General features: G+C 36.7%; 1 protein-coding gene across 2 annotated transcripts; it reads left to right on the top strand.

The window, feature by feature from the left end:
- Window positions 1-39,929: 39,929 nt before the first annotated feature.
- LOC131066162 (T-complex protein 1 subunit beta) lies at window positions 39,930-92,602 on the top strand. Of its 2 annotated transcripts, XM_058000860.2 has the most exons (11): window positions 39,930-40,151; window positions 40,255-40,311; window positions 43,634-43,699; window positions 44,019-44,130; window positions 44,229-44,357; window positions 44,862-44,933; window positions 45,479-45,594; window positions 45,932-46,008; window positions 71,864-72,349; window positions 91,623-91,938; window positions 92,063-92,602. In XM_058000860.2, the coding sequence occupies exons 1-11, from the start codon at window positions 40,146-40,148 to the stop codon at window positions 92,207-92,209; spliced, it is 1,584 nt and encodes a 527-aa protein (XP_057856843.1). In that variant the 5' UTR covers window positions 39,930-40,145; the 3' UTR covers window positions 92,210-92,602. The 2 variants fall into 2 exon arrangements, with proteins under 2 accessions (XP_057856843.1, XP_057856845.1); XM_058000862.1 differs by lacking the exon at window positions 39,930-40,151 and having other exon boundaries at window positions 40,249-40,311.
- The last annotated feature ends 51,577 nt before the right edge of the window (window positions 92,603-144,179 follow it).

The following is a 144,179-nucleotide window of genomic DNA, read 5'->3' as shown; positions in this document are numbered from 1 at the left end:
AAGTGATGCATAATAAGCTCTAGATCCAACCCTGGCATGTCTCCATATTACCAGGTGAAATTGATTTGCCTTCATTTGAATAATTCCATATATTGTTGCATTTCTTCTTTTGACGGAGAAGTTGTTGTATGTAGGATCTTGCGTTGCTCTATTGTCCCAATGTTAACTGCCTCTATTGGTTCAATCAAAATGAATGACCTTTCTTGATAATGTGCAGGTAAAGTATCAAATCTCCCATCTTCCAGCACCTTGAGGAGGTTTTCACAGTTAGATGCATCCTTTCTTTTTACTTTTTCCTGATCTAATGTTGCCAAGAAATGGTTTTCAGCATTAGACCTCATATTGTTTTCTTTATTTCCCTTTTTGCAACTAGGAGATTTGGCACCCACTTGCCTAGAAGATGTGTTGCTGAAATTCTTGGTGAAATTTGGTGCAGGTTCAATTGCATTAAGATATACGGATATGGCATGGTCATTCAGAAAAGTTATCAATGGCAGTATGTCCTTCATTTTCCCAATCAATAAGTTCAGGATGGATTAGAGGTAGGGGGTCATCAGGTTGAGATGTTTCGAGAGTATCAAGGGTCATGATAGATGTATCAAAGTTTTCAATATGTATGTCGATGTCTAGAACGGTACTCTCATCAGAATGACCTTGCATAAGAAGATCCTGATCGTCCTTGATTAAGTCCAAGTCAGCCGAATGTGATTCTAATTCAAGTGAACTAGTTCCTAACGTTTTCCCTACATATGTGTGAACTACATCGACTCCTACATCTTCTTCAAAGCAATTTTCTTCAGCTGATTCTTCAGAGTGATAGGAATCCCATTCTCATTCATTAGAATCTGTATCACTTGCAGCTTGTAATCTACAGATTTGTTCATATAGTGTTTGATTTGTTTCTTCAGCTTTTGTTGCTATATCTTTTCTTCTTTGATATTCAACCTCTTCGGGACTGAGATTGAGTTCTGTCAACCTTTCTATGAGCTCTCCCTGATTAGTACCAGGTTCGTGCTTGTTTTGATTGAGATTTAAGGTTGTTTGGGAGGTTCTTTTAGTTTGTTTTCTTGTTGATTTGAAGCTTGCTTTTTTTCCCATTTCATGTTTGCTTATGCTTGTTGCTTAGTTGATGTTTCTTCTCTTTCAATTGCTAGTTGTTCTTGTCTGTTTTCATATTCTTCTTGTTGTTGGCTAAAAGATGTGTCTTCTGGTAAAGTAACTTGTCCATATCCTAAGCCTGCTTTGTCTGTAGCTTGTTGAGTATGAGGTTGGATAGGTTCTGATATACCTTATTTTCTTTTCCCTATAGGACCTGTTCTAGGGTATCCCATTTTTTTTGAGAATGTTAAATCCTTTTCCATACTTTTCTATAGGTATGCAGACATTGTTGATCTTTTGTTGAACTTCTTCATCCTTGTATAGCCACTGTAGCACATCTTTGTCTTTTGTTTCCTCTGATAAGATCCCAGCACTAACAAATGCTCCATCAAATATCGGAAGATGTTTTACAATTGGTTGTTGTTTAGAGTTTGATCGTTTTCCAAAGGATTTAAGAGAAAGTGGTAATTGTGATATTAAATATTCTCCGTTCCCCCAATCTCTTAGCTGCATTTGTTTTTCCATACTTGAAAAAATTGAGACAAATGATTTTTCTTTAGATTGTGTGTTTGAAGATGATGCCTCCCTATTATGAGGAACAATGACTTCTTGAGCTGGTTTGAGATTACTACAATACTGAAATGGATTTGAATCTGTTGCGATCATGATTTCCTGCCCATTGTAGGGAAACTTTAAGCACCGATGATATGTTGATGGAACAACTTGTATGTCATGTATCCAGGGTCTTCCCAAGAGTATGTTGTATGATAAGTCCAAGCCTATAACTTGGCATGTTGTGTCTTTCTGTAAAGGTCCCACTCTGATGGGTAACATCACAATTCCTTCAGAGGAACATTCTTCTTCATCGTAGGCTTTAAGGGTGATCTTTTTTGGGGGATCAACTGCATCTTCTAAATAACCTAGAGCATGGACAAGACTCAAAGAGAAAATGTTTAAGCCAACTCCTCCATCTATTAGGACATGTTTAACTCGTGTCTTATGAATGATGACTTCGATATGCAAGGGAGCATTATGGGGATGTTGCAAAGACATATCATCTTCTTCGGTAAATGATAAGCAGTGAGGGGTTGTGAGGTGTCCCACCATGATTTGGAATTGATCTATATCCAAATTTTTAGATATTGTTGTATCTACTAATGCTCTTTCTAGAATTTATTTGTGTGTAGGTGAAAGCTTTAAAAGTTCTAAGATGGATATTTGTGCGGGCATTTTCTGCAATTGCTCCACTAGATTATATTGTTTTGTAGGGGATGACATGTTTGTTGTAGGACCCGGCAAAACAACTTTAGCTTTGCTTCTTGCGATAGCATGAGCAGGTTCTTGATTTTGCTTTTCTTTAACTACAATCACATTTACCACATTATCATATGTATGAGCATAGTTTACCTTTGCTTTACCCTTACCATTATTTGTTGTCAATGATTCACCCTTCTCATAGTTTGGAAGCATAGTTTTAAAATCTCTATGAGATTCATTTGTTGTATGTCTATCCACAGTTATTACTCCATTATCAATCAAATCTTGGATGACAAGTTTCAACCATTGACAATTATCTGTGTGATGTCCCTTGTTTCGATGGAAATCGCAATAATGGTTACCATTCCACCAAGGTGGTTTTACTTGAGGTTCGTAGTTCCTTTCTTCTGGTAAACTAATCGATTTGTTTGTGAGAAGTGTCTTTAGTGCTGATCCAAGGGGTTCACCAATGTTTGTAAATTGTCTTCGAAAGAAATTTTTGATAGTTGCTTTTTGGTGATGATTGTTTTGCTGAGTCGTTGCTGAGTGATTGGATAAATTAAAAACTGGTTGCTTTGGTTTCACATTGTTGTTATCCACTATTCCATCGTTGACTACATTATGATTTTTATTGCAAAACTTTGGCTTATCATTATGATTATTTTTATTAGTGTTGTTAGGAGGGTGAACTCCTTCTTTGTATATTTTCAACTCACCTTTCTTTATCATGGCTTCCTCCATTCTGATTCCATTATCAATCATCAATTCTGAAACTTTGATTTCCTTGAATTTTTAGATGATAACTCATTTGATCATTTAGGTTGTCGATGAATATGTTCAATTTTTCATACTCTGGCACTGTACGAGGATATTGTGAAGCTAACCATCTCCATCGCTGTAAAAATGTCATGAAAGGTTCTCCACCCTTTTGGTTGGCATTACATAGGTCTAACATTGTTACTTCATGTTGTATGTTGTAAGAGTATTGTGAAACAAACTAATCCACCAATTTTGAGAATGATCTGATTCCAGGTGTAAGTTTGGAGAACCATTCCATAGCTAGTCTAGTTAAGCTTTTTGGAAATAATCTCATCAAGTAGGTATCCTCATGTGCAAACTCCATACTCATTGTGCAAAATTCTCGTATATGATCTTGAGGGTCAGTGCTTCCATCATATTTTTTGTATCTAGGAGTTTCGCAACCTATAGGAAATGGTATCATATTTAAATTTCTATCGAATGGATAAAGACAGATTTCTTGAAGTGAGTATCTTCTAACATTTCCTCTCTGCATATCTTGAATTTGTGTTTGCAGTGTTTGTATTTGTTGTGTGAGAGTTGTGATAGGATTATCAACATGATTTGTTCTTGCATAACCATGATTTTGCATTCTAGGAGGATTTGGATCTCTTCTTGTATCATCTCTACCCCTTCTTGTATCTTCATTGGATTGAACATTATTCAGAATTTCTACGTCATCTCTTTTGGGAATGTAAGTTTCCTCATTGGTTCTGGTGTTACTAGGAATTGATGTGTCATTCATTTTGAGACCAAAAATATCTTCATATTGTTCATTATTAGGGGGAGGGTCACTTCTCTTTTGTGTCAATTTTTTTCACGTCAAAATCTTGGGGGAGTGTAGCGCCAGATTTTGCTAACATTAGGAAATATTTTTCTTTTTCTCCCTCCAATAATTTCTGCATAAATTTATTGAATTGAGGATCTTTTTTGATGTCTCTAACATGGTGTTTTGTTGTTTCTTCTTCAACTTTTATTTTATCTTCGTGTTTCATGGTTCTATGATCTTCCGTTATTTCAAATGTTTCTATTTTAGGCTCTGCGATCTTTCGTCTCTGAGCCCTAGTTAAAACGAGCATACACATGTGTTAGATATTGTGCTAGGATTCGATTGTCCAAAAGTTGTTTTGATAAGTGATCAACTGTCAATGTGATAGAGTGATATGACATGAAAAGATGATTCAAGTGTTTAAAAGTTTGCAAGTCTTTCGATCTTCGGTTTCAGAGTGCAGTGATGATGATTTTGATAAAAACCAAGTCCAATAGGAACGATATATCCTACGATGTTGGACAAGGTTTTCCTAACCAAAAGTTGTAGTTTCGTGATAGAGGATGATAGATCCTGATGAGAAACTGTGTTTTGAGTGATCAGTTTATCAAAGAGAGTGATGATGCACTTTGAGATGTTAGATCTTGAACTTGTTGAAGGCGAATACTTGAAAATCTTGAGGTGTTTATTTCTAGAGTCTGATTTGACAGATGATAACTTGACCAAGAGAACCAAGACAACAATCTAAGCACAAAAATGATAGATAACAGGTGTTAATGCTCACTGTAAACTGACCAAGCAAATATGATAGATCTGAAAAAGACATGCAAGAAGACAGTTCTAGACAGACAGAGACATAAATTTGTACGATAGATTACATAGCCTCGAACGACAATTTAGATAGGCTCATACGACAAACTAGAAATTTCACACGACTAGAGACATAAACTCGTACGAGTTTTCTCACAAAACCAGACGACAAATAATGACACAAAATTCCTTACTAAACTGACTCGTACGACAATTCTCGCTGGACCGGATGATAAAAGAACCCCAATTTTTCTGCTAAACTAGCTCGTACGACAATTCTCACTAGACCAGACGATAAACTAGATGCCTCGTATGACAAACTAACAAGCTCATACGACAGAGGACAAAACAGAGATAGAACTTTTTTTGGAGAAATTTTTTATCAATGGAGTTTGATGTTTTGCTTCTGTTTTCCAGTTTTTTAGATGTCTGATTTTATGTTTTAGGGATGAAAACACAGCAAACACATGATATGTTAAGTGACCTCAAGCACAATATGCTACCTAAGGAAGTTGGATGAGAGAGAAAACATTTGCTTGCAAACTTAGGTACACACCCAATAGCTAATCAGAATACGGCCGCTGAGTCTCACGCAATGGATTCTCAACGTCGTATTGTCTAACTCTAAACGCTAATGGGGGCACAATATGGCAAGTGTCTTGGGATAGTTACTATCTCTCTTGCACAAAGATTATCCCCCTTTCGAAGGTGAATCGGGTAGCTTCTAATTTAATTGGAACTAGTAAGGGATCCGTTCAACGTGTCAGGGTATAAAATCAATTAAGAGGTCTCCCGGCTTTGAAAACCAAGGTTTGATATACCTGAAGGTACGAAGGAGAGCTATTCCCGAGCACTGTCATTGACTTGATTTTCATCAAATCACATTTATTTAATAGTGGGTTGGAGTACTTGGCGTTAGTCATTCCCACTTGGTTCGTTCCCCTCTCACCGACCTTAATGGCTTAGAGTTATTAGCTCCTCGGGAGGGCAAGCCCGCTAAAGACATGCACTAATGAAAGCAAAGGATGAGTCTTGATTTCTGTTCACCTAAGAAAGGTGAGAGAATACTCGCCTGTCATCAAAACACATAATACATGATTGTTCATTTCCATTAGCAAAAACAAGTGTGCCTAGAAAATTTAAAGAAGGCATAAAGATTGGTTGAGTCCTCCTAGGCAACCTGCAAAATAGATGCATTACTATTCATGATGTTTGGATGAAATGAAGCTTTGACAAGCGTAATCTTTGACAATTGTCCTGCAAAAACTAGTGACGTTACCAAAAAACTCATAAACAAACCAGGGTTAGCATTAATAATAATCAAATTGAAGCATGAAAACCCTAAAATGCAATTTGTTTTGAAAACACAGAAACAAAATTTTGTACGACAATTCTCTCTGCTTGTACGAGGACACAAAGGAACTCGTACGAGGAAAAAAGGGAACTCTTACGAAATTTTGAATCAGACCCGACCAGAAACCTACTAAATTGGAAATTTGATGATGCTAAGAGGCCAAAAATGAGTTTTTCAGCCCCACGGTGGGTGCTAAAATGTCATGCCTGTGAAGTGTGATACCTGTAGTTGCAACACAAAACACTCAATAGATCATGACAAGCATGGTTAGCAAATTAAAATCAAATAAAGATGAACCATGACAAAGCGATCTATCACCTCCTAAGAGATGCGAGTATGGATTTGCTCTCAGATTTGGATAAGCAATCCCAATGACTTGAGTACACCTAGACGGAGGATTTGAAATGATAATGATATGCAAAGATGAGATTGATTATGCTAGATTGATCCAAGAGACTAATTAAGATAATGATATGCATGATTAAGCTATGATGATGATGCAATTAAGCTAGAAAAGAGATTGATTAAGCTACATGATTCAACAATTATGCTAGAAAATGATAAAATTAAGCTAGTGCAATTGCCTATAACAATAATGCTCAAATGATATACCTATAGTAACAATGCCTAAATTGATAATGAGATGGGATCCTTATTGCTCCAAACTAGGGGATATTTATAGGATTTCTAAGGCCAGGGGTGAGGTGGCAGGAATCAACGGTCAAGATTGAGTCTGAAGATATCAAGGGTGAAATTCGAGGAGGTTGGAGAAGAGGTTGGAGGAAGAGACACTTGTCATCTTTGTGGTGACAAGTGTCAAGGAGTCTTTCTCATAAAAGGGCAAGTGTCCAAGAGAGGAGACATGTGGCCAAAGTGCCATGCGTCTCAAGAAGAAAATATCCACACCATAGGAGGTTAGAATGTGCAAGATAGGATAGGGTTAGTTAAACCCAAGGTTAGGTGGAATGGGTTAGGTTAGAGGGATGGTTAGGTTAGGTGGTTAGAAGTTAGGAGGCATGTGGGTAATTTGAATTTAAAAATTCAAATAATAGGAAAAGACTAATTAATTCTCAACAACTCATAAATTGATTTGTTTTAATTAATTAGGGGATTAGAAGAATTGATTGAAAATGGGGGGGAGGATTAATTAATTTAAATTAATTAATCAAAGGGGACTATTGAAATGAACTTATTAAATCAATCCTTAGATTTATTAATAAGTAGATGAAAGGGAGAATTTAATCAAATTGCCTAATGAATTCGATTAAATTAGGAAGGGGGATTAATTAAATAATTGCTTATTTAATTAATTATCTTTAAACCATTTTTAGGTGTATACGGCTAGATATCACAAGATGATCAAAATGAATTAAAGGTGATGTCTTATATAGGGCTCTCAAGATATTTTTGCATTTTGGTCAACTTACAACAGTTATATCCAAATTTCTAGATTAGATTCAACAATGTTAAGGTCAACATGTTACTCTCATAAAATTTCAGCAAAATAGTGTCGGTCATTGTGGTGAAGCCATAATGACCCAACAAAATAGATCCCAATTTTTAGGGAAGTGAGATAATAGGGCCCTAATACTGGATCTAGAATTTAGATTTTGATTGAGGATATTTAAGTGGGGAATAAAGTGACTTGAAATTTAAAATAGGATATAACCCCGAATAAGCTTGAAATGACATAGGGGAAGAAACACTAAAGCAAGGGCCCAAAAAGGAGCGTCAAATTGTAAGGGGTTACAATTTATGAGAGTACAAGATGATACAACTTCATGATATCCTTATGATGCAAAATTAGTACCAAAAGCAAGCCTATAGGTCTACAAATCTAAAGAATAATAAGCAACATCAAATCCTCATCAACTATTGTTCATCATGATAGTAGCTTCAATGAATGTTGGAGGATGATATGGAATCACTAACTAATGATTGTCTTGTACATCTCCTTAAGGGTTTGGTATGATTTCATGTTCTTGTAGTTTTGAATTTTAGATTCAAATTTGATATTCATCCTATGTTCATGTTCATTTACGCGATTCATGTATTTTTTAGTTGATATATGAATCACCTTTGATTGTCTCATCTAGGGTTCACTACGATATACTTGAGTAGGGATCTTATTTATATTTATGCACTTATTTGTTCATCACGATCAAGATATACTTAATCTTTAGAGGACAAACTATTATTTTCAATCTAACTTGGCTATTCGTGGAGGTGGAAATCAACAAAGCAAGGGCTTGACCAAAGGAAAGCCCCTATATAGCCACAACACCATTTTTATCCTCTTTTGCACATTTGCAAGTTCAGATATTGGTTTAGGCCTATTTTGTAGTACAAGAGCATAATGAAAACAAAGGCATAGATTGTTAGAGAAAAATTAGCAAAAAAGGGCTTGTTTATGGCACCTAGTGCCATAGTCCTAGTGCTCTGATCTAAAACTCAGAGGGAAGGCAATTTGAAGGCTTCCAAGACCAAATCAAACAGCCATCTTCACCTAGACAACTATTAGGACTATGATGCCTAACTCCTTTGACCGACAATTTCGAGTTCTACTTATTTTCACAAGTGCCTTCTATGTCATTTTTCCATTTTTGTACTTGATTGTAGCTTCTTGTTTGTCTCTCAGTCTATTTTATTAGTTTTTATGTTCATTTATGCATGTCTCAATACCCAATTAACTCGCATCTAAATCAAGCAAGCAATCTTTCATGCAACAAAGGAATAGAGCTCAGATTGCTTAACTCTCTTTAAGTAAGAATTAGTCAAGCATATCCCCCTTGTGGCTTGTATTCCAATGTTTTATGAAAGAGGGTTTAATTATAGTTAAATTAATAGCTACAATTGCCCATATCTTTCATCATAAACATAATCTAAGGATGAAGTAAAATAATGTTTCACTGTAAAGAATCAAGCATCACATGACATATATTTTCTAAGTGCAATGCGTTCTATAATATCAAGAAAAATAATAAAATCAAATAATTATGAACCATATTATCAAAACCTTTAATGGTTACTTTAGATTTTAGTAAGATATTATAATTAACTCAACTTACATCCAAGAAGTCTTTACTACAAAAATTTAAATTAGATGTATTATCCACTAAGTTTTGTTTATTTGAATATCCTCATATTTAGTGATAATATATAATAGTCTATACTCTTTAATAATATGGATATGTACTAACTCTTGAGGCATACATTCAATTTTAGATTTTTCTCGATTAAATAATTCTAGAATGATAAAAATCTTGCACAAGTAATACTAAATGGGGTAATGATTTTAGACAAAGCTTGCTTTTTTAAGCATTCCTCTATGGTTTAGATAAATATATTTAATTCTAAATAGAGATCTTAGTAGAAGTATTATTAAGTTAATCAAGTACATCATATCACTTGGTTATTTTTTGGGTATGTACGATCAATTGTATGATGAATCAACATACTAGTTAAGGTACAAGAAGTAAGTTTATTTCTGAAAAAATATGACTTACTATGTGTACTCACATAAATTTGTCCACATAATTAAATGAATATTTGTTATTTATTTGATTATTTAACCATCAATAATCAATTAATTAAATTAATATTTAATTAATTCATCCTTAACCCCTTCTCCTATTAATTAAATAAATTGTTGAATTTATTTAAATTAATTCATTGAGCCACACTCAAAATCAATTAAATGAATAAATCATATTTATTTAATTCAACCCCCCTTTCCTCTTTTTAAATAAATAATTAAAACATTTATTTAAATCCCTAAACTACCCCCCCCCCAACTTGCATTCTCCTACAATGCAAATGGCAACCACAATTAATATAAATTAATTTTATTTTAAATAAAATCCTATTTTCCCTCACCCACCAAACCCACTTGCAATCCTAAATCCCCTTCTAGACTCTTCTAACCACTTTCTAAATTCTTCTAACCACTCCTGATTAGCCTAATCCATCTCCTAACTATTGTCACATTCCTAAGCAACTTGGAGTCATTTCTCAAAGCCTCAAAGTATTTGAAAAGCATTTAATACTTTATGTGTTCAACAAGTTAACCCCTAAAAGTCTTCCAAACCACTAATGACTTTTACATGACCATTAATGGCTCTTACATAACCATTTATGGTTAATTCCACTTGCCCACATGGTTAGAGACTTTACCTCTAACTCAACCTCCATTTAACTCATGTGTCTCCTCAAGCATTCATTGCTTTGAACATGGTTATCCTTACTAACTCTTGCACAAGAGTTTGTCCATTGGATAAAGGCATTATTTATTGGATAACGGTTTTATTCATTCAACTCAACACTAACCTTACCTCCCAAGTTAACCTTCAAGTCATGTCAAGCATTTAATGCTTCTTCCCTCTCCTCTCAAGCCATTTCATGTTGATATTTGTCATCCTAGAATTGGGTTGAAAGCCCTCACATGGATCATAAACCCATCAATTCTGACCCTTGTTGAGATTACTCAATCTCAACCATCCATTTCTTTATTTTTCCTATAAATAGAGCCCTTTCTTTCATAATTTGTATCCTGAAATCTTGTATGCATCTAAGTTATAGTGAATTTGAGAGAGCATTTTAGAGTAAAATCTTAATCCACATTGTCTTTTGGTTAAAAATTGATAATAGCTAATTAACTCATTTTCTCTCGTTCCTAGCTAGCTTGAATTTGCATATTTTCATAATCATCTTCAATCTTGAATCTCCATAAGACTTACATAGTAGTACAAAGCTAAGAGCTACACTCATGTGGAACTTGGAGAGGAGAGGAACAAGGGAGGAGCAGCTATGAGCATCTTGGTTAGCATTTGGAGGAGTGTAGTTTATCTCTTTTATATTTGCATGCTTTCCATTTCATGTTTAATATCTCTCTTGATGTGCTTGCTTAGGATAATATTTTGTTGCTAACACTAACATTTGAAACAGAGAGTTGTACAAATTTTATTTGTAACCGAAAATCACAAAAATCTAGGCTTGTAGAAGCCCACCAAAAATTCCTTTTTTTACTAACTGTTTTCTTTTTGTGCAGGTTTTTTGGACTAATCCCATTGCAGGATTTGAAGCGTTAGATTAGGAGGTAGTATTTCTTTTGTTACGAACTTTGTCTTTAAAGTTGGAATAAAATGAATTCACTTTCTCTTTTAGCTTAAAAATTAACTTCATTTTATTTTGGGTCCTAAAATGAATTGAATTTTAGTTTGGGCTTTAAAAAGAACCTCACTTGGCAAAGTAAAAAGAACCACAAACTCAAACCCAATAAATTTATTTTTCTTGCAAGTTAGGAACCATTTTTCATTTTGGGTTTAAAACAAGACAAACAAACTTTCATTTCTTGCACCAAGCTAAAAATCACAATCAATTGTCATTTTGCAAATTAAAAAGAATCCCCAATTTGTCAAAGTTTTATTTCCAAATCGACTTTACTTCAAGCAAAATGTGCTTCATTTTTGTTGACCAGGATTTCAAGTTCCTAGATTACACAACATTTTTCCTTGGAAATTTAAAAAGAACACCATTTTGGTTGGAGCAACATCTCCCAATAGATTTTAGATCACATTGCTATAAATCGGTTAAAAAGAACAAGTGTTTTTGGTGATTGGCACACTTGTGCAAAAAGTTTGTAGAGTGGTCCTACTTCTAACACACTATTCTCTCCCTTGGCTTTCGTGGTCCTAGGTGCAAGAGAAAAGTGTTAGTAACACTCAAAATTTTATCTTTTTAAGAGAGGCCTACCAAGAGACACGTCACTCTTGGGATCGACCTCACGCAGTAAATCCTTTGAGCCGCTATAGAAATCAGGTGTGAGCGAAAGTTGTATCCTTGGGTATAGTTGTTCCTACAATGTAACTTACCAAAAGGACATATGGGCCCCACCACAAGTTACAAGGCTCTTAAGTGAGTCACTGCAAAATGAATTTATGTCCAAAAACATCAAACATTACTAGACACCTTTTTATATAGAAGCCTACCCATTCTATTGATTGAGAATATTTGTGAGAAGTTTAGTGCAAGAGCATAGATGGTTTTGCTCCCAATATACTCACCATACATATTTCCTTGAGTAGAAACAGGGCTTTTTTAAAGGCTACTTGTAGCTTGATAAAAGTGGTGACTCTCCCATCATAGGGATCATCTATCTGTTATGCTCACGCAATACTTATTATATCATATCTTTAACTGCCACAACGGGATTCATAAGGTATGTAGTACCAAAGTTGAAGAAATATCAAGATGTGGGCTGAAATTATCGCAATTGGCCATTTGACCGTAGGGATAAAGTGTGTTTGAAGTGTCTTTATTTTGTATCAGACCAATGATAATTTGAGCTGACTTCAGGCTTTTGGAAAAACATACAAAAACATTTGAAAAGAGGTCAAAAAGTTCAAAGATTGGGTTGATTTAGACCCACACCTATTTGTGCCTTTCGAGGCAAAATTATTGTGTTTGTTTGCTTACTCTGTTTTTTTGTCAAAGAAATTCAAACCAAGTATTCATCCGACACAATTTTCCATCAAACATTTGACCAACAAACAAACATCAAACAAAGTGCAAACAAGATATCAAATTATATTACCATCATTCAAATCTTGAGAAAAATGAATCTTCGTCAACATATCAATTTGAAGAAAATACCATTGAGTTCAAAGGCTTTTATCAAAATAAGGAAATTTTTCTATCTCAATAGACAAATTTTTATCTCACACAGAGCCTTCTTGCATCATATGCGTCTATATCTTCAAGGAAAATCCAACGAGTTTGATAAAGGGCCTTTGAAAAATAGAGCTTTTACTCAGTATAGAGCTTCGAGTTATCACAAAAACAAAGGAGGCAAAATCAACCCTGCTTTCTTTCCAAACATCTACATTACATATAACATAGCTTGAGAAGAACCACCAACCTCTAAGAGAGAAGAGGAAGAAGAATTCCCCTTTGTGACACAAAGTTTTTATTGAGGTCCATATTCTCTCCACTCTCACATTCATATATCATCAATCCATTCAACTCTCAAAACATAAAAAAGGTCTTGTCCTAAGCTCTTTTTAGATATTGCTTAAATCAAAACAACACATCACTTTTTAGAGTGTCTCTACATCTAAGATAAATCATCCTAAGAGGCATTTCTACTCAGTTTAAAACTAGTCTATGAGTGCATCCTCTCATTACTAAGTAGCTTGGTTTGTAACACATCTCGAACCTTGCTATATCTTATCACAACAACATTGTTGACAACACAAAGAGCAATTCACAAAGAACTTTGGTAACATCCAACCTTCAGTGTTAGAGATCCATCTTCTAAACACTTCACAAAACACTTATCTCTCATTCCATCACCAACTCATAATCACTTTCACCAACCTCAAAACTTTCAAGCAAGATGGCTCAAACCAAATTAAAAACTAGACAACTAGAAATCAAAGAAGAGGAAGACAAAAACCTCAACGATTTCCAAGAAGCCATTGGAGGAGGTACAAATGATGAAGATCCTACTACTCCAACTCTCAAAGCTATAGAAAGAGCACAACACAACCCCAGGTTCAATCGAATTTTTGATGAAATCCTTAAAAACAACGCAGATGCTCATTTTTTGAGACTTTCTCAAGAGGGTGCTAAACTACCCTCTGACTTTGATACCGCACAAATATGACAAAAATCAGAACACCATAGCCATAACAAGGGTGGAAGAGGTAGAGATTACTTCTGATATGACCTTAATCAAGGAAATCCCCCACCTCCTCTTCCTACTAAAATAGACATGTTGAGACAATAAGTCGAGAATCTTGCTCAACAACTCCACAGTGGTGTGAAGACTACCCAGTTTTCACTTAATGATATTTGTCCCTATCCCTTTGATATGAACCTGCATATGCCACCTTTTCCGTGAGGGTTTGAAACACCTAAGTTTGAAAAGTATTGGGGAAAAGGAGACCCTAGAGATCATGTCCGGGAATTTCACTCGGCTTTCCTAGAAGTGGCTTATGAAGACACCTATCTAATGCACCTCTTTCCTCAGAGTTTGGGGGGAACAACCATGCAATGGTTTTCCTAATTACTAGGCGGCATTAGGACATTCGAGGAACTAGTCCAAAATTTCATTGCGCATTATTCACACAACATAGAATGCGATGTTACCATGACAAATCTATGCAATACCAAACAAAAGCCAGGGGAGCTATTTTTTAGCTTTTACTACAATGATGGAGGCAACTATCTAGCAGATGTTCTCTTCATCTGCCTGAACGAGAGCTAGTGGAAATATTTATTTCCAACTTGAACGATGAAATGGAAGTCCATTTAGACATGAAGGGCATAGAGTCCTTTGAAGACATGATCACCCAGGGATTAAAATGTGAATGCGCCCTTATCAAAAAGGGACTTATCAAAATATACAATGAACCGAAAGATGGCCCTCGCTCGCGTTTTAACAGTGATAAACCCAACTTCTGCAACAAGAACATCATCAATGACAGGGTCGTAGATGCAAGGACCGTAAAAATTGCACAACCTATGGTCAGATTTGCGGGGCAAAATCCCCCTCCTAAAAACAACACCATTGCTCCTCCACAAAATCAAGGTCGCAATGCACCACGAGAGGAACCAAGACAACAACAACAAAAATATAAACCAAAACGTACATACACACCCTTAGGGGAACCCATCGAAATGATATTGCATCATTTGGTCTCTTCAAATCTGGTGACCTTACCAAAGACATCTAACTATGAACCTCACGTCAAACCTCCATGGTGGAGAGATAATGAACATTGTGAATTCCACCAAGGGAAAGGGCATAAAATGAGTAACTCCCATAGATTGAATGATCTTGTTCAAGATCTTATTGACCGAGGAGAAATTAAAATCAAAGGACACGACCCCAAAACATCAAATGATGATCAATGTTCAAGAATCTGCTTCCATCACATGATCAAAGGGGTCCTTCCACCTCTGGGTGAAACACAGATACAACTAATTATACACAAGTTGCCTATAATTATACTGTGAATCACCTCTATAACGTAGACGAACAAGTTGCAACCCTCACCATCAAAGATCCAAATCCTGCATGTAATGTTGTTACGCATCGTAGAAAGATTACCATTTGAGCAGCACCACAAGGAATGACTCTCTTGCTCAAGCAATATAACCTTGTGGAACAATTGGACAAGACGCCCACACTTATATCCATATTAGAGCTTTTTTGCTTATCCCCTTCACACAAAACAATCTTGGATCAAGCTCTCCAAGAAGCGTCAGTCCTCGCCAACCTTAACACAGATCAATTTCAAGTCATGGTTGGCAGCCTCAGGTCATCACCATGCCTCACTTTTTTCGAAAGTGACAATGCTTCATTCCAACAACCACATAACGCATCCCTTCACATTGAAGAATTTGTCAACCAACACATAATCAAGCGAGTCTTGATTGACAATGGAGCTGGTCTAAATATATGCACCTTACAGTTGGTCACAACATTGGGATATGCAGTTGAATCAGTATACCCCCACAAAAAGATAACCATTAAGGTCTATGATGATGCAGAGCATTCTTCCAAATGAGCTGTTGTGTTACTAATCTGAGTGGGCTCAGTGGTGAAGCACATCATCTGTCAAGTTCTGACCTTCCTCTGCCATATAATTTGTTGTTAGGAAGACCTTGGATACACACCATGCAAGCCATTCTATCCACTTATCATCAGTGTATAAAGTTTCCCCATGATGATGTAGAAATCACAATCCTTGGTGATGCAAATCCATTTGCATATTGTAACAATATTAACCATCAGCTAGAGATTACCATTCCTAACAACAGAGAAGCTATCCCGTCCACATCATATATTAGTCCGACCTCTCTTTCCAGCTCAATCACCCCTATACCAAAGCAAGAGAAGCTGAAAATAAAAATACCAGAGGAAGGTCCTTGGGAATATAATCTAAGCCAACTCTTTTGTGTTGGGCAATTACCCACTTCCCATAGAACTCATGGCAAGCCTCAAAATTTGCTTCAACTACCATCGACTAAGCAAGCATGCACTTTGGTGCTGTTCATCCTTGGTAAAAGTCAAGAAGAGGAAACCAAAGATGAGGACCTAGTAGAATGGATCTACAAAGACCCTATCACCACAGAAATCCCACAGGCTAAGCTTCCTACTAAAAAATATGGCAAAGGCCTCACCATTATGCAAAGAATGGGCTATGATGGTTAGAGTGCTTTAGGACATTGCAAACAAGGATGACACGAGCCCTTGCAACCTAAGTTGAAACCCAAAGATAACACTGGATTAGGCTTTCAAAAAGAATCTCTTCCTAAGCTCCTATTCAAAGGTAAACCCAGCAAACCCATGTATCAAACAACTACTCCAAGGAGGCCCTCCTTGATTATCTTTGCAGAACCAACAAAACCACTGCACCAACAAAACTAATAACCCCATCAGTAGCAACAGTAGCACCAATTTCACCAACAAGATAATCAAATCAACATCATTCACACCCACTACACCAACAAGACTGATAAAACCATCAATAGCAGCAAGAGTAGCACCCACAACATCAACAAACCCCATAACTCCGTCAGCAGCATCAGTACCATCGGTAGCCTCAACAACACTAATAATTCTATCATAAACAACAGTAGCACAAGCAACACCGATACTCCCAGTAGCATAATCAACAACTCCTATAATCCTACTGTCAACACCAACAATCCCAGCTATAAAAGTGAATACACCTGTGACAAAAACACTCTTCAATACAAAAGATGCCTCAGACTGGTACAGTAATAGGATGTTAGAGAGTGATTCAAAAACTGACTCACATGAGTGGGAATTTGATACAATGAATCTATATACTTCAAACGAAGAAGACACATCACCACCCCCACCTCGTAAGGATATCCTATTTTATGGGGAGGCATGGATTAAAACCTTTTGGGCTCATGAGCAAGAAGCACCTTCCACAGGTCCTACATCAAATCTGACACTAGAACCTGACAAGGAGAGTACCATCGATGAACTTCACTCATCTATCTTAACCCGCACTGACGCCTCCTCTAAACTTAACTTAATTGATGAGGTCATGGCCATTATCCACCCCGAAGTCATTGACTGGAACCAACCAAATCCCCCATGTCTTGATCAATTCCAAAACGATGAGGTGCTCATTGATGTTTTAGAAATACGGGATCACATACCAAGCGGGGATCACAAAGCTGGATTTGCCATCAAACTTAATAGCGTAACATACTTTGGGGCAAATGCCAAACCTTTTAGCTGCAAAATATCACAATAAAACATGGATCTTCCAGTGAAAACCACACAGTGGCACTTGTTGATCCCAAAAAAGAAAAAATAAAGAGTGTATCCATAGGTGAAAACCTCTCTGAGGCGCCTACAGATGAAAGGCTTGACATCCTCCCCTCTAGTACAAATCAGGAGAGATCGACAATCCTAATCGAAGAAACAAAAGAATTCAATGTGGGGACCCCTGAGACTCCTCATCAAATACCTTTGGCATCTCTACTCACTTCAGAGGAACAACCAAAATTTGTAGAACACTTCTAGAAGCATCAAATCAACTTCACATGGTCTTATGTAGACATGCCTGGTCTAGATCCCGATTTGGTCATGCATCACCTCACCGTGGTAGAAGGAGCTAAACCGGTAAAACAAAAGCTCAGAAAGATGCACCCATATATTGTTGTGCTTGTCAAGGTAGAACTCAAAAAGCTCTTAGATGTTGGTTTCATCCGACCAATCGATTATGCTGATTGGATCTCCAACATTGTACCTGTCGGCAAGCCTAATGTGGGCATATGTATTTGTATTGACTTCAGAGATTTGAATAAGGCACGCTCGAAGAATGAATTCCCCTTACCAAACATCGACACGATTGTCTATCTCACAGCAAGTCATACCATGCTTTCTCTTATGGATGGTTTTTTCGGGTACAACCAGATCAAGATTGCTCCAGAGGATCAACATAAAACAATTTTCACATGCCCATGGGGAGCCTATTATTGGAACGTGATGCCATTTGGTCTGAAGAATGCAGGGGTAACCTATCAAAGAGCTATGACTACTATCTTTCATGACCCAATGCACACTATAATGGAGGATTATGTCAATGATTTACTAGATTAATCATTAACAAGAGAAGGTCATATAGCAATAATCAGTCAAATCTTTGATAGATTAGAGTAATATCATGTACAAATTAATCCAAAGAAATGTGTCTTTGGAGTAACCTCCGGGAAGCTCTTAGGATACAATGTCTCAATCAAAGGCATTGAAGTAGATCCGGCGAAACTCAAAGCAATAATGGACATGCCACCTCCCAAGAACATCAGTTAGTTAAGGACACTACAAGAGTGGCTACAATCAATCTGAAGATTCATTGCACAATTGGTTGATAAGTTTCATCCCTTCACACATCTATTACATAAGAATATCCATTTCAATGGGATATAAAGTGCCAACAAGCATTCCAAATGCTTAAATATTACCTGATGAATACACCGTTGCTAATCCCACCGGATCCAAGTAGACCTCTATTGCTCTATATTTCAGCTACAAATACAGCATTAGGAGTACTCCTAGTGCAACATGATGTAGAAGGAAAAGAGTGTGTTGTATACTATATCTCTCGCACATTGGTAGGCTATGAACTCAATTACACACCTATTGAGCGAGCTTGCCTAGCAATTATTTTGGCAGCCACTAAACTGAGGCACTACATGTTGACACACAAGGTATAACTCATTGCTAAAATTGATCCACTCAAGTACCTACTCAGCAAGGTAGCATTAACAAGCCGCTTGGCCAAATGGGTTATGATTCTGAGTGAATTTGACATTGAGTACGTGGACCGTAAGGCTATCAAGGGGCAAGTTATTGCAGATCAGTTGGCCAATGCACCCCTCACAGGTGATCATCCTCGTGTTTCAAATTTTCCAGATGAAGAGATCTTCATGATCACAGCAACACAACCATGGAAGCTCTACTTTGATGGCTCATATACTAGACATGGCTCGGGGGCAGGCATTCTTTTCATTACACCTCAAGGCGACAACATCCTGAAGTCATACAAGCTCACTTTCCCATGCACCAATAACATAGCAAAATATGAGTCCTTAATCACAGGACTTGGATTGGTTGTACAATGGCATCTCAAAGAGCTATAGGTATATGAAGATTCATAGTTATTCATCTGACAAGTCACCGATGAGTATCAAACTAAGGATGATAAGCTCATGCCATATAAAAGGATGGTGGATAGTTACAAAGAATCATTTACAACTATCACCTTTGAGCAAGTACTTAGAGATCAGAATCGAGCTGCTGACACAATGGCTACAATTGCATCTCTCTTGGATCTTCTACAAAATTCAACATGCTATGAGTTCTCTGTAGAACAACTTTGGATCCTTGCTTATGATATCCCTGAAACTGAAATGGTATGTTGCCTTGTCGGTTCTGAATCCCCATGGTATGATGAGTCCTACACCTACCTCTGCGATCACACACTTCCTCCCAACCAATCCAATAACCAACAAAAAACCTTCATCCACCAAACCGCTCGATACACCATCATTGCCGAAACCCTATACCGACGAAGTCTTTATGGTACTCTCCTTTGATGTCTGGAACAAGATGAGATAACAAAGGCCTTGGAAGAGGTACATGAAGGAATTTGTGGGGCTCACTCAAGCGGTCTTTCACTTGCAAAGAAGATCATGTGCGCTGGACACTATTGGCCATCCATGGAAAAAGACTCCTACTATTTTGTCAGAAAATGCAAGAAGTGCCAAGTTCACGGAGACCTGATACATGCACCGACATAGGAATTACAACCAATCACAACACCATGGCCCTTTTGTCGATGGGGACTTGACCTTGTGGGTAAAATTCATCCATCTTCATCCAATAGCCACAAATTTATCGTCACCGCCACCAAATACTTCACAAAGTGGATTGAAGTTGTTCCACTTACCCAAGTCACCAGCAAGCAGATCACCTCATTCATCCTTAATTACATAATCTTTCAGTATGGTGTACCCATGTCCATCATCACAGATAACGAGCTTTCTTTTAAAAATCAGGATGTTTGTGAGCTTTGTGAGAAGTTTCACATCCAACACCGCTTTTCCACTCCCTATTACCCACAAGGCAATGGTCAGGTCGAAGCATCAAACAAAAACATATTGAGAATCCTCAAGAAGATGGTCAATGATGTTGGTCGTGATTGGCATGCTCAATTAAATCCAGCATTATGGGCGTATCAAACTAGCATTCGAACCCCTACAGGTGCAACTCCCTACTCAGTGGTCTATGGCGTAGAAGCCATCCTTCCTATTGAGGTTGAGATACCATCTCTATGGGTTTCTTTGCATAATTTGATAGATGATGAAGCATACCGAGTATCATGTCTTCAAGACTTGGAACTACTTGATGAAAGGCAACAAGCTGCATACAACCATCTCAAGTCCTATCAACAGCACATGAGCAGAAGCTATAATCATCGGGTTAAACCTCATACATTTGAGGTAGGTGATCTTGTTCTCAGGGAGAACCCTTGTAACCAACCAAACATAGAACATCAGGGAAAGTTTGAATCAAACTGGCTGCGTCCATATGTTATCACTGCTGTATTTGGGTCTGGGGCATATCAGTTGGCTACTTTAGAAGGAGAACCACTAGCAGATCCGATCAACAACATGCACCTCAAACGGTTTCATACATAAGTTGTATAGAGCATTAGGGTCCAATATATACCAGAAAAACACCAAAAACATTCAGAAAAATATCCTGAAGAAAATACAAAAAAATCAAAATGGTAAAGAGACAAATCATGCATCCAAACGGTGAACAACCCACTCTGGTGGCACCTTGGGTAAGTGTGATGGTGAAAACCTGGCAAAAAGGCGCCACTCGTAAAGGCTATGACACCATTTTCTTTTAGATTTGTTGCGATCACATCCAATTCATCCATTCATCCATCATTCAAACCATGGCTTGTTATTGATCTGCAATCGGGGTTAGTAATTCATGTGTCCTGCATCCTACTTTTCATAGTAATGTCTAAACTGGGGGCAATGCTCTTGACCTATTGATGGAAGTGGATTCTACATTACTTGTGATTCATTGAGTTCTTCATTCAAAACTGTCTGGCAATAATACCAAAAACATTCAAAAACACTCACAAAATCCAAAACATGATAAAACAACAAAAATCAATCAAAAACATGGCAACGCATAAAACCCTTTGTACATACACATCGAAAACAAACATCAAACAAACATTTTGAGCTACCCAAACAATGATCACTTATCAAATCAATCAATCAATCAACACAGGTTCACACAACTGTCTTAACAAGCATGCATCCTTCCTTCCAAAACAAAGGCATGATAACATTTTCTTTGACAAGAAAATTTTGTTTAAGCTATCAAGTACTTGGTCGGTTTGTTAATTGTTTATTCATTTATATAAGGTTCCTATGCTACTCTGGGATATCCACAAGTGATTAGAGTAGCCGGGATGGTTCCTAAGTATCATTTTGTTTATTATCTGTGAATTGTTCCAGTGAAACTCTAGGGCATGTACTAATGGTGTCTACGTGGGAAGTTCACTAAGCTATGTGATCATATGCAAAAATCTAGTCATGGATCACTATGGCTTATTGACTACAATGTATACCTCGACCATCTGCACATGAACCAGAATGGAGGGTCCCATTCTTTTACTTGTCTCAGATACTTGCTTACAGGTGAAATGCTCCAAACTTGGTTCCTACTACCTCGACCAAGAATGATACTACCATGCTCAATGAGGAAAATAACGCACTATGAATACTCTATGGAATGTCATTTCATCTCATCTATATATATTGCATTATGTTGCATTCCATCCATCCATACATCCATATAGCTACATATCATTCATACATAGTAATGACAATGCATACTCTCTTTTGTTGATCCTCTTCCAAAGGAATGAGTCCTAGGTCCTCCATACCTTCTATCTAACATTGAATCCTCCCCTCACCCTCCCCATATAGGTCATCATTGTAATCCCTTCATCGGTTCCCATCAACCCAATCAAGTCAGTTACTCTGTCTACACAGGCACATCGACTCACGCACACTTGGACTATCAACAGATACTTTTTTGATCAAGTATCTTCGGGTCTCAACAAGTAATCGATCATGGAAAACCTAGACTACAACAAGCATTTATCACAATGACCTAGTCTCAGTGGGGCTGCTATGATTCACCACAACCACCCTACAACACAAACACTATCAATTGATCAACCAATCAAACACAATCAAAATAGACAATTACATCAATTGTCTACGTCTCAACGAGTATTTTTGGTGTAGGAGCACCTAGCTTCATTCTCAGCTTCATTTTCATCATAGGTTTGATTTTTGTTAGTTTTAAGTTGGAAAGTTGTCTAAGATGTTTTTGAGGTTGTTCTAGGTTGTTTGGATGAGTTTTGAACTCATTGTGTGGTTTTGGTTTCTTGTTTTCATCTTTTTGCTCAAAGTTGCTAGTTTGGTGTTGCCTGGCAAAATGATGGAAAAATGAGTTTTTAATGTGGTTTTTGTTTTAAAAGGTTTTAGACATGTTTTATGCTTGGGTTTTAGGTGTGAGAAGTGTTTTTAGGTGATTGTTAGTCTTGGAGGTCGATCTTGCATTTTCTAGGCACCAAAAGTTGTCATTTAGGCATCAAAATGTCAAATTTAGGTGCTCTTGGACATGTACATGTCCGTACAAGAGGCTAACCAACTAGAAAGGTATTTAATCTCCTGCTTGAACCATTGTAAGGGTTGATTTCGAGGATTTATGAAGCATTTTCCAAGTTTGCACTAGTTTTACTTGGTTTTTCTCTAGTTTTTAACTCCATGTGAACAACAGTACGTACACCTGCTATACTTGGCCATATTGTTCTTGCATTTTTAGATTCTATTATGTTTTCTTAAGCTTTTCCCTTTGGTGGCATCTAATTTTATCAAGTTTTGAGTTTGTAGCAAAATTAGTTTGATTTGACAGTTTCACTACCTTATCTAGGAAATTGGCAAGGATGCTTGACCAACTTGGCTTCTTGAAGTCCTAAAAAGTTCATGGCTTCCCAAGAACCAGTTGGTCAACTTGTAAATTATGTAAATAAATGTTTTGCTTTCAAGAATGCAGGTGCAAGGAGTTTTGTGGCCATGGAGCCCTAGGCAAGTGTGCCATTTGGCTAGGGTCTTGTAAAGGTTTGATGCTTTGCTCTTCCATAGCAAATGCATTCTTCAGGTGGACAGACTTGTTTTGTTGTCCAGGATTGTAAGAGGAAGTTAAGAGGCTTTCTAAGCCAAGAGGAGGAAGGTTGCACTTTCAGTTTGTGCAAATTGTAAACAAAAACAATGAGTCACTGTTTTAGTATTAGTTTTCCCTTCATTTGTTTGCTCTCCACCATTTATTGGTGTGTGTAAAACCTTGCATCTTCTTTGTTTGTTTGCAAACAAGAGTAAGGAAAGGTGTTTGACCTTGCTCATGGGTTTGTGTTGCCAAGATCAAGCAATGATCCCTTTAGGCAAAGTGTAACGCCCAACAGGCTACCACAGTCATTTATGACTGTTTTTAGCATTTTAAATGATGTTATTATTGCATTTTTCCTCTTCCACTTAATAGGTATGAAGGGCAACAAACTCTAAAGACAGAGCAGTGATAGAAAAGCACCTAACAGTCCTTTGCAAAGGTGTTTGACAGTGGTAAAGTGCAGGTCATAGTGGAAAAAAATAGTGAAAGGCAAAAGTGCAGTGACAGTTAGCTTTGATAGTGAATGATCCATTATTTGTAAAATTGCCTAATGCTTGTGTGGAGGGCTAACATGAATCTATTTGTCTCTTCTAAATGGTAGACATGTTTACATGTTTGAATGTAATTGATTCTTTGCAAATGATGTGTTTGTAAGAGGCAATAATGAAAAAGTTGTAAATTGTTGCATTCTCCTCATGAGCAACTTTTTGTAAAATCTTGTTCTCCAAACTTTGAAATGTAAATCTTCTCTATTGTGGCCTAATTAGTCAGTAGTATGATGGCACTATGGTTCCTTGTTTCATATTGGAGGTCTCTAGTTTGAATGTTGGTTTTCACCATCAAAACCCTACCAAACCCTCCCTTTTCACCCATTTTTGGGACAGTCACAGAGAAGGCCCGAGAGACCCTGAGACTTTGAAAATCCTCAAGAACTCCCAAAAGGGTGTCCGAATATCAATTCCTTTTTGTCTAGATGTCTATCGCTTGAGCAGGGTGAGCACAAAACCCCAAATGGAGGGCTAATTCCTTGTAGCCCTTTTTAGGCCTAAACCCAAGTTTTTGTCAAATCGGGTATGCCAAAGAAGGTTGCGAAGCACGAAACCCAACAAGTCAAGTTGAAATAGGTTAAGCCAACATTATTTCAACATATTTGGTGAGTTTGGCCTCATAAGTCAGTTTTGGAGCACTTGAAAGGATGACAACAACTATGGAGTTGAAGCCCTTGAGTAGCCAAGGAGAGTTTAACATAGGGAGGTGGAAAAAGGTGAGTTGTTAGGTTGCCTTTGAGCTATTTGCACTCTGTCCTTGGTGACTACACCTTGAAAACAGTAAGGATCTATCACTTAGCAAACATACTAGTCATTAACAACCACCTTGCACTATCCTCCCTATCAATTTTGCTTCAGATACCTTGGCTTCATCAGGCAATTAAATCAATTGCCTAAGTCACAATAGGTCACTTTGATTCACTTACTCAGACTTTATCCTGTCTAAGCGAACAACTGACATCAACTGTCACGCTTTGACTCAATCGGGGCAATTCAACCGATTGCACCAGATTGTCCAGCCAATTTTGATCAATTGTATAGCATCAATTACAAGAACAAACACTTCATTTGAACCGTATCTCCTACATGACATAAGGGTACTCACTGGCTTGCCCTTTCTCCATATTCACTCCGTTTTCTTCCATTCTTTCATCGTTATTGCTAATTTCTTCTATTCTACCTCCCCTTCACTTCTCGTTCTTTTTCGAGAGATTGCCTGTTTTTTTGAAATTTTTCGGCCTATCTCTTGAGGGGGCATACCACCCACTAAATTAACATTTATGGGGCATATTTCTTCCCGCCTAGTTTTCTTTCTTTGAAACGACGCGATAAACTGTACTATCTCAAAGAGGGGCAAATGTAGTCACATAAATCTGCCCACATAATTAAATGAATATTTGCTATTAATTTAATTATTTAACCATCAATAATTAGTTAATTAAATTAATATTTAATTAATTCATCCTCGACCCCTTCTACTATTAATTAAATAATTTATTCAATTTATTTAAATTAATTCATTAAGCCACACTCAAAATCAATTAAATGAATAAATCATATTTATTTAATTCAACCCCCCTTTCCTCTTTTTAAATAAACAATTAAAACATTTATTTAAATCCCTAAACTACCCCCCCCCCCCCACTTGCATTCTCCTACAAATGCAAATTGCAACCACAATTAATATAAATTAATTTTATTTTAAATAAAATTATATTTTCCCTCACCCACCAAACCCACTTGCAATCCTAAATCCCCTTCTAGACTCTTCTAACCACTTTCTAAATTCTTCTAACCACTCTTGATTAGCCTAATCCATCTCCTAAATATTGTCACATTCCTAAGTAACTTGGAGTCATTTCTCAAAGCCTCAAAGTCTTTGAAAAGCATTTAATGCTTTATGTGTTCAACAAATTAACCCCTAAAAGTCTTCCAAACCACTAATGGCTCTTACATGACCATTAATGGCTCTTACATAACCATTTCTGGTTTATTCCACTTGCCCACATGGTTAAAGGCTTTACCTCTAACTCAACCTCCATTTAACTCATGTGTCTCCTCAAGCATTAATTGCTTTGACCATGGTTATCCCCACTAACTCTTTTTTTTTTATCGATAACTATGTTAGATTTATATTACTTAAAAAAAGATTACATACTTTAAAGATGTTCATCAACAAGCTACTACATGGGGTCTCACCCCTACAAAACCAATAGAACCCTAGAAGGACACTGTACCTACATGGCCTACCATCTCAAAAAACAAACCAAATAAAAATACTTCCCACCCACATTCCACCACCCCCATGAGACCAGCCTAACGAAACCAACCAAGGGCCTCTTCCCTTGAGAAATTAGGAATGCCCTGACTAAGACCTGCCACATGAGTCTCTCGCCCGCCACCTGGCATGGTTCCCGACCTTCCACCTTTAAGCAAACTGCGCTCCACCACCTTTGCTCGATTTTAAGGGATTTGATGATGAACCAATGACCGCCCATTAGCATCCAATGGAGCCTATGACTTAATTGGGGTCTATTTTCCATGCACTTTAGCTCTTTCCGCTGGTCCCAGCTCCCGCACAAACTTCACAACATCCCTCCACCCCTTTCTTGCATCCTCTATCTAAACATCCACAGGTTGGGAAGCCGACCAAACCACCAACGACTGAAAATTGCCCATTTCCTCACCCAACCACCACCTGGTCCTTCCACTATTCTCAGACCTTTACCAATCTCAGCCCGAGCCACCACATCCTCCAACCCTCCCAACCATTTAGGTCTGATCACCGATGTCGTCACCCGCGACACCTCTTCTGTCGAACTACCCACCATCAGGGCCAACATCACAAACAAAGACGAGATGTCCATGTTTGTGTGTGGTCAGCAGTCGAAAACCAGAAACTCTTCCCCCACCATCAAGCGCACAACCCTCCAAAACACTTCGCCATCAACCCTGAAAACATTCATCAAATGATTGCATAAAATTGAACCACGAAATGTAGGCATTTTTCCGTCTATAGATAGGGAGAAATTGGCTTCCATCCTTCCCCACTATATCTTCCGCAACCTGCATTCACAAACAAAACCCAAACCAACCACTACAAAGTGCCAGAAAACCAAAAGACAAGGCCCTAAAATAGCCAATGCCACATTAGGAAATAATTACTCCACACGTTACACCTCAAACCAAGCATCATCAACTGATCAGCCCACCCGATGCAAGCATCATAACTCCTACACCACCCATACAACTTGTGACTAGATCGAATGGCACGAGCCACGTGAAACATCACTTCCCTCTACTCTAGAATCAAGAACAAATCACCAAAATCAAAATCACAACTCGGGTTCGCTTTTGCTTCCTAAACACACTCAACCAAATTCAAGAGGACACACATTCCGTAAATCCTCAAATAAATTAAAGCTGCTATCCGAAGAACCATTAGCTCCGACGTTCGAGAGCTTATCTGCCTCAATGTTTGCTTCCCCGTGGACATGTGAAATCTTAAAATCATCAAACTAGCCCATAAGGAGATTCATCCTTCTGATATGTTTATCTGGATGTCAGGCCTCCATCCAACCCTTGGCAATCCCATTCAGCACAATCTGAGAATCCCCCTCAAGATGGAGTTTCTTCACTTCCAATCTCTTTGCCAAAAGAATGGCTTCTATAGCCGCTTGACACTTGGCTTCATTGTTTGTCCCATCCACCAACCTCTTAGCTCCATAAGCTAGAACACTTCCACACTCATCACGAGCAATGACCCCTACCCAAGAGGTCCCAGGGTTCTCCCTAGAGGCCCCATCAAAATTGACCTTGATCCATCCCTTCTCTGGCGGAACCCACTCCTGACTTTTGTCACCCTTCTTATGAGGATTAGCCCTCAAAAGCCCATTAACAAGCCTAAACTTTATCAAAGGCCAACTCACCAAAATTCCAGCATCAAACTGAGTGAAGGGAGTCTTTGCCAGGTTAACCTAGGAAGCATCATTAGTGACCAATTCTGAAATGGCCCTCTCCAGTCTGATCAGAAAATGATCCATAACTTCCGCTTTATCCTCAAACAGTCTTCGCTTTTGTTCTTTCCAGACTTCCCACATTATAGTAGAAGGCATAATCTTCCAGATAGCAGCAAAGACTGAGGACTTACAAAAAGTTGGCCATGATTCTAGTCAATCGCACAAGTTCCCTGCCATTGGTCCCTTCCAACTCAACCTTTGCAACCCAAAATGCCAAGCTTCCTGGGCAAAATCACAGTTTAGTAGGAGATGATCCACCTCTTCCTCCTCCTTCTTGCAAAGCACACAACGGAAAGGGCTTGCAAACCCCATTCTCTTCAATCTATCTCCAGTGAGGGTCCGCTTGTTACCTGCTAGCCAAGAGAAGGCACCAGCTTTCGGTAAACACTCTTTACTCTAGCAAACCTTAACTTCCCAATCCATCTTCTTGCCTTCTCCCTCCAGCAGAGAATGCCCCAATTTGACAGAATAATTGCCACACTTAGCACCACACCATATTATTTCATCTTCCTCCCTAGAACACGTCACTGCTCTACTACCAAGGATATTCCTCATTAGCCTTTCATCCACCTCCTCCAGGTCCAGATCACGGGGATCCTTCCAGTTCATATGCTGACCCAATTCAGAAGGTTCTTGAGCTAGAAAATCACTCACCTTGGTTGCCCAATGTTGAGCAGTCTTAAGAATAGTTCGCTGAGAGACCCCGGTATCTAGAGATGGGCAACCGTCCCACAAATCCTGCCAAAAACTTGCCCTACGTCCATCTCCAATCCGCCAAGTAAGGTGATTAGTAATCAGACTCCTGCAATTCACCATAAAGTTCCACAGAGCTGATCCTCTTGGGGGATTTTTAACCGTGAGAATCCTCTTCCTGTCTCCATAATCCAAATACTTAGCTTGAAGAATACGAACCCATCTCTGCTCTGGCTTGTTGTACATCTGCCACACTAACTTTTCCCCCATAACTTCATTAATTAACTTCCATTCGCAGAGCCCTACACCTCCTCCCCCTTTGGGTTTACACACTCTGTCCCATGCCATCAACGAATTTTTGTCCTAATCTTGACTACCGTTCCACATAAATTTTCTCATTTTCTGTTGAATATTCTTAATGATCATGCCTGGGAGTTTAAAACAAGCCATAGAGAAAATTGGCATTGCTGAAATCACTGTCTTCAACATCAGAAGGCGACCAGCCAATGAGCCACATACTTTTCCAGCCCTCCATTTTTGCAATGCAACCATCAAGAAGCCCTTTCCAAATCTCCGCCTTACCTATTCCAACAAAGAGCGACATTCAAAGGAATTTCCCAGGTAGCTGACCAACTCTAATCCCCAAAAGTCTGGCTAAAGACCTCTGTGACCCAGCTTTAGTGTGGAAGAAAAAATCTCTAATTTTTGCCAATTTATCTCCTGCCCAGTAGCCCAACTAAATTTGTCCAGCACTTTTTTCATCATCGATGCTTCTTGCATGGAGGCCACATCAAAACGACAAGTATCATCAGCAAACTGGGAATGAGTTGTTGGTTCTACCCCATGAGCAATCTCAATACCTTTCCACAACCCCTGAGAACGCTTTCGAGCAATCGAGCGACCAAGAACTTCTGCCATTAAAATGAAAAGAAAAGGGGATATGGGATCCCCTTGTCGAATACCCCGCAAGGTAGGAAAGAAACCTTGGGGATTACTGTTAACTAAAACCAAAGCAAAAAACTGTGTAACCATGTTGGAAATCCACTTAATCCATGACTTACTAAATCCAAACTTGGTTAGCACAGTCAAAAGGAAGGACCTGTCAACTCTATCATATGCTTTCCGGATAGCTAACTTAAGAATCATTCTTCTCTGTCTGCTCTTCATGGCCGTGTGGATCGCCTCATGAACCACAATGACCCCGCCCACTATATTCCTCCCTGAAGTAAAACCACTATGTTCACAAGAAATCAGTTTGTCTAAAATCAGCTTAAGCCTGTTAGCAGCAACTTTTGAGATGATTTTGTAAATAGTGTTACAGAGTGAGATCTGACGAAACTCCTCAAGGCCCTCCAGCTTGTCTTTCTTAGGAATAAGCACCACCAAAGTATAGTTGAACTCTTTCAAAATAAAACCCCTAGACCTTGACTCTTCAACCACATTCAACAGCTCACCACCAAGCAAATCCCAAAAGAACTGAAAGAAGAAAGCCTGTAAACCATCCGAGCCCGACGCTTTCTCCCCACCCAAACCAAAAACAACAGCTTTCAATTCCTTCAAAGAGATAGGTTCCTCGAGCATCCTATTATCCTCCCAAAGAGACTAAGGGAGGGATTACCTCCAAAAACTCTGCTTGCAAACTGTCTTGGCCTGGCCCGCTCTTCCTCCATAGATTCCCGAAAAAATCCACTGCCTCCTTGTTAATCTGAACATGATCCTCTGTTAGGGTCCCATCCATGAGTCTCAGAGATAAAATTCTATTGAGACATCTCTTAACCTTCACTAAACTATGAAAAAATTTGGTGTTTCGATCTCCAGCTTTAAGCCAATTCTCACGCGATTTTTGCTTCCAGAAAATCTCTTCCCTCTACAGAATTTCCCCATATCTATTAAGTAGGTCTTTCTCCATGAGGAAATCCACTTCGTCCATACCTTCTGCCAAAACTTTCAAATTCAAAATCCCCAAGTCTCCTTCAATCTTGCCTTTTTCATCAAAGATATTTCCAAAAACATCCCTATTCCAAAATTTCAGTTTCTATTTCACAAAGCTAAGCTTTTTAAAGAACTAATAGGCCAATAAGCCTTCCACTACAGGGGCCTCCTTCCACCAACAACACACCTGTTCTCTAAAGCCCTGCTCCCTTAGCCACATCTTTTCTACCTTGAATGGACGTCTGATCGGGACCCCATCCTTCTGCACAACCAGAGAGACCAGAAAGTTATCCGATCCAGAAATAGCTAAAATTTCCACCTCAAAGACAAGGGGTGCCAAGTTCCAATCCCCTGCCAAAAAGAACCTATCAAGCTTCTCAACAATCTTGGAGAAACCCAACCGCCTATTGGTCCGAGTAAAATTCCCTCCTTTAGCAGGCACTTCATACAAGGCGTTGGAATCCACAAATGTCTGAAAAATCAAATTGAATCCTACACATCCTTCTCGTCCCTCCATGTTTATCTGAGTAGGAGAGAGTGGTGTTGAAATACCCAACAACAATCGTTAAGGCCGACCTTACATCCTCTATAAGCTTGGATATTTCCTCCCAAAGAAGACACTTCTCCGCAGTTTTAGTGGGACCATAGACGTTGATTAGAAAGCATGAAAAGTTCAAAATCCTTGAATTAACCTTTACCATCTGCCAATGTCTAGAACTTGAGACAACTTCCACTTGCACAACCTGGGGGTTCCATAAGATGCCTAACCCACCTGAAGCCCCCTCCGAATCCACAAAGAAACCAAACCACCTCTGTCTAACACCAAGAACTTTAGCTGCTTCTTCGCTACCTAACTTAGTTTCTTGAATGCAAATAACTTCCGGCTTCGCCTGATCAAAACCTTTTTTGATCAGACGTCTCTTGTCAGGGGCATTGCATCCCCTGACGTTCCAGGTAAGGAACTTCATTGCTGCCCAAGAGAGAACAGGTCTCTCCCAAATCTTAGAAGTCTGGTCTGCCCATTCATGTTGCCTGCTTCCTCCAACAACTTCTGCCTATTTTTCCTACCTCTCAAATTTCCTTTGGACGCCTTAGTAGGATTAGCTTTAGACTGTTTAATGGTCCGAAAATCTACCTCCCCAACCTCTGCAGACAAACCTAGAGAATCATCACTCAGCCCATCTTCATCTTCTGACTCCACCTCCACTGCATTTCCACAATCCACCTTTACCGGGGACATGTGGATGTCTTTGAAACTGTTAACCTTTTCCTCTACAGCCCTTGTGTCAACGTCAAATCTCAGGATTGTCGATGGGTTTCCCATCGAGTCACCAACCGATCCCTCCATCTCAGGCCCAAAATTGAAGAATAACAAGTGCTGGGAGGGAATCCCCCCTCCAACTGTACCATCTCAGGGGAAAATCCCAGGGCCTGCCTCTAAGGCCGAGCCATTCATAGAAATACGATCTCCCCTAAGCTCTTCTCCAGAAGCTGAAATCGCGGGAGCCCCCTCCATACTACCAGCCAAAGGCGGAAAATGATCCAAGGAGATCTCCCCCAATGAGCCTTTCTCAATCACAACAACCTCACCAACAGAAGGACCAGAGGCCTTGGCTTGACCAACCAACATGTCTTTCTGAGCATTTTTAGAAGCCATCAACTCTTTAACCCCTCCCCCATCTACATCACTAAGTTGAAACATCCCATCCAGACTTTCAACTAGATAAAAGACAGGGACCGACGCTGCAGGTAGGGTATCCGACACCTCCACTACACCATCTGTCCCTGCTAACAACTGGTCCTCCAAAGCTCTGCCTGCCCTGCCCTTGCCCTTCTGACCTGCCTTGCATTCAGGCTCCTCATGCCCCCATTCTTTTCAGGACTTGCATTTCGCCATAATTTCCTCAACTTCAATCTCTTGCCTCCATAGTCCCTCTGGAGAAAGAATCTCAACAGCCTTGGGGAGCCTCGGGTGCGGTTTCCACATGATGCAAATACATGCATACATACATGAGTCCAGTTTGTCAATCGCTTCATCAGATTTGATGAATCTTCCTAACTTATCACCAATCTCCTTGAAGACTTCCTCCTTCTAGTATTCATGCGGTAGATTGTAAAGTCTAATCCAAACAGGGATCTCTTCAATGGAGGCTTGTCTGGGATCAAAGTTGGGGGTCCAATCCTTGATGTAAAACCCTATTCCCATCAGCATGAAAGGCCCATCATTCATTGCCATATTTTTTTTCTCTTCTGACCCAATAATTATTAAGAAGAACCCATTAGTAAGGGTTTTAATCTCAAAGTGATTTCCCCACTCCTCATCAAACCATTTCCTTACCTTGGAAAAGGCAGGCCAGTCCCCTCCCCACTTCATGAAAAAAGCTCTAGCTCACAAAACTTGTACCGATTCCTTGCAAGCCGCTGAGTCAATGCAGATACTGATAGTTCTCTTTTCAGACATAACCAGAACCTCAACAGAGTTAGGGATCTTTGCTGGAATTGGAGTCTTCTTCCCCAACCTATCATCTGACTATTTCTTGCTCCACTTCGGTTGGTTCAGCAGCTGAGAAAACCCCCATTTATTTTTGTCTTGCTCAAAGGAGAATCTGGCTTCTCCAACACTACCTTCGTCTCTCCTCCTGGGATCCACACCCTACCATTGCCAATGGTTTGGATGTGGTGGAAACCAGGGTCGCCTATTTTCCGGACGCCTAGAACCATTCTCCCATTCTCGCGATCGAAAACTGCCGCCTCCTATAAACCCTAGCTTCCTCCTACGCTCCATTGTTAAACTCATTTTGTGCTACTTTTTTTTTAATATATTTTATTGGATCCTCACTAACTCTTGCATAAGAGTTTATCAATTGGATAAAAGCATTATTTATTGGATAATGACTTTATTCATTCAACTCAACACTAACCTTACCTCCCAAGTTAACCTTCAAGTCATGTCAAGCATTTAATGCATCTTCCCTCTCCTCTCAAGCCATCTCATGTTGACATTTGTCATCCTAGGATTGGGTTGAAAGCCCTCACATGGATCATAAACCCATCAATCCTGACCCTTGTTGAGATTACTCAATCTCAACCATCCATTTCTCTATTTTTCTTATAAATAGAGCCCATTCCTTCATAATCCAGATCCTGAAATCTTGTATACATCTAAGTTATAGTGAATTTGAGAGAGCATTTTAGAGTAAAACCATAATCCACATTGTCTTTTGGTTAAAATTGATAATAGCTAATTGACTCATTTTCTCTCATTCCTAGATAGCTTGCATTTGCATATTTTCATAATCATCTTCAATCTTGAATCTCCATAAGACTTCCATAGTAGTGCAAAGCTGAGAGCTACACTCACGTGGAACTTGGAGAGGAGAGGAACAAGGGAGGATCAACTATGAGCATCTTGGTTAGCATTTGGAGGAGTGGAGTTTATCTCTTTTATATTTGCAAGCTTTCCATTTCATGTTTAATCTCTCTTGATATGCTTGCTTAGGATAATCTTTTGTTGCTAACACTAACATTTAAACTTGTTTCTCGTGTTGTTATGTTTGCATCACTATTCTAATCCTTTTTGCAGAGCATCACCATGTAATGTGAAACATGAAGATGCACAAGCCACATGGATTAGATCAACATGACATGTAGAGAATAAGGCACCATATTATGTATAACTAAGGAACATGTAACTTCATCAAATAAAGTATCATCCATAAAAGTAAAACACAAGATGGTAAGAGTAAATCATGTGTATTCTTCACAAAAGATGTATCGAATCAAACCATGTGAATAAAAAGTACTTAAAGGTAAATTATCACCACACTTAAGCATACCACTAGTAATATCCATGCGAGAAACAAAAGCAACATAAGGTGCATGGATAAGTGAATTGTGAGTATCCAAAAGGAAAGGAAAGACAATAACTAAGTCAACAAAGGAGATGAAGATATACACACGATGATACAACACCTACCTATATCATATAACCCCATCATAATGACAAAAGGACACAACTGAATCAAGAATATTAGGATCAAATATCACTAAACCTATCAAAATTTGTGAGAGAAGTACAAATAGAAGCCAAAGGTAATGAACTATGAGAATCCATAATAAAAAGACGTGTTGATGAAGCATACAAAATTGCATGGATAGGGATTAAGGAGAGATCATAAAAATAAACACCCAAACCCTAATATAGAAACATAAATAATAGTGAACTAGATATGAAAGAGTGATGCATGCATTATAAAAATAGATTTGAAACCCTAACGTAGAAGGAATAAACCTTAAGGAAATAACCCTTTCAGGTATAGGAAGGCTGTACTCACAAACAAATGTAAAAAAATAAAATAAGTTTTCAATCAATCTAGGATAATCGGCTAAATATTTTCAATCATACCACAACTAACCTATACTATAGGGTTGGATTGATAATTGAAAAAAATTGAATTAAATGCTCAATTAAATGAGAAAACTAGATAAATTAATTACAAGGGTACTTGGATATGATTTTGTTGTAAAAATTTAATACTAGGTGTTAGAAATGCATTCACCCAAGGTTTTGGAATTTTATGTTTAGTCTTTGAAATCTAAATTTGGCTATACTTTTTGGCTTCACATTTGTATGTGTAGATATAATCTCCATTTGTGTGGAATAAAACCTCATGCACATATGCAAACCTATAACTCACAAAGATAACTTGATAAATCCTCATGATCTAAAATTATTTTCATTTCAAAGTTGATATTTGAGTTCAACAAGGATATACAATGTTTACTAACAATTTTGAGGAATCTATTAAATAGTGAAAGTCACTGTCTCTTCAACTAGGACCTTACTGAACTAGCTTTATGATTGTAAGCAAAAGGTTTGAATAAAACAATTAAGTATACAATAGACCTAGGATTGTGTGCTTTGATAAATATTGCTTGAATGCATTCATAAATGGTCTATTAATAAAATCGTAGCATGCTCTTTCATAACTCTTAAATGATTTTAAATGAATGCCCTTAGATACTGTCATGCCCAAAATTTAGGGCAAAAACGGAACGATTTTTTTTTTTTTAAATATTAATTAATTGACAAGTTCGCTCACACGACAAGCGTTAATGAATTTGCCATAATTATATTCGAGCTAATTCTGAAACGAACCAAGTGTCGATTATTGTTTAATTATATTTGCGGAAATCTAACTGGTCTAATTTTATCTCCACGAGATACCTAGTCATTAAATTTTATTAAATCAATCACGATAAAGAAAATTAGGAGAGGAAAATTAATTCCATCCCCAATATGACTATATAGTCTAAACATCCATTTTTAAGTTTTAATGCTCTAATTAAATTAACTAGGGCATAATCACATTAAATACATATAAAATTATAAGGCTAGGCTTAAAATCTTAGATTTATATAATTCACCTTCCTTTTACCTTCTATTTGGTATTCAAACGGAGGTATTTAAATATTAAAACCTCTATTGCCGAAGCGGCCCACACTGTGTGTTCACACAGTGCAAGCCGCGCGGCCCACACTGTGTGCACACACAGTGGGGTCCGCGAGCAGCTATATTTTTCCCTTATTTTTTTATTTTATTTATTTTTTAAAATATATATTATATATATATATATTTATATTTATATAAATTTATAAATATAAAAGTTTTAAGGGTGAATATATATAAATATATATATTTTTTCTAATAAGATTTACATGCAAATTTTTAAACAAAATAACAAAGGAAAAAAAAACATTATGTTAAATCAATTTACATGTGCTCATATATATATATATATATAATTGGTATATAAACTTAGGCTCTTTTATTTATTTATTTATTTTTTATTGCTGATAAAAGAATGAAGCAAAATCTATTGTTAAGCTTTTTTATCAACACTAATTAGAAATACCATTTAGAAATACAATTTAGGAAATACAATATATTTTTCTATAATAAATAGATTCATTGATTTCTCAACTAATTAAACAACTAATTTATTTACATGCTAACAGCAATACAAATCATGATTTTCTGCAATTAAATTGGAGATAGATTCTCAGCTAAAAAGAAGATCTCAGATTTAAATAAAACTGATTTTTTTTTTTTTATATTACAAAAGAAGCTTTTGCATGCAAATTAAGCAATCCCTTTATTTTTCAAAATAAAAATAGAAACATATCTGGCTTTTTACAACTCTTTCAATATTCTGCAAATATTACAAGATGTTTCTTTATTTAACTACAATATTAAATCACATGCCCTATCTCAAAATTACAACTTGCCTCTCATTCAACGAATGAGGTATCTTTCTACTAACAAATTTAAACAAATAACTACAAAAGGATTTAAGTATCTGCAACAATAATCTTCTGCATCTTTTCACTGTTCCTATTCTCTTCTCCTGACTTTTCCTGCATAATAAAACACAATATGACCACGGAGTGCTCACCTCCCAGCCTAGGCTAACTAGTAGCCACCCCCGAGCTCGGAGAACCAATTCCTAGACGGGTAACAAATAGGCAAACACATAGAAGACAAAATACATACAGATTTTCAGACACACTCCCAACTTGGCTTCACAGCACCACACTTTGGTGATGATCTTTTTCAAAGGGTGGTAGTGGACCAATACCCTGAGGAGAACTGCAAGTATGGAAAAACAAGTAGCCACCTCATGGCACAATAAACATATCAAGAATCTCAACCCCTTATTCCTTATGCCCCCCAAAGGCATTCTAGCCTTATATCCCTCCTTATGACCCCCATTGCACAAACAGACCATGCAGCAAGGGTCACACAAAGATCCCTTGTGATCGCTCTCAAACGAGAGTCTCTCACTCGAGGGTTGTCACTGCTACCACCCACAAGATCCTCTTCTCTCCCAAGAGTAAGAGGTCTTGAGAAAACTCCCAAAACACAACGAGCATACTGCAAGGATTTTCAAATGAAATTCTAAAACAAGACATACACAAAAACACAGATTTATTTCACCATTCATACACTCAAACACATGCAAGAAAATAACCATTTTAAAGAATGTCCAAACCAACCTTAATCTGCCTAAAGGTAGTTTTGAAATTTGAGGAAGAGCTGCCCAATCCACGAATCTTCTTCCTTCTACCCTCAGTCAATTTTTCTATTCCAAACTATTATTTTCTTTTCAAAATTTCTCTTGTCTCCAAAAATGGAGAGTGGGTGATTACCCTTCAATTACCAAAAATCTTGCTTAAGAAGCTCATTCTCTGAGTTCTCACAAGTTTCTAAAAACCAAAAAGGAAAGAAAAGCAGAATGCAAAAAGACTCTTCTTCCAAAAGGAAAAAAAATCTCAATTAGATTTAAACTTCTAATTTTCAATTTTCGCACAACTCAAAAAAGCCAATTTTTAAAGCGTTAAAAAGATCATTAAAAAGTAGAAACTTGTCTAAAATTACCCCTAACCCCTAGGTATACCTTATGGGCTTTAGGAAACCCTACTAAACTACCCCTAGGTGTTCATTTAACCCATTTTAAACCCCTCTGAAGTTTATTTTCGGGTCAAACATATGTTGACCACTCCAAAGATTATATTCCCAAAGTATTTATGACAACACATTATATTATTTAAGAAAACTATAATTAAACACTTTCCCACCAAGAGACAAAATAAAACATTTAAATCTAAATCCACACATGTGTCGAGTGACACAATTAAAACACTTTTACAAAATAAAATATGAAATTGTCTCTTGTGGTTTTTACACATTAAATTTAAATAACACTTAACACTCATGCAACATATACTGTTACGAATAAAATACAACACAAACGGGGTGTTGTCTCTCCAAATAGACAAACCCTGGCTTACGAACATACATAAGTTTAGGTTTGGTTCTCCGTAATTTTCCATGGTCACATGGTAAATTCCCTGCGCATCTCAATTTACACATTAGTACTTTCAAATATCCACATATAATATAATTCAAAGGAATACAATACACATCATCACTTGCATACAATTTTCATCTGCACAGATTAAATACATCTTTTATCAAGCAAAATTCTCATAAACAATTTCATCCCAATTCACATAAACTTAACCATACATCATAGTACTATATTCATAGTAAAGTCCTGCAAATTCAATGATGACAACTATCATTGCAATATCATCTTATCTAACAATCATGTAGTGTTCTATCACAAAAGCATATAAGTAAAATCATCTAATCATAGCAATGTTAACCAAATCCAGAAATCATGTAAGTTCTAAGTCTCAAAATGCATCAAGGTAAAGTATCCATAATAGTCTAAATATAAAATTCATTGAATGTCAGACTGAGTCGAGGTGAGGCCTCACAGATACAACCATCAATCCCACAAACCAACAAAAAAGTGCACTAAATTGATACACATTAACTATTGATAACATGATAATTTAAATTTTAAGATTTTAAAAGTTTGGAGATCAAATCCATGATTATAAAAATGACTTCGATTAAATATACAAAATATTACATAATATATTAAAAAATTAAACATTAATAATAATAATAAAATTATTAATAAAAAAATAAAAATATTTGATTAAATTTATAAACATATATCTTATAAATTAATTATTATGTTTACTACACTCTAATCATGCCCACAACAAAAAAAAGGAAAGGACATTAGATAGCAATTTTCATTATCACATTACATCTGTAAAAGAGCTTTAGAAATTATTTTCATCAAGAGGAGTCCTATGAGACAATCATTTTTGCCACTAGATAAATTATATTTTCTAGATAAGTAGGAGACTCTTTTTTACTTTTTAAATTAAAAATGTATGTTTGAGAATTTACCCCACTTAAAAATTATGTTCGATTGAATTCAGGTCAAACATTTAAAGATAATTTATGTCAATAAATTCTCACAAATTGATATATCGAATATTGATGATTTTTTTGGTTCTCCTCGCATTTGACTTAATTGCTTATAACTATCGTTCTAGCTTTTGGGTAGTAATGATGCATTCTGTGGGATCTTTTATGTGAGCAAGGATGAAAAAATACACATTTCAAAGTGTTGCTCGATACCTACTTAAATATGCTCCAATAATTGTGTACTTAAAATTGCCAATACTTATGCACAAATGACCTAATAGTGGTAGTCTTACATAAATGAACCCATTATGAACAAAAAATGCTAAAAAAATAACAAAAAATGAAACAATTGATACTCTTCCGTTGTTACCTCAAAAAAAACTAATAAAACAATCAATTTCCAAAATTCCTTTATACACTACATTCATAGAACCACCTCCTTTAAAATGCTCTTACAAAATTTAAGAAGAACCCGCTACACTATTTTAGAAAGTCCCTAAACGATTCAAAAATTTCCCTTACCATAAAATTGGCCAATTTCGCTCTTTTGCGGCGCATTAAGCCAACCCTCTTCTTCTACTTGTGTTGCCTGCAAACACTACATTTATCTTGCAGTTGGCAAGTAGCAGCAGCTGCTTGAGTAGAACCTTGATAACTGATCTTTATAGGAAGAGCGACGCATTCTCTTCGTAAATACTCATGGCGGTAGGTTTTGGAATATAAGTATCTCTGCTTGCTTTCCTCATTTTGAATAAGAACATAAGGGTTAGGGTTTATCATTGACGTCCACTTTGTAATGAAAATGCAGCATGACAAGTTATTCAAAGATGAGGCCACGGATGAGAAGGGTGATCGCGCCAGAATGGTAAGTTTTGTGTTTCTATGCGATGATCGAAATCCTTTTTCACGACTTCTTTGGTTTGGTATTGCTGTATCGTTTTCTTAAGTAGTTTATCGGCAAGGCTAACGTCCTTCAATAACACATCTCTTACAAGATCCCATGAATGATCAAACTAGCATTCACTGCGTGAGATGATGGTTATATGTGGGTTTTAACTTTTTTCACAACTAAGCGACCTAGTTTGATATCTTACTTCCTGACGTAGTTTGATATGTCATTTGCAAAACCTCTGCCAAGGATTGTAGGTTTTTAAATAGTTAACAATAGCAAGATATCTTAGTTCGATGCCCCATTTAAAAAACTATGCACGTATTGTAGACTATTTTTCTAGGTAGACAAAGACCGCCGGGGAGTATCCACTTTAACCTTAACCTAGTTAAAGGTTTTGAGTGCAGGTCCCTGATTTTATGGATTCCACCACTATAGCCACATAGCTTTAGGGTGCCAATAGACAAGATGCTAAAAAAATTGGTAGCCATGTGCCAAAACAATGAACTAAAAGAGGTTAAAAAACTGATACGTCCTTCTGAGGGGAAAACAAAAAAATCATGGGGAAAACAGCTGGAAACGTCGAATAAGAATTTGTTTCGAGCAAATATCATGAAACACACAAGCTTTATTCATAGCGTATTACTTTAATAAAAGTTGAAAACTGAAGGTGATTAGATCTTGTAGAGATTGGATGCATTGACGTACTCTTAAAAAAACTAAGGGTTTCAGTTATATAAGCTTGATAAAATAAAAAAATGTATTTATCTCATTTATGAGATTTAATGTTACAATGGTATTACTAGCGATAAGTCTCTACTCTCTACCTATAAACTGAAATGTTGGAAGTTCAAATTTTTACATGGTTGTATTCAGATAATTTGCATTATGGTTGCCTCTGAAAATTATAAACAGAGAGTCTACTTTGTATTGAAAAACCCATACTTAGACTATGCTGCACAGGCCTTTAGAAGAAGGTCAGGGATAGCACAGAAGGAAAGGATATAGTCTTTAAAATAAAGCTTTATCCGTTCCTTGAAATCTAGGTTTATGACAAGAATTCAGCTGCAGACACCATCAGCAATCATTTTAAATACATATCTAGCACAGAAATTGCAAGGGCTGAAGCAAAATACAGGTTGTACTAAAAATTATGATTTTCAAACAGATGAATATGTTGCTGTTAAGGTACCATCATTATACCATATTCTCTGCCAAGCTAGATCTGTGCAAAGATTGCAAACATTTTGTCTTATGTAGACAGGACAATCTGGTTCTGAAGGGTGCAGAAGAAGCTATCATTAGTTCATCTTACAATATAACTGCAAGCAGGGAGAGGTTTGAATGCCTATAGCTGTGCATGAGGTCAAGTAATTTTTTTTGTTTTGACCCTGATAGTGGCCTGTCAATCAATTGTTGAAAGCAGGGGAGTCGATCTTTACTTTAAATATTCAGAAAACTACAAAAAGAAAAAAAAAGAAAAAAAAATTGAAGTGAAATTTCATATACCAACTGAAGGCAATAAATTATTAGCCCACACAGCATACTAATAATAAGCATCCACTCTGTGTTTGTATCCATGATTGCTCCAAACCTTCTTGTGCTAGAATAGGCCAGGAGGAGGCTCAGTACATCGTCAATCCAGCTGAGAACTCCAAAAGAATTGCCATGCAGCTGACAGTGTGAGGAAAAGGAATTTCCTTAATAATTGATATCTCCAAGGTCATACAAAATTGAAAGGTTGAAGGCCCAAATACTACTTTAAGAAAATGATTTTATATATTAAAGAAGCCAAAACCTCAAATGTAAAATTAGGCTGATATATCCAACAATCATTAGCTAAATAGTATTTTGAGGAGTGCACTATAAAATTTTAAAGTATCACCCAAATCTGTTTATTAACTGAGATTATACCATCACCAATCCATGAAACCTGGCATCAATTCCTATTTAGCGAGAAGACTAGCCCTCAAATAACTGAAGAACATAATAGGAGTATTCTAAATGGAATTTAGTTTGTATGAAGTATATACATAGCAAAACGTTGGCTTACAGCATCCACTCAGCAACTGAGGTAGGCAGATACAAATCAACTCCACTCTTATTCCCAAGGAAATCTATTTTGTCTGTCAAGGGATCAAGAGGGGGTGATTTGAATTGGACAGCTTCCGAAAAAATTAAAGAGACATTCCCAACAAGTTTAACTATAATAAGGAATGAAGCTAAGGCACTGATTCAAAAAGACATTCTGAATGTACCATTGACAATGCCAAAATTTTTATTTAAAATTCTGAGAAGATTTTGTGATGTGATCCATCATATTACACACACCATGTGGTAGTTAATTGGAGAATAATGACATATGGAAGTTATCAAAGATAATCCTCAAGACACTGTGTACTGGGAACCAGCAGGAAGCCAGTAGAGAGCCCTTTCTTAGATATAATATTTAAGACACTGCAATGCTGTGCATAAAAGATAATTGATTATCAGTAAAATGGTCAAAGACATATTGCTATCGACATAAGTTAGATAGCTTGCCCTGACATCTTTCTGGAAAATAGAAGCTTAAATTTGTTGGCAGGATGTGTCAAAAGGGATAGTGGTTCCGGAATGAATTGGGAATCAATGAGTTAAAGCATACCACAGAATTTGACAAAGTGTGCTATGATCAAAATGGATGACACTCTTTCTAGTGTATAGTCATATTAGAAAACATGATCTCTGTGAGTGAAAATGTGGCATTATTTCAAGAACTTTCTTATAATCTTCTGAACAATGAGCAGAATGTTGTTCAGAGAACATGTACTTGTTAGTTTTATCAAGTCTTGAATTTTTTAGATTAATTGCATCAAGATTTAAGTCTTCATACTGCATAAAAATCTCTGGAACGAGACTTTAATAATATTGTGTTGCAATACTTTATTCTGGGACCAATCACAGTGTACTTTTCTATGGCTTATCATTTTTTATTACTTCAAATTTTTGGTTATAGCTTCTCTTCTATTTTTTCTTGGAAGTTGAGGTTTCAGTAGGAGGTCATCGTGACGGGCAATTGAGACTGCTAATTGTACCATAGTAGGTGCAGAAAACCATAGGCCAACGAAGATTTCCTTTTTCAATAGACGTGGTTCTATTAGATAAAGCAAAATGATATTCTAGAATTGAACTCGAGTTAAATTTGGTTAAATGGTGTAGGATATTTAATATAGATGGCAATAAGGCCTCCTGGCTTAGGTAATGCGGGAATGGCATACAGAAACAATGATAACTAACAATTTAAAGTTTTCTGATGCAGGCGTCATTTATTGGTGGCATGGCAGTTGCTGACCTTGTGAAGACAACTCTAGGGCCTAAGGGAATGGTAACTACATTTTTAATTATCTTGCAATGAATTAATCCTTAGATCTGTTCAGTATCTGTGTTGAATGTTTATAAAATATTTAGTGTTAAAAAATGTGTAACATTAATTGCTTTTGGATATGCACATTGTATAAAAGCTTTGCAACCATGTGGCATTGAGAAAAATATATTAATCTAATAGTATATATATGCACTAATCTATTTCATTTATCTGGTGCATGGATGGTTGGAGTAAAAGTGTAATAATAATGGGTTTACACATTGAAATTTGATAAATATTGATTATCTGATATATTTTGGCTCAATGGTTCCTTATGCAGGACAAAATTTTGCAATCGACAGGTAGGGGACACAGTGTGACTGTGACTAATGATGGTGCGACAATCTTGAAATCTCTTCATATAGATAATCCTGCAGCCAAAGTTATGGTCGGTATCCTATGATTCTGTGATTGATTTTCTTTAGATAACATGATATTGCCAACTTATTTTGATTATTGTGCTAGTTTCTTTAACTCTATTATGAACTAGACATCTCCAAAGTGCAAGATGATGAAGTAGGGGATGGAACAACTTCTGTGGTTGTTCTGGCCGGAGAACTTTTGAGGGAGGCAGAAAAGCTAGTAGCAATGAAGATTCATCCAATGACAATTATATCTGGTATATACTAGACTTGTCAACAATGCAATAGATCACTGTTTGTTGATTTTCTAGTTAAAGTGACAGGATTATGGGAATGACTTTTCACTAATATTATCCTTTAAGCTACATGTTTATGGTATATAATTCTGTAATTCTGCTTCAAGTAACTATATCCCAAAGAAATGTTGAATCGTTACTTCTGCCTATAGATAGTAGGGCCACTGTCCTCCATCGGGGGTGCAAGTAGCAATAGGTGCTAGTCAAATTGCAGGAATGTCATCAACTTCTATGATACTGTTAATATTCTGGATGCATAACAGAAATAATCTTAGTTGCAGGGTGTGAAATAGTGTATAGAAGGGAGATTGTTATCAGAACTTATTAAATTTTTCATGATATTTCAAGAATTTCAGAATTGCTTTTGTACAAATTTCATAGATTTTTTTTAGAACACTCTTTGTACAAATCAAATTGGTATTCCGACTTCATTATTTCAATTGTTTATTGTTGGATGAACCACAGGTTATAGAATGGCTGTTGAGTGTGCTCGTAATGCATTAGAAAAGAGGGTCTGGGACAATAAGGGGAATGCAGGTAAAGCTCTGAGCTTATCATTTTATGTTATAAATTTGATTATTTTAGACACATCGATTCCCTGAATGGTCTTTGTAGTTGAAAGTACTTCAATTTCAGAATTTATCCAAGTTTTTGCGATGGGGAATTTTTTCCCGGATTTTGGGGATGGTAGGACTCAGCTATTAAAATACTCAAATAAACTGAAAGAAGATGGACTTAAAAAATGTAATTACAATGTGCCGAATTCAAAATGTCAGTCGTCACTCTTTTAACTTTTAAGGATTTCAGCAATATTTTTCTCAAGAAGCTATGCACCAAATGGTGCAGGCTGGCTAGCTCTAAAAAAGAGGGACATTCCCCTCAAGACCTCAATTCCCTGGGACATTACCCTGACACCTAGGGATGTCGTGTTTTGTAAGAGAATGTTTTCTATGTAAATGTGTGCAGAATTAATCCGTTGTTTTTAAATAGTAAGACATTTGACAATGTTTAAAAATAGCCTCAGAAAGTTTGGTTTTATATGGCATTTTGTCTGATTCTTTTGCCGATTATGTTATATGCAGAGAAATTCCGTTCAGATCTGATGAAGATTGCAATGACCACACTGAGTTCCAAAATCCTTTCACAGGACAAAGAACATTTTGCAGTGTTGGCTGTTGATGCAGTAATGCGACTTAAGGTAGTTAACTTCTTTTGGTTGTTAGTGTATTTCTAATGGGGAAGGGCAAATTGCTTTAAATGAATATTTGCCATTAATAGAATGAATTTTCGCCAATATTTATTTACAGTGGCTACTATTCATTCTATTTGTTGGGGATTAGCTAGGCCTCTTATGATGTCTTCTTATCTAAATACAGATATCAATCTCTCCTCTGTGTTATTATTTGTTTTGTTTTGCAGTAAACTTAGGTTTGAACCAATTCAGGGCATTTCATGTGCCCTTATGTTTCTAGGATTCTAACTTGTTTTGCTATATCTCTTACATTAACTAATAGCTCCTGTTGATTGTTGTTTAGGGTAGTACAAATTTGGAAGCAATACAGATTATTAAAAAGGCAGGAGGGTCATTAAAGGATTCATTTCTGGATGAAGGGTAATATTTTGCATTGTCTTTTTCTGTTTGAGATTATTTAGAAGTTATGATAGACGTAGATAGTGCTTGCCGGTTATCTATTATGCATATTTTTGCATACAACTATATTCTGAAAAGTTATGCATACTAGGTGTTGCATGCAAGTCCTTTGTTAATGCTACAAGAAGGCATGATGGTTGTAATCTAATCTCGGAAGTGTTTAATTTTCTGCTGCTCTTAGATTTCAACTTCCAATCTTATATGTTACCATAAAAATGGACTTTGATGAGGAGGGGACTATCCTTCTACATTTTGTCAAAAAGCCATGGAGAGATCTACACTTGCATGAAAACAGAATCTATCTGTCTTTAAACCCAGCAAGTCAAAATTTGCTAGAAGCATTCAGCTCAACCAACATGTTGTTCAGCATTTAGTTGGAAATTTGCCATGCATTGTTAGATTGAAGAAATTTTAGATCCTTACATTCCTTTTTTGATAAAACAGATTCTAGGAGAGTTAATACCACTTTGATTTTGTTTCCTAGGGGCCTCTTAGTTTTAAAAGTTACACCAAAAAATGAAGGCTTAAAATTGGGACCTTTTGGATGTTATGACCCATGCATGTGATATCAGCCCAATGCCAGCAGGCCTAGCATGTCAGCTGTAATGCCCCCTTTTTGAAATGAGATTATGATAATAAATAAAAATATAAAAAAAAAATACAAATATAATATAGTTATAAAATATATAATATAATGTAATTATAAAATTTAAAAGTAAAGTTTAATTCTATCAAAAGTCAAAGGGCATGTGAAGATTCATGACTACTGAAGGGAAAAGATATATAAGAAATAACCACCATACAAAGAATGCATCTTTTATTATCTGATTATTACTCCTTTGGACTATGGAACTGTGGTTCATTTAACTTGAGGATGAACTCGCTCATGGCAGGAAATGGAGGATGGAAGCCCACAATTTTTCAATAAATATTTTATATGGAAATCACTATTGTGCTAAGTTGATTGATCTTCTAGTAGACATCATTAAAATTTCAAGTTAATAACATTTGTTTTTATTGGCATACACATGGAAATCACTATTGTGCTAAGTTGACTGATCTTCTAGTAGACATTAATTTCATGTTAATAACATTTGCTTTTTATTGGCAAATCTGATTGCCATCTTTAAAAGAGATGTTTAATTTTGCAAGTTTGATTAATTATCAGAAATACCAATTGGAAAAAGTATAGTTTCCAGTGTATATATTATTGTATAGAAATAAAAAATTAAACTTGATTGGATATAATGAAATAATTCCTCTGGGATATAAAATTCAAACTTGACATTACAAGTGGTATGAGAGCTGGATCTTGCCAGCCTGTGAAGAGGTCACAAAAAAGTGATGATTGTCCATATCACCCGCAGCTGTTTGAATGTCTGAAGAAGTTGTGGCTAAGGAAAGGAATCGACAGCAAAATCATATGAGAAGGAAGAGTTTGCAGATTTCGTAGCCACCAGGCAGATTTTGTTAGTGAATTGCTATAGCAGCCTATTAAAAGGATCCATTTGTGTGTTGGGATTTCAAACATATATCAGCATTGGATCATTTAGATCCATTATCATAATTGATTGATTTGATGCATAGAAGACTTAGGTAGTTGTTTCTAAATGTCAGTACTACTGTTAGCATTTGGTGGTTAGAATATGGGCAAAAATATTTTACATTGCCTGTGGGTCTTGTTAAGTTTATTCAAATTCTGTGATCAAGAAGATAGAAGAGATGGAGATATAACCTGAAAGTTGTATTTGAACTGCTGTAGTGTGGATTGAAGGATGCACAACACGTATTGATTTCAGTATTTTTCACCCTCCTCATTGTATGCAAGTTTTATATGTGAATGAGGCGTTATGTAGTGAGGAGATAGGTCTTCCCACGTGGGAAGACACATCTCTTCCCTACATACTACTCACCACAACACGTTAACAAGCATTCACTTGCCCGATTGTGATTTATTAAGAATTTGCTTAATCACAACCCGATGACATGAAATGGTGTGACTGGTGGCAAACAATATTTCAATTTGATTTATTATTTAACGTATATACTAATAGTTAATCTATTGTTATATATGTTGACATGAAATCAAATTTATGCATCGGAATCATGAAATTTTACGACCAACGTTACAAGAATTAACAGTCCCTCTTAACTAGGGACAACACATTTCATGTTAGAGAAAACATCACAATTCATCCATTGATTGTGAAGAGAAGAGATATCACACCATAGTGATATTCAGAGATATGGTTCAACAATGAATATCAAGTCTCATGATACTCACCATAACTCATAGTTATCAAGTAAGGTATGTGCACTGGCATCAAGTCACATGATGCCTACCATACTGATAATGATTCATGGCATGTCCACGAATATTATGTTCATAATATTCACCATGAAGATCTCTAGCATAATTATGGTTTATTTAATGATATCGACCAATTGATATCTACCATAATGTCTCAGAGATGTATATACTATCATGACATGTCCACAGATATCAAGTCACATGATATCCATCAAGATAGATAAATTGATAATTGAAAAATTGTCACCTTACAATATCAATTTGAAACAAGTGTTCATTATTGAAAAGTCGTCACCCTTCAATAATGTTCACAGGGGTCCCATGAAGTCATGGAGTCACACACGTGACAAATAAAAGAGTTTACACATTAAATATCTTTAAATATATTAGTATATCAAAATAAATGAGACTCTATCTCAAAATTAAATAACATTTTCAACTATACCAAGTTTATCTCTAAAGTGTTCAATCTCGATCCTGGAGAGAGGCTTGGTAAGAATGTTTGCAATCTGATCACCTGTACTAATATAATTCAGTTGGATCACATTCCTTTCCACCATATCTTGAACATAGTGATAAGGAATCTCAATGTGTTTAGACCTGTCATGAAATACTGGATTCATTGAGAGCTTGATGCAACTTTGATTGTCACAATAGATGACAATAGGATTTAAGGGCTGACCAAACAGTCCTACAAGCAATTTCCGGAGCCATACTGCTTCTCTTGCTCCCATGGAGGCTGCAATGTATTCAGCTTCTGTAGAACTCTGAGCAACTGAGGATTGTTTTCTACATATCCATGAGATCATTCTTGATCCTAAACTGAAGCAACATCCTGATGTGCTTTTCCTGTTAACTACGCTTCCAGCCCATTCGTAATCAGTGAATCCATGTAGGTCAAGGTCTACATGTTTATAGTTCAAACCAAAACCAATAGTTCCTCGAAGATATCTCAGAATATGTTTTGCAGCAACAAAATGTATTTCCCTAGGTTCACACATGAACTGACTTAGTGCATTAACAACATAACATATATGAGGTCTTGTGTTTACCAAATACATCAGAGATCCAATAATCTGTTTGTAGAGGGTAGGATTTGCAAACTCTGATTCTGCAGCTGCTTCCTTTAGCTTGTGTAGATTTGTCTCCATAGGTGTGGTCATGGATCTACAATCCATCATTCCAAATCTCTTGAGTATATCAATGGTGTATTTTCCTTGATTAAGGATTATACCATCTGCCTGCTGCCAAACTTCCAATCCAAGGAAGTAGTGAAGAATTCCTAAATCTTTCATATCAAACTTAGAGGCTAATTCTTTCTTACATCGAGAAATGCAATTATCCTCTCTTGTGATTAGTAGATCATCAACATAAAGAATAAGAATTAATAATTCACCATTGATTACCTTGTAGTAGAGATTTGGATATGTTTCATTCTTGGAAAACCCTAATTCCAAGAGTTAGTGATCAATTCTTTCATACCATGCTTTGGGAGTCTGTTTCAGTCCATATAGAGCTTTCTTTAATTTGTAAATATGTGATTCAGCCTTATGAATCACAAAACCTTCAGGTTGCTCCAAATAAACTTCTTCTTCAATCTTACCATTCAGAAAAGCAGTCTTGACATCCATTTGATGGACTTTCCATCCTTTATATGCTGCAATAGCCAAAACTGCTCGGACATAAGTGTATCTGGCAATAGGAGCAAATGTCCCTTCATAGTCAATACCTTCTTTCTGTGAGAAACCTTTGGCAACAAACCTTGCTTTGTGCTTCTCAGTGCTTCCATCTGCTGCATGTTTGATTTTGAAGAGCCATTTAGAAGATACCCAGATTTGCCTTTAGGCCTAGGCACAATATCCCAGACATCATTTTTCAGAATTGACTGATACTCTTCTGACATAACATCTTTCCAAACTTGATGCTTGAGAGCATCTCCAACACAGAAAGGTTCAGCATCAATGATCTCACTCATCAAGGCAGTACAACTGGAAAATAGGTCAGGTCTCTTACTTTCTCTGAAGGTCCCCTTTGGAGCAGCATAATTTTCAGCTTCTTGAAGCATCTTTTTAGCCCAAAGTGGTCTCTTCCTAGTTTCGGGATAATGTTCTTCTAAAGGTAAGTCTTGAACTTCATGCTTAGCGTTTTTAGGGGTCTCCCGCTGAATCTCAGGGATGGAATCCTCGTCCATGCTTGTAGGAGGATCTTGGTGTTCTAATTCATCAGAGCTTTTGGACCTCCCGAATGCTATGTCTTCTTCAAAGATGACATCTCTGCTTAGTTCAATTTGCCTTTGACCAGGTATGTATACTCTGTAAGCCTTAGAGGTTTCACTGTACCCAACAAATACCCCTTTCTTTCCAGAAGGTTCTAATTTTGATCTCTTTTCTTTGGGGACATGAATATAGACTTGACACCCAAAGATCCAGAGATGACTTATGTCAGGTTTGTTACCAATAAAGGCTTTTTTAGGGGTTTTTATTATCAAGAAGAGAATGAGGACATCTATTTTGAATGTACACAACTGTCTTAGATGCTTCAACCCAAAATGAGGTTTCTATATTTTGGTCAAACAACATAGCCCTAGCAGCTTCTACTATAGTCCTATTCTTTCTTTCAGCTACCCCATTTTGTTGTGGGTTATAAGGTACAGTTAACTCCCTCTTAATCCCAACATTTATACAATAATTTTTAAACATATCAGAAGTGTATTCCCCCCCATTGTCTGTTCTTAAGGTTATGATTTTCTTACCTGTCATGTTTTCTGCAAGAGCTTTGAATTCCTTAAATTTAGAAAGGATTTCTTCAGACTCTTTGTACCTCAGAAAATATATCCAGGTCTTCCTAGAATAATTATCTACAAATATTACATAATATAAAAATCCCCCTAAGGAGGGTACAAACATGGGTCCACATAAATCAGAATGAACTAATTCTAATGCATTTTTGGATTTATTGTTGCTAGAATTAAAAGACCCTTTAGTATTCTTTCCCAAGGCACACCCCTTGCAGGCTCCTTCAGAATTTTGACTTAGCTTGGGTAAGCCAATCACCATCTTCTCTATATCTTAGGTAGGGCATGGAAATGAAGGTGCCCTAATATTTTGTGCCAAAGTTCATTTGAATCTGGAGTCTCATGAATCAAGGCTTGAGGTGGAGTGGTGCAAAGTCTGTAGAGGCTCCCTTGTCTTACTCCAATGGTGTGGGCTTTCTTGATGGTGGAGTTCTTTGGCCAAGCAAGTACCTTTCCTTCCATAAAGGTTAATCTGTAACCCTTATCTTCAAGTGCAGAAACGGAGACAAGGTTTTTTTTTTAATACCAGGTACAAATAGAACTCCAGTTAGCTGTAGGGATATGCTTGACTTTAGGCTGATATTGCAGGTTCCGATTCCCATAACTGGATAATTTGAGTCGTCACCAATTGTCACTTCTTCAAATGAATTTTCTACAAGTGTATCTAGGTGCTCACGAAATCCAATGATGTGTCGAGATGCTCTGTTGTCAATCACCCATGTGTTGGAACTGGAGGTGACTTGACTAGAGAGGGTTGAGTAGAAGACTAGTTTCTCAGAATCACTCCCTTTCTTAATTTCTACCATTGAAGCTTGTTGCTTGATTCTGTCTGGACACTTCATTGCATAGTGCCCATATTGGTCACATCTGAAACATTGTACTTCAGAAATGTCTCTCTTCTTCTTTGAAGACCTCTTTCCATTTGAGCCGTTGTCCCTCTTTCTCTTAAAGTTCTTCTTTCCTTTCTTATGGGAATTAGAGTTTAGAACTTGAATGTCTTCATTACCATTATTTTGTTTTATTCCTCTTGTGACAAGGCGAGATTCCTCTTGAATGCAATCGGTTTTCAATCTATCGAACTTAGGAAATTTAGAACGAGCACTGATTCCTTGAATGAACGATTCCCATGAGGTAGGAAGTCCATTTAAAGCCATCATAGCAAGTTCTTTGTTGTCTACTAGATGTCCAATAGTGGATAGTTGATCCCTAAGCTCAGTGATCCTCAAGAAATAGGATGTAACTGTCTCTCCTTTATTCATCTTTATATGGTGTAGTTGATTCTTTAAGGTGAGAGCCCTGCTTGTGTTGTTGATTTCATAAATGTTGGATAGGACTTTGAACATCTGAAAAGCCGTCTCATATTTAGAAATAACTGGTACAATGTGGTCTCTCACTGAATCCACAATTATCTTAAGAGCCTTCTCACTGCCCTTGCTCCATTGAATTTTCTCTGTATCATCAGAGGGTTCAGGAATTTCACTTTTGACATGGGAGTCAATTTTATTTTCTTTTAAAACAAGCATGATCCTGAATTTCCAAGATAGAAAATTTGATGCTCCATCTAATCGATCTTCAAACCTAACTCCGGTTGCCATTAGGATTATTAGGAATGTGATCTATTAAGGGCCAGGTGAACGTCTATAAGATCGTTACAGAATTTAATTTGATCTTCATTAACTTCGCGCTGATACCATGTTAAGTTTATTCAAATTCTGTGATCAAGAAGATAGAAGAGATGGAGATATAACCTGAAAGTTGTATTTGAACTGCTGTAGTGTGGATTGAAGGATGCACAACACATATTGATTTCAGTATTTTTCATCCTCCTCATTGTATGCAAGTTATATATGTGAATTAGGGGTTACATAGTGAGGAGATATGTCCTCCCATGTGGGAAGACACAGCTCTTCCCTACGTACTACTCACCACAGCACGTTAACAAGCATTCACTTGACTGATCGTGATTTATTAAGAATTTGCTTAATCACAATCCGATGACATGAAACGGTGTAACCAGTGGCAAACAATATTTCAATTTGATTTATTATTTAACATATATACTAATAGTTAATCTCTTATTATATATGTTGACATGAAATCAAATTTATGCATCGGAATCATGAAATTTCACGACCGACGTTACAAGAATTAACAGGTCTAACCAGCAATCTTGATTAAGTTGTCAAATTACTATGAATTTTTGATTGGGGGCAATACAATGGTATTGATCTAGTTCAGTGAAAGAGAAGTCAACTCTATGATGCAGAGAACTTATTTCATTTAAATGACAAAAGAAATGAATATGGTAGATAGCAACGGAAAAGCTCCATTTGGGAAAGTTCTTATGGATAAATATGATAAGGAGATTGATACAAGTATATATATATATATATTTGGTCAAATGCTCCACATTAAGCAACATAATATGAATGATTCCAGAAATCAGAGGAAAATAAAAAAAGTCCATGTGAGGAAATTACGAAGCTCAATACAAGACGATATTCACGCCATGTATGCAGATTATAAAAATATTCCCATTGAAATCCAAAAAGCCATGTATTTCACAAATTTAATGAGTGTAAATGGTTTAAGTAGGGTTAACTTGATTTCTACCCACCCTCCTACAATATCACAGAATGCTCAATCTATGACAAATGTTCTTGGTAGAATTTCTGTGCCAATGACTATGACTAGGGTTCCTATTATAGCTGATAGGAACTCATTAAGTGCCTGCACTCCACAAGTTCAAACTTAGGCAGGAGGTTGGAGTACTACTAGAAATAGCATTACGATTGATGTTTTGAAGTCAAATATGTACAAGTTCAAAGTCAATTGCAACGTGCTCCCTTTACAATTGTATATTCCTTTTCTCACAACTGGCTTAGCGGTAAGTCTCAATCAATGGATGGGGATCATCATTTATCAAAAGGGCAAACCCAGGCATCCAATTCTATTTCAACATCTTCTATGGGCAGATCTTATGCCATTGTTAATTATTATGAGATCAGATCTCAAGAATTTGTTAGTTCTCAGAAACCAATGGGTCTGAAACAGGAGTGGAAGCCAAAAATTAATAAATCAGAATGCAAGCATGTCCTAGAATAATAGATACATCCAGTATTAACACTAGTGTTTCTGAAGTCAGCAGATTAGTTTCTCCAGCATCAAATTGTGTGAAGATTGAAGATGTAACTGCCTAACTGCATAAAAATTTGAAAGAGAGAATTATTCAGGATGATCAACACGTTATCATTCCAAATTATCTTCAAGTTCTTGAAATTTAGTGTATAGGTCTTAGGTTTGGATTGAGGATTGGAAATTACAAATTTTTAAGATTGGTAATGGATCCCATTATCTTCAAAAAGACTCAGTCAAGTGGAGAAGAAATTTTAAGAGTATCCTAGTCTGTGATTGCTTGAGGACAAGGCAATCTTGGGAAGGGCAGAGTATGATGTTCCCTTTTCGAAATGGGATTTTAATAATAATAAATTAGAATATCAAAAAATAAAAAAATAATGTAATTAATAATCATAAAGTATAATTTAAAGGTTTATTTTATCAAAAGTCAAGGGGCATGTGAAGTCATGACTATTAAAGGAAAACCATATACAATAGACACCAAACAAGGAGATGTAACCACAATATGAAGAATACATCTTTTATTATCTGATTGTTACTCCTTTGGAGCATGGAACTGTTGTTCATTTAACCAGAGGCCGAAACCCCCATGGCAGGAAATGAAGGATGGAAACCCACAATTTTTAAGAGTGATTTCATAAGGAAATCACTATTGTGCTAAGTTGATGAATCCTTTAGTAGACGTTATTAAGATTTCAAGTTAATAACACTTACTGTTTATCAGCAAATCTTAGTACCATCTTCAAATGAGATGTTTAATTGTGCAAATTCGATTAATTATCAGAAATACCAATTGGAAAAATTATATTTTCTGTTGTGTATATTAATTGTATTGAAATTAAAAATTGAACTTGATTGGATATTACAAAATATTTCCTCTGGGATATTAAAAATTCAAATTGGACATTACATCAGCACCTTTGGCTTTGGAGGTTTGATAATTTGTATCATGGCCTACCTTTCTTGATGCTTGATCTGTAGCAGTTCTTTGACTATTTATTACCCATAGTTTCTTTTGTATTTCTAGAATATTGATTGGTTGTTGATGTTGTGAGATTATTGTACATAAACTCACAAAAGCTTAGTTTTATATTTTGAAATCAGAGTTATCAATTGTGTTGGTTTTTTGGGGTCCCTTTTACACGATTCTTTGTGATATCCAATTGTGACCATTTTCTAGTGTGAACCACCTCCAACTTTGAGTCCTTTAAGGTGTTTTTTTTTGTCTTGCAAAGGCATTCTTTTTCTGTATAGTTTCTATCTTGAATGTGTCTCTCTTTTGATTTGGGATTGCATTGGCTGTAGACTAATTGTAAGGGTCCCTGTTACCTCCCTCACTTAAAGGTTGCTTTTTTGCTTCTTTCAACCTGGTCACTGGATGGTAGGATCTTAGTCAACTCATTATTTGTCTCTTTTTCTGCAGGATTGTTTCCTTTTGGATTATGTTCTAATTTCTACTGTTTGGGGATGCATTTTAGTTTTGAGGATCTGTCTATGTTGATCCAAGTCTTCTTGTTCCTTTGCTGAAGGCAAGCTTTCCATATTCTTGCTTTGGTATTACTGGACTCCACTGGATTCTGTTTTTTGTGTCTTTAAGCTACGTTTTGGGATTTTTTGGGTAGTTAAATGGTGGGTTTTATATGAAGGTGTAGCAAGCAATATTGATCTTTTCTTGTCGACTTCCCAATTGCAATTCTAATGTCTGCGGGAGGAGATATAGCCTGCTTTCCTTAATCTTCAGGGTCATGGCTTCATCCCAAAATGAACAGTAAGAGAGTTTTAATCAGAAGAGGGTTTGCAGGAGGCATTTTTTTTGTGGATATTCTTCTCTCTACATAATTCATCAAAATAGATCCTATACTTCCCTAATGCAACTTCATAGCATAACTTGCTGTTTTAAGTTTAGAAATCTGAAAAATAAAAAAGCAGTTGCTACAATTGCATTTTTAGAAACAATTGTATTTTTAGAAGTTATTAAAACAGAACGAGCTGAAATGTGATTCTACAAGAAAATAGCAAAAAACAGCACTAAGAACAAGAAACGACAGCAATATGACTCGGAGAAACCTACAAATAAGGAAAAAATCCAGAAGAGTGAGGTGCTATTCTTCCTGGAGCCACTATCTCATGAGCTGTTACAATGGGTTTCTTGTGTACAACAAGGCTTACAGGATGACTCTTGCCTACAGTTGCAATGTCCCAAACAATATAAACTCCCAATGCTGTCACATTCCCCTGATCATTGCAACAACTCCCTAAGACTCATAACCTACCAACAAGAAGCCATTAGAACCATTTTCAGATGAGCATCAAGGAAGATCTCACTACTTACAATGACCTCTCTTGGAGGTTTATTACAAGATTTTAAAAAATGAGTTGAAAGAAGCTCAAGCATCCTTCTAAATGAAAATAATTATTTTGACACTTTGGAAGCTCCCAGATCCTTGTAGGCTGAAATGTGCCGACTTAAAGAAATGATGCAAATAACACTCCAAACAATAATTACTTCAAATTTATAACCCAATATTCATTTCAGAATACCACTGATAGATATTTCACCAGAAGCTAATTAACTTTTCAGTTCATGTCTCAGAATCAGATTTACAATCAGATATTATTCAGGAACAACAACCCATATATAAAGATATGATATGTATAACACACAGGTTGTTGCTTTGTATTATCCTCCTTATGACAGGTTCTCCTGATCGTTTCAGCTCTCTGTATGCTCCTGTCTGATTACCCAAGTTTGCTTGGCCCTGTCGTAGACAAAGGCTGAAGTAACAATTGTTCTTCCTATATCGGCACCAAAGCCTTATGTGATCTTAGCCTTAATTTGCTCCTTTATGGCCAGGAAGAATAGTCTCAGGCAATATCCCAGAATCTTACACCTGCCAGTTTCTTCAGTCCTGACTTTACTCAATTTCCACGATGGTGTGAAGAGCCACTGCTGAATGAGATCACACTCCAACTTCAAAAATGCATTGTTCTACGGCCGTTGGGGACAGGGAAACAGAGGGACGTGGGGACGGGCTTCGGGGACGGGGGGACAAAGGGCAAAAGTTTCGGGGACAGGGGGACAAAGGGAAAAAGTTTCGGGGACAGGTTTCGGAGACGAGGGGACTTGGGCCTGGGAGGGGGAAACACGTTTCCATGGAACACTGCAAAAATGTTAGCGCTGAGGTTCAGAGGAATCGTGCAAGACCAAAACTACCATAAATGACCCTTCAGGCAATCTGTGAATGCTGTGGTAGAAGGGAAGCCCATATGGTCGCTGCACACAATGAAATTGGCTTGATGAAATATTCATAGCATTGACACTCAGATCTGCAAATTTGTCTCCAAAGGAGACTTTACAAATTTGGTCCTGATGTAGACTCCGTTGCGAATCCACCCCCTTAGAAGGAACAGGTTTTATCCAGCTCTGCTGTACCTGAAGGTTTTTGTCTCCAGAAATATTAAATTGCTTATCAAATTCAAGCATACCCAATACATCATCAGGAGCCCCGTTATAAAGATCTCCAGGAAGAATCCAGAAGATAGGCCAACTTGCTGGAGAAATATATTTAATAAAGTGATATTATAATAATATTTTATTATTAATTAAATTAATTATTATTAAGTCATCATTTGAATATTTTATTTATATTGTTGAAAACTTAATAAAAATAAATTTATTTATCACTTAAAAATTGGGGACATTACAGACCTCCCGACCCAAACATTGCTTATCCTCAAGCAATTCTCTGCTGTACCACCAGGATCCCAAACTAGCCATAAGAATTTTTTTTTATCATTTTGCTGCTCCACTCTGATGCAACCCGCAATACTGAACCCTGCAACTCTGTTATTAACTTATTATGAAACCTTCCTACCATCAATCTGATTAATGGACCCCAAATCATCACTCTGTCAACAAACAAACAACTCTCCAATTCCACATGATCTTCCATGGATGTACAAAATGCCCATCATAGGCACATGAAAAACAAATCAGCCCCCCCTAGGCTGCTGTTGCAAACTCAAACAGCACCCATAAATCTGAAAATCAGATGATGATGTAAGAAGTGCCTCTAATGATCAATGATGATAATGCCTCATCATTATGCCAACCCCCAATAATAAAGAGATGATCCATATCTCTCCAAAACACCCAAACAGCTGCTGCCCTAGAAGTACTTCCAAGAAAATCCATGTTCAGCAATGTAGAACAGTCCTTACTCCCGAAGGTTTTTGTCTCCAGAAATATTAAATTGTTTATCAAATTCAGGCATAACCAAAACATTATCAAGAACCCCCTTATAAAGATCTCTAGGAAGAGAACAGAAGATAGGCCGACTTGCTGGAGAAATATATTTAATAAAGTGATTATAATAATATTTTATTATTTATTATTCAATTAAATTAATTAATATTAAGTCATCATTTGAATATTTATTTATTTAGTTGACAACTCGATAAAAATCAATTTAATTATCACTAAAAAATTGGGGAGATTACGTAGGCCCTCTTTTTTTGTTTTTGTTTTTGTGACATTGTCTACCTCATCTTTGGCAAGGGTAGGTTTGATCTCAGTTGAAATAGTGAGGCATGCTTGACCATGGTCAAATCCATCACTTATTTTGTTTTCCTTTGTTAGGTCTTGTTATTTTGTGCAGTTAGTTGCTTATTTCTTTGTTCCTTTATATTTCACTTCTCAAGATTGAGCTTTCAAGTTGTGTTGTGCAGAAACGTTTAGTATCAGTGAGATCATTAAGTGACCAGGTTAGCTCACATGACTAACTTAAACATTCCAATTTCAGATCAAAGAATGCATCTTTTTGTATCCCCTTGCTATATGCAAAATCTATGATAAACTTTAATAATCTAACAAAAGCATTACCTGTCTAGAAGTGGGCCTTGGGTTGCAAATCTTGGGTTGATGTTAGCATCCTGCCTCTTTCTAGTCATATGGAAGGCAGTTATTGTTTATGTCTTGTGGACTTTCTTTGGCATGTAGTTTTCATCTATTTGACGTATGGAATTTTCAAGCTATTTACCTCCACAATGGGATAGCTTGTACTTCAAAGAGATGTATCATATGTTGGAGGTTGGCTCATGGCCTCTTGTTTTTAACAAATTATAATGGGTTTGTTATTGTTTAGCAATATAATGTGCACTTAGAATGTATAGGCGATCCAAAAATTATTAGAAAAGCATTCATATATAGTTGGATTGCCGAAAGCTTGGAAATGTTTATTTGATGTAGGGTCAAAAATAGCACAAGGGAGTTATCTAAAGCGTGATATTTTATATATATTTGTATTCCACTAAAACAATAATGCAATTTCATTAAAAATGATACTTCATAGACCTTTGCAAGCTGCAAGGCTAGTTATGGGAGATAGGTTTGGTTGTGGCCAAATTTGTCTTATAGGTTTAATTACTATCCAACTACTTGGATGGAACTGTCACAAGATATTTTGCTGACCATAATATAACTTGCTCCATTCAAGACAATCTAACATATTTGACGAGTCATCTGAGAAGTTAAAAGCAATTCTTCTTGTTTCCTTTTCACAATTGAGATGTTATTTGGCCTCATGGTTGATTCATCTAGGCATCCTTTCTTATAAGAACACTCATTTGTGGTATGCAGAGGACACACAATTGGAGACGAGATTTGTGGATCAAGATATCTTTAGAGTATAGCTCAAATAAGGATTTTCTGATTGTAATCTTTTTCTGATCTTAGATATTATAGTTGTAGTTCATTCCCATTGATTTTGGGATATATAGACTATGTTTTAGTGGAGTTCACTAGGTGCAAGTGTTATGATGCTAGGAAGATTTTCTATAGGCCCTCGCAAAGTCAGCAAGCTTGTACAACTGAATTTGATAGTGGATTCTTGGTAGAATTTTCTACCCACAATGGGGTTTTCTAGGGTAAATCACTTGTGTTTATCTCCTTTCCATGTGATGTTGTTTCTTTGCTAACCATCTTTAGTAAAAGTAGATAAGATGCAAATGCTTTTAGGGATTATCAGCTGCTTACAAGCATAGGTTATCCTCTCAATACCTATTTGTTGAATTTAAGGCCACATAAGCGCACTCTTGTTTGCATTATGGCTTTATGGATTGTTCAAACATTCATGTGTAGTAGCATGCTTTGGAGTGAGTTGACTAAAACTACTATTGATGTAGATTTTGTGGTGGTGGAAAAGTGTATTGTATACCTTGCATAATGACATTGCAATGTTGTTGCTAGAAAGGTGTGTTGTACACCTAGTGTAATAACATTAAATGTTGTTTTTAAGTTGTGGTCCTCATAAAATGGGATGCCACACTTTTGTTAGGTTGATTTCTTGTGTGTAATATTTTATGAAACATTGGAATTATGAACAAAATTGGGGGTCATATATAGATAGGCAAAGAGACAAAGTGTTTGAAGGTGAAAGGTCACATGGCAAAAGAACCACATGTGATTGCTTGGAATGTGGAGAGACTCTTGGGGGATGTCAAGGATCACGCATGGGTGTTTGAATTCACTTGTGGAACATGAAGGGACATGTGCGGGGTATAAGGGGTCATGTATAACACATGAGAAGATGTGTAGAATATGAATGGTCATGACCCATGGTTTTGTACTTGTATTGTAAATCCATTTGGTGGTTTCTTATGAACTTTGTGCCTATAATTACAAGTTCATGGTATTATAAAAACACATAAGAAGGTTGCAAGTTGCTTAATGTTGTAATAGTATCTAAAGAAGACATGGCCATGGGATGTATAGTTACATTGAGTTGTAATAGGTTTCCAATTGTTGTTGGATTGTTTGCAAGGAGAGCAAAGAGTGCATTGAGAAAAGATTCTCTAAGAGTGCATTATTGCGTTGAGGACAAGTTCTTTGAAGGTGCATGCAATTAGATTTAATAGAGGGTGAAGTTATCTCCTAGCAAAGGTTAAATCTTGTGTATTTTAATCTTGTTCTCGTTGTTGTGGTTTATTCCTAAAAGGGTATCTTAGGGTAAATTTGGCATTTCTTTGAGTATGCTTTGATTTGTTGTTCTATTGTATTAGTTTTGGGTTTTGTAACCTATTCAACACTAGTTTGGGTTCCATAACCAACACAATTCTTCTCTTAAGATTATCATTAGTTGCAGAACATTTTCTATTAGAGGTTGGTTGCATGTTGTTTGGGAGAGGGGATGTTGGCCTTGAAATAATCTTCCCAATTTTTCGCATAGGGAGGTGGAAAACTCTTTGGAAGAAAATCTATTGGTTTCACACATGTCTTAGTTGGAAGTAGAGGATGTGTAGGCAGTTGAATATGAAAAAGGTTGGTGCCTTGGAAACAATGCCAATGACAATCGAGAAGGTTTCTTGGTGCAGGAGAGATATGGCATTTATGTCGTTAATAACTAGTTTGTTTTTTGTTTATGGTTGGCCCTTTATGCAATATATAAAAGAATTGGGAAAATTGTGAGATTTTGCCAAGATCTAGAGGCAATGAAAAGCACAAATAAGAGAGAACAAAATAGATGATAGAAATAAACTGTATTCTATCAAGATGAAAATACTGATCAACTGGATCATCAATCGTTACATACAATGAATATGAGCCTGCTTATATAGGCAAGGCTATATAAATATGTGAGCACACAAACATGACATGTGGCTCAATAAGAAACAAGGGTAGGTAGGAAATAGGTGTGGGTAGGTAGGAGAAACAATATAATATTCCACATGAGGTGGATCACCCACCGAAGGTGGAATTATCACTCCACAATAAGTGGATATGATAAAGTAGTAACAAGATCAACACCATAAAAGGTGGAATTTCTCCTACACACACTATCCCAATGTGGCACAAACACCCAAGTGTCTCATACCCAAACTACTATGAAATGCATTTCCTAAGTAAACTTAAGTATAGTGTAATAATATCCAAGATGAATAATTATTTACACCAACACCCCCCCTTAAGTGCAACTTAGGGGAATGCACTTAAGTCTACAATGCAACTAAGCAATGCAAGATGGGTCCCGACTGCTGGGCCATGTTAGGTACCCATGTACAAATGCAAATGCAATGAAATCTCTCACAAAGAGGGGAAAGAGACAAAAAACCCAATGGGAAAAAACCCTCCCCGAAAAGAGAGATGAAGAAAGCACACAATGCTCTCAATGATGAATGAGGAGAACAAAAATATGTCCCCCCCTATAAGAGAGAAGAAGAGACCATGAAGCCCTCCCTCAATGTCGAATCTCCTGCAAAGATGGTCCAATGATGATGACCAAAATACCTGCCCATAAGGAAGAAAGAGAGCCTATGCTGCACCAAAAATGTCAAAGTGTGACAAAACCAGGTACCAAGTCGATGACGATGAATCACTCGCTGTAATAAAAATGAAGATCAGGCATGGAGACAACTTGCTTCGAGCATCATCTGGATACTCGTAAATGGCAGAAATACTAGTACAATCTAAGTCTCATAGGATGCATGCACAAATGTGTACAATCCAAGTCTCAACTTGAGCCATGCACCAAGTCTCACAAGATATTCCTAATCTACGTGTACAAGAGGATTACATCAAATAGTCAACAATGATAAGATACAAAGAGGTGTGGCACTTTATGATAGTGCGAATACAACATTGCTCAAGCAAGAGCATACATCATGATAAAATATTCAAATGTGGAAACATGAAAATGATGCCACCAACAAAGAAGCCCTGTAGAATACTGCAGATGAAGATGCCTCCAATTGGAATTTCACCAAGAGATATAAATGAACAACTGACCCCCCATAAAAAGATCATGTTGGCACTTTATACTTAGTGCATGTACAATGGGCCACTTGCAAAACAAGGTAAAGTGGACTTCTAATTTCAATTTACAACTTCTCAAAATGAGATATAAGAGACTTCAACAAATACTGCTAATGATCTAAATTGAGATCCAAGCAAAATACAAGTACCAAATAGGCCAAAAATGACCAAATACAGAAAGTACAATTTATACTCAAAATCACTGCAAATAAATGACAGATTATGAAAGTAGACAAAAAATTATGCACTTAAAAAAAATGGCACCTGAAGAGGAGTCCATATGAACCCAAATGAAGCCTCCAAAGTTGTAAAAATCGGGATTTTATGATTTTCGAAAAACCTATATCCGAAAATCAGAAAACTCCCGCACCACTGTACAAATCACAGAATTCTAACCCAAAACAAAAAAAATTGCTCGAAAAAGGAGTTTGGATGAGTGAGATATCACTATTTGAAAATTGTTTGCAAAATTATAATTTCTGCAAAATTTCCGTCATAGCTTCAAACTTCAAATGCCTCTAGATTTGGCCTCCGAAGTTCGATTTGGATGAAACAAAAGGTAAAATTGACTTTCTTGGACCTCCTCAATCCAATGGTAACCTCAGATTTGACTCATCAAGCTTCAATAATAACCTGCAATAGAAAGCTCCAAAATGCAAAACCCCAAATAGCATCAAATTTCTCTCAATTGGCAAACCAATGACACTCTAATGGCTCTAATACCATGTGAGATTTTGCCAAGATCTAGAGGCAATGGAAAGCACAAATAAGAGAGAACAAAATAGATGATAGGAATAAACTGTATTCTATCAAGATGAAAATACTGATCAACTGGATCATCAATCGTTACATACAATGAATATGAGCCTGTTTATATAGGCAAGGCTATATAAATATGTGAGCACACAAACATGACATGTGGCTCAATAAGAAACAAGGGTAGGTAGGAAATAGGTGTGGGTGGGTAGGAGAAACAATATAATATTCCACATGAGGTGGATCACCCACCGAAGGTGGAATTATCACTCCACAATAAGTGGATATGATAAAGTAGTAACAAGATCAACACCATAAAAGGTGGAATTTCTCCTACACACACTATCCCAATGTGGCACAAACACCCAAGTGTCTCATACCCAAACTACTATGAAATGCATTTCCTAAGTAAACTTAAGTATAGTGTAATAACATGCAAGATGAATAATTATTTACACCAACAAAAATGTTAGAAATTTTCTTGTACGCTTTGCAAAATGACATCATAATGTTGTTGTTAGGAAGGTGTGTCATACACCTTGTATGACAACACTAAATGTTGTAAGTTGTGGTTCTCATAGAATGTGGTGTCACACTTAGTTTTTAGGTTTAGGTTAATTTCTCATAGTATAATGTTGTATAAGACATTGAAGTGGACAACATAATTGTTGGAAATATTGCATCATAGGATGCATAATGATAAAATAACATTTTGGTAGGATTGTTATAGTTTGTTATATAGGTTATTGTATTAGTGGTACAAAGTGTGTTGATTTGTTAAAACAACTCAATATATTTGGGAAAGTTGTTTTGGGAGGTCCCTATAATGTAGGAGATTAAACTCCTATATAAGTGTGATGCATTTGATTGAAAAATATGAGGCACATATTATTTTGTTTTTTTAATTATTGTAGCTTTTGTTTGTCTTTGCACATATTTCTAATATGGCATCAGAGCAGGCATAGTGCAAGTCTCCAAGTTTCCTAAGTTTAACACACTAAGCAGAGGAATTGTATTTTTGTGCTTGGTTCTTTTGGAGCACCAATGCCAAAGCCATTGCCATGCTTGACTCTACATAGACAAATATTTGTTGAATGCTAGAAAGGCCCTTGTTCACCACCTGCTTGCAATCTATCATAGATTGGTTCATGGCTTGTGTTTCAATCCACATGGGATTGATTGTGATGCAAAGATGCATTGGTTTGTGAGTTTCAACTATTCCATAGCAAACTGACTTGGCAAGGAAGGATCGATATTTGAAATTAGATATCATTCCAAATTTTCTCTATTGTTCTATGTCATTCTTTGGGATTTGTGAGCAATCTTGTTAGAGCTCATGCATTTAAGAATGTAAAGGCATGCTTGGAAGGAGCCATTACTCAAGGGTAATGGAATAAGTCAAAAGTTGCTAAAAAAATTATAGCCAATCTTTGAAATTTGCGACCATTTGTTGAGAATGAAAGCAACCAAGTTTGGCATAGTGGAATTTTGACCAAGAAATCGCTCAGTTCGGATGTGCCACTGAAAAGAAATAAGTTTTCAATAAAAAAATGAGGATATTACAACGTAGTGAAAGAGAGGGAGTCAACCTTCACATAGTGCACAGTATTCAAATCAGAGATTAGTTCAATTCCTTGTGTACATGATATCTTCCAAAAATGCAACGTTCTTCTTCAGATTGTGCAACATCATCACAACCATAATTCAGATTTCGCCAAGGTATCTATATATTCATGATCAAAGTTTAGTCTGCCATATTGTTTCTAAGATCTAGATTATTGTGTTAGAGAGTTAATGTGTATGTAAACTTGTAAAAGTTTTGATCATCTCAAGGTGTATTATTGGTGGAAACTGACACCTTTGATATTGTTTAAGATTGGGGGGTCAAATAGTCTGTCTTTAATTGGAGAAAAATATTATATTGATAGAAAAATTTGAGGGTTCGGAATTTCATACATGGCAAATCAAATTTCAGTTGATCCTTATTGAAAAGGATCTGTGGGATATAGTAAGTGGAGCAACAAGGCCAATTGATGTTGGTGGAAGCACAAAATGGATTGCGAAATATTGAAGAGCAATAGCTTTGATTGGTCTTGGACTATCAAATGCATACCTCCAACAAAGACCTCAAAGGACGTGTGGGATGGTTTGAATGCTTTGTTTGGATCAAAAGCAATGAGTGCAAAGATGAGTATAAAGCAGAAATTATTCAGGCTAAAAATGATGGAAGGTGATAGCATTGTTCATTTTATCAATAAGTTTTGCTCCCTATTGAATCAACTAGCTGGGATAAAAAATAGCATGCCTCCTAGTTATGACAACATTGTTTTCACATTAAACAAGTAGATGCTACCCTAGAAGAAATAATATCTACTTTGATTGATGAAGAAGCTAAGAAAATTGACTCACACTATAGAGGAAACTGCAATGTATGGAAAAACTAGACCTAACCATTCCTCCAAATCTAGTTTTTCTCCATCAAAGGGAAATCGTTTCTTCAAGGATAGAATTTTCTGCTACTATTTCAAGGAGGAGGGACACATTATTATGAATTGCAGTCAGTGTGCCAAGGATCTCCTTGTTGGCAAGCTAAATAAAGATAGGGCGATGGCTGCAGATGATGATGACGAATGCCTTTTTCCAAGTGGCTATTGAAGACCCTTAACACAAAAATAGTGAAGAATATATTTTTTTAAATCAAATTAAAAGTTTGTATTTGTGATTGGATGTGTTTGTCCCCTATCACTGTTGGTGGTTGTTTGTGAATGGATGTGTTTGTCCCCATTCACGAGATGATGTAAATGATTGGATGTTTTTGTCTCCAATCACAAGAGTTGGTGATTATGATTGGATGTGTGTGTCCCCAATCATAATTGTTGTGAGCAGATGTGTGTGTCTCCGTTCATAACCTTGGTCTTGGATAGATGTGTCAGTGCCTATCCTTGGTTCCATGGGTAGATGTTTTTGTCCCTATCCTTGGATGAAAGTATAGTGACCATGGTGAGGCTAGTTCCATTGTTGCATGTCACAAGTAGATGAGTATGTCCCTACTTGTACCTTATGATGAACTACTGAACGTGGTCATCAAGTATTGTTGGTCAACTATTCCCATTTGGAGAATGATGCAAAATGGGGGGGTATTGGAAATATTGCATCATAAATTGCATAATATAATATTTTGGTAGGTTTGTTATTTAGGTTATTGTATTAGTGGTATGAATGTGTCGAGTTGTTACTCAATATATTTGGGAAAGTTGTTTTGGGAGTTGTATCTTGTAATCTTGTTCCTTAAATACTATATCATACTGGTGTTGTATTTGTTGGGATTTTCTCGGAATTTCTTTTATAGTGTAAGTCTTGTTTTTTTCTGTGTGTGCACTTTGATTTGTCATTCTGTTGCACTAGTTTTGGATTTTGTAACCTATTCAACACAATTCTAATCTTGAAATTATTTGTAATTTGTGAACATTAGGTGGACATGGTAACATTTGCATAAACTTTTTAAGGTGTTTAAAATCAGTTACAACTGTTTGTACTTATCTTATTTTGTAGCCTTTAAAGTTGTTCAAATAAGATTATAACTTGTGAGCAATATGGTTTTACAAAGAAATCGAGTAAATGAGATTTTCAATGGAGTATCCATGAAACTTATGGATCAGATTGGTATTAGAGCAGGTTTTCTTTGTTCTTTTTAGGGTTTGCTAAAACATAGGTTTGTTTATTTACTTTAATGCTTGTTAATAAGAAAGTGAAGTTTTTTCGGTTGCATAGGCCAATAGTGGGAAAAGCTCAAATGAAAGGTAATATTCATGAAATTTATGTATCAGATTGGCATTAGAGCAGGTTTTCCTTTCGTTTTTAAGGGTTTGATAAAACATTGGTTTGTTTATTTATGCTCATATTTGGCTAATAAGAAAGTGGAGGTTTTATGGTTGCATATACCAACAGTGGAAAAACCTCTTATAAACACACTAATGAATTCTGAAAGAAAACAAAGAATTAGAGAAGAAATTGCATTACTTTGTAGAAGTGGAGGAATGGTTGCACTATGGATTGGAAAGCTATGGAGACTTCCTTGTGGGAGTTGTTGAGGTTATTCAGGAAGAGTTGCAAGCTAAGGAGAACAATTGAAAATGATCCAAGAAGATGGTTAAGGATTGAGGAGAAGACAACCTGCTCCCAGGGATGCACAGTTCATGACTGAGGTAAGCACATTCTATATTCTTACTTCCAGCTAGATGAGTCACTTGGTAGCTTTGAGAAATATGTGAAAGGAATTGGGTTTATGTTGAAGCTAAAGATGAGTTATGATGGCAAGGGTCTTGGAAAGAATGGCTAAGGTATAACATATCCCATTGAGGTTGAGGGAAGGCCTAAATGAGCAAGTTTTGGACATTTTTCGTGGTAAAGAGGTTGGAGGATGTTTCAAGACAGCCCAAGCAAAGCAACTAGCCAAACAAGATGTGCTGACAAAATTGGCTGCTACCATCACATGACGTCTAATAGTAAATTGAAAATCATGTATGAAGGTGCAAGAAGATTCAATGCCACTCTCAAAATGTGATGAAAATGAGCCTAAGTGGATCAGGGAACAGTGTCCTAAGACACAAGAGAGGATGTAGTACTTGATCTATGCAAGGTGAAGGATATGCCTTCAACTGTGAGAAGAAAGGGCATAAGGCACATTAATGTTGGTAAGTCTTATCCATATGTGATCTGTGGAAAGGGTAACCATATGTGTTGTAGAAGAGATCCATGCCTAAACAGCTCGGGCACTTAACGCAGAAGGCTAGCAATAGACACCTCTCAAGGAGTTAAAGTTGAAGAAAATAAGAAGCATGACTGTTGTTGTCCAAGATGGGCAAGCACTCTTGCATTCATTGCACTATAAGTGGATATTGGCATGCTGATTATTTGAGATTCCATCTACAACATCACTTAAGGCAAAAGATCTAGTGGGTTTGCACATATGGGAAGAAAGAAGTTGTTCATACACCTAGAGAGAGAGGTGGACAATGGTAATGCCAAGTTCTCAAAATAGGAAAACATGAAGGAGAAGCAGTTATTCGAGATGTCTGTTTTTCCAACCTAAGGATGTAAAAATAGTAAGAATCCATTATTGGTTCCTTTTGGATTGAGGCAGTTGACCACTTTATGCCCAAAGTGACCTGTAGAGAGAGGGAAATGTACAGGAACCGCAAAACACGGAACAATGAGAAACGGTCACTAGCGATAGAATCAACTGCATTCAAACTCTTAACAGTTTTGATCATAGTGGAACTCGTTTGACTGTAGTCAAGCTCACTAAAGATTAAGAAGCAGTCTGTAGAAGTTGCATTTGCTTAGGACAGAGGCCTGGGTGGCAAGGTATTAAGCAGTGTTCCACGGAAACGCGTTTCCCCCTCCCAGGCCCAAGTCCCCCCGTCCCCAAAGCCCGTCCCCGCGTCCCCCCGTCTCCCTTTCCCCAACATTCGTGGAACACTGGTATTAAGAGATGGTAGCAAGCTGTTTGCCATTTCTTTGTGTGTTTAAGTCTTGCTAAGTTTACAACTTTTTGTGTGATGTATTTTGGCATTGCAATTGGGCATCATTACTCTGTTTTGGCATCATGATTATGATAGTACATGTTTGGCATCACTGTTAAAAGAGTTTTAGATATTGATGCCATAGTTATATAAAGTGATGGTTGGGTGATGCTCATGGAAAGCTCTTATAAAATTTCTTTTCAGATTTGCTGCATGCACCAAACCACAATTGCAGCAGGGTTCCCAGAGTTAACTTGGATATGACAACAGCACAATTGAGTGGGCATCTCAACTATGCTCACAAAGTCAGAAAATAGTTATTTTCAGAATGAGAAGTAGCATGACCATTGGTTGGGCAGTCTTGGAGGGTAGCATCCCACATGGAAATTGTTGTTTTGATGTGTGTAAAGCGTACATATTGGCATTTTGCACTTGCTTTTGGTGTGATATTTGAGTCTTATGACTTTGGTGTAATGTTTGAGTCTAAGAACCAAGGAAAATGGCATATTTGTGGAAAGGGATTTGTTTGTATCTTTCTTATGTGCATGCATGTTGCATTTTTTTTGTTTGATTGAAGTTGAGGTGTAAGACCTAGATGGGCAGATAATGTAAGGTAGTGTTAAGCCTTTTCTATTGCATTGATTTTGATGCAATTTGAAGACTTAAAAGAGAGAAATTTTAACCCCTTTGAAGAAGCTGAGTCTGGATCTTTCTTGTAAGATTGTTTTATCGGCTACTATGAGACCAAAAGCCTTTTAAATGGGGAATTGCAATCTAAAAATTATTGGAAAAATATATAGATATTGTTGGATTGCTGAAAGTTTGTAAATGCAATTTTGTTACAATGTCAAAACTAACCAAGTGAATTGCTCAGCTATTTAAAGTAATACTTTGATATATTCAGATTCTAAAAAAGTAACGCAATTAAATATGTCATTTTGAGTTTGTATGCAAATGTTATGACCTCTGCGAGTTGCAGGATTATAATTAGTGGTGGTTTATGCTGTGGCTGAATTCATCTTACAGGTTCAACCATGGTCGGATTTATCTTACATGTTTGACCATAGTTGAATTTGTTTTTGATGGAACAGGGCATGAGTGATGTGTTCAATTGTTGTTGAAGTCATTCTATATAGGACAAAATACAGTGAAAGAGTCATTTAAGATGTTTAATGTCTCTTCTTGCTGTCTCTTTGCATGGAACACGTTACTCTGCCTCTTGCTCAATTCATATATCCTTCGTCTTACAAAAACACCCATTGAGGGTATTTAGAGGACATATAGGTGGAAAACAAGATATCCGTGAAGGTTGAACCAGCTTTGGTTAGTTCAATCCAGAGGATTTTCTAATTGTAATCCTTTTATGATTCTAGATATTGTAGGTAGTTCGTTTCCATGGGTTCTTTGGATAATCAGAGTGTTTAGTCATGGAGTTTACTATGCCAAATGATAGGATGGTAGGAAGGTATTCTAGAGACCCTCATGAAGGGAGAAAGCTCGTGCAATTGATTTTGATAGTGCATTTGTGCTGTAGTGTTCTTCCCACATTGAGTTTCTTTAAGGTAAATCACTTGTTTTGGTCTTTGTTTCTTTCACTTGTTTATGCTTTACTTTCAAGTTTGCTAAAAATCTTTAGCACAAGTTGATAAGTTGCAGATATATTTAAAGATGATTAGCAGTTTACAAGCATAGTTTTTGTTCCTCTCAACACTTATTTGTTGGAATTGACCCCACACGAGCATACTCTTTTTTGTGGATTGTTTAAGCATTCATATGATAAAATATTTAGTAGCAAGTTTTGGAGGCTCAATTGAAAATTGCAATTGATGTCAGCATGTGGGTGGGCATCAAAACATTTGCATAAAGATTTTAAGGTTTTCGAAATCAGCTATAGTTGTTCTTATATCGTAGTTTTAAGCATTATAATTTGTTTAAATACGAATAGAATTTGTGAGCAATAAGGTTTTGAAAAGAAATTCATGTTAATATCCATGGCTTATGGATCAATACGATAGGGCATCAAAGATTTCATCATCTTGTAAAATACAAGGATTGCTTTTTTGTTTTGTATATTATAGTGTTGGAAATAGGCCATGTTTTATTTAGTAGAATTTCGTTACCTATAATTAGTCCATAAATTGTTATTCCTCTGTAGTTGGCTGTTGGAAGAAGTTGGCTAACCGTTTATTTACTTTGAGTTGCTTTCCTCATAAACACTGATTTTGATTTACTATATATGTATGTATGTGTGCTGTTGCCATGGTTTCTTTTTTCGTGAATTTTGGTATAATGTAAAATCAGAAATTGTTGAGCTGTAATTGCTATCAAGCAGCGACAGGAACACTGGATCTTTGTTAATCTTTGGATCCAGTTTTTGTTGTTATTGATTTTTTCACTGTTCGATGTGTTTATTTTTTGTTTTTTCCTATATGTGGTTGTAATCTTGTTGGTGACCAAAGAACAACGTGCATTTGATGTGGCAGGTTCATATTAGACAAAAAGATTGGTGTTGGTCAACCAAAGCGTATTGAAAATGCAAAAATTTTGGTAGCTAATACCGCTATGGATACTGACAAGATTAAAATATATGGAGCTCGTGTACGTGTAGATTCAATGGCAAAAGTTGCAGAGATAGAGGCAGCAGAGAAAGATAAAATGAGGAGGAAGGTGCAAAATATTATTGCACATGGAATCAATTGTTTTGTAAACAGACAGTTAATATATAATTTTCCTGAGGAACTTTTTGCTGATGCTGGTATAGTTGCCATTGAGCATGCCGATTTTGATGGTATTGAACGTCTGGCTCTTGTAACTGGAGGAGAAATTGCTTCAACATTTGACAATCCGGAGTCAGTTAAACTGGGGCATTGCAAACTCATTGAGGAAATCATGATTGGAGAGGACAAACTAATTCACTTTTCAGGAGTTGAGATGGGGCAAGCATGCACCATAGTCTTACGGGGAGCAAGGTCTTTAATCTTGAACATTATTCTTTGCTTTCACCCTACTGTAAATTGGATATTTCATTTTACTTTTCATTTGTTTAAATGTTACCGTTAAGCAACTTTCCACCTAATGCTGTTTCTTCAATCTCCTTGCTATTGGAAAATCTAACAGAATTTATATTTTGTGACAAGGAATATCTTGTTATCTTTCAAAACAATTGTGTGCTACTCAGTGCTGGGGAAGAAAAACAATATAGCATATCTTCCCTGTATTTACTTTATTGCTTTGATTTTTAGCTAGTTGTTTTCTTGTTTTAGTAGATTGCATGGCCTTGAGTAATTGTGGAAAATCTACCTGAATATTCTATTTATCTGCTTGACACGAGAATACAAACTAGGAATTATATGGTGTTAAAGTTTATAGGGGTCTGTAGAATATTGTTTTATTTTTTATCAGTAATAAAGATAATATTTTATTAATACAAGAAGTTCATACATAACATTGTCTGATAAAAAACAAAAACCAGGGATCAACCCCTGTTGCAGCCTGTAGATAAAGGAAACCCTGTCACATATACCACCCGATCTATAAAATACTACCTACGACCAGAGGCTATTCTGCCTATTATCTGCTACCCCACCACCCAAAAACTGTCTTTTGGCCATTGTTTCAGATTATAACTTTAACAATACCAAGTCTGACCAAAATCTTTAACAAGAAATATAAAAAAACTCAAATAAATTAAACTTTTTTTGTTCTTTTTTACCAGGGCCATTGACCCAATAGTCTTCTGGTGCAAAATTTGTATGCTTTGTTCCATTCTTTGTCTTCCGCACCATTCTCACCTCCACTTCCTCATGAATGAAATCTTTCAAGGCCTCCCAACCCACCTGCGCCTGCTCTGTTCTGGTCTCTCAGTCTGCTCCGTCATTCTAGAGAACAAAAGGTCTTAACTCCACATCATTTCCATCTTGCATGATTCCTTCTCCAAACGGTCGCCTTAGGCATCGTCCCACCACAGCTCGTGCCATCAATGAGGTCAAACCACACAACGAATGGTCTGGGACACATGCTTTTGCCACCCAAATCACATCTTCCTTTGAGCCAAACAACAAACCTCATGCAACCACCATGAAAATAATGCTGGCATTCGTCTTGTAAGGAAATTCGGACCTCAGCTACTCCTCCCCCAACGGCACCTCCATAATCTGCATGAACATGGGGTCATCAAATTTAAAGATTCCCCCAAGCATTTTTTCTGAAATCTTTCCAAAAAATGTGAGCTACTGTTTAATGGAATGAAGCAAAAAGTTCGCTTCCATGGTTGCTAGCTGTACACCATACAAACACCATTCTATCACTAGCTGGAGCTTCTTTCACACACCTCAACCTTGGAAAAGCCAAATCCCTGCCCACCTTTGGATTTAAACGGCTCCATCCAAATCTGCATTAATGATCCTTAATTCCTCCTCTTGTCGAGGGTGTACGAGATGGCCAACTTGACAATCTGTATTAGGAAAACTTGTGCCACCTCCATTTCAAATTTGATCAATCCACCACGCAGTTAATTGGAGAGAAAAATGGCGACGTACGAACTTAAATTGCATTTATAGTGCTGCATGGATCAATAACTATCAATTTGCCTAAATGATGGAGATCGTGGTGATTCTTCCACCTGCCAACTCTTGAATAGTGTCGTACTCCATCAGACCATTAAGACTCGTGCTCACTCAAGCCATCCCACCACCTCGCAATTTGGTCATTAAGATCACACCTTTGATTTGATAATTGATCTGATTCAGCATTTCCCTCCCTTCAGACATGCGAGATTTTAAGTTTTTTGCCCAATAATAGAAATAATTTTATTAATTTTCCAACATTGGGAGACACACTTAGCTATTGCCTCCATAACTATTTTTGAATCTCCTTTTAAATGTAGCTTAGTGACTCAGAGTCTGTCTGCTAGGGAGGTGGCAAGCGACGCAGTGTGTGCCTCCGCTTTGTTATTGGTTCCATTCAGCAGTTGTTGTGCTCCCCTTGCCAAAACCATCCCTTTATCATTCTTGCAATACATCTTGCACCCGAAACACCAGGATTCCCTCTTGATGCACCACCAAAATCTCCCTTTGCCAAAACCATCCCTTTATCATTCTTGCAACTTGCACCCGAGACACCAGGATTCCCTCTTGATGCACCATCAAAATTGATTTTTATCCATCCCATTTCCAGTTTTTCCCATGTTTCACTGCTCTGTGAACCTTGAGTTGGATTAATCCTACCAGGCCCATTAACTGGCCGTCTGTAGAATATTGTTAAGTTGATGCATATTTTCTAGAAAGGAATTAAAGCTTTGAGACCACACAAACCTTCATGGTGCATGCCATTTTTCATAATTTTTTTCTTTTTTAACTGTCCTCCAAAAGTCCCCCAAAACCTTCAAAAATACTCGACTTTCATGCTTTTAAAAATGTGTAAGCATTTTTAATATTTTTTTTCTTGATTTTGGTCTATCCACCAAGACTTATTGAGTTAGGCGGGTTTGGTAGAATCAGTAAATATTTGGGTCATTAGTCCCCAGGCATTTGTTGAAGGTGCATTGTATTGATCCAAACCCTGAGTCTTGTATCAACATATCTAATTATTTGCACAATGGGTGAGATTGAGGAGCAATTTTCTTTGCAAACAAAAATTCAAATATACCAGTGTATAAAACTTTACAGTTAACAGATTTCTACAGTATTTTCTAATATAAGAACCAGATTTTACATACTCAGTTCAATCTTCAGATTACTATAATGACTTGGAAAACTTGATACATAAAATATCACTCTCACAGAAATAATCAGTTACTTGATTCATATCATTAGTTTGACTTACATAAAGTCTTATAGTGAATGGACCTTACTGCTTGCAAATACTAGAGTATACAAAACCAAACTCAGAAATACATATAGGATATCTGTACAGATTCATACTGTTTTTCCTAAATTCTAGGTGCCGTGTCTCTGTTCACTTAACGATAGCAGATGGAAGCTTGCATTTAGAGGCGCAAGCTCTTATAGACGAATAAGCTGAGGTCTGTTGCGATTCTGGGAGTGGCAATCTCCAATGAACTTAACTTTATTCAAGTCCTATGTTCAGATTGACGCCTGCGTGAGATACGAGTGTGCTCCAATCTTCATTATTTTCCCCTTGCACTGAATGCCCAGTAGTTGTGCCACTTGTCTGTGTTCGTGAAGTTTAATCTGCTCCTTTATATGTGCTGTTTAGCTGTTAATGTGGCAGGATTACTGACAGGATTATGGCTTGTGTTTAGAGGTGCAAGCCTGGTCTTTGATTTGCACCTTACCACACCTTTCACCGCCCTGCTAATAAGAAGAATTAAGATGTCGCCTGACTGAATAGTGCAGAAACAAACAAACAACTACTGAGTAGGGGTTCCATTCTACCCAGGCCTGCCTACTGGAGTTTTTGTTCCAGGAAGCACTGATCTCGTCAAATATGATCTCAAACTCATAACATACGATGCACCTTCAATGTCTTCGACCTGTATTTATACAAAGCATCTCCTTATGTTGGCTCAGCAAGGCAGTTATTTTAGCCACCTTCAAGTTGGCCCAGATTGACATTCAAATTATTTAATAATTGCCACTTATTAATAATTCATATTATTTATTTATTAATTTAAAGACGAGCAAAAATTAAAAAGGGTTTTAGATAACACTGCTAGGCTGGTAGACTCAGGCTTAAGTTGGGCTCATCTCGAAATTTTTAAAAAAGAATTAAGATTCAAATGGCAAAGTGAATGCTTAAGTTTTCAAAATTTAAAATTTGAAATACAAAAATTGAAAAAAATATGCACTTTACAAATATGAATAATTGAAATTTCTCATCTCACAATATATCAACTATCATCATCAAGAATTGTTTGCTTGAGACTCTTTACTTTGAACATTAATTACTATTATCTGTAGTGTTTCTAGCACCTTAGTCATCTTCTCTAGCAAAATGAAGTAATTGGCATATCTAGTTTTCAAACTTTTGAGTAATTATTTTTATGAAAAAACCTTGAAGAGAGTGAGTTGTGGTGTGTGCAAATGAACACTTGTGTATCTCTAGCTTTTGACACCACTATTTGACCAAATTTATCTTCCCTATGTCTTTCACTGCATGAATACACTATAGGGTAAAAACATTTGCTTGTAAGCGCACTTCACCATCATTGCAACTAATTTACAAATATGTGTCACCACTTGTACAACATTTGAGTCATCAAAATCCTTTATGGCCTGTTTCAAAATTTGATATTGAAACACAACATTCTTGTGCCTTCTTAAGTACTCAGTAGATCGTAGAAAATTAAAGTTAACCACACTTGTCACTGTGATTTAAATAAGTAGTTGATGTCTAATATCTATCCACCCATTCGTGGTATTCATGATAATTGAGCAGCTTGTTGTTAGGTGGGTTTGCCTTACATACTCTACCAACAAACTCATGTTTGAATACTATCACTCAAAGAGGGTGATGCATTGTCTATGTTCACCAAGGGTTGCATGACAAACTTATGTCATTTGTCTTTTTCAACAGTTTCTTGAAATAAGGAGAATGTGTCACATGAAGTGGGATGACATGGACATAAAAATATTGGGCAACTAAATCAACTGCCTTTTCCTGTGATTGCACGTTCAACATCCCAACAATTGTGCCTTGCCTATCAGCAGCTTTCCTCTTTCCTTTGATAGAAACCTTAACAACCATAGATGGCATAGCAAATTGTATGGATTCAATTGGAATACCCTTAGATCTTGACACACTCTACGTAAGCAACCTAGAAATTTTGACCTTCTCAGCTAGGTTTACTTTCCACAAATCCAAATGCAATGCCAAGAGATGCATAAAAGATGATTGGAGACACATAAAAGATGATTGGAGACCATAGTGTAGACCCCTTAGAAGGATTTATTGCACACATTTACGAATTCATTCTAGTTTTCCAATATGCATGTGCAAATTCAAGCTAATCCCTTAAACATATGTGCAATGTTTAATCTTTGAACAAATTCTTAATGCAAATTTACAGATGCATAAACCAACTTCTTTCTAAGAAAATTATGCAATTATCCAGAAGCAGGTTCCAATTTTTTATTCCAGCAAACTATGCATCATCATCTACGTGCATGATTTACATTTCATCCTACAAACTATGCATCATCATCTACGTGCATGATTTACATTTCATCCTACAAACTATGCAACATCTTGATGCATGTTCTATTTACATTGTAATAAAATATGTAATATTCAGATGCATGTTCTAATTTTCATTCTAACAAACTATGACCCATTCAGAGCATGTTGTAATTTTTCCTTCTAACAAAATATGCAATATTCAAATTTTCATTACAATAAACTATGCATATATAGATTTGAGTATGACCTTTTGCAACATGCATATACGAATTTCAATATAATATACCTATGCAAATGAGTCTATGTAAGTTCATTTGGTAATTCTTAATCCAATGAATATATTCAGATTCATGTAACATTTCTATGCAATTAATATGTAGATTCTTATTCAAAGCGATAAGCTAACACCACCTTTCCAATTCCTAATTTCTGCAACTATTATCTGTAGTTTGAAATCATGGTCGTTGCCAAAAAAACTGATAAACCATGGCAATTTTAAAAAATACTCAAATTCCTTTGAAAAACATTAATTTTTTGCAAAATAAAGTTACTAAATGTATCCAATTATTCTTTCAAACATTGGGGAAGTGTTTTCCATTAGATTTATATAAAAAGAGAGTACAATATTGCATGGTCATGTGAATACAAGGGCCAACCGATAATTTTGATATGTATTATTAATTATGTTGAAAGAAGTAAAACTACAATGGGAGTAAGGAGTGGAGTGTAATGGTGTGAGTGTGTTAACAAATACTATACAAAAGCATACAAAATAATAAAAATGCAAAACAAATAAAATGTATGTTAGACACTGAAAACTTCAATAACAAGTATAAAATTATTGTATTTGTGTGTACATGGTTATTTTCATTTTATTACATTGAATAAAATAATTTTAACAAAACGAAATAAAATAGTAAATAGCTATTCACTTTGTAAATAAAATAGTAGATAGTACCTTTTTTTGTTTATATAACTTAGTTGTATGGTCTAGGAACTGTAAATAAAAAGGGCAAAGGCCCTGAAGTCTTTCTGTATCCACTGTAAATCATCTTTACTAGATAATAAAAAAAACCCACATAAAGCTGTATACAAAAAGGCTGAAACCCAAGCCTGTTTACCTCTAAATTGGATTCAAAGCCAAACAAATACATAAGAATCTTATGGTGAATGTTGTTATTTGTTCAACCACACAAACCCATCAATCGCTTACAATCTAAGCACTTGTGACAAATGCAATCAGGCAAGATACATTTTTTCAACAACCTGGGAATTGTTTTGACGCACAAAAGATTATGATTACAATAAATGAATCCTTGTATAAACCCTAGAGGAAGATTAAGTGTCCCCATCATAATGTATGTGATGCCATGAGTTATTATTAGCCGAATCTAATATAAGGAAAAACCACTCCCAAGTTTAGCTCAAGTGAATAAAGTAACGAGGATCTAATTAGGTGATTATCCTAATTACTCTAACACCCCCCCCTTAAGATTAGCTCATGGAGAAACTAAAGAGCTAATGATGAATGCAAGCATGAATCGGGTCCAACGACCATGTACAGACCAATGCAAACTCTCACACTCAGAGAAAAGGAGAAAAAACCCTTCTCCAAAAGAGACAAAAAGAAAGAGAAAAGAGTATGTGCGACAAGAACGAAAAATCCTATTTGCCCACCCCACCCCCCGATCTAATTAGATAATTTATTAGGTGATTATCCTAATTACTCACACCTGTTGGTGTTGGAAATAAGCCACACCCGGACCGACGATGGACTGGTCCAAGAGGGGCCAGTAGCTCAGTGGTAGAGCACTCCAGCAGCGTATGGAAGGTCCTAGGTTCGAGTTCTAGCTGGTCCACGTCTCAACATGGTATCAGGTCCAGGTCCAGGTTAGGAGCCCCAAGCACACGAGATGTGTGGCTTAAGGGGGGGTGTTGGTGTTGGAAATAAGCCACACCCGGACCGACGATGGACTGGTCCAAGAGGGGCCAGTAGTTCAGTGGTAGAGCACTCCAGCAGCGTATGAAAGGTCCTAGGTTCGAGTCCTAGCTGGTCCATGTCTCAACAACCCCCCCCCTCCCCTTCCCCTCTCCTTAAGATTAACTCAGGGAGAAACTAAAGAGCTAATGATGAATACAAGCATGAATCGGTTCCAATGACAAGTCCTGATTAGGTAGCCATGTACGAACCAATGCAAACTCTCACACTTAGAGAAAAGAAGAAAAACCATGTGGGAAAAAACCCTTCTCCAAAAGAGATAAAAAGAAAGAGAAAAGAGTACGTGCGACAAGAAGGAAAAATCCTATTTGCCCCCCGTCCCCCAAGTACTGAATCAGTCACATAAGTAGAATCAAAATTTCCCCCATAGGAAAGAAGAGAAGAGACAATGTATCCCCCCCATAAGAGAGAAGCTCCAATGCCGATGGTGAATGCTCGAAGATGAATGGTGATGATGATTCAAGAGCTGCAAAAACTATGTTCCTCCTCTTAGGAAGAAACAAATCCAATGGCCAAGGTAGAAGCAACTTCATGGAAGGAGATGGGAGGGTGGGCCTCATTTGTGCCATGGAAGATTGCTCAACTATCCACATGTTTGAATCAAAACATGCCAAATCAACTGAAGCAAATCCAAACAACTGTGAAGATACTTGAAGAACAACCTCGGAAGGCATTAATGAAGATGAGATGATAGGAATGTTGAAGCTGCCATCAAAGAGGAAGTGAAGATCCTTAAACATGTCACCAATGTCTAGAGTGTGTGATATAACAAATAACCTTGCAATATTTGGCAAGTACTCATCGCACAATGTTGAAATGGAAGGGAACAAAGGTCTTGCTTAACTGAACTGATCTTTGAAGAAGTAGGAGGTGGTGGAGACACAACAGAAGTCTCAGGAACCACGGTGGATGATGGAAGCACACAGGTTCTAGTGACCAAACCTCTCCTTAGATAGATGATCCACTCTAGATACATGAGAGTGAGGACCAGTCAATAGAATTGAAAGCTTGAGGAGCAAAATGGGAGAACTCATATAAGCTGTAATGTCCCCTTTTTGTGATTACCCAAGAATTTATCCACAAGGATAATTAACAATGCTATTATTTGTTCTGTATAATAAGTCTGGGTTTGATCTGTTATGTGCCTGGTTTCAGTTTGTACTTTCGGATCTCGATTGATGTTTCCTTCAATTGATTGCTGGATATGTGTTTCCAATCTGATTGTTGAGTGCTGCTCTCTTGGATGAGTGCTATGGTTCGATCTTTATTTGATTGCCGAAGATTCTTTTCTCTCTTATGCGAGTTGATTTTAATTGTATTGATTTCCTTCCTCCTTAAATGATTTCCTTTTATTTATTCTCACTTCTGCATTTTATAAACTCAGTCGCTGCCTTTTTCTGACTCTGTTCAGATATTCGATTCTTTGCTGCTTATTGTTTCGTTTATTAATTTATTGATGCTCAGAATTCTCATTCTTCCATTTCCTGTGACCCCTTCCTAATTGGATTTCATTGCCTCTTTATATCCCACAAGGTGTGGGAGTCACAACCCCACTTCCCAAGGGGTACGACCTTTTATCTAGGGGGGTTTATTAGTTAGTGCCGGTGATTATTTACCTGGGTTGGCCCCTCCTTAATCACTCATTTGCAATATTCAGCTCGGGTGTGTATATATTTTATTTATATTTTGTTTTATTTTATATTGTCTTTCCCTCCTTAGGTCGGCCTCGTGCATTTATAAATTCGCTTATATGTGATTATACAAAGTACCAACTATGGTTTTTGAATGCTGCGACTAGGGTTTAAGACAGGGCATGACATAATCAAGATGCATGATCAGCACAACCAACTGCAATAAGCTCTCTACTATGTAGATATCTGATGAGCACTGAATCAGGTGTGAGCTCTTCTGTCTTACCTTGCCCAGTGTGAGTAATTTGGTAGATGGAAATGAGTTTCAAGATAATGAAGGGACACAAAGGACATCATTGAATGCACCATTATCAACCTCTATAGACCCTTGTCCTTTAACATTCATATAATTGTTACGACCCATCAAAATATGTGGTAAAGTACAATGCTTGAAAGAAGAGAACATACCCACGGATGAAGCCATGTGATGAGAGGCTCTTGAATCAAGAAGCCACCTGTTGGATTGAAGATATGATGATGCAAAACAAGCATGGCCTTTCATCTTGTCTTTGCCACATGCCTTAGAAGCTAACCTAGAAAGTGCAGGTCTTTAAGTGGTAGACGAGGATGAACTAGATGAAGGCAGCTAGTGTTAATCTAAACATGACCATAAGTGCCTAGATTGAAGCAATTTGGTCATATTAGCTTTCCAACTATGATAGTTTTGGGGTGTAAGTTTCTCAATTGAAGGCTCTGCCATTGGAATGATTTTCAGATTAGGCAAGGGCTAGGGTGGTATGAAGATTTGAAAAATGAAGATTATAGAAAAATCAACCTTTTTGCAACTTTTGAAATTGAGAAATGACAAAAGTGAGAAATGACTGCAAATGAGTTCTTTGAGTACCTGTTGTGACCATTTCACACATCGCCCCATTAAAATGGGGACCCCCCTCTTTTTTGCTCGGTTTTGCCTGTTTCTCTCTCTGCTTTTAGGGTTTTTGAGTCGTCTGGATTAGGGTCAAGCCTTAGGGTCTCCGTTTTGATGATTTTAGGCTAGAGTCCAGTCCAATTTTGAGAGATTGTTGAGCTTCCTCTCGTAGGATGCAATTTTGAAGTGGGGTAAATTCGTTAGAGGTTGAGTAGGTTGGTCTAGGTTCAGTCGGAATTTTGAATATAAGTCCAAATTTTGCCCAAGTGTTGATGATGGAATTATGGAATTTTGTCTGATTGAATGATTTTGACCAAATTTTGAAAATTTTGATAATTGATTCCGGACATTGGAAAAGTCTTATTGTTGCCTTGTCAAGTGATTAAAACTCTAAAATCATGATATTTTGGCCTAGGGAAGCAAAATCGAGCCAGGGACCAGGGCGAAAGTGATATTTTATGCATCTTGGTTATTAATTTGTTTCATTTGTCTTGTGCAGGGTCGCCAGGAGAGGCGTTTGAACGCGAATTGAAACCTTTGAAAATTTTAAATGGCGAATTTTTGGAGTTTTAGGACAAATCGCTCCTGTCCCTCAGTCAGGGACCAGGGCGAAATGTCTTGTCTGGACCATTCTGACTTCATTTTGATCAAGCTAAAATGTCAAGGACGTGATGAAAGATGGAATAAACGTGATGGAACGCCAGGACTTAGTCATTTGCGAAGAAAAGTTGAACGTTTGCCCTCAAGGACAAAGTTCGCTCCTGTCCCTCCCTGAAGGACCGGAGCTTGTTTCTCAAAATTTTACTGTCCTTGCAGGATCAAGACGAATTTTGGATTGGAAGAGATAAAGGGAGGCTTGTTCTTTCTAGTGAATATAATTTGAGGAAATTTGCAAACATGGAAATGTGCTAGGAGCAAAAATTGCTCCTGTCCCTCACTGAAGGACCGGAGCTTAAAATCCAAAATTGCCTTGCCCTTGCAACATTTGAACGATTTCGCGATTTGAGAAGAACAAAGGAAATACAGTTTATCAGTTGAATATAACTTGAAAATGTCATCATGAGGAAAATGGACTATAGAAGCAAAATCACTCCTGTCCCTCTCCCAGGGACCAGAGCAAATTTTAGTGGTAGCTCCCGTCCCTCTCTCAGGGACCAGAGCGAATTTCCTTATAAGGCAAGATTTGGGCAAAGATCAAGTAAGTTTTAACTTTGAGGCAAGCAAAGGAGGCGTAACGAACCCGTTGAAGATAATTTGGAGATTGTAAAATGCCAACTGAGGCCTATGTTGTCCTAGGCACTCCTGTCCCCCAGCCAGGGACCAGAGCGATTTTTTACTAAGGAGGATTTCTCACCAAGTTGAAAGGAATTCCATCCTAAAGATGAATGAAAGGGAGCATGACGAGTCCGTTGAAGATATTTTTAAACATTGGCAAAGTGTGATTGAGCTTACAAATGCAAATTCGCTCCTGTCCCTCAGCCAGGGACCAGGGCGAAATATTAGTTATGTTGCCTTCCTTACAAGTTTAAAATCACTCCAGACCAAGGTACGAGGAGGCAATGATGTTTTGAAGGTGCTTCAAGAGAAACGAAGTTGCAAAGATCGCCAAATATGATGAAATGCCTAAGTTCGCTCCTGTCCCTCTCCCAGGGACCAGAGCGAAATCTCTAGGTGTGCTTAAATTTTGAATATCAATCCCATTTCATACGTTCAAGAAGGATCAAGGGACCTCATTTTACACTGTGAAGGCAATTGCGAGTTGATAGGAACAAGAATGAGCCCAAGACACCAAAGATCGCTCCTGTCCTTCAGGCAAGGACCAGGGCGATATTCACTAAGTTGGCCATTTCTTTCAAAAATCACGTCAAGGCAAGGTCAAATCAAAGTTACACAAGGTTGAAATCGTCATTTGAAAGGTAACAAATGAGGAGTGAATATTTAAAAATCGCAAATTTGAGCTAGGAAATGAAGTTCGCTCCTGTCCCTCAGTCAGGGACCAGAGCGATATGGTTTGTACCCTTACCTCTCATGTTTTGGCGCCAATGAAGTTTGAATTATATTAAATGCTAAAAATCTATGAAATTTGAAATATCCAATTAAAATTAACATTTAAAAATTGCGCAAAACATTTAATTAATTATTTTTGCCTTTAAAAGATCGAATTAATTAATTACGAAGGCATTTTTAATTAATTATTAATAAAAACTAAATTGGTGCGCTTGGATTATATTTTGTAAAAGTCGGCCTCCTCTTTTTATTTAAAATTTATTTATTTGCAAAAGTCGGCCTATGGGGATTGAAGAGGTAAGCGCCTATAAAAGGGGGTGTGATATCTCATTTTAAATCATCATTTTATCATCCTTTCATATGCGATTTGGAAGACAAGGAGAAGTGCGAAATTCCATCCAAGGAGAGTGCGCATTTGGTTTGAAGTGAAGCGAATTTGCCATCAAGACGTTGAAGATCCCTAAGGTTGGCGAAGTTACTAAGGAAGGTGTTCGCTTGAGGAAGATCACGTTGAAATCTTCAAAATTCCAATTTTTGTCTAGACAAATCGCCTTATTTTGCATTTTTAGAGTTAGCTCGCAAGAGAGGTATGGCGAAGATCTCTTGTCTTAATTTTGAATTTTGATCGTCATAGTTTAAATTTTGAATTTTGAAAATTTGAAATTCCATTAGCTTAATCATTTTTAGGAAATGATAACTCAAAGACTTATCATGAAGTTTCCTAAATTTAATCTCTAATATATAGTTATACATTGCAAAATCTATTACTTATTATGAAATGTTGTGTAGGTGTTACGATGGCGACCCCGAAGGTGGGAGCATCCACCAGTCGTCCAGCTCTTATGAAAGAAGATCAAAAGAACGAAGAACTGGAGACCAAGATCATGTCTAAGTGGAGCAACATTGGAGATACTAACTTGGGCAACTTCAGTACGAAGAAGTTCCGAGAGGTCCCTTATATTGGCAAGCCATCACCTGTCGCCAGGAGGATAATTGAAAGTGGCATCATTAAGGCGGCCGGCTTCCCTCCAGCAGTCCAGTGCCATGAGTTGATGATCGAGTGTGCTCGCCATTATGATCCTCAGTCCAGAACGATCGTGTCCAAGGAGGGAGACACTTTTGCTTATCTTTCAGAGGAGGCTATAAGTGAAGCTCTTCACTTACCAGAACATAAAGATATGATTTATAAAAGCTTAGAAGGAGCCAAGTCCATGTACGAAGATGATTCAGATGCTTGCCTAAGCATCATCAACAAGAATTGGTTACTTAAGAGTCGTCCTCGCCGGAGCAAGATCCCGAACACACCACATACGATCGATTTCCAGGAGGAGTACAAAGATGTGATAACAATGCTCAACCGAGTCACAGGAGCCCCTCAAGCCTTCTATTTCGAGAAGTGGATGTTCTACTTCATCCAAGTGATAGTTCAAGGGAAAGGAACAATCCATTGGGCTAGAATGATTAGCCATTGCTTGGACGTACAGTTAAGGAGACTGAAGGCTACCAAGTCATTCCACATGAGTTCATACGTCGTATATGCCTTGATCAGGAGCTTCGAGTACGCAGGATTACATCACAGAGGAGTGATTGGAAGGGGACCCGGTGAGGTAAGAGTTTGTGATTCCTATGTTCATTTGCATCATCCTCCAGGAAGCAACTACAAGTTAGTTAATGATACTTTCACGATGAACATCACTAGGACGTTGCAAGGCGGGATTCACAATAGGCTATCACAGGATGCACAAGAGTTAGTAAAGAGGTACGGTGCTTGGTTCATCCAATTTCCGAAATTTACTTATATTAGAGTTCATGGATGTCCTTCACCTCCATACATGTTGTCGAGATACCCGACAGACAGAATAGTGTTACTTGAAGTAACTAGACAGTTGGCAGCTTATGCGAAGGCATTCAGACACAGACATGGAAATGGAGTTCTTGTACCTATCATATTAGGAAATTCAGTTGAGGTATGTCCTAATGCTATAGCCATGGATGACGCAGAGAAGGAGTTAGCTTTGTATTCATTTTCATTCTTTGCCTTGAGAGAGAGCTTTGATACACATGGATATATAGAAGAGACAGTCGGTAGGAAATATAAGCATGAGTTTCAAATAGAAGATTTTATGATGAATCTCTTAGATGATCTTTAAGTGAAAAGAAAGATGCATTCTAGATTGCCTTTGGATTTCATCAGGAAATGCAAGATTTACAGAGTGGTCGACCAAGCTCAGGATAGTGGCAGACATCTCCAATCATCCTATGATCGAGAAAGTAAAACGGTGAAGTTAGATTGGAATGAACCCGAGGTTGTGGATCTAGATGCTTTGATGGCTCCAGTCTTGTCTTGTACTCGCAGATGGGTTGATGTGTAGCATTAGAAGTTGAGAGAGCAAGGCATATCTATGACTTTCACTTTGGAAGAGAGACCAGTTGAAGGTGGGGCAAGTGTAAGTGAAGGTAATCCTAATCCCAGAAATACAAGTGAAGGCAACCTTCGAAGCGCAAGTGAAGGCAATCTCCATCCTAGAGGCTCGAAGAGGAAAGAAAGACCTGAGAAAAGGGAATCCTCCAAGAAGAAGCAAGAGGCCAACCGAGATCGTTCATCCGGCACATCTTCTCGACAGGAGAAGAGGACACTTGAGATAGAGGAGTCTATGGAATCAATGGTACAAAACGATAAAGAAGGACAGGCACCTCGAAGGTCACTAGGTGGATCTCTCCAAGATAATGAGTTGCATGAAGATAGGGAAGATAACGAAGTGACATCTCCTCCCAGAAAAGAAGAATTGCCTAAGGAGATTCAGGTTAAAGAAACAAGATCTGCCATCCCAGATTGGTTAAAGGAAAGATTAATGAAGGTAATTGTGGTCGAGGATGAGGACAATGTGATTGATTTGGAGAGTCTCGTTGGACATTCCCAGGAAGTGACAGAGAAGAGGAAGGCTACTAAGATGTCCAAGATGATTAGAGATGAGACTGGATCCAGAATATTGCAGATAGCTACACCAGCCGTGGACAAGTATGAAGTTGAGATCCTTGCAGAAGAATATGATGTAGAGACATTTGGGCTTGGTCCACTCACAGCCGAGCAAACACTAGATGATGCCACCGATTCATTTGAGGCATTGAAAGATAAGCTTAGGGAAGAAATGGAGAAAAATAGAAAGCTTGAGAGAGAGGTCGGTGCATGGAGAACATACTTTAGCCATCTCAATCAGCCTTTGAAACGTCAGGATCCAGCAAGATCACCCGTACAGGCACTTCCCCTTCAATCAATTGGTGAGGCAGAGAGAGTCAGGAGTTTAGTTCAGCTTATGAGCTCATGGATTGACAAATCCCATACAGTTGCTATTGAATTTGCAACAAGGATGATGCAGACCATTCACCGAGCTATCCAGGTTCTTGAGATCATCCACAACTTGATGATAACGGTAGCCGCTTTTGCTCATACTAAAGATGTTATCATTCCTGTCTTGCAAGTAATCAGACAAACATCAAGGAAGGTCCTGGCACAGGAAAAGATAATGGATGGAGGACCTCATAGTTTGCTTTAGTGGTCAACCTTACTCCAGATGAAGGAAGTTCTCTTCGAGGACATCAGTACTAGGTGCAATCATGTTGAGGAGGTTATCCACCCAATCCAGGACAGAGTATTTGAGGTACTACGTACCATTCTTGGCAGGAGGATCGAAGTTGAGACAGATGTGGATTTACAGAAATTGGAGGATAAAGTCAAAGTCATCTTTTGCAAGGATGCTAATGTTATCACAGATGAGCAACGGGACCGGATGTTTGCTACCATGCTCCTGATTGAGAAGACCAAGGAACTTGAACCTGAATGGGACGCTGCTCTTCTCAAGGCATTTGATCAGGTCATCCACTTAGAAGAACGAATGAAGAATCTTCCCGAGATTCCCATTGTTGAGATCGAAGGAATCGTATCTAGATTCATTGCATATGCTAAAAAGGAGCATTGGAAAGGGAATAAGATTCTAGATGAGAGGTTGTTATAGATGATGTGGCACCTTAATTGTCATTGGTCTATGTCTCCTAGATTTTTGTGCCAAATTTAATATTTGGCTATGCATTTAATGTTGTGCAATAAAAGGGGAACTTTTGTAATAAAACCCTAATTAGGGTTTAGGTGTCACAATCTTGGCCATTGATCTTCTTTTGATCTGGACCGTTCATTGTAATTGAGGATGCTATATATACCCTCATTTCTTTTCATTTTAAAGCTAGAACTAGAAAAAATTAGAGATTAAGGAGAAATTAGAGAGATTAGAAGCAAGTTGTTTTTGTAGCAAGATTGAGCTTTGAGGGAGGAATATCAAACAATTGTTGTACATGATGGCTTTGAGATCAATAAAATATTGAAGTTATGGTGTTTTATTGCAATTCTCGTGGTTATCTTCATGGTTGTTCATTTTCTTGAATCATTCTCAATCAAAGTAGTGTGTTAATTCGAAGGACAAAGTGTTGGACTTGATCTTTGGTAGGATTCGCTTTCCAAACCACTAGCTTCTTGCTGATTGTAGGAACGCCTTGCGTGGTCGACTGGAGATATTTGAATCGCTTAAACCTTCAATCGTTGTTGTATCTTGGATATGTACCTTCGTGGTAGTGTCCTTGATACTTGATGTATTGAAAAATCATTTGTTACCTTAGAAGATCGCATCAATCTCAATTGAGTTGTTAATTTATGGCAATATTGAAGTTGGTAGAATCTTGCCAAGTCTCGTCTACATGGAGTCATTCTTAGGGTTAGACTAGATTAGATCTCTTGCAAACCCTGCCCTTTGATATTTTTGAGAGCTTGTTTAATTTAGAAAATTCTTCGGAAACGTAAGGCCCCTTGATGACACAACAATCACAACGACCACTGGTGCTTATCCACACGTAGAGACCCTACTTACAAGAACATTGGAGTCACCCTAACTGATCCTTCTTGCGATATCTTCAGCAGTTAGAGACTTTATTCAAGAGAGGATAAGATGCCTTTGGGTATTTTATTTTGTGTATGATTGTGTACAAAATACACGTCAACAGTACCTGGTGCAAAATTTGGAAAAAAATGTTGCAGATTTGGGTAGAGCATAGAACCAGCTTTTCAATGCCTATTCTTTTGGAAAAAAATGAAGTCCGAATGAGCAAGATGGCCTTGGAAGCGCAAAAAATGAGATCTGACTTCAAAGGTCTGTACCAAAAAGTCAGAGCAGAATCTAGAAAAAAGAGCAGCACCACTAGATCAGGCTTGAAATTAGCTTTCCGACTATATCTCGTTTGTCAAATCTTGATCACGTGTTCATAATTTATGACCAAAAAATGATAGATAGGTCAAAATGCCAAAGGGGCGCTTGCAGGGGTGCTGAGGTGGCAATTCGTAGTGCTGATGTTAGCGGAGTATTTTGGGAATGTTCCCTATCGCCAAAAAATATACCCCCGCAGAATAAAATAAGGTCCTTGGAAAAGAGCCTGTAATATTTTGGGGAACAAAATATTCCTGTAGTAATCTGAGCATTGGAATCTTCTTAAAATCTGCTGATGTGGTGCTGATACAGGCACTTGCATGTGATTGGATAGCTGTTGACATCAGCCAATGAGGTTGCTGCTCAGCCTGTACTACAAGCGCATGTACGACCTGCAACAAAATTAATGTCTCCCTCAATTTTTTTTTTTCTGCAGAATTTTCCAAAAAATTTATGAAAAAAATATTGCGCTGTATTTTTGTTTTGTTTTGCTGCGGAGGGTGATGCCGTACGGATACGTGCGAATGTATAAAATTCCGTACAACCCTCCGTCACAATTTTTTCTGATTTTAACCTAAATCTAACATCTTGGAAAGAAATTACTTTCTTGCAATGCTTAGAGAAAAAAAAATAAAATTCTAATTTGGAATCCTCAAATTGTACTGATTGGCTCCTCAAATATGCTTCAAATTTGCTTGAATTCACTCAAATAAACATTCAAATGCTATGTGAGGAAATGGCATTGGCATTCAAATCTACTGAAAAACTGTAGATTTTCAATGTTTTTCCTGTGCTTTCCTGCTGTGTATGCTGTCATTCTATGTCCTGTGAGCAACTTCTTTTCAGAAATGCTCGCAAGTACTTGGAGCTTCAAAACTATGCTCATATCCTTCTCTTCCTCTTGAACACCTGTAATTGATTTTTCTTCTTTTCTTAAATATTTTGTAATAAAAATTGATCTTTTCTTTGTTCGAGGGCCAATTTGTCTTTGAAAGTCTTGGAAGGATCGTTGATAATGTTTGTCATAACTTTCATAATCATTGCCTGCGATTCCCACCACACATGCATACATTACATTGTAATTCCCTATTGCTGCTTTGAAAAATCATAACTAGGCGAGTTAACTGTTTTTCAGAAATGTTTGGGAGTACATGACGAAGTTTTAAAACTATGCGCCTATCCTCCTCTTCCTCTTGAACAACTTTAATTGATTTATCTTTCTTCCTTCAAACCTTGTAATCCAAAAAAATGATCCTTCTTCCTGTAAAGGCCTATTTATCTTTGCTCTTGCAAATATCCTTAATAATATTTTCTATTATAGCTTTCAAAGCCATTGCCTGCAATTCCTTTCCAGGCTTACATGCATTACATTGTAATTTCCTATCATTGCTTTGCTAAAAGCTAACTGTGCTGCCCATATTCAAACACGCGTTTCCAATTTTAATGCCTTATGCGTTGGTTTTTTCTTTTCTTTGTTTTAATTATAATTTTGCTTTATTTTTCTATTTAAATATCTTCTTTCTTGTTTCTACTTTGTTATTTTCTTTATTTTTTAATTTATTTCATGTCTTTCTAGTTAATAATAAATGAGGTTCGATATGCATATTATAAAGTTAGGCAGCTAGCAATATTTAGGAAATAATAACAACCAAGCAGGAATCAAGAAGCAAGAACAATGCCTACATGGACCAGGGCTAGGCCCTTGCTCATTTCACAACTCTGCTTACTTTTCACCCTTCCCTTTGGGTACAAGAAAACATCTTTGCTAAACAACGCATCAGTAGCACCTTCACTGCACAGCAGCATAAATAGTCTATGATCAAATAAATTTGTCGAAATGTATCAGAATCTAATCAGGCTTAATTAACTTTCAGATGCATTCCACACGGTTGCCCAATAATTTTCTAGTTAATCATCATTCAAATTAACAATAATGATGTATGATAACAAGCTAGTCAATGCTCACCTACAAATTATACTTCGACAGATTAAAATATTGTAAGAATTCGATCAATGTTTTCTGGATGTTATGGAATCTGGTCTTATGCAATGCCTCTATCACTCAAATACCCCTAAATGTTGCCTTTGAAGTTGTATGTAAAAGGTATAGGATTGTTTGATAATTTAGTTATCAAAATACAGTGAGTGGTACATTTTCCTAATCTTCCCACAGTATGGGTTATTCTATCCATGTTCTGTGATTTTGAGAGACATTTGGTTCCTTGTGATAAGTCCTGTTAGTTTGTGTATTTTCTCTACTAAGAAATGTGGGCTTAATTGATTTTGCAGTTTCCATGTTCTGGATGAGGCCGAGAGGTCTTTGCATGATGCATTATGTGTGCTTTCCCAAACTGTGCAAGACAGCAGAGTGCTTCTTGGTGGTGGTTGGCCTGAAATGCTCATGGCAAAGGAAGTGGATGAGCTTGCAAGGAGTACACCTGGAAAGAAGTCTCTTGCAATTGATTCTTTTGCACATGCGCTCAGGCAAATTCCAACCATTATAGCAGACAATGCTGGATTAGACAGTGCAGATTTAGTTGCACAGCTTCGTGCAGACCATCAGAAAGAAGACAGCAAGGCAGGGATCGATGTCATAACAGGAGCTGTAAGTTTTTGTTCTTTATTTCTCAGGCCATTTGGAAAGCAGCTATGATTTCATTCTTTCAAAAGTTAAGTACTAATATATTAGATTTAATTTCTATAGCTTTAATTGAAACTTTTGCCTGTAGATTGGAGACATGGAAAAGCTAGGAATTTCTGAGTCTTTCAAAGTAAAACAAGCTGTGCTGCTTTCAGCAACAGAGGCTGCAGAGATGATTTTGAGAGTAGATGAAGTCATTAGTTGTGCTCCTAGAAAGAGAGAGAACAGAATGTAACACCAGGAGGTCATACTAAATTGTGTTGGGTGATTCAATTAGTTATAGTAGAGAGGATAACAAGTGAATTTTTTTAGTTTGCGTCAGCAGCATGTTATTTTGTTTATATCTGTGCCATTTACTGTTCCTGGGAGCTTCTGGATGAGCCTGTTTTATCATCAAATGCTAAGCCCAGTTATAGTTACATGCTTGGTGACTACTGGTTATATTCTCTTATGGTTTGTTGATGTCACCAAAGAGTGGGTTTTTTCTTTGAGATTTTTATTTTTTATTTTTGCAGTTTATAATATTTTCACATTGTACTAGGAGCATCGGAAGGAAACCCAGAAGCTATATTTTTTGTTGGATGTTTTCTTATGCTATGATAAATTTTGGGAGGATACACTAGATTGAGTTCTGCATTTTTAACCAAATGGATTTCTGATGAATCTTTATGCAAAAGCATTCTACAGTAATCTCCGTTTGAATATGAGTTGCCTTTCATTCTGTTCAAGGAAAGAGTCGTTATCATGCTAATAATCACTGATTGAATATGATTTGTTCATGTTTCTTTTGTCTAAGAATAAAATTCAATATAATGAATATGCTCTTTTCAAGGGGCCTTAAATATTTATCTGGAATGATGTGAACACAATGACTAGTGTACTGAAATTTGATTGAATAAAGATTGCACATGGGACTCTGTCTGCAGAGTATGTGGTATTTAATATTCAGCAAGTATATGAATTTTTATACATGTTCCAAAATAAGTATATTTTTAACATTCTGTATTCTAACATTTTGAATATTGGATAAAACGATGGTTCTATAAGTTGAGGTCAAGAAATAACTACAATTTTAGGTAAACTGGTGATTTTAAATTTGAAGCAACATATATGAAAAAAGCCAATGGTCACAAAAAAATGCTGATATTGAAAGGTATCAGTTTACATTTGTATTCTGGTAGGGATGCATCACTTACACAATGCACTATAGTACTGTTTGAACATGTTAATGCTCGAGCTTCTTGTACAACAGTCAATTACTCTTGAGATATGTGTTTGAAGGATATATAATGGAATGATACCTAATCTGACTGTCTGTGTGAGTGGCTACAACTAACTAATATTGTTTATGTAATCACGATCAAGTGTTGTATAACAAAGAGCTATTTAAAAAATCTGGAAAATTATGCTTTCCTTTATTTTTCGTAATTAGTTTTTAATGCATGTATTGAAATATTGATATTGTGCCAAAAAGTTAAAGATCCAATTGTTTATTAGTTCTTTTGATGTTTAGTATTTAGGAGTGAAAAACTATATATATCGTATATGACACTAGTCTCATCGTTATCAAATAGATGCTTGTCTTGGTACACCTTTAGATTATGTTCTAATGAATCTGTCTTCTGCAGTGTTTAAATCAGTGGTAGTTCTCATTGACATTATAATTAAACTGTATCATCTCCTTAGATTAAATGAGTGGTGATGTCCAGTGAATTTTAGGCTATGGTTTAATTGAGTTGTCCAATTCCTGTGTGTTTAAATCAGCAATAGTGCGTGCAGTTTCTTTGTAATGCACACTCCCATAAATTCGTACAAACAGTATTAAAGTTATCTTATGCTGTACAAAATTGGGCACTTTTCAATTGGCCATTCTACATGTATTGTTTTGTTTTCCCCGCCATCATCTTGAAATTAGCGTCATCAAACCTTTCTGACATGAAAGAACAAATAAAAACTGTTGGGGCATCATTGGATGTTAAGGGGAATGGATAAAGAGGGAAAATAGATTTCATTGACACCAGCTTTGAGGACATTATCACCCGTCATTGCCTCCAAATGTCCTCAACAAATGGGGGTAAAAGCAGGATTTGGGAGTTAAACTTTCAATTGAAAGGTTTGTGGAATAATGTTGAATACAAACAATTTGAATTCCACCAATAGAAGTCTTTATGTACAGGATTCGTGAAGTTTGACATTGTTTGCTGTAAATAAATCTGCAGCTAATAGACCGTTTAGCTTCTGAGGGAAGCAGCAAACCTTTATGGCACTTAGTGTGCCCACAAAAAGTCCATTATTCTTGCTCAGAGAATGTTGTGTAGATTTGAACAAAGCACCTATTTCTTTCTTGTGCAAATATGCTTGAATTTGTTTTCTTTTACTTGTGAACTACACAGATTTCTCGTAATATAGGGACTGCTTGCTTACCTTCATTCTTGTTGGAATTTTTGAACCTTTCTTGAAGGATTAGTGTTTGTTTAACAAAAATGTGTTCTTTAAGGATTTGATATCTGATATTATTTTTCTCTTTTAAGGAGTCATTCATTTTACACAATTTGCTATTATGTCCTCGTAATAAATCATTAAGGTTGCTAGCAGCTTTATTGGTATGTTCTGCTTGTATTAACAATGGTAACTACAGTGTTTTGCACTACATTTGGTAACGAGGCTGCACCTTCATAGTCATCATAGAGCATCCTTTGGCATAGTTGCATTGTTTATTATATTCATTAGGTTTTTTTGTTTGTATTTTTATGCTCATTGATCTTTATGTTGATTAGTAACAAGATTCCATTGATCTTATTGGGATGAACAGTTTGTTTAATTTGAAAGGTTGCTAGTGCATGTTGCCAATCCATTCAACCTCCATTTGATCCATGGTTCATGCAAGTCGTAGGCAGTACAAAGGAAGTGTTGGTGCTTGCATTGTGCCATTGGCCAACAGGTACACAATTGATTGCATAGGAGCCGAGTCTTCTATTGTCTGCGATGCATATGTAAGCGAAAAAGGCCACTTGTGCAATATTTTCAGACTATTGAACACAGTGGCAGATGACATAAGTCTTGTCTGTCGTGCTCTTGCAGCATGCAAATGTTATTTGAGCTTTTAATCTCTTGGAGGTTTGCTAGAACATTGGATATTATTCCTATCCGATAGCTCGTGCAATCCCATGAGGTCCTGTTTGATATCGTCAGTCTAGTGGTGTGCAATTGGTCAAGGAAATTGATTTAGCAAAAGGTGGGCCCTAGATCCTTAAACAGGTCTTATTTAGTGCAAGTCAATCCATATTCGAAGGTTTTGAATGATGAGTTGAATAATTTTACGACCCTTGCAATTCAAGAGGAGTATATTGTTACATGTTGCAGCAAAATTGTAGGGTACATCTGATCAAGAGTGACTAACATTAGATATTGTTGATCTTAATACCGAGGAATTTTGAGGTCATGTGTGGTGTTGGCCATTACTGTTAGTTATAGTGTGAGATTAAGGCACTTTTTGCTTGCAATTGTAATTGCAGATATTTTGAATATTCAAATGAACTTCTCAGAGCATGCAACTCCATTTAAGATGCAATAAAAACATGCACCTATTGTCTCCTCTAAAATCTTAATTCCAAATACACATGGTCAGTGGAAGAGGCAATCATTACAACAATGATTGCTCTCAGATTATATGAGGATGCTCATGCTTATCTTAATATATTCTAAAGGCCTTTTTTTGGTCAAAGTCCATGTTTCACTTCTAAAGATATTTAGATATTAGAATATGTAATTGTGTTCTATAATTATAAATGCAAAGAAAAAGTGACAATTTGGTATTGATTGTGTGTTATTAAAATGACCAATCTTTTATATATTTCGGTTGTCTTAATTTATTAATTTGTTGATTGCGAAACATCCTGCAACTTTCTGAGATAGAAAACAGTATATGACAATCCAGTGAACGACTTTCTGGTTTTCCACTCGCATTATATTTTATTTCTATTTTTTCCTCCAGCTTTTCCCTTTACCTCTGGTAAGTAAAGTCATGAAAGGAGCCTATTTCAAATCATAGAGGATCTGGCTTTCTAATCTTGAAGGTTATTGGGTTGCTTGCGTCCCATCTTCATAAGGTGCCCATGTTTGGTATCCACGCTAGCACAGATTCAATAGAGATAAGAATTTACATCAATAGTTTCTAGTATGCTTGGCGGGGTTCAATCTTCATATCATTGATAAATTGGTGAATATGCTAATAGGCATTTAATTTGAAAGTATATTTTCACTCTTGGCGACTGCTAAATGGAAGGACTTATCGTTTCATGAGTAGAAGATAGCTACAAGGTTTGTTATAACATTTAATCCTCAAATACTTGTGCAGCCTTTAGCTTTTGCTTTGAAAAGAAAACCTCAATTTCTACCTCCTATTTTGCCTCAAATGGTTGAGTAGCAACAATAACCACTCAAGAATCGAGATCCTACTCCAATAACTTCACTAAAAGCTCTCTCATGTCCTAGAAGGATCTCATCACATCATCTAAGCACACTTCACTAAAAGCTATCTCTGTGTAACCTAGAAGGATCTCATCACATCATCTAAGTACCTCCAAGTTGTGGCTTACGTGTGCATTGTATTGAACATTATTAAAAAAAATGTGACCCTTAGATGACTTGTTGCTTCCTTTAAATGTAAGGTACTTCAATTGTACAAGAGGCTTTTGTTGTAAATGGAGGGAACTTCATTAGCAAATTGTGATGATTATACCAATTTGTTTTTCAATTGTTTCAAGGTAAAGGGGAACAATTCACCTTTACTAGAACCATTGATCATAATTTAAAGAGCTTCTCATGATGCAATCTTTGACTTCACACTAGATTTGCCAAGACATGGGAAAATTGCCTAATTTTGCTTGACCACCTCTTGATATGACTATTGTGTTCTATTTTAAAGTGTTCAATTCTTATATCGTTGCAACTCCAGTCAATAGGAGGATAGCACTTGCCGCCTAAATGCATTACAACCCTACCATTCCAAAGGGCATTTAGGATTTTAAACTAACTAGATGGGCTAAAGGTGGGAAACACCTAGGAGTTGACCACTAGATCATTGAAGACATCTAGGATAGGCATCTTGGTGGGGTTGGGTGGGGGGCTAAAGGGCTTATTCCATTTTATTCTAGCAGGTGAATGCTAGTCAAGCCCTACAATTTGGTTGGGACTGATTTGAGTAAGAGGTAGATTACTATTTGCGAAGGGTGGTAGGTTATTCTAGCTTATTCTAGCCCCTTGCGAATAGTAGGACCCCCAAAAACAAAAATTCTATGGCTCTATGGGTGATTCTAAAAGCTAGGTTGGGTGTGGCCATGCATGTGTGTAGAGACACCCTTACCCTTAATGAACAAAGCCAGGCACTGCCATCCATCCCTAGAACTATAGGACCATTCAATTCGCCCTCCCACCCCAAATTATAGCTATCTTCTCACATTGTTTAGGTTGAGAATAATTTGATAGAAACAAGTAGATTGCATCCTTGGCCTTTTAACCTTGTATTCTTATATTTTTCTCACCCCTTTCAAACGACGTCTTAGCCATAAGCCCAATAAACCTCAACATAGGCCCTTATTTCAATGGACGGGCTCAATTTAGAAATGGACGACATAAAGAGTATGGCTGGGAGTTTCTCTAATGAAATCATACACCTTGAGAGCCAAGTTGTGATCTTCTTAGATTACCTTATTAGAATAATCAATGTTGTAGACCTCAATTTTAGCCTGATAAATATCATGGTCAACTTCCATATCAAAATTAAACCCATAGTCAACCACAATCAACAAATAGTTCTAGTAACCATATTTCTCCAACAAATACCTAATAATCTGATTAGAGACTTTGACCTTGGTTATAATAATGTGATTTGAGGACATAAATGTGGTGTTGGCCATGCTCCACTTCACATCCTTCAAGTAAATGCCGACTTTACAACAATCTCTTGCCACTGAATGACAATTCGCTGTGGCCCATGGTGCTTAACAAGTTGAAACTTTGTTGTAATTTGTAGCTATGTAGAATGCTATTTTCACCATTCAAATAAATGGGATACCCCTTGAGCAAGAAGAGGAGATTGTATTTGAGGATTCTCCATTTTCATGGATTGAAGAAGATGACATTGTTTTCAACAATGTTGCTTGCATATATATAAGTTAACAAGTTTAATCATAATACTTTACAAGGGTGAACAAGAGAGTAATGGAAGGGCATAATTAAAATCAAGTCTTAGGCCAACCTACTAATTTAAGAAGTAACAATTGTATCCAACAACCACTTAGTCTAGAATAAGAACATTCCATAGTTCTCACATAATCTTTAGGCAAGCCTACCCTAAAGTTACTAATGTGTTGATTGTTAATAAATGGGTAATCAACCAAAGTGTAGGCAATAAGTTCATTCAGTGTGGTTGAACAAATGGAGAAGACATTTTCTAATGTCGCTTTTGGAGATAAGGTTAATCCTTAAGCAAAGGAGTTTGCTTCAACACCAAGGATATATCCTTTTAGGCAACAATGTTCATAAATCCAAGCTAAAGAGGCATTACTCTTACAAGGAAGGACAAGATAGTTGAAAAAGAGATATCTTGCAACAAGTGTAAAGGGAATCCTTGGAGGGGAAGAGATTTTTGAACAAAAATAACATCGACTAAAAGAAAGGAAGAAGAAAAAGAATGCATACCTTCCACCCATTGCTAGGGAAAAGGGATTCTTGATGAAGAATGACACACTTTTGAGGCAAAGTGAGGGGTTTGTTTCTAATAGATAGACACTTCCAAGTGTAGAAGAGGTTGTAGTCAAGGATACACAACTCTTGCATAATAGAGAATCCTTGAGCAAACAAACAACTTCATACAAGAAACAGCATTGCATCATAAGCAAACACCACTCAACAAAGGAAAAGTGCATCCTAAAAAAGGATAGGAAAGATCAATGCTCCCCAAGCATATAGACAATGAGAAGGATTACCCAACCTCCAAAGAGATATTATACATAAGAAAACACACTACTTCAAACAAAGAAAGGTCCTAACAAGGAACACACATGTACTTGGATGAAGGAATATTCACTGTAAGATAAATACATCAAGATATGCATAATGCAACTCTAAAGAAGAGGTAATCTTTGGAAAATAGAGAGATAATTGAAATACAATCCTTGCCCCCCAAGTGCGGAGACAAGGAAGAAATATGTTGTTTCTCCAAGTATGATTGTTATTGAAAAAGTATCACCACTCATGACAAAGAGCCCCCAATGAAGTTAACCACTAGTATCATAGGGTGAGGAGCAACATGCTAAGGTGAATGGAGTGCTAAGGCACTACCTCTTCACCAAGAAAAAGTGCAAGATCGGTTGTAAGAGCTATGCAAGCTCGATCATATTGGTCTTGAACAAATGCTTTAAAGGCTTTACAATTTCAAAGAAAATGAGAATAACCATGATGAAAAAGACAATAGTTATCACCTTTTTTATTCTTATAATTGTAATTAAGTCTAATGAAGGGAAAAACAACATGCTTATCATACTTTAATCTCCAAAAGACTCTTGTAACTAATTTCTCTTGATCATCAATAGGAGTAGGTATTGTCTTTAGAGATGTATGGTAGAAGGGGAAGGATTGTCTTCTATGATTTTGATAGTTCCATTATCAATGAGTTCTTGTATGCCCTTTTGAAAATTAGGGCAATCATTGGCATGATGATTATGGGTTTGATGATATGAGAAAATGAAGCACCTTTAGATGAACGATAGAGTTTATGTTTTGCAAGATACTCCTTTAACCTTTGCACCCTAAGGAGATCATCTATAGGTGAACAATAAGGATGGCTTGGACCTTTAATACTAGCTTGTGAAGGAGGGTTTATAGGGACTTTGATTCCTTGTTCATATTTTTCAAGTCCTTGTCCACTATAACCTTGTTTTGTTAAAGTGGATAAGGTTATAGTGGACAAAGACTTGGAAAGTATGAACAAGGAATAAAAGTCCCTATAAACCCTCCTTCACAAACTAGTACCAAAGGTCTAGTGCATCCTCATCGTTCACCTATAAATGATCTCCTTAGGGTGCAAAGATTTAAGGAGTATCTTGTAAAACATAAACTCTATCGTACCATGATGTAATGTATGAAATATAGTTATAAGGGCTCACATTATATCATTATAAAGTCATTAATTTATGATGTATAAACTCATTATAAAGTCCTTTTCCACTATATAAGGGTTTATAGGGACTTTATTTTTGTTGGTTCCCCAAAAGGGGTTTACACTGCAGCGGGGTAGAGACCAAGCTGATTCTTCTAAATATCTATGGAGAAGCCAACTCTGACTATTTAAATCCTCAAGAGCTTGGACCAATTGACAAGGGTCTGTAAAACCTTCTGCAGTTTAGGCTCTACAAAACCTGGGAGGGTGATCCCTTAATGCATTTGCGAACTCTGCACCATTCTGGCAAATGATATTAAACCAAAGCAGATAATTGACCCCTTAGATCAAAGCATGAACATAATATACATACACCACAACAGTGTATTGAAGGAGAAAACCCTTGATTCTACTCATTCAAAACATGATAGAATTACACATTGGAGAAATGGGTTTGAAACATGTTTTTATTTACTTAATCTGCTACCTTCTGTTACAAAACATTTTACATATAAATCCTTCAATAACCTGCATAAAATATGACCCCAGACTCACTCTATTTGCTTTGTAAATGACTTTTATAGCTTGCTCCCTTCACGTAGACTCACTATACATGACCAAGAAACTAGAACAAAATTTTGCACCAAAATTTTTGGACCTCGTTTCATGGCCTTGTATTCCCTTTTATAGAAACAAGGGAGCCAACAAGCCTTGAGCTAGAGGAGACACTTGTCACGAGCCCAAATGACCGCTTGTGATTCTGTTTTACGATTTCCCAAAAACTGTCCACTAGCATTCATGATGAGGTAGAACCAAAATTCCTAACTGCATTTTGGTAAAAAAGAAAATCCTTGAGCCGTGCCACTATCACCCTTGATTCCTCCAGATGGACTATGAGATGCGTCATTATGTCCTACAAAGAATTTCCCTTCCCAAAAAAGAAATTAGATCTCGACAAGAAGTAAAGTCACCCCTAAACTGGAGGAGGATCTCCAACCTTCATGCCCAGGATCAAAGAAAATGGAAAGAGGAGATCATAGAGGAACAATATAAGAAGAGAAGGCGTCGCAAATTCCATGCTGTTGCAAAGATGATTGGCTGCTGCCTTCATCCCAACCTTTGTCCTGCTCCTGTCCTTGTGTGAGATCCTTCCTATAACCCCTTGCCAACTAGTGGCAAAGGAGAAGCAAAGGATGTGTCGTGCAGGGCTTTTTTAGATGAAAAATGAATTTCAAACCTCCATTGACTATCCTCCCCATTTTCAAGGCTCCACTAACTATAACCATACTCACTCAAAAAAGGGGATTTCCATCTGGTGTCATAGAGTTCACACCAACCCTTTGCATGATACTACTCAAAACTCATCCTTATCCTTTTGAAACATTCTTAGAAGATAATGAGGTTTCTGTTCTTTCTACGAACTGAAAACACCACTCGACCGTATTTATAATAAAAAATTACTCCATTTGGCGGTGCTCATGCATGTGAAAAATCATCACTTCAATGCTTTCTACTCATCCTGCCAGCTACGAACTTAGGAAATCATGCCTATCAAACCCATAATACCGTCATATTCAAGCCATCAATCTACTGCTTTCTGACGAAGCTCATCTTACGTGAAAGATTTTGTTTTGATTTTATTGCTCCTCAACTACAAAACTTTAGCTTCAGAATCCCTATTAGGACATCGAGTCATTATCTTTTGAATTATTCTCGGAGATAGTTCCTTGATTTACCTTAGCGAGAATCCCTGACAATATGCATCCTTTGATCTTGTTGATAGGCCCTTGATCATTCCATTGCCAACTAAGAAATCATCCTTATCCCTTTTTGCCTATGAAAATCTTAACTTCTCGTTGCGGTGGCAATGAAACTTGCTGAGATGGCTCCCTTGGAACTGCCAATTTTGCTTGTTAATGCAACTCGACCCAAAAAACAACATTTTGAATGAGTCTTTTGAAAATTAGTCGGCGTCCATGTGTCTCGACTTGTCTTCCTTTATCCTGTGTTGAGAAGCTTAGTTCTTTCTGCCTTTATTTTCCTATGCGAGTGATAAGCAAGCAACCTGACTTAGCCTTTTGAAATACGTTCCGAATTTACACCGTAGATGTTATCCAGCCTGGCGCATCATATGATCACCATCGGTCAATTTGACATTGACCTTCTAATGTGGCAAGTGGGTTCATCGTTAACCTAACTAAGCATCACCAAATCACCTTCCAACTCAACTCTATCAACGGCCCCACTGTAGGACTTACTCAGTCTGCCTGGGACACATGGCATCATGTCGTGATGCCAGGATCCTTAACTTCCCTGCATCTTCCTTCGTGGGATTGCAAGGGCCATCACATATGTTCGCTCTTTACATGTTGACCACAATGACCACCTAACATTTGCCACAAACCTTCGAGCACCTTTCTGCTTGGGTTAAAACATTGCCGTCCACTTGATGCACACGCAAATTTATGGAACTTTTAGTAGCTCGATAATTAATCATAGAGACATCAGCCGAAATATTAAGGCTGGACTTAGGAAATTTTTTTGAGGCCGACAAAAGAAATAACGCCTAGGAAAGGAAACATGGTCCCTTCGACGATGAAAATGACCCTCACCTTTAAGTGAAAAAGGTAATGAAGAAATATAACAAGCTTTGGGTTTTGAATAAAAGACTTACCTGGATATACATAAACCTCAAACCCTAAACCCCGAGGGCAAGAATATAGAGCATCATTAATTCAAAATGACTAATATTTCGACAGGGACACTAAATTTTTGCATAGTCATTTTCGGGACTATCAATTTCCTTGTACCATGATGTAATGTATGAAATATCATTCTTTGCTCCAATCAATGCCATCCACTATTTTTTCTTTTACCTTCTTTATAGGGAGGTCTCCTTTATTCTATAACCTTGTGACCTCTTTGATAGCCTTTTTCATGATCTGGTGGGGTCAATTTAGGTCTATGAAACTTGAGTGAATGTGACTCCAAATTAATTTGACCCAAGCATATTACTTGTATATTTATGAGAAATTATCCCATATAACAAGATTTAAATATCTTACCATTTTGTATTAATATGTATTCTCACAAGCCTATATCCTTATTCACTTTGGCAAGAGGTAATCTTTCTTGCTCAAATTGTGTGTGGTCTATTTTACACAAAGTAAATCAATAGACATGTTTTAGAAGGATTCATCCTTATCAACCTCTAACACCATCCATGGATATTTCTTAGACTTTGATACAGGGTTTCCTTTTTCTTTAACTAGTGTAGGTGTTGACATGCTTGTTTGATTTCAACCCTATCATTGTTCCTTCCCCTATTCTCCTTATCACCCTAACCTATTTCCACTTTGTGTAATTGCAACTTCAACTCAATACAACTCTATCCAACTTAATAATTATCCTCACGACTTGTAAAATCTAATTTTTAACTAATCACACAACTCTAATATTCACTTCATGGATAAATCTAAATTTGATGCTAAGTTTTTTATATGATTAAATTTGTTGATCCTCACCTTATATAAGTTTGCAATGACACTTTTTTTTATTTTAAGCTCCTAATCAACCTATGTTCACTTTACTTTGTCATTACTCTTTGATTTCAAATTACTAGGTAGGTAACCATCTTGGTGTGAAAAATAAAACTTAAGTATGTATATGTATATGTATATGTGTGTATATATGTTGGCAATTTTTGTGCCAACCTTAGCAGAGCTTAGATCCAGGATTTCAGTGTGGCTAACATTTCATGTTAGTCAATACTGATAACACGTCGTGTTATCGGTCTTAGTAGAGTTAGTTGCTTCTTCATAATTTTTGCAGAGAGTCATATAACACAAGGGTTATATGATGTGTCAATAACACGAGTGTTATTGACCCCCGTGCCTCATATGTTACATCAACAACTCATGTCAATAACATGTCGTGTTATTGACCAGGTTGTGTTATTGACCGCCTCAGTTTGCAGTGTATTATTTGGCACTGAGGCAAGCCCTAGTCGGCATCAAAGAACAACATGGAGATAGCGACGTCTTGCGGGATAAGGTCCTGCAGGATGGGAGAGAAAAGATAAAGCTTGGATCACTTATTCCATGGAGATAAATGGAGACAGTTGAGACCACGTAGGATAAGCAAAGTAACAAAGAAAAGTGCAAAGCGATCCCCAGTCGGCTAAGTGTTTGGTGGGCAAAGATATAAGGTCTCGCGAGATAAGGTCACGCGGGCTAAGCGAACAAAGCAAAAACAAAGAAACCTTATCCCGTGAAGTTGGACGAAGACCCAAATGGCGCCACAGGATAAGAAAAGAAATGCGAGGAATGCATTTCCTTGAAGCAAAACAAATGCACCAAGGAGGCCATAGGATAAGCTTGTCGGGAGAAAGGTTAGGCTTTTCCCTTATCCCGCGAGGTTAAAGACGATATAATGTGATGCCGTGGGACAAGGAGGTTAAAGTGGGTGGTCTTTTTCCTTATCCCGTAGGGTGCAAAGAACAACAAGGGAAGCTCACGGGATAAGACCTGAGTAAGAGGAGGGTCAGCCTCTCTTATCCTGCAAGGTAAAAAAAAGACATAGAAGGGCTCACGGGATAAGGAAACGAAGTGAAAATAGAACAAAGGTTTATCCTGCGGGGTCAGTAAAAACACAAAAGGGACCCGCCAGATAAGAAGACAAAGAAAACATGAAGGGGATGGTTGTTCCCCCTTATCTCCCGTGGTATGCAGGACTTCTCAGCGGCCATACATAGTGAATAAAGAGTGGGCCCGGGGTGCCACGTTGGAAAATTGCAGCCGTCGAATCTTCATAAAAGCCCGATCCGATGACCATGTTTTAATCTTCTGTTAGGATTTTGAGTGCGCTTACATGGCGAGATCTTGCGCATCCATTCACATGCGAGATCTCTTGATCAACGATTGGAATTCGATTTTATCGGTGGCAGTTGGAGTTTGAATGCTCTCTATTAGAGGTGGTTGTCAAACCGATGGTTGAGGTCCTCATTTTGTTTAGTCGACGTCCGATTTTGGACCCGATTTCAGTGCAACCACTTGATTTGCTCGCCATAATTCCAGAGGTGAATTTTGCAAGCCGTTTTGATGCCACCCATGCCCTCTTTGATGCAACTTGAAGACTTTTTGCACCTGTAGATGCCATCCAATGCATCTGCGTAAAGATTTTGTTTCTCTTGAGGCAGAGGACGCTCCCAGAGCTAGCTGCAGCACACCATCAGATCTGTCGATCTGATCTCCTCCTCTCTGATATTTTTTGTAACCTAAGCCTAGTTAGGGTCAGGGTTTCCATATGTGTAATCATTTGAGTTATTCTTGATCTATAAAGACAATTTTGTAACATTTTCTGAGGATCTTCTCCCTTCTTTTCTTTTGCAGAACTCTTCATGTTTCTCTGCACTTGTATAATTGGCCTTGCCTCCTTATTAATGAAATTTGCTTGTTTTTGCCTGATTTCAGTTCTTACAACTCGTGTAATATTTTACCTCTTTGTATGAATGTTTTCTGCTTGGTTTTCCTTAGTGGTAAGTGTCTGTGTTGACCCTTCTGTGGATGTCGACTGTGAACTGAGCCTAGTTCCTCTCCTCATTTCACAAATTCCAACCTTCATTTGCACTTAGGTGATGGATTAGGATAGAAATCTATGCATGTCTTGGGTGGTTTCATTAGTGTTTTGTGCTAACTCAAGACAAGACTTGGCTAACACGAGGCCTAAATATGCTCATGCTATAACTTGTGTAAGAGAAAATAAGTAACCACAAGTCATTTCTACATAATTCATTGAATATATGACTAAGCTATTTAATAAGTGCATTTTAGAAGATTTGAAGCATTTCTTTAGATGAATTACACCTCCATGACATGCAAGAGATAAATTCATGCAAATTTTTTTGTTAAAATTTAATATTTTTTATTTTTTTGATCGGTTAATGTTGATTTCTGTTGATGTAAAACATAATATACGTACGTTTGTATAAACCATAATCTCAGTCCAAAACCATCAAAATAGAGTATTTGGAGGGAAAAGCATCTTAAGGATCTCCTACCACCTAATCTACTACATAGTAACCAGTAATTATCAATTACATATTCATATCCCAAAAATAACAAGCATGAATATAAATCGCTAAGATCAACATGCTATTGCAAGTTCCTTGCCTCTTCCTTCGCTGTCTGGGTCGCCATCCTGTGGGTCTTCCAGGTCATCTAGGTCGTCGTCGTCCTCTGGTGGGAAACCGATCCATAGGGTGCGTTTCACTGGCCGCTTTCTTGATCCTCTTGGATGCCCTCTCTTTATTTTGGAAGAAGATGCAAAGCCTTCATCAGTTGACTTTTGGTCACTTGGACCCCATTTCTCTAACTGCCTGCGAATGTCTTGTCTCTCCCATGCCCATAGGTATTCTTGAATCTCATGCATCCCAATTTGCGCTGATGCCCTTCGTACTTCCTTGTTACTGTTAACACTCCAGAGGAGGTAAGGGCATAGAGGAGGACATAATTCGCTCGCATGGAGCCAAACCCCGTCCAGGTATACAAAGCCACTCTCGTCTCACGACATCCTCAAGAAACTTTCTAACCCCCCATGCCACTCCTCGAACACACAATTTGTGACTATCCATTTTGCCTTCTCTTTGATTACCAGTTCAAAGCACCATGCTGTGAACATGGAAGCAATATCTGCATTCATGCGGTATTTATACTGTGCCCTTAAGTATTCTTCCCCTAACACTATCTTTAGCCTCGTCAAGAACTCTTGCTCTTCAAAACAAAAGATATTTTATAATTTTTCGTCCAAAATCTAGCCCTAAAAGGCCACCATTGGTCTGGATGCTTGCAGGGAAAAGTTGGGCTCCATATGAAGCCAGATACCAGACTCTGCAATACTCCGCAATGCCGCCACTCGAAAGATGAAATCAGAGTCGCTACTGCAGTTCGGACTGTTAAAGATTTTTTAGCGTATCGGGGAAGCCAAATTGGTGTAGATAAGCCTCATGCAAGAGCTTAATGAGGCTCGACAAGCCAGGGTGGCGGACTTGTGTGACAAACTTGTCACCATTAATGTGCCTGCATCAATACACTTTTTAAAGAAAACCACCACCTTTGCCAAACTGAGAGACGCCTCTCTGCCAATATCATATCTGCCAAGATACACACAGGGATTTATCAAATTTCATGGCTCTTAGAAAAAGCCTCTATACTGCTTCCATGTAGAAACTTTTAAAACTCGACGTCAACTCCCACCAACCACCCCCAAACAAGCCAATGGACATAAGGTGCAGTTCAAAATTTGGCTTTGATAATTATTTTTCAAATGTATGAAAAGAAGTACTACTCCACTTCAAAATTCACTTCGCTAGCATGGAGGTCAAAGGCCTGGTTGGCACACATGTTTGCATCCATGTTGCCTTCCCTGAGAACATGGGAAACTTTAAAACCATGGAAAAAAGCAAGTCGCTCCTTAATCTCTTGAACTTCACGATCAATCTTCCAATTCTGTGCTCCACCCCGAACAATGGCCTTGATAATGATTTGAGAATCCCCCTTCTAAGTGTAATTTCGTCACCACAATCCTTGTTGCCAATTGAATTGCCATTAGAGCCGCCTTCACTTTAGCTTCGTTATTCGTCGCTGGAAAGAGGCGTTGTTTGCCTTTTGTGATAGCTATACCTTTGTTGTCTTTGGCAACACATCCCACACTTGAGGGGCCTGGGTTGCTGCGTGCAACATCTTCAAAATTTATTTTGATCCTATCGGGGTCCGAAGGGATCTAACTTGATATCTTCTCTTCAAATTGCTTCAGATTAACCTGCGAGGGCCCATTAACGGGGTTAAAATTAAATATTTTTGATTTATATTTATGTTTATTTGTTATTTTTTTATTTCCAATGAATTGAAACCCCTCATTACCGTCAAATACTAATCCATCTAATGAAATCTAAAATGAAAGTCTTGTAGAAAATCACAAGGAGAATAACCCTTTAAACTCCATCAAATTGAGGTATCTTCCTACAATCTGAAACAGTGTTTTTGAGAATATTAGATATACTAAAATGAAGCTTCAAATGGTAATATACAATCTAAAAATTATAAATGTGATAAGAACACATTGACATGCTCTTGTTGTGTCATTGGACTCTATAATATTTCACATAGGTTCAATTAGTGGGCAAATAAATTCATGTGAGATTTTTTACATAAAATTATCACCATATTATGTGACAAAATTATCTAATAAATAAGTGAAGGAGAAAACTACAAAAAAACATTTATTTTCCTTATTATAATCCATCACCTATCTGAGAAGTTACTATCTTTCATTGAGTATGGTTTTGACCAATGACTTACTGAATATGACCTTTGATATTGACCAATAGATATTTTTTAACAAGGTTGTGCAATTTAGTATATATTCTATTGAAATTTATAATTAAATCTATTAATCCATTATGAATGACAATAGATCTAAAAATTATGTATATACTATAAAATTATAGTGTTGAATTATTCATCCTACATCTTTTAAAACTTTTTCACAAACTTATATGGAGACACCAAGTCCTCAAGTATATTATTTGTAATAAAAAAGTACACATGCTACATTGATTTTTTTTCATTAATTAATTCTAATCTTAAAATGATAATTTGGTGATGAGCAGTTAGATGTTGGACCTTTGATAATCGGACACATCGTGGTAACACTCAATTCTCAACTTTCATTAAGGGAAGTTTTATTAATTTTAGTCAATATGCATGTAAATAATTGAATGAATATTTTGGTCAAATAGCCTTGTTCCTATTTTTGGTTTTTGGTTGAAGACACTAGTACATACTCTTAATGTGTGCAAGTTAGTGGAGATATGAATTATTGCCCACAAAAATAAAAAAATAAAAAAATTATCTTCTATGTCCTTACATAGAGATGCAACATTAATGTGAATGCTGATATGAATTTATTATTTTATCTAAAACCATTTAGTGTTAATGTTTTTTTTAAAGTCTAATATATGTCTTCACGCTTGTCACATGAAGAGGTGACAACCCTAGTTGGTGCACCTACTCCTTAGGAATATTAAGAGAAGCAAATAATGATTAGGGAAGATCACTGGCTTGTGGTAAGTGATTAACTATGCATTTTATACGTCATGATTTCTATATTAATGCATATATTATTATTTAATAATAAGTGCAATTATATAATAGTCTTAAGCCTAAGAGGTCTTGCTGTTGTAGGAGAGATTTTGATTATGACATCGGTTCTTCATTTTTCTCGAGGGGGTAAGAGTTATTGATTGTTCAATGAGACTCCATGGTTATAATATAAATACACTTTTTTGTATGCATTCATGATAGACAAGTTTAGATTTTTATTTTATCAATGTATATGTATGCTTGTATGTCTTTGTACATATAAAATTGTATTTTATTGATTGATATCATTCAATGCATATATGACTTTATTTAGATATTAATCATATACCTATATGGCATTGCAAGCCTTATAGCACTATATGGTGTACTTTTATGACATAAAGTATAATTTCATGGTTTTATTGAGATCAATATCTTTACATATTTTGTATGTATTCATGGCTTAAATGTTTTAAATTATTTGAATGGTTTGAATAACAAGGCTTAAGATTACTTCTTATTGAGAGTGAACATAAATATTTTAAATAGTTTCAATGCTTAGTTCAAACTAAAGTTTATTTTTATTGTTGATAAAGATCCAAGTATGATTGTTTGTGTATTGGATGAAAAATTAGGGTTTCACAAGTTAAGCCTTGTAAACTAGGAAATGACCTAACTTTCGAAACAAAACATTAAAGGAAGGGAGAACTCAATTGATCCAATGCAAGAGGATTGAATGCAAATCAATTTATTTTTCCTTTATTTAGTTGAAATTGATTTGAATGGTAGATCTAGGGTGAATGATGAATAATTGACATGAAACAACAAAAACAACAAGCTATAGATGAGATATTGAGGTACAGATCAAAATCGAAATAGGAGAATTAGAGAAGCACATGTGACAACAAGTTTGGCTCGGAAAGGCAGGACCGCGTGGCATTTTGCATCTTGATGCCTGACATCAGATGCAAATAGACTAAAATCTTTTGAAATCAGGATGTCATTCAAAATCTCTTCCTAGAAGATCATAAAAAATTCTTCGGACTGTGGCGGTTTTCATCTTACTCCTCTGATTTTTGCCTTTGCAAAAGTCAAATCTGATCATCATTGTGTTCTCTATTGGAATATCCATCCATTACTCTTGGATCTATTGCCTACACACAAAAAGAAGGGAAATGATGTTGTTTATGGGAGTTTGCCTAAGTCAAACTGTGGGTTTGGAATTAACCCTTGAATTGAATTGAATTTGTAAATGAAAATGTTGAAGTAAATGCTGCAATTGATAATGGATGATGATGCAATTCACTTTAGATGTGATCACAAGTGTTGATGCAATAACATGGTCTTTGATATAACATGAACATGAATGATCTAATCAAACACACATGCTTGCGTGAGGATTGATGTAGATTTTTTTCTTCATGATGCTTGAAGGATATGGTGGGACGAAATGCTACCTTTAATGCTTGATAATGCTTGATGACGAATGCTTACAATATGGGTGGATTGTAGATTATGCCTCCCCAAAATGAATAGGAAGAATGCTCTTATATAGGGTTCCGAAGGTAATTTACTAACTAGGCCGACCTCTAATGGTCAAATGGTGTAACTGAGAATTAAATTCACCAGGGAGGGGAATTGCACCAACCCATTTAAATTTGGTCCTATTCAAGAAGGATTGGGATGCCCCAAGTGCTATGGTCCATAAAAAATAGGGCAAACTAGTGGGAGATCAGAGTGCACAGCTCGAGGCACATGTTTAATTCTTTGTGTTGACAAACATTCAAGGTGAAGAGGCTAGAAATAGACCCAAGAGAGAGCTAATATAGGACACACTAAAGTAGGGGCACAAATTTGGTGTAAATTATCTAGGGTTACAATTTATGAAGCTACATCTAGCCCCCACTTTAACGGGAGTATGAGCCTATGTACATACTCATAGTTAAGTAGAAGAAAGAGAGATTCAGATGAGTAACTTGAGAGAAAGATCACAAAGATATAAGACATCACTAAATTTGAGGAAACAATCCCCCAAGCTTACGATCTAAACTCATACAATCATATGCAAGGATGCACAAAGACAAAGCAAAAGAAAAATAAAAGACACACAAAAGTCAAAGGGGTTAGTATTAAAAACAAAAGGCTTTGAGTCAACTAGTTGAAGGGACCTTGATAGTCAAATGTCTCAATTGCTAATATCATTCTCGAAATACTATTGCAAGAGCATAAGTGGTCACATGGAAAGAGAAAGAGCATGCATCAAGAGATGAACCATGATGATCCAATAACTAGCAAGGTATGTTATGCTTATGGGTTCATGGGGGAGAGCATGGAAAATAATTTATTTCATGGGCTAGTAAGTTGTGTTATGCTAGGTGATCCATGCGAGGAAAAAGCAAGAGGGGATGTGGATTCCATGGGCTAGCAAGCTGTGTTATGCTAGGTGATCCACAGAAACACAAATTCTCACAAGACAACAAGTTGTATTATGCTGTGTGATCCATGTAGGAAGGAGAGTCAAGTAGCAAGTTGTGTTATGCTAGTTCGACTCTCCCTAAAAATGAAGCACAAGGAGGGTTGAAAGGTCTATCAAGTTGTGTTATGCTAGTCAACCTAACTTGAAGAAGTGTAAAAAGGAAGAATTGAAAGGTCTAGAAAGTTCCATTATACTAGTCAACTCATCCTATTAAAAAATCATCTGGTTTCAAGAGTTAATCATATCGTCTAAGAATTTGATTTGGTTTAGAGCATGCAACAACCTATATAAGACATGTAATAAGAATAACCAAACAAAGCACACCATTTGTAAGGAAATTTGCAAACTTGAATAACCAAACAAGGGATCATGCACATAAATACACCACTTGAATTTGAAAAGGATAAACAAGTAGAGCATTGTATGAAAGGAACTCTACAAATTGAATTGAACATATGCTACAAGGAGGCCGCACGTATTCCCCTCCTTAAGATGCCAACATAACCCTATGTTAATTTCTTTAGGAAAATACAGAAACAAGGATACACACCTTCATCACCAAGGAGATATCCTTTAGGAAACATCATACATAAATCCAAGCTAAAGAGGCATAGCTCTTATGAGAAAGGAACAGATAGATGTAAAAGAGATATCCCACAACAAGTGTAAGAGGATCCTTTTGAGGGATGCATGGAGGAAGATACATTTACCCAGAGATATATACCTCCAAAAGTAGAGGAGATATTTCATAAGGATGACATATTTGAAAGGAGAAGGAGACCAAGAACACACATCTTCCCATTGTTTAGGAAATCGGTATATTCTTAGATTGCACACATTCACTAAGGAGAGATTGTTTATAAGAATACATACTCAAAATAGAACAAGTCCAACCAAGTGAAATATATGTACTCGCATGGAATTCCACTCTATGTAAGAAATGATCTCAAGTTATGAAAAATGCAACTCAAAAACTGAAAAGGCAATGCTTGAAAAATAGAGAGAATTGAAATATTATTTTTGCCCCCCTCGCATGGAGACAAGGATACACATTTAACACCAAAGAGAGAGAATTTATAAAAGACACAATCTTCTAAAATAAAGAAAAGTTCCTCATTAGGGATACATTTTACTATAATAGGGATGGGATCCTCAGTAGGGAGATGCACATTCACAACATAGAAGGGTTAATTATTAAAGATACAACTCAATAAATGGAAAGTGGATCCTTAAGAAAGAGGAAGATTTAATGAATGATTATGGACTTTCAAAACTAAAGAAGAGGTCCCAATCAAGGATAAGTACTTATTAAACAAGGATAAGATCCTCAACAAGGATACTTGTTCCAATAAGAGGGAGGAGATCCTCAAGAGGAATATACACCTCCTCAATCAAGAAGAGATCATTATAGAAGACAACTTAAAAAAAGGGAAAGTTTATTCTTAAGAAGAAGAAAATGTTTGAGAATTATTCTTGCCCCCCAACATAGAGACAAGAGAAGATACAAAATAGGGTATTATGTTGCTACCAAAGTATGATTACACATAAAATTATACCACCATGAAAGACAATATGTCCCAATTAAGTAAGATACTAATGTCACATAATGAGGAACAACATAATAACTACTAATGTTATTTAATTACCTGATAGATTGGACAAAGAAGTTGAATATGACATGTCATATGATCTACAATTAATTGAAGTAAGACCATATATGAGATAATAAGAACATAAGAAGAAATTTGTATAGTCAAAGGTGAATAAGTGATCAAATGGTCTGTTAGGAATGTTAACAAGATTTGGTCTTCTATAAAGAAACGAGAGTGACTAGGAACTAGATTCTCATGTCATGTGAAGAAATGTGTGTAGTAGGGAAACTTATGCCATAAGATATAAGATCTATAGGGACATTGATCTCTATATCATGCCCACTATATTATTGTTTAGAGAGGATGCCCAAGTCAATTTTGCAATGCATATGAAATTGTAATCGGGAGGGACTTCCATCACAAACCTTATTGAGATTGGTGGTGTAAGAACATTGCAAAACACCAAAAGGATGAATGGAAGAATAAGGATTTATATTTATTGGGGATACACATATTTATTAACAACACACATGTTAATTTGGGAGGTAAACAAGTCCTCTTGAATTTTTGAAGACACGTCTTCAAGAAAACAAGTATCATGATGTTGGATTGAAATATGTTGATTGAAAAAGTAGTCTATCAGGAAAGAGGTCGTCCAAGTCATATTCCTCTTGTACAAAATTATTCTCATGGAGGGGGTTATTTTTGGGAGGAGATTCAACATTATTCAATGCTTCATATCCAAGAGGGAGTTCATTGAAGGAAATAATAATGATATACTCTTCTTGTACATAGGCTTCCTCACACATAAGAGAAACTTTAGGAGAGAGACAAGTATTAATTCATTAGGGACACATTTCTATAAGGGAGGGTATTGGAATGAATATACAGGGCATTTAAATCATAACAACTTGTATCACAAAAGATTCTTCATGCATAGGATTGATTTTATATTGTATGGAAATGAAATCTTTATAAAAGGGATTGTCAATCACTTCTTTCCTTTGAATAGAAGGGAAAGATTCATAAGTGGAATTTTCAATCACTTCTTCATTGATAGGATTGATTTTAGATTGAATGGAAGGGAATATTCATAAAAGGGATTGTCAATCACTTTTTCATGTATAGGATTGATTTTGGATTTGATAGAAGGAAGAGCTTCATAAATGGGATTGTCAATCACTTCTTCATGAATAAGATTGATTTTATACTGAATGGAAGGGAAATCTTCATAAAAGGGATTTCCAATCACTTGTTCATGAATAGGATTGATTTTTGATTGGATGAAAGGTGAACTTTCATGAAGGAGATTGTCAACCATCACAATTTTCTTATGAGTGGAAATAGTTTTGAGAGATGTAGAAAATGATTTAATTGAGATGAAGTAATCAAGGGATTCATCTAACATAGCAAAGCTAATACTACTAAGTGGTTTAGATTTAGATTGAATAGAAAGTAAATGTTCATAAATTGATTTGTTTCACAATATTCTTATAAAATTTTGGAGATTTAGAGGTATGAGTGAAGTATCATCACTACCAAATGACATATGTATCATGTTTATTAACCTATGACAAAAGGATGATTTAGAAGACAAGGGATTAGGATAGATAAAATCAACAAGAGCCTCATTAAGTTCATCACTAGTAAATTACTCGTTGAAGATATATTCATAATCAAATGGGTTATCAATGGTACAAAGTAAACCAACATTGCTAGAAAGAAATGCTAACTATTGCAATAAAATAAATTGATCTAATGTAACAATGTAATTTTAAACGCACAATGCATAAACAAGATTTCTCTTTTTACATTTTTCTTATTATTTGAAATGAAAATAAAACTATGAAATGAATGTAAGTATGAGTGCATAAGCTATATGATTATAAATATGAATGAATGCAATTCATACAAATCATATCTAAAAATAAAAATTAGAAGTAAGCATAAGATAAGTTGGGTTCACCAAAATGTATTGGATAGAAAATTAGGGTTTCACAAGTTGAGTCTTGTAAACTAGGAAATGACCTAACTTTCTAAACAAAACATTAACTGAAGGGAGAACTCAATTGATCCAATGCAAGAGGATTGAATGCAGATCATGTTCTTTTTCCTTTTTTTTAGTTGAAATTGATTTGAATGTATTTGAATGCTAAATCTAGGGTTAACAATGAAGAATTGATATGAAAAAAAAGAAACAACAAGCTACATATGAGATATAGAGGCATAAAGTGAAGCCTGAATAGGATAATCATAAAATCACTTGTGACAACAAGTTCAACACTGAAATGTTGGACTGTGTGGCAATTTGCATTTTGGTCCCTGATGTCGGATGCATATAAGATTGGAATATTTTGGAATCAAGATGTTGCTCAAAATTTATTCCCAAAAGCTTATCATGAATTCTCGAGATTGTGGCAATTTTCATCCTAGTCTTATAATTTTCACCCCTGCAAAGGCAAATCTGATCATTGTTGTCTCCTCTATCAAAATACTTGTCTATGGCTCCTAGATCTGTCGCTTATAGACAAAAAAAAGGGAAATGATGTTGTCAATAGGGGTTTACCTAAGTCAAACCCTGAGTTTGGAATTAATGTTTGAATCGAATTGAATTTATTCATGGAGATGTTGAAGTAAATGTTGAATGATATACCTTAGACTGCTACAATTGATAATAGATGATGGTGCAATGCTCTTTAGTGTGATCACAAGTGTTTATGCGATAGCATGACTTAACATAACATGAACATGAATGACCTAATCAAACACACATGCTTGCATGAATATTGATGTAGATTTGTTGTTCCATGATGTTTGAAGGATAATGTGGGATAAATTTTGCCTTGAATGCTTGAGAATGCTTGATGATTGTTGACTGTGATGTTAGCATGACCAATGTCAAGAGATCTATAGGTAGAGCTCCTCTCTTGAAAAATTGAGAAATGTCTACTCTAGTCTTTTCAAAGGCTAGGTCTTAGTCGCTCAAGATAGATCAATGTGAACAAATGTGATTGTAAACAAGGGGGCCTGCTGGTATCCATACTTATAAGACTAGAATTATGATGCCTGCACTTCTAATATTGAAAATAAATAATTTTGTTTTGTATTTCTTGATCTAGATTTGCAATAATAACTGAAACCAACAACTCTGTTCTAACAAAACCACTCTAATCTCCTTAGCAAAAAATAAATGACAAAAGATGAAGGTTAGGGAAAAGTTTCAAAAGTAAAACTACCAGACAATCTTCTTCACAAGATAATTCAAAGCTTTGATGGTCAAAACTACATCAATTTAATCATACTTGCATAAATCAGATTGATACAATTTACACAAATACAATGTAATCACCTAAGGAATATGATAATAAATAAATTTTGAAAATTCATCAAAACTATAAAGCCATACCCATGCACACATACAAAACAAATTCTTTATATGCTCTCCAAGATTTTAATGCAACCAAGTTATCTTTGCAATTGAACATTGTCCTACACTTTCAATCCTAGACTTTAAACATAGGTTCCTCTTAGCTCCCTAATTCCAAATCTATAATGAATAGGAGAAAATATAAGCCAATGATCAAAGGCATAAACCAAATGAAACACAATAAAAAGCATTCAAACAAAGCAAATAACCATTATACCTTAGCTTTCTCTTCTTCCTCCGATTGAGTTGGAAGTGGATGCGTGCCCTATGCTCCACTTGATTTTCTCTTTTGGTGAAGGATATGTGGATTGCTCTCCACTACAAAACAAGATTGGATGGATTCAAATGCTAAGTTTGGATGAGATGGATTATATGAGATAATAATTTAGCATTATGAGGGTATGGAGAGGGATTTTGAAGTTCAAATGGACAACATAGGATTACATGAAAGATGGATATGATTATGAAGGGTGGAGACTCCAATTTATAGATTGGGGAGGCTCAAAATGGAGGGCAAAGATTGGATGGAGATGAAGGGCTAGGATCATTGAAAGAAAGTGGGAGAGGATTGAGAGGACAAAGTGGGAGATCCAAGAGATTTTCCATTAAGGCATTTCTTGTCTCCACACTTCTCAAGTACATGGGGAAGAGTTCCCCAAGTACACTGGGAAGAGAAAAAATAATATCAAATTCTTCGGATGAGGAAAAAAGGAATTAAAAATTTAAAAATAGAAGATTGTATGGGAAGAATAAATGGAGAAAGGAATTAAAAATCCTTGGGAAGAGGAGGCATGAGAATGTGCAAGGATTTGACATTCCTTGGAAGAGGCAAAGTTGGCACATTTAAGGTTTGGAGGGTGAGATAAGAAAGGCCATTTATGGCAAGAGATTGACTCATCCCTAATCAAGGTGATTAGGAATGTGCAAGTGATTAGGGGAAAGATTAGGTGGGCCAATGAAGGATTAGAATGCAAGTGGGAAAGTTAGGAGGATGTGACATGAGGAGAGAGAATGAGTGGAGGGATATAAAATAGGAGGAAATGATAAGTATGATTAGGCTAAATGATAGGATTAGGAAGGGTGATTTTTAGGAATTAGGTAATTTAGCTTAGTTAATTAGATTAATTAACAAATCAAGGTTTAGAAGAAATGATTAGGAAGGGTGATTTGTAGGAATTAGGTAATTAGATTAGTTAATTAGAAATAATTAACTAATCAAGGTTTAGAGGAAATGATTTTAGGTTGAAATGATTTTAAGGGAATGGGGAATAAATAATTTTTAATTAATTATAAGACTATAGTGATAAAATTAATTAAATTAGATTTAATTAATTTTGAGAAGGGGACCGACACAATTAATTTAATTAATTATGTGGAAAGTCTTAAATTAATTAAATAATAATTTAAATAATTTTAGATGTCTACATATACTTATGTTTGAGTATTAAATCTAAAACTACTGGTACATGTTAATTCTTGTCAATTTTACACCTTTAGTCCTAGATTTTTCATTCAATTTACATCTTTCCATAGCTTATTTACTCAAACAAGAAGACTTGAATCCACCTTGTGCTTAATCCTTTTCACTCAGAGTTGTGATTGGACCAAGTGGATTCACCCCTCTCCTTAAATGCAATCATTATGGAAATAGGTCTAGTTCCTAGTTTGCATGCATAAATTTGTGAACCTTATTTCCCTAAAAAGCATTTACATTTTTGGTGAACTTGACATAGTGATTGAATTAATTTTGATTTTTTCATTTCAACTATGATTTGTATGCATTTAATCAATTTACATTTGAAATAATTTCTGAAATACATCATTTATGCACTTAAATTACATAAATTTAGAAGTCTAATTCACAAAACCCTAAATATTTTATGAAATTAACTTGCAGGTTGCATAATTTTTGAGTTATATACTTAGATTTGATTGTTATTTAATATTTATTTATAGATTTAGAATAATTTATTATTCAAACCTATCATTTCTTTAATGCACATTTTTTTAATTAATTAGTTAATCAATCATTCTATTTCAAAATTGCATTATTTCTTTTGACTGCATGAGAGGCATTGTGAGTACAAATCTATTTCATTAGCTTTGTCCTCTTTGTGTATGAGTTTCACTACCCTTTCTCCTACATTCAAAATATCCTTGTGAGAAAAAATTATAAGATTATGACTTCCCAAATTTTAAATACTAAGGGGTGTGAGCCTGGGTTGACTATCCTATTCCATGAGAACTTGGGTGAATCCTCTATTCTTACACGACATACCTAACATTATGGAGAGTCATTCCCCTACAACTTCTCGTGATGAGGATGAATCCTTAAATCGAATAACTATTGAGGTGATGGGGAATCTTGATCATGATTTGGATAGGCTTTAACAATGGATGGGTCCAAAACACTCGAATAGTGAGGCAAACCCCTTGATTAAAAGCTTGAGGAGAATGATGCAATGTGATGAAAATGGTGTGGAAGTGTTACATGGAATTTCTCATATTGTTGACACTAATGTTATGCCAATGAAAAATTGTGCTAAATCCCTTGGTCTTTCCAATCATCAAAATCAAGTTGAGCATTCCATTCTTATGCCTACATATTTGCCTGATGTGCCTACATATACATATTCCATCATGGCTACTTGATCATAGGTTGATCTTTTGGTTCAACGACAACCGTGTTTCTAACAGTATCGTGACTTGATCACGTTATGGATTCTGGTATGGAGATTAGTTTTCAATGTTGCAGTGTTGTGGTATTTTATCCATTGTGCTTCGATATGATCATATCTTTGGTTGCGGATTTGGGAGAATGATTTGGATATTCATGTGTATCCTTAGTTTAGATGGTTCATGATTTGGTGCTCTGCAAGCTATCTTTCTAGTCCGAATTGCTGCTGTTAAGTGTTCTTGAGCGTTAGTGTGTTGATCGATGAAGATTTGAATAAGTGGTGTTGGTGCAACTATTGTGGATGGTTCTAATGTTATTTTTGGTGTTTCCTAATCATGTCCTATTTGTTTTGGTGGTCTGCATTGATCCTTGTGCATGTTATTGAAAATATTTTGGGTCCAGTTATATTTTTTGTGTTATGTGGTATTTTTGGTGGTGTAGCGTGTTGCGGTTGATCTTGGCAAAATCTCTGGTGGTGATATGTGTTCGAGGAGTTGATTTAGGTCCATGCTATGTTGTCTATGGAATCATATTGGTTTGGTGGTTGATTTATATATTGTGTGATATAATTTTGTAATTAAGGGTTGAGGGTTTGGCCAACCTTGTAGTCAAGGTTGATGACTTGTATAAGTAGGTGTTATATTCATGTAATTTGGGTGTTGATGGTGTGTCTACATTATGAAAGAGTGGTGTATATGTGAATAAACGAGTTCATCTTTCGACATGGTGTATTGAGAAGAGATTATTGTAGGGAAGATAAATGTGCTTAACCAAAAATGTCATCAGGAACTAGCAGATGCTATTTTTGTAGTTCATGTAAACCAGATTGTAGTCCGAATATTATTGTAAGGTAGTGAACCTTCCCTGAGGTTTGGAGCCTTTCGGGTCATCATATTTTGAGCAATGAGCTCTAGGCAGTGTGCCTGAATGCATGTGCATTCCCCATTGTAATATTTACACATACTATTATAGAGTATCATCTTATTGTAGGTAGGTTCCTGCCATGGTTTTTCCCTTAACCGGGTTTTACATGTCAAAAATATTGGTGTTATGTGTGTTGCTATTGTTGCTGTTATCTTTCTTTTTGCTGCAGTTGATCAAATTTGAGATTGTGATTAATTTGTTTAATCCGGTGAAAAATAATTCATCCCCCCTCTTAGTTTTCATTCATTGTTGTTGCTAGCAATTGGTATCAGAGATAGATCCTCCGAAAGTAGCTTGACCACTTGAGGAGACCTGGGATGGAAACTTATGTGTTCAAGAGGGAGAGTCCAAAATTTGATGGAAACAATTACACTGTATGGAAGGACCAGATGAAAGTACATTTGAAGTGTCTTGGAGATGAGTATTGGAAGATTGCAAAGAATGTCTACAATGTTCCTTAGAATGGACCAGTTAGTACTGCTGAGATCAAGGATGTTGAACGTAATATAAGAGCTAAGGAAGCATTGCTGAGTGCCTTGACCGATATAGAGATGACTAATGTGATGGGTTTGCAGACTACACATGAAATTTGGAAGAAGTTAGAGACCTTGTATGAAGGAGATGAACAAGTTAAAGCTGCTAAGTTACAAAGTTTGAAAGGAAAGAATGAGGCATTGAAGATGGGAGAAGATGACAACATAACATCCTTTATGGATAAGGTGAGTGAGCTTGTTATGAACATAAACCCTTGAATAAGATGAGATTGTAGATAAGGTGCTGAGATCTTTGCCTCCTTCTTACAAGCATAAAGTAGCTACTATTAATGAAATATGGAGTGTGACTATTGTGACCAGAGACATGTTGGTTGGAAAGCTTGCTGAATTTGAGTTGAGTGAATTCAGATAATCACATGGTAAATCTAAGACTACATTTAAAGCCTTTGTATCTGAGAAACATAAGTATGATCCATGAGAGAGTTCATGTTGGGTTTCCAGATATGAAAGAGAAAAGAGAGAGATGGAAGAGCAGGAAAGAGAATTGGATGAGATTAAAGAACCTATTGCTAGGAGATTTCCTAAGGGAGCCAGTAAGTATGATGGAAAGTTACCTTTGAAATGCTTCTCTTGTAATGAGATAGGACTTTTTTTTTCTAGGTGTCCTGAAAGAATGTCTAGATATGATAAGCACGAAAGGCATGATGGATCAAATAAGAATGATAGATATGAGAAGCATGATAAGTATGATAAGCCCTATAAGCCTAACCGAAAGTTCAGATATCAGAAGAGATGTTATTATGCTGCTGATGAAGCTATGATAGATGAAGAATCAGAGAATGGGAATTCGGAAGATGAATTTGTATTTATTGATATCAAGGAAGATGATCCGATACTAGTGAATTCTACAAGTTGCATTGTTGAAGAGAAAGATTTGGCTGCTAAGATTGAAGAGAAAGATGAATGGGTGATTGATAGCGGTTGTTCACATCATATGTGTTTCCCCATATTTGACATACCTAAAATTTGAACTTCAAATTGGTCTCAATTTTGAATGAAGACCCAAATATGTGTCTATGCATAACGAGTGAGCATGTGATCCAAGGTCGTTGTTAGTCAAAATATGAAAAATGGATGAGTTTTTGAAAATTAAAATAATTTAGGGAAATCATTTTGTGAACATGTCCTAAGCATCATTTTATACCATATGACAAATTTTTGCATGAACCTAGTTCATAGTTTCCCATATTTTAAACTTTCAAATTTTGGTGTCCCTCACTCAAACATAATCAAAATCCCTCATCCTAGGTATTTTAATGAGAAATAAATGATGGAATTCTCTCATTTCTATACCATTAACATGTGTTTCAAATTTTAGATCCTAACTCCTTACCATTTAAAAGTTATGACCGTTTTTCCTAAATTTGGGTATTAAATTTTAATGGGAAATATTTAATTTTTTTTTCAAAAATAATTTAATAGTTTAAATGAGGTTTCTACATATTTCCTATTGAGATTATTTTTGGGGGAAAAATTTATTTAAAAATACCATTATTTTCATTTCCCCTTTCTCCCACTTCGTGGTCAATGGTTCCTAAAGGTCAAAATCATAACCCTTGAGAGAAAATGGTTAGAAATGCTCCGTTTTCAAGCATTCTTAACCCAAATGTATAACCTCTCACACACACAAAAAAGAAGGTTATGATTGCTCCAAAATGGAGCATCTCAAACCTTATTTTCTAACCTTTTTTACAAGAGGAATAAAAGATGCTCAAGGGACAAGCCTATACAAAGAGCAGTAAATGAAGGGCAGTGGTGATAGAAAAGGCACATGAGTTGTTTGACAAGGTTTTCAAAAGAGATGCAATATGGTGTAAACGACTTTCCAAACTTAATAGCACATGCCAAATGTGGAATCATAGGCAACACATAATAATGTGTTAATAAGAGTGCTTCAAAGAGATGTGATCTTAGGGAATGTGATGCTCACAGGTTAAAGCACAAATTGGATTTGTTAGAAAGGTTTCAGAAATGGCCAAATAATTGATAGGAAGAAAGCCAAATTCCATTACCTTGCAAACTTCTTCTTACCCGCACTATGCAAGCAACACATAGATTTTCATTAAAGCATAAAGGATAGAGGAATTTCGTCAGATGCTGTAGTTGCAATTGCTCTGGTAGACATGAATGCAAATTGTGGGAGCATAAAAGATACACATGCCGTGTTTGTGAACTGCAGAATGTGGAAGCAAAGACAATGCCATGTACTATTTGAGAAAATTTTGTGAACCATTGAATGTGGAAGCAAAGACAATGTCGTAAATTGTTTGACAAAATGTTTCAAAGAGGTTTTGTCTCATGCAATGTAATGTTGCAGGTTATGCACAAACTATTTTAAAGACTATTGATTGCTTGCAAGCAAATACAATTGGCACGTGCAAAGCTAAATTTCCCAACCTATATTAATGCTTTCCCAGCCTGTGCGTATGGTCCAAATCATAATGTGAATGCATAGACAAGGCACGTGAACTGTTTGACAAAGTGCCTCGAAGCAAATGGCAGATGCAAAGTTAAGTTCCGCAACCTTTGCTCATATCCTTCTCATTGTGTTAGAACATGAGTTTTGGGGCAGCAAATGGATATCCATCAAAGCATAATAGTAAGGTGTGCATTGTAAAATTATATGATCGCAGGTCTATGTCAACATTAGAAGATTTGGTACAAGTTATAAATATCCATCAAGGCTTTCCATGTGAATATTTTTGTCAGATGCTGTGATTGCAACCGTCTAATAGAGTCTGCATGCAAAATATGGAATTATAGACAGTAGCATATGAACCATTTGACAACCTACCTCAAAGAGATATGGGATCATATACAACAGTTGAAAGCACCACCATTTGTACATAGTGAATGGACACTTTGAAATAAGTTATAAACATCTATCAAGCATAGAGTGTGAGCAACTATTGTGGAAATGATATGACATGTGTCATTTTCGCGATGTAAGCTAGTTGCAAGCATACATTAAAATAGGGCTGAGTGAGTGATACTTTTATGGTCATAATGAAGTATAAGTTTTATAGCCCCGATTATGCACCCATTCTCAAATGTACGCTTCCAGACATTGGTGATATGAAATTGGAAAATGTGAGTCTTTCGGATTTTTGGAAATCGATGGAAAAGACAGACAAGACTTTGACAACTTAGAGGTTACTAGATAGTGGATTGGCACATGCAGCAGGGTACCCTACACTAGTCCAATGCTCGGAATTAGTTTTGGAATGCATGAAAGCATTTAATCTAGATACAAAAGAAATTAGGACAACATAAGGTAATGTGGTCGCTAAACTTGATCCAGTCTCTATTGGCATAATATTCAGATTTCCTTTTAGAGACCAATCCACAGAGGTGGACAAAGAGTATGCAGATAGTTATTTTATCAATAATGAAGCCCAGTGTTTGAATATTATATCTAGAAAATGGTTGGGAAAACCAAGGAAAGGAAAAACATAGCTTCCTAAAATAATACACAGGTCTCTGTTGATGGAGGATATAGCTAACATGGTTATTTTCTTGAATCGGGTCACATGAAATGAGGATTCTAATGACTTGGAGGGGTGAATGTTTTTCTTTATCAATATCATCTGTGAAGGCATATAGTTTATTAATTGGGTTGAGATTATTAGTAATAATCTTTGTGATCAGCTACTCAAATTTAAAAAAAAACTATAATTTCTATATGACATCATATCTCTTCTATGCCATTGCTGAGATGAAGAAATGGCCAGCATTGAATGCTGAAGGCATTTATGATGATGCAACACAAATTTATAATTATCATCCGCAACTGCAATTGGAGGAAAGATATCATCACTTTGGGAGAGTTAATGATGCCTTTACTATGTTGATAGTAAGAGAACTATAGGGTAATATTGGACTCAAAATATCTCTAGAAGCAACAACATTGGTACAAAAGTATGGTAGTTACTTCACATAGTTTCCAAAGTTCACATACATTCAGATAGGAGGTTATGATGACCGCCCTCTCATGTTGCCAAGGTTTGTTGAAGATAAGTTGATCCTCATTGAGGTATGTAGGTAGATTGCACAAGTCAACAAAATTTGTTGGAATAAAAGAAAAAACATTATCTCTTTTCCCATTGGACTTGGTTATTACAACCATGAGAGCTACTCAGATGCTCAAAGTATCGAGAGGTCTATAAAAAAGATTCACTTGTATCCTTATGATATGAGGTTTCCTTTTGATAGCAAAGGGTATGCTTCAGAAGAGTTGGAACTTGGTACTGGATTTGAGCACTTTCCTGATATAGAATATTTTTGGCAAGACTGTGAAGATGATTTTGAGGTATGAAAAAGGGATTGGATGAGGTTTTCTATTAAATAGATAGTTGACTATAGAATTGAAATAAATGTGAATGGCATTGAGGATGATGAATCTGATTTGATCGATGGTTTTAACTTTGAGAGGATTCAACTTCTTCCACTTCCACCCATTAATTGGCCACTTTCGGAGATAAGAAGCATTTAGGAAAGATCAACCTATGTGGTTCGAAGGATGCTTGAATGGGTTAAAAGTAAGAGGATTGAGGCTACGACAACCAGACCTTCATATAAAGCTAATACCTCAAAAGATAAAAGTGGAGCACAAGGAAGTTCTTCTATTCCAACTAGTTCACAAAGGTCAAACCCAGTGGTGAGTCTACACCAAAATATATCCAAGGGAGGTGATGATGGAGAACATCTAGAAAAAGGGAAGGATCTTGCAAAGGCATGTGAAGTTACTTCTGTCATTAAGAAAAAGAAATCAAAGACAAAAGGAAAAAGACAATGAATCTTTCCCAGGAGCTATAAGTTGAGTTAGAATGTATTTCACCTCACCATCCTTCCAGTGTTGATAATTAGAAAATTCCTTCTGCCTCACCTTCTATCATTATTTCATCACCTCAACATGATGATTTTTCCATTCATGAGGAAGCTAAAATGAATGATGTCCATACTGAAGTTCAATCTCCACTCTTTCAAAACAATCTAACATCTTTAATGTCAATATTTGTGAATAATCAAGAATAATTGCCATCATCTTCATCATTTTGGTTACAACAGAGCTTGCAGAATAAGAAGAGAACTGTTCAGTTGATAGCTCCTAGTTTTGATGTGATTGCAAATGTACTTCACAGGACAGCCAAAGCCAAGAAAACAAAATTTGCATCTAGATTGGGAATTAGTCCTTCATCAGAAAATTTATGTGTTGAGGTAGCCCAACCTATTGTTGCAAAAGATGTAAGTGAAGCTAATGAGGCATATTTTAATATGACATGGGTAGATTTAGGTCCTACAAGACATGAGGGAGTTGTTCATAATTTTCAAATTTCAGCAGCTATTCTTGTTGACAAAAAAAAAAAGACAAGGAAACAAAGGATCAACTAAAGCAACAGATACAGGTTCTTTCATCCTATATCAAATCCATTGTGGATTCTTCAGATACATAGTTGGAGTTAGCATCAAATTTGTCATTGGTACATACTGAAGGAATTATTGAAAAGAAGGTGATGGAAGATATACATAAGTGCAAGAAACATAATAGGATGTTAGATGAGTGGATTAATCAAATGAAATAAAAAACATTAGACTTCATTGAAAAGGCCAAGAATGTTCATACGAATTTTGATGTACAAGAGTAGGAAATTGCTACAAAATTGAAGAACACCAAAGAACAAGAAATGTCTTGGTAGGATACTTTGAAAGAATTTCAAAGGATAGCAAAAACAGATATGGATGTACTCATTGCTTAAAAAGTCTTCTCTCATAAAGAGGAAAATCAATCCAGTACATGTTGCAAGAGTATAAGTTGGAAATTGGAGAATATCAAGCAATGCTTGAGTGAGTATCAAAAACCCTTGGTAACTTGTGAACAAACAAAAATGAAGCTAATAGAGGACACAATGAATATTATTGGTGATATATCAGTAAAGGAGCAATTTCAGCAAATGGACAGTCAAGTTCTCTTAAGCAAGTTTCTTAACAGAGTCAATACCGAATTAGCAGATGTACAGGTTTCAGATGCAAATAGATTGAAGAGACTCAATGTTAATTTAGTTGCCTTAGATGCTTGTGACATGCCTTCATAATATCATGATTTGATTGACATTCAGAATGGCCAAGCTACTGCCAAATTAAAAATGAACAATGTGATCATTCCCAAGTACAAGTTCATGGTAGATGTTCTCAAAGCATACAGGTTCTTCAAGACTAAAACACCAGCTCAACAGGATCAAATAATCAGCCAACACGCTTCTTCATGATATTGAGAATTAACATCATGCTTTTATCTTTGTATATTCTCTTTTGTCATGTTTTGATTAGTTAGTCTCAAGTTTTATTTTTGGTTTTATTGTATAAATTGAGATTTTCTACGTTATAGAGTCAAAGGTTAGAAGGTTGACTTTTTCTGCACATAAATATACTAGTTATTGACTCATTGTAATTTACGCAGAAAAGAGTTAGTTATTAGATCATAATCAAAGTTGGTTATGAGGTAGTTACTTATGAGAGGCTATAAATGTTAGAAAGATAGATGGTAGAAGGACTTTTTGGACTTTGTGAGTTTTGGGACAGCTAAAATTTTGGATTGCATAACTCCATCTTTGAATACAAAGCAGATTGGAAGTGTTTCCATGGTTGTTAAGTATTCATTTGCTCAATGTTATGTAACTATCATGTATTACTTTCCTAGTTTCATGAAGACAATGGTCATATGACATTATAGACTTCTTTGGTATCTTTGGAGTATATAGGTGTTATGCAAACTTTAATGCTTCATTTCACTACCTTCTTATGCGTGGTCTAGAGTTGATAGTGATGAGGTTAGAAGTCAATGAAATTTCAATGGAAATTGTATGTTTGTTGTGTAGATTTCTTTAAATTTCATTTATAGTTTTTTTCCCCTTTTCATTTCCAAGTTAATTATATTTAAAAATAGAAATACCCCTATCATATGAGGGAGCTGCCCCTCTCAAACACGGAGGAAGATCATGTCCAAAGAACGATCTATCCAACTGTTGGGATCCTTTTGTCACTCCTCCAATGGGCACACAGTAGAACATTTCAAAGTGACGGATCTGTTTACCAACAATAGGACAGGTGATAAAATAAAATTTGTGAATATGAATAGGTATGATGGTGGTATAGTGAGATTTGGGGATGATAAAGCTTGTGTGATTCATGGTAGAGGTTATATATCTTTCAATGGTAAGAATAATACTAATGATGTCTTGTATGTTGAAGGTTTGAAGCATAACATTTTGAGTGTTGGACATATGCTTGACAAGGGATATGATTTGCAATTCAAGGATGGTAAATACAATATTCCGAATGCCTCCGGTATAGAGATTGCATCAGGGACTAAGACTAAAGGTAATCTCTTTCACTTGAATGCTAGTGAGAAAAGTTGTTTAATTTCTCAAATTGGTGAGAGTTGGTTGTCATATAATGTTAATTTTGATTGCATAATAAGGATACATTATACTCAAACTGTTAGATATTTTCCTAAGATTGTGAAGCCTGCTAATCCGGTATGTAAGGAATGTCAGATGGGAAAGCTAACAAGAACTACATTCAAGAGTAAGTTGTAATGATCTAATGGATTGTTAGATCTTGTGCATACTGACTTATGTGGTCCTACTAGAGTGAGAAGCATGTAGGGTGACATATATTTCATGTTGCTAACTGACGATTATTCTAGGATGATGTGGGTTACTTTTCTAAGAGAGAAATCAAATGCGATGGAGAAATTTAAGATATTCAAAGCTAGAGTGGAGACAAAGACATGATTGATGCTGAAGTGTCTAAGACCTGATACAGGAGGAGAATTTACATCTGGATAGTTTGATACATTCTGTGAGAGGAATGGAATTAGAAGACAATTATCTCCTCCTAGAACCCCTCAATAGAATAGAGTTGTTGAAAGAAAGAACAAAAATATCTTGGATGCTGCTAGGACAATGCTGATTAAAGGAAATGTTGCACAAACCTTTTGGAGAGAAGTTGTTAGCACTATTGTTTACACATTCAATCGGGTGCATATAAAAGGTGATTCCGGTAAGACTCCTTATGAGCTATGGTTTGGTTATGTTCCTACAGTTAGATATTTTATAGTTTTTGGAAGTAAATATTATATCAAAAGAGATGAGGATATAGGAAAGTTTGATAAAAGATGTGTTGAAGGAATCTTCTTGGGATATTCTACTAAGAGCAAGGCATATTGGTGTTACCATAAGAGGTTGAAGAAGATAGTGGAGAGTGCAAATGTGAAGGTTGATGAATGTCATGGAAAGTAGATAAGAGTGCGCAAATATGAATTTGATGATCAGGATGTCATTACAAAGCCTGTGTAGACTGAGATCTTAAAGCAGAATGACCTGGTAGAGAAAGTCCATCAAGATATTGCTGCTGCCCATGAAGAAGTTCAAGAGCCTGAGAATCAGAATAATTAGAAGACTTCAAGGTGTTAGCACATATTTTTGCAAAATATTCTGTACTATTTATTTGATGTTTTATATAGGTTTTCATCATAAGAGCATTTATTGCTAGATTATATGTGTAGGAGGCATGTTGCGGTATCAGAAAGATCATGCTGTGAACTATTTTCAAAATTGGACAAGTACCGCTAGGGCATGCTAAGGGTTGGCACTGAATAGGGACTACATGAGAAAGTTTCATCATGACAGTATTGGGATCCTTATAGAGACATTCTTTGGGCCTATGTGATGGACTTTTTCATTTATTAGCACATATGAAGTTTCCATGAAAGGTTGCAAGTGCAAATGATATATGGAGAGGAGCTTGATTAGCATAATTATTAAATCTGAGCTATCAATGTAAGTTACCCCGACAAGACCAACTAGCATAAACAATTAAAGAACCTATCAGCGTGACTTAGACTGACCACTCTGAAGGAGGACCAAAAGAAGGTTCAAAAGGAGGGTTTCATCGACGTAACATTCACTATCAGGGGTATGAGAAAATGTTGTGCCGATAGCCGATGAGGTTATCGATATAACTTACACCGATGAAAGAGAATGCGAAGTAGAGGTCGGAAATGTCATCGGGTCATCGAAAAATGTCATTTCATGCTACCCTGAAACCCGATGGGATATGTAGCAAAGGTGGTGTCATCGACATGACTTTCTCCAATGAGGCAATACCAAAAGGTGGAAAAAAGGACTCATTGGGATAACTTAAACCATCCATGAAAAGTGTTTTAGGTTACGACGATACCCCATGAAAAGGACAAGCCGGGAAATGAGAAGGAGACTTGATCGGGATGAGTCATGCCGATCGAAGATGAATTCGTCAGGATATCATCACCTCATTGGGAGGAGATATTCTTGTTACATCGATACTCGATGAGAAAGTGAAGGTAGGTGCAAAAGAGGAGATCTCATCGGGGAAACATATGCTGATAGACCAGAGGAATAAAAGATACATAAGTGCAAAGGCGGTGACATCGGGTGATCGGATAAACATAAAGAGAGTTGTTTCGATGCTTGATGGGAAGAATTCCATGGAGGAAAAAGAGGGTATATCAGAATGACTTATGCCGATGAGATATAAGGGTACAGATAAAGCCTAGCTAGAACGCGGAACCATCAGGGAAATTATAACCATCAGAATTACAACAAATGAGCTATGCCAATACCCGATGAAGTGGTCGGTGAGACCTATGTCGATGAAAAGGATGGGTGGCGCCAAGTGATTGAAATATCGGGAGGAGTTATGACAACTAGCCATTGCAAAATCCGATCTTAACGAATCCACCTGTCATTATTAATACAGGAAATAGATAGCTCTATGCTTACATGAGGTGAATCACAACACCATTTCAATTGAGTAAATGCTCTTGAAGTATCAAATCTATATATAGAAGTTAGTATGAGGAATTGGCATAGCAAACTGAAGCAAACTGAGAGATTGGAATGAAATTAAGCTACACAAATTTGAATTTCAGTAAAGCTTGAGGTATTCAGATACAGAGGGCTCTAGTTTAAAAGATAAGAGGAAGGTCACCAAGGCTTCTGAGAGCACCTCCAAGAAGGGTGCATAGAGGCAGAAGTTGAATCAAGACATGATTGATCAAATGAGCTCACCAGGAGCCAAATCTCAGAGATCCAAGGCTAACCTGCCTGTCCATGACCAGTTAGAAGATGATTTTAAGGAAACTGGTGATTTCTAGACCAGGATTAGAGGTCACGAGTTGTTCTTGTATCATTATTCAAGAAGGAATAAGCCGACCCCAATTTCAAACCCATGGACAACGGGATTGGGTAAACTTGTTGTTCCTAACATCTTTGTGAATATTCAGTTGATGAAGTCATTGGATAGGGCTTATAATGACACAAAAAGATTTATTCAATTGCCAAATGGTGATGCATTCATCCGTATCTCAACAACCACCATTCAAGAGGTTTTTGATCTTGGTTTCGAATCTGATGTGCTGCTGTCTTTTAAGAAATTGGAGATTGGGGTATACCCACCTAAGGTCTAGTGGAGCCTAAAGTGCAGAGGAATTTGGTCTTTGACCATTCTTGTTCATTGGCCAAGGCTGATTGGATCAGTTAGGGATTTGGAAGGTCTCTTTGATTTCCAATATGTGGTTTTGGGAACCAACATATTGGCGACTCTACTGGGGAGTTGTAACAAGAAGTGTTCAGAATTTTTGGTGGTTTTGTTTCAGACTCTGTTGGAGGAAGGAGCCTAGAAGATTAATAAAAGTATTATTCCTCTTAGGAGGTGGAAACTCTACATGTAATATATGAGCAATAATTGGTATTTTAAGAAAGTAAGAGAAACCCCTAGGAATTTGTCGATAATATTTATGCAGGGGAGAAGGTCTTTGCACAAGGGACAAGATAATCTTGTTCAGTTGAGTCCAAAGAGAAGAAACAAAGAAAATAAATCAACATCAAATATGGCATTTGGGGGTTATAAGAAGTTTCCTCGTAGAGAGGATGGTTCTTCATCTGGTGATAGATTTGAAAATCTGGAGGAAAATCCTTTTTATAACTTAAATATAAAAGATAATAAAGGTGGCCATGATGAAACTCTGATTGCTGAGGAGCAGAAGGACAAGCAGTTGGATGCAATCATTCTTAGAATGACTAACTTAAATGGAGATGAATCTAAAATGGCAAAGGCTCTTAAGAGACAACCAGATTGGGTATTACAGAAACTCGAATTAGAAAGAGATTCCATTCAAAGCCCTAAGTCAAACAAGGTTGAATAAGAGAAAGGAAGAGGTAAAGAAAGTACCATAACAACTCCTAGGTATAGTCCCCCTCACCTAAGAAACTTGGGACAACCATTTAGGGTTTATAATAATCCACTATCAGATGTTGTGGATAATAATTATGAAAAGAGGGATAAATGGAAAAATATACCCTACAATGAAAATAGAAACCTGTATAATTATGGACAATACAATAATCATAATGATGAAAGAAGAACTAACAATGGGGAAATTGTTGGTAACTGGAATGGTAGAGATAGGATCAACAATGTAAGCAACAATAGGGGGAATTATGGTAACAATAGAAACTATGACCACAATGGTAATGTGAACGATCAAAATGGAAATAACAATAATGGTGGAGGTAACAATGGAAACAATGGTAATAATGGATAAAATAGAAATTACCAAACTAACAACTATGGTGGCAGACCACCTATGACCATTGAAAGGTACAAATAGTTGGCTTTCAGTGGGATAGTTGGATATCCTATTAAGATTTCAAATGATTTAAGATCAAATATCCCTAAATTCACTGGAAATGGAACCGATTGTGCAGAACAACATGTAATAAATGTAAAAAATATCATTGAAGAGTTTGAAGTCCCTTACGAAGATGTTTTTATGAAACTATTTGTTCAATCTCTAACAGAGGATGCAGGAGAATGGTATAGAAATCTTCCCGACAGATGGATTGGTAGTTGGCATGTGTTTGTGACAATATTCTTGGAAGAATTTTGAGAACATAATGATACTTCATTTGCATCTCATGAATTGACTAGCATAAAAAAGAATCAGAATGAATCAGTCTTTGAATTTAATAAGAGGTTTAATAAAGTACTTAATAGAATACCAAGAGAAATTAGACTCGTTGGTTCATTTTTGATTGATTTTTATTTGAGTGCTTTTGGAAGCAAGACTCATTATGAGATACTATCTCACAAGCCTACTACCTTGCAACAAGATTTTAAAACAACTACTACCATTGAAAATAACAAAAAGGCTGCTAGGAGAATTTGCAAGAGAGATGATCCAAAATTATATAATCCTAGAGCAACAAAAAAGGATGAGTTTAGCCAAATCATGGACATGCTGAAAGACATGAAGGGTAAACAAAATCACAATGAGAAGCCACCCCCATATAGAAGTAACAAGCCTATAAGTTACAATAGACCAAGATTGCATGACATGCCATATAATACAAACTGGAAAGATGGTAAGCCGGTAAATGCGAATCTAAGCAAAGAAACCCCTGATCCATTGAAGAAGGTAAATAATTTTGTGGAAGAATATCCATGGTGTGAAGTCTACAATTTATTGCATGTTGCAGAATAATGGATGATTTCTTAGGGTTTTGCGGAAGAAAAGGACTGTGATAGTGAATATGAGCCCACAGTGAATGTACTTTCATTAGATCCATTTTGGGGTAGGGACGAGGATTCATTTGAGGATGAGAAATCATCAGATGTACAATGGAGATGAGAGAGCCAACAACACAGTGTACAACAAGTTTTTATTGATGATGATGCAGACATCTCATCCCTGAGGAGATTGTTTCATAATGGAGAGCCGGTGCATTCCTTGAGAAATTTAACAGATGAAGAAAACAAAGCCTATACTGTGGCAATAGTAGCTCAGGCGAAAAGCAATTATCAGCTAAGGAACAAAATAGTGTACCCAGAGCAAGGTAATCCATCTAGGATATTTTCAAAAGTTCCTAAAGCTAGTGGAAATGAAGACACCATCGTTAACAAGGAAAAAGAAGGTGCAGTAGAAAAGATCAAACAAATAGAACCTCTTAAATTAACAAAGCCAATCGAAAAGAAATAGATTAGTAAACCACTCTCAAATTGTGGATCATTTATGTCTCTTTATCATAGGTGAAAATATCTATGCCCTTGCTTGAAGTAATGAAATTTCCTGATTACAAACATGAAACAATCAAGATTTTGCCTAACGTTGGTGAAGTTAATAAAGAGGATCATAAGATAAAAGATGAAGATCCACCTGTTGTCTATTTGGGAACTTCTATTACTAAGAATCTTACCAAGGTTGATCCTTTTTATGTGACTTTGATGATTAACAATAAAATGTTTAAGAATTGTATGATAGATTCAGGTGTAGCCATGAACATAATGGCAGAAGATGCCATGAAAGAACTTGGGATGCACGTGGAAACTCTCTATGGGAAATTCTATGCTATGGATAACAGATCAGTCCTAGTTGTTGGAATTATGAAGGATGTAGAGTTTGGCTTTCCAGCATGCCCTGATACGTCATATAAAACAGACATCACCGTTGTGCAAGTTCCACCAAATTATGGGATGTTACTATCAAGGCAATGGTCAAATTTGGTGGGGGGACATGTCCAGCTAGACCTTTCATATGCGACCATCCAAGTAAAAGGGGCGAATGTAAGATTGATAGAGAGCCGAGATCTTTCTACGTGATAGAGGAAGTTGATCCAAGCGAGACAACATGTTTTCTCTAGCTAGATATAGATAACTTTCAGGTAAGTATTTCTAAACCCATTCAATGCAAAACTAATAAGTTTGAAAATACTATTGAATAACATGAGGATAAGATTTGGAAAATGTACTTTGATGGTGTTTGTAGTAAGGAAGGAAATGGAGCTGGTGTAGTTTTTATTTCGCCTAATGGGAAATCATTCAAATACTCTTTCTTGTTAGCCTTTGAATGTACAAACAATGTTGCCGAATGTGAAGCACTCTTGTTAGGTCTTAGAATGGCAAGTAAATATGGCATTAAATTACTAACAGTTTATGGTGATTCAGAGTTAGTCATATCTCAAGTGAGGCAAAGATTTGCCACTAAAAATGTAAGGCTTCGAAATTACAGAAATGAGGTGTGGGATTCAATTGAATTTTTTGATGCATTTTCTATAAAATGGATTGAAAGGTCTAATAATATTTTGGCTGATTTTATGGCTAACTTAGCAATTAAACATAATGATATTCCTTTTGATGACATCACCCAAGTTGAAATAAAAACTAGACCTGCAGTACTAGATAACATAAAAATTTGGTAGATATTTGATGATGACAAGGATCTTCTGAAGTTCTTGTTTTGTGAAAATTAGTATGAAGGCCAACATATGGATTGGAATGCATATGTGGAAGGGGAGAGTGGTAAGGAATCTCTATTTGGAAAAAATATCCTACAACTTAAAACAAACAAGATTCCCAAAGGGTTGGTGGAACTAGAGAGGATGTTTGACAATAAGGATATGAAAAATTTCAAGCCCAACACTGGAAGTTGTGAAGAAGTAGAAAAAATAAACTTGGGAAGTGAAAACAATCCTAGAGAGGTTTACATTGGGAAGAAGCTTACACCAAAAATTAGGACTGCATTGGTCAATCTATTAAGAAAATACATACATGTTTTGCTTGGTCATATGATGATCTCAAGGCATACAGAGAGGATTTGTTCCAACATGAAATCCCACTAAAATCAGATGCAAAACCATTTAGGAAAAATAAAAGGCCTATAAATCCCACATTGGCTCCCAAAATGAAGGAAGAATTGATGAAGACGAGGAATATAGAGATTATAGAGCCTATAAGACATTCTACATGGGTGTCAAACTTGGTACCTATTAGAAAGAAAAATGGAATGAATTAATTTCTATGATGGATGGGTTCTCTGGTTACAAACAGGTGAAGGTTAAGGAATCAGAAAAATACAAAACAACTTTCACTACACCATGGGGCACATATGTATATGAAAGGATGCCATTTGGACTCACCAGTGCTGGGGCTACTTTTCAAAGGGCCATGGATGTAGCTTTTGAAAGCCTCATTGATTACATTTTAGTAGTATACTAGGATGATTTGACAGCATACTCCAAGGAAGCAAAGAACCACTATAATGACCTAGAGAAGATTTTCATTAGAGCACTGGAGTATGGTATCTCTCTAAATCCAAAAAAGTGTCATTTTGGAGTCACTGGGGGTAAACTGATGGGTCATATTATAGTAAACGATGAAGTAAGGATTGACCCTGAGAGGATTGCAGCTATTGACAAAATTTAGATTCCTAAAATAGTCAAAGCTGTCCAATTGTTCTTTGGACAAATTAATTTTGTTAGGAGGTTTGTGTTGAATTTTTCTGAGATTGTAAAACCTATTGCAAAAATGTTGAAGAAAGGTGCAGAGATAAAATGGACTAATGAAGCAATTGAGTCTTTTGTAAACATTAAAAGGGCCATCAAGGAAGTGCCTATACTTAAATCTCCTGATTTCTCTAAACCTTTTCAAGTATTTTCTTTTGCTTCATTTCATACTATTGCTGCAATTAAGTTACAAAAAAATGATGAAGGTCATGAACAACCAGTGACATTTTTTAGCAAAACACTACAAGCTTATGAGTTAAATTATGATATAAATGAGAAACAAGCATATGCCTCGGTAAAAGTTGTAAAATCTTTTAGACCATACTTAGTGGGATCTAATGTCATTGCTTATGTTCCTAATGCATCAATCAAAGATATTTTAAGGTAGACTGAAACTACTGGGAGAAGATGCAGATGGATCAATCAAATTCAACAGTTCAACATTGATATCCAGATTACTAAACTGGTAAGAGGTCAAGGTTTGGCTAATTAATGACAAAATCCAATTTGGAAGCAACACAGATAAATTAGGTAGAACTAGAGGAGGCTCAAATAAGCATTGAGATGCGTCCTTGGTACAAGAATATTGTCTATTATTTAAAACACATGAAGTGTCCAGAAGATCTAAATGATAGTCAGAAAAGAACACTTAAGCTCCAAGCATCTAGGTATGTATTGCTCAAAGGAGATTTATATTGGAAAAACAATGATGGTATCCTTCTATTTTGTTTGGATGTTTATCAAGCACAATCTATTTTAAAGGAATTTGTTGGTGTAAATAAACATTCATTATGGATATTATTACACTTTACTTAAGTTAACTTAGGATAATGCATCTCTTTGTAGTTTGGATTTGAGACACTTAGGGAAGTGTGCACATAGGGATATAGCTTGTAGGAGAAATTCCACCTTTTGTGGTCTTATTTTGCTATTACACTCTACATTCGGTGGGTCATCCACCTCTTGTGGAATATTATATTATTTCTCCCACCTACCCTTAGTATTTCTTACCTACCCTTGTTTCTCATTGAGCCACATGTCATGATTGTGTGCTCGTACATCCATATGGCCTTGCCTATATAAGCATGCCTATATTCATTGTATTGGTGAATCCAGTTGATCATTTGCATATTGATGAGAATACAGTTTGTTCTTGTCATTCTTGTAGCGTCGTAAATTGTACGCACTTGCTAGGGTGGTACAATTTAACACCTAGTTTAGCACCCGCCTTGGCACATTTTGCATTTTGCATTGCATTTCCCCTTTAGCACTTAATTAATTAAATTAATTAGGTCTAAGGTTCTATTTTATCATCTCCCATATCATAAAGTTGGACCCTTTTCATTAAAGTGTGCCCCTTTCATTTTATTCTTCCAATACATCATTTAATCAAAAACCCTAATTAGGCCCTATTTTGAACTTGGGGGCTTGATTTCGGGGGTCAAAACATCTCGAAATCACCTATAACTTCGGGATTCTCTCTAAAATCATCATATCCGACGGCCCTGAAAATTTGGTGAAAAGTTGCCAGGACCATGGTGCCCGGCGTGCACATGGTCCCGGACATTTTTCTCGAAATTTTAGGAGCACGATCCAATCATAAAATAAAGCTTAACCCCAAGAAATTGGTGGGAGATTCAATCTCTAGGCAGGCCAAAAGTTGAAATTAAGACCTAGGGTTTCATATATAAGAGCTCTCTTTCTTCATTTGAAGGGATACGAATTTTGTTTTCAAGGACCTTATATGCAGCGAAAGAGCAGATCTTTGAAGACTTCAACAACATTCAACATCCATCCATCAAGAATCTATCAATTTCATTCATCCATTTAGGGCTTTGAAGGCATTGAAGAGCAATAAGGGATCACCGACTGAATATTGGCTTGTACCCCTCCCTTGGGGTTGGGTATGATTTCATGTTGTTTTCATGTCTTTGCATAAGCCCCATCATATCATTTGTATTCATGCTTTAGATCACTTTGCATCTTGATTTGGAGCATTTACATTATCATTTACAAGCAATTAGGGTTTACTTTCTAGGTTGCTCTAGCTTGCTTACTTTCATTTTAGGATCTTGCACACACACAAGGTTTGCACACACATTACTTTTACAATATAACTTGGCTATTCGTGGAGGTGGAAATCACCAAAGTGGGGGTTTGACTAAGGCAAAACCCTATATAGCCGCCCACCACAACTTTTCAGATATAAGTGCAGGTTTCAGAATTCGGATGACGCCGCAAGTTGCAGATTCGGAAGAAGCAGACCGAGACAGAACTACACACCAAATTTTAGAGCAAAAGACCAGGATAGGGGCGTGGGGCACCCTGGTCTTGCCAGGACAGGGGCGTTGGGCGCCCTGGTCCTTGGGACAGGGGCACTGGGCGCCCTGGTCCTTCTGTCAGACAACAATTTTCAGCATTTTTGATAGCTTTTCAGGTTGCAAAACAGCAGTTTCCAGAGCAGTTTCAGGTGCAAAATCAGGACGGTGGCACCCGCGCCCCTGTCCTGAACATTTCCACTTAGATTTTAACCCTAGGTACACATCTGAATTCTCCTTTTATCCTTGTGTTTACAACTCTTCATCACTTAATCTCAATCTTGCAATCTTATTACTAGTTCATACTTACACTTTAGGGTTGATAGTTGAACTTGCATCATTTTATCTATCATTTTCAACAAAGGAATAGAAATCCTAATAGGTAGCCCGTGGCTCTCTCTTCCACAAAAAGAAGTAGCCAATTGTGTGATACCTCTAGGCTCTTTCGTATTCCACAAATGTGTGCCAAAAGGTGAGATTAGGGCATGTTTGCTTAGTGTCACTTTTTCCCCCACACAATTCTTTTGTCTCTCTTTTATACTTTTCATTGTGCCCTTGATCTTGGAAAAATCTCACATGGTATCAGAACCATTGGGGCTTAATTGATTAGTTTTTGGAGACATCGTGGAAGGCTTCTATTTTCGGATCTGAGGGACTGCATTTTTTGGAGGAATCTTAGAGCCTTTTCGACCTCACCATTGCGTTCGGGAGGCCGTTTCCATAAAAATCGAGTATAAACTCGACCTATTTTTGGCAAAAATCATTTTTTGGGCGTGGAGGAAATTTTTTGCCCAATTCAGGCGGTACGGTACGGAATTTTCGGATCTCAAAAAAAAATAATTTTTTTTTTTTCCAGTTTTGAAAAATATTTTTTTGAAAAAAAAAAAACAAACTTACTTTTTTTTGCCCACTTAGCATCGCCCGGTCAACATTTTTTTTGAAAATTTTTAGACCCCTCTCCGTTGAGCAGTTTGAATTTTTTGGTCAACTTTGGAGGCCATAACTTGCTCAATTTTTCTCCTTTTTGGGTGCATTTTTTTTTTATTTGGGCTAATTTTTCATGCTCTTCGTAGTGGTGTGGTTATTTTCTGATTTTTATGTACAGGTTTTTCAGAGTTTTTGGATTCTCTCAGCTGTACCTATCCAATCCTCAATTCTGCAACTTCAAAGGCCTCGTTTGAGCACATACGACCTCCTTTTTAGGTGCCATGTTTTTTGTAAGTGCATGTTTTTTCATCTACTTTCATAATCTATGATCAGACTTCAGAGATTTTGAGTGGAAATTGTACTTTCAGATATTGGTCTTATTTGGCCTATTTGGTACTTGTAAATTGATTGGATCTTAGTTTAGATCTCTTGCATTATTAGTTTGATTCTCTTTTGGCCTTACTGAGGCAGTTGTAAAGTTGAAATCAAAAGTCCACTTTGCCATTTTTTGCAAGTGGCCCATTGTACACGCACTAAGTATAAAGTGCCAAATCATCACTTTTTTTTTTTGGGGGGGGGGGGGTTCTTTGATTGAGTGAATTTGGGGGTGTCTTGTGTGATTGTGCCTCTCTTTCCTTGTTCTCTTTCATTTTTCTTGCAATGAGTCCTCATAAATTTCCACCTTTAACTCCACATAAATATGCATCATGAAAAATTAAAGTATGGAGCAAATTAATGAAAAAAGGTGTCACACATTACATAGATGGAACAATAGCAACACCACCTGATCCTAAGGATGATCCTAATGCTCAGTTAGAATGGCTCACTAAGAATTGCATGGCTCTTGGAACTTTGCGCAAGTATGTATCAGATGACCTCATCTTTCATATTGAGAAGTGTACTACAATAAAAAATGCTTGGGATATGTTTCAGAAATTGTATGGTCAAGTTGATGAAATAAGAGGTTATAAGGTTGACAATGAGCTCACCAACTTGGATCCCAAGAGTTTTGATACAATCCAAGATTATGTCACCAAAGCAAATGAGCTAAGAGCAAAGCTTAAGGATTGTGGAATTGACAAAAAGGATGCTTAGTTGATATTGAACTTGTTGGACAAGCTTGCACTAGAATATGCAACATTTATGTCTAGCTTCCAAACTCATCGTTTGACAGTGGGGAGTTCCTACATTATGCCTTCATTTGATGCTTCATAGAAATGTTGATATTGGAACAATCTAAGTTGTTGAACATGGGGCTTCTCAAGTCTTCAAAGTCCAAGGCTTTGGTGGCTAATCAAGGGAATCAAGGAGGTCAAGGCAAAGATTCCAACAAGAAGAAGAAGCAATCTAAGTCAAAGCCACAACAGGAAAAAGGACAATCGACCTCTCCATCACAAGGCAATTTTTCATCCTCTTCCAAGAAGGGGACACCACCTAAGAAGGATAAACCAACTTGTGCATATTGCAAGAAGTATGGTCATGATGAGCATCGATGCCACACCAAGAAAGTTGATGAGTTGACAAATCTTGTTAAGAAAAACAACATCAACTTGCCATCCACCTACACAAATAAGGATTCATCTCCTTCCTCTTCCTCACAGTCTAAGGGAAAAGGGCAAGCATTTGTGGCTACTACAGGTTCTCCACAACAGTGGATACTTGACTCGGGTGTCTCTTATCACATGGGTTCTACAAAAGAGCAATTTTCTTCATTGGAGCCATCAAAGGTACCTCACATTTACATAGGTGATGATACACAAGTAGAGGTTGAAGGGAAAGGTTCATTTGACATGGATGATGGAATATTTGAGAATGTTCTCTATGTTCCTAACTTGTCTACCAACCTTCTCTCCATCTACCAAATCACTCACTATGGGAATGGGAAAAAGGTTGAATTTACACCTGATTCAGTTGTGGTAAAGGAACTTGATGATGATGCCTTGGTAGTAGTGGGACAAGTCAATGACAACTCAAGGTTTTATTCTTTCTCCCACTTTGTGCCAAGTTCTCCTTGTAGGGCCTTTCTTACTCATTCAAATTTAGAAAGTAAGCTATGGCATGAGCATTTTGGTCACCTCAACTACCGCTATCTTCAACAGCTCAACATGAAAGACATGGTCACAGGTTTACCTCGAATTAGTTTTTCAGAGGGTGTATGTTCAGGTTGTTCCATGGCAAGAATCTCGAGGAGAAGTTTGATAAGGGGAAATATTGGAGAGCTTTGGAAGTTCTTCAACTTGTTCATAGCGATGTAGCAGGTCCATTTCTAGCACCTTCATTTAGCAAGGCCCGCTATGTCCTCACCTTCATTGATGACTACTCCTGCTTCACTTGGGTCTACTTTATAATTCATAAGAGTGAAGTATTTGACATATTTCAAGACTCGTGTGGAGAAACAATCCGTGAAAGTGGTCAAGATTCTTCGTACAAATAATGGAAGGGAATATGTGAACAAGAGACTTGAGGATTTTGTACATTTGAGGGGATTGATCTTCAACATTCTATTGCATACACTCCACAACAGAACGGAGTTGCAGAACACAAGAATAAAACTCTCAAAGAAATGGCTAGCTGTATGATACATGCACGCTCTCTTGATCTTTCCTTTTGGGCAGAGGCTATCAGTTGTGCCACATACATCCAGAATCGGGTTCCTCACAAAGCTTTGCAAGGTATTACTTCTTTTGAGGCTTGGGCTAGTAGAAAACCGATTGTGGGACATTTCAGAGTCTTTGGGTGTCCAGCATGGGCTCACATACCTCCACAAAAATGAGAGGCAATGGAACCTCAGAGTCAGCCTTGCATATTTGTTGGATATCCTGAGGGTGTTAAGGCATATAGATTGATGGATCCTGAGACACATGAGGCATTTATTAAGAGGAGTGTTCACTTTGAGGAAAGCTCTCCTAGCTTAGCTTCTCTACCTCCTCCACCTTCCTCCATTGTGGATAGTGATGCTAGTGATTCAGATGATGAGATTCCTTCAACTCCGAATCGTAGGGTTACACCTTTGCAGAGTCCACATGTAGTTGTGGAGCCTCGTTCTCCACCTCCACCTAGACCTTGATGGGCTTGACAGACACTTGAGTCCATAGGTTCTCTTGTTGGGGATCCTTCAGATACACAGAGGACTCGATCACAACATCAGGATCTTCCACATGCATTCATTGCTACCGCTTCTAATCCACATAAATTTTGGGAAGCGTCAGGGGTTCCTGAGTGGGACCAAGCTATGGAGGAAGAGTATAGTTCCTTGATGAGGAACAACACATGGGATTTAGTCCATCTCCCTAAGGGGAGAAAGATGGTTTGATATAAGTGGATCTATCGAACCAAGTTTGCAGCAGATGGTAGTGTGGATAAGTATAAGGCTCGGCTTGTTGTGAAAGGTTTCTCTCAAGCTGCAGGTGTTGACTATACCAAGACCTTTGTGCCCATAGCCAAGATGAACTCCATTCGCTTGACACTTGCTATTGCTTTAGCTCATGGTTGGGCTGTACGTACATCAGATGGATGTGAAGAGTGCTTTTCTTCATGGGGATCTTGATGAGGAGATTTATATGGAGTAGCCATAGGGTTTCATCCAGGATACTTCCTTGGTTTGCAGACTAAGGAAATCTCTCTATGGCCTTATGCAGGCCCCCAACGCTTGGTACGCCAAGATGGATTCTTTTCTTCTCTTAGGAGGGTTCACCAGGTGTCTTTCTGATCTGAATGTCTACATTTTGCGATAGGATGAATCTCAATTGATAATTGTGCTCTATGTTGATGATTTGATCATTACAGGGAGCACCGTATCCATCATTAGCACAGTCAAATCTACTTTGCATGACAGATTTTCTATGACTGACTTGGATCTTTTGCACTACTTTCTCAGGATAGAGATTTCATAGTTACCTTCCGGGATTACACCATCGCAACCCAAGTATGCTCTTGATCTACTTGCACACTTTCATATGGCTGATTGTAAGCCTACCCTGACTCCCTTTCTTTCAGGAGTCAAGCTTGAGGCTCAGTGTTCTTCTCCATTAGTTGATACCACATTGTATCGTCAGCTTGTGGGTAGTCTCATCTACTTGACTCATACAAGCCCTGATATTTCATTTGTAGTTGGCATGGTTTCCTGCTTCATGAAGGAACCACATGAGCTTCATTGGAAAGCTACCAAACACATCCTTCATTACATCCAAGTTACACATCACTATGGGATTCACTATGCAATAGGCACAGGACTTCGCTTGTTTCGTTACATAGACTTCGATTGGACTGGCGATCTTGATGATCGTAAGTCTACTTCAGGTTACAGTTTTCACCTTGGTTCAGGCCCCATTTATTGGCAGAGAAAGAAGTAGCATGCTATTACTCTCTCTTCGACTGAGGCTGAGTATCAAGGAGTTGTTAACGCAGTGACTGTGACCATTTGGCTCCAGCAGATTCTCATAGAGTTTGGGTTCAACACTCCACGACCGACAGTTCTACATTGTGACAATCAAAGAACCTGGTCCAACACCAATGGACCGAACACATTGAGATTCATATGCACTATATCCGAGAGTTGATTCAGGAGCAGGTCATTGATTTGCAATATTGTCCTACAACAGAGCAGGTTGCAGACATATTCACCAAACC

This window comes from Cryptomeria japonica, chromosome 5, assembly GCF_030272615.1.
Source record: "Cryptomeria japonica chromosome 5, Sugi_1.0, whole genome shotgun sequence".
Lineage (NCBI taxonomy): Eukaryota > Viridiplantae > Streptophyta > Pinopsida > Cupressales > Cupressaceae > Cryptomeria > Cryptomeria japonica.
Note: the sequence above shows the minus strand (reverse complement) of the source record. Positions and strands in the feature narration are given on the sequence as shown.

Bases quoted from the DNA above. Each gene is read 5' to 3' on its own strand.
- LOC131066162 (XM_058000860.2), top strand. The intron at 46,009-71,863 runs GTAATATTTTGC...TTGATGTGGCAG, and splicing joins GATTCATTTCTGGATGAAGG to GTTCATATTAGACAAAAAGA. The intron at 72,350-91,622 runs GTCTTTAATCTT...TTGATTTTGCAG, and splicing joins ATAGTCTTACGGGGAGCAAG to TTTCCATGTTCTGGATGAGG.